The sequence below is a fragment of the Balaenoptera musculus genome, chromosome 5 (genome assembly GCF_009873245.2).
Source record: "Balaenoptera musculus isolate JJ_BM4_2016_0621 chromosome 5, mBalMus1.pri.v3, whole genome shotgun sequence".
In the NCBI taxonomy this organism is placed as follows: Eukaryota; Metazoa; Chordata; class Mammalia; order Artiodactyla; family Balaenopteridae; genus Balaenoptera; species Balaenoptera musculus.
The window spans coordinates 8,737,167-8,881,345 of record NC_045789.1 but is presented as its reverse complement, the minus strand read 5'-3'; the positions used below and the strand labels follow the sequence as shown (position 1 = coordinate 8,881,345).

Sequence of the window (144,179 nt, the reverse complement as noted above, 5' to 3'; positions counted from 1 at the left end):
TTTAGCTGGCTGGAGAAGGAAAGTGTAAAAATAAGTAGTCTGTTCCACAGTACTATGTTCTGCGTGTTAGACAAGACAGTTATCTAATTGTGTGTGCTTTAGAGGTACTGAAACATTTAGAATGTGCAAGAATCTTTTCAGTCCATTTTCATTCTTTTTAGTCCATTTTCATTCTTTTCACTGTCTTTCACATCAATGTACTAGGATATTTATTCTTGGTTATGTACCAGGATATTTATTATCGATTATGTGGCAATCTATCAAGACAAAGATGAGTGTTGAGACGCTAGTCTAATCAGGGCTACTTGCTATTAAATTTAGGAGCAGAGATGCAACACACATCACCTAAACTCCTGTTTTCTGCCAATGTTATAGTAGCACAATGTTGACTATTTACTTCATTGGAACCTTTCAGAAGGAATCTGAGCTCATTCTCAGTGGGTCTATGTAACTGTCTTGGGTTAATATGAGATTCTGTGTAAAGTAATACGCCAGATGGTAACTACCTATTAGACATTTTCCTTTTTTCATATCTACTTAAGATTCACTTTCTAGGCACTCCACAATCCCTCTGGGCCCTTGAGGGTGGAAACCTACCTTCTCACAGGGCATGCATTCAGTACTGTCTGGTTATGCCAGCAACTCCAGGAGCAGCTGTTGGGATGTCATCAAATCTCCGTTGTCTCCTCTTGCTCTGATATCTGGATCTGCTCAGTTTTTAGTTTTTACCTCTCTCTTGATTCTTGAAACTGCAATCCTTTTTCTAAATCACTTTTCTCCATTCTGAACTCTGCCCGCATTCCTTCATTGACCAAAATATCAATAACACAAGGCATATTTGTATTTAGCAGACCACACTGAAGCTTTGAAGTTGTGCAGTGGAATTACATTATTACCGACTACAAGCCAAAAGTTAAAATTTAACATTTTTCTACCATGACCTCCATTGGCCATCCATCCACCATTTCTTACTGGCTGTCTCTCCTTTGGCTTGCTGCCTTCACTTCTGGTCATAGCCACACCCTCCCTCTCCTGTCCTTTCCCTATATTCTATCATATTAGTTTGCTCAGGTTGCAGTAACAAAATACCACAGACTACAGAGCTTATCCAACAGGAATTTATTATCTCTCAGTTCTGGAGTCTGGAAGTCCAAGATCAAGGTGCTGGCAGGTTTGATTTCTCCTGAGGCCTCTCTCCTTGGCTTGCAAATGGCCGTCTTCTCCCTGTGTCCTAGCATGGCCTTTCCTCTGTACATGCATCCCTGGTGTCTCTTCTGTGTCTTAATCTCCTCTTCTTATACGGACAACAGTCAGAACAGATTAATGTCTACCCTAACAGCTTCATTTTAACTTAATTATCTCTTTAAATATCTGTCTTCAAATGCAGTCACATTCTGAGGGTTTAAGGCTTCAACATATAAATTTGGAGGGAGGGGGACACGATTAAGTCCACACTATTTCCCAAATCCTTTCTTTTCTGTTCCATTGGCAGTTTCCAATCCCCAAGTTTCAGTTCCTTTTCTAAAGCAGAGCAACTTTGTTTTCCATTAAAAACCTGTCTGTATGTTTGAAGCAAAATGATATCTACATTCAGACTTCATTTTTTCTAGCTCAGGTGAAAGTTTTAATAGTATAGTTTCTCATCCAATACAAATAGGTTCCATGGCAGGACTCCATCAGTTTTTGTACATATGAGGGACAAACATGATTTATTCTCCTTGTCCCAAAGTTCCCTCGGGACCACTGGATGGGACAGGGTTGGCTGAGACGCTTGGTTTTTCCTTCTTCCAGCTCATATATTTTCTCTTGAATTTATTCACTTACATTATAAAAAGAAGTTGTGAAAATTAACTCAGAGAGAAAAGGAAATACCTTGTCAGCTGCTAATACATAGGTCTCAGGAATTTTTTTAAACAGAAGGTTATCCGTTGCATAACTGTTACCCACCATCCATAAGCCAAAGTAATACCTGAGTCACCATAGCTCCCCATCCCCAGTCTCTCCTGGCAGCTCCTCCTTCAATTCCACTCTTTTAGAGACTTCCTTTTCTTTTCCTTTTAAAAAATATTTATTTACTTATTTGGCTGCATCGGGTCTTAGTTGTGGCACGTGGGATCTTCGTTACCGCATGCGGGATCTTCGTTGCAGCATGCAGGATCTTTAGTTTTGGCATGCGGGATCTAGTTCCCTGACCAGGGACCGAACCCGGGCCCCCTGCACTGGGAGCCTGGAGGCTTAGCCACTGGGCCACCAGCGAAGTGCTGAGACTTCCTTGTCAATTCAAGGGCAGTCTCAGCACTCATCTCTCAAGAAATCTTTGTTGGCCAATTGATCTATATTGTCTTTAATCTTTACAACATTCCTGTAAGGTAGATATTATTAAACATATTATGCAGATGAGAGCTAATAGGTCAAAGTCTCAGTCTTGTGCTATTTAGCGACAGAACCTGAATGTAATCTGTGTCTGCCAGGTCCTACTGTCTCTGCTCTTAACGCTGCACAAGAACAGCAGATTGACAAGAGTCTGGAATACGCAACACTCTTAGCCTTGTCTTCAATATTTGGATACTGTAAGGTCTATCCAAGTTTATGTTCCTCTTGCCCCTTTTTTAAAAATTACAAAGAATATTTGGGGGAATTATCTCTAAAGCATAATCCACTAAGATTATTCTTATTAATTTTGCATTTTACTTTCCCATGCTGGTTGCCATTAGTTTACACATTGGCAATCGTGGCTGTCGCCTCCTGGCTTTGGCAGGGAGAGAAGAGAGTCATGCCAGTCAGGGCCCTACACAGCAGCAGGAGGGGCACAGCAGTGGGAAGCCCTGAAGGGAAAGCGTCCTGGGTCAGTACCAAGGACAGTAAATAAGGAGACACTATTCCAGGAAGCCACAAGCTAGTGAAAGTTTTGGGAAAGAAACGCAACATTCATGAACCAAGAGGTAGTTCAAAAGGTGAATCAAGATGAAAAGCCCAGTAGGAGAGGCGAGAGAATAAAACATAATGGTTAGGGTCCAAAGGAAATAAACAGAGACAGGTTGAAGGGAGGGTTTAAGAACAAAACCTTTGATTGTGCTGATATTGTCCTTTATGCATTTCTAAGCGTGCATCATTAGGGCCCAGTTAAAATGTCACCAGAACTGGAATTTTTGGACCTACCTTTCTATAAGAAATGATTGTGTTATAGGTATCTAAGGTAAATGCTTGGTGAGTGTTATTTGGTTCTTCTGAATTCCTTTTTTCCCCCTAAGTCATCATGGTGGGAAAGAGAGACGCAAACATAATCAGTAGTTAATTTTTATTGAATGCTTAAGTTCTCCTAACAACCCTATGAGAGAAGTATGTTATTATTCCCATTTTACAGATGGGAAAAATGGAGGCACAGAAATGCTAAGTAACTTTCCCGTGGTTGCACAACGGTAAGTGGCATGGCAAGGATTTGAATTGATTACTCTGCAGCTTAAGAGATAAAATAATGACACAGTGTAAACAAATGAGGATTCAATGAATTCTGCTTGGATGAGGATTAGGGAGACCTCTGCCAATGAGATGACGTGTCTCCTGTGGATCATCCCACAACTTGGTACCCATGTAGATGTTACCTCTGATTGTGCTCTCACAGAAATATTACCCTAGGTACTGCTCTCATTACCCAGACACTGAAAGTAATACATGAACAAGGATATGTCCGGATTTTTCTTTTACCAAATAACCCCAAGTCTTAAAGACATTCCCACTCCACAGGGCTGGGATGTTCCATTCAAGTGAGGGTTTGTTTCAGAAATTCTAGGTATCAAGTGCTACCGTGATTCATCGCTTACACTGACATTTTTAAAGAACTAGTAGAGATGGATAACGTGTTAAAATCCACGTGATGATTTTTATACCTCAGGCAGTTTGAATAAGAGGAGAGGGTACTTTCTGAACAAAATGTTTTCCTGGAAGTAGTTCTTCTTGGACGTATTATCCTAAAGGTAAGAGTAGACTGGGGAATGAAGCTGTGTGGATGAGGACATGTAGGACGCGTCCCGTTCTAAATGTAAGTGATAAGCTGTGTGGAAAGCCTTGGCTGGATGTTGAGCAGGGTGGTGACATGCTCAGACTCGCATTTTAAATTCTCCTTTAGTGTAACAGTTATTAATTTTTGAAGATTTAAAAATATTCAGCAGTAATTAGCATATAGGCTTCAAACTCTCCATATAATAGAAATATACTAAATAATCACCCCCTTCTGAGGAGAAAAGCTAGCTTAAAAACAGTCCCAATACTTGAGTAATTATACTTTGCTCTGTGGGTGATATGGATGATAGAGTGTGACTGTATTTGAAGAGGTAACTAAGTTAAAATGAGGGCATTTGAGTAGACCCCTAATCCAGTATGACTGGAGTGTTTATAAGAAGGGGTGATTAGGACATGGACACGGATAGAGGGAAGACCCTGTGAGGACACAGAGAGAAGGCGGCCATCTCCAAGCTAAGAAGAGAGGCCTCAGAAGCAATCAACTCTGCTGAAACCTTGACCTTGGACTTCTGTTCTCCAGAACTGTGAAACAATAAGCTTCTCTTGTTTAAACCAGGGCTCCCCAAGCCTGGGCCGGAACCGGGCCGCGCAGCAGGAGGTGAGCTGCGGGCGAGCGAGTGAGGCTTCACCTGCCGCTTCCCATGGCTCGCATCACCACCTGAGCCATCCTCCCCCCGCCCCCCGCGCCCGTGGAAATATTGTCTTCCATGAAACCTGTCCCTGGTGCCAGAAAGGCTGGGGACCGCTGGTTTAAGCCACCCAGTCTGTGGGTGGCTAACGAATACATATCTCAGCAACAATAACCATGAGGAAGGAACCATTATTATCTCCATTTTACAGATGAAGAAACAGAGGCACAGGGACGTTGAATATTTGCACAAGGCCAACAGGCAGATGGGAAACTTGGATTTGAATCTACATAGTTGTCTCCGGAGTCTGAGCTCTTCTCCATTCTTTTACTCCCTCTCTGATGGGACATTCTCCGTCTTTGGGCAGGGCTTGTTTTCTAACAGCTGTTATTCCTGGAGCTTGACTGGGGGGTTGAACTGCCTTTTTGATTAGGACACTCCTTCGTGTCTATGACTCTAGCTCTTTTCTTTATGGCAGGTTAACTTCTCCAGAGAGGAGTCCTTTACTCGCCTACATGGTAGATATATTTCTGGCTCCCAGCATTTGAAATCAGGGCCAGGGAAGGGGAGAAGGCCATGAAGTCCTACAATTCTCTATGCAGACTTCACTTAATCTCATTTTCAGCCCCAAGTCTCTCCATACTCTTTCTAGCCAACGTTTCCAAACCTGAAGCCTTTCTGATTGAACGCCTCCAGGGGATGTACCTTTGGTCAACGCAGTGCAACGTGGATGGAGGGGATAAGGAGGGCTGCTTGCCCTGACCAACAAAGTGGAGGAAACTACCTGGTCCTCCCAATACAGACTTTCAGCTGGTCTTCTGGTGTCAGCCTCACACATTAGTCCCACCATCAATAACTAATGCTTCAGCTCCTGGGCCCCTCTCATCTTCGTCAGGAGTGTCACACTTCCTCCTGGGGAATGCCACTCCTGCATCAGCCGTCCCGGTTACCACCACTCCTTCTACTGCCCTTCTTCCAGTGTGTTGGCATCTTTGGTCCACCGTTGTTTCCTCTTCTATTTTCTCTCTCTGAATTTACAAGCTTTGGTTTTTTTACGGCCATGGTAGTGAGTTTGAGAAGAGAAAGGGGATGTCTTTGATCTATTTTACTAGATTTTCTGACACTACCTGTTCCATGACGTTGTTCGAGTACTGGGTTTGGTTTCACTTGCACTTGCTTCAGCTTTCGGCTTGATTAAAGCAGTTCTAGTAGATGGGAGGCACATACAGGTGGACATCTTTTTATTTAGTTCAGACTTGCTTAGCCAGTGTGGAACTAGGATGGATCATATGTGTCTGTTGTTAGAACCACACAGATGGGATTCTGAAGAAAGAAACAGCTCTTTCTCAAAAGAATGCTGTTCTGGCTCAAGTAGATGGCCTATACAGAGCAGCTTTACCCAACCCATAACATTATTTGACTTCCTTTTAGTAAAGTCTTTTCTAATAAAACAAACAATCCAACCGATCAACCAACAGACTTTTCAGGTGGGTGGCAGACAGGTAGGAAAAAGCACTCCCACCGTACTGTCTCTTCCCCCCACCACACAGACACACTGTTGAGTTTGATTACACTTCTCATTTATGACAGGAATCAGAAATTATGAGAGTGGTGTGCCTGGAGATGGGGAATGAGAGCGAGTAAGTTAGCTTTTCTTGGTGCAGGAACTGTGGGTCTATTCAGTCCCTTTTGGGGGGATGAGGGCTCATCAGTGACACCAAAGCAGGATACGGTCGCCCTGAAACTAGAAACCGAAATTTTGCTCTTTGCATTTTTTAAATAAAATATTTATTTATTTATTTAGTTGTGGCAGGCGGGCTCCTTAGTTGCGGCATGTGAACTCTTAGCTGCGGCATGCATGTGGGATCTAGTTCCCTGACCAGGGATCGAACCTGGGTTCCCTGCATTGGGAGCACGGGGTCTTATCCACTGCGCCACCAGGGAAATCCCTGCATTATTATTTTTTTAATTTCAGAGGATTACATCATCGATTCAGAAGTAAAGTCTGTGTGTTTTCATTTGAATCATAAAATACTAATGTGGGGTTATTGAGGGTCTTACATCAAACTTGAATCAACTTTGCCATTTGTGGGGAGAAAACAACACCCCCCTAAAAACTAATCGACTACCAGTATTACCACGGAAGTCTTATTCCTTTGCAAAGGAACCGTCCAAAAACCTGGAACATACTGCACTTGCCAACAAGAGAGCTACAGAGGATAAACACTGAAAAGAAGGATGTATCCTTTATCCCTCTACTGAAGGTACATTTTGTATTGTTAGCACCAATGTAAACTTTGAGGATCTCATTTCTTGATCAGCAAGCTAAGGGTGAGGCATCTGGTGCTGATTCTAATGTTTCCTAATTTAAGGTTCATTTAGGACAATATTTAATTAGAGCACTCATAGAAGAGCTCTCACTGGTCACATTTTATCTCCGTTTACTCAGTTGCCTTATTGGTAGTAGATTCGAAAGCTCCTCTACCAATGCTTCCCATTGTGCTGTTTTTAGTGGTACTTTTTCATTTGCAACATTTAAGGGCGTATACAGTTTCTCAAATTTTGGCTGAAGGAAAGAAAGAAAACTTTAAAACACTGACTATGGATCCTGGGAGAAATCACCTTCTTAGACTTGCTTATTGCAGCTCTAAGGCCGTGGTGTCCCAGGAAACGTGGACTATTGACTCCTTGCAAAAGCTGTAAATGTACGTCTTACCAAGCAAACTCCTCCTAGAGGTATCCAGGACTGGACCTTTAGCTTTTCTGGAAAACATCCTAGAGAACACCATTTCCAGGTGTTTCGAACACTCATGATCTATAGAAGACACCAGAGTATAATATTCTAATAGTTAAATTAAAAAATTTTGATGCTCATAGACTCAGAAAGTGGTGAGCTCCTGCTACACCATATGTGAGGTCATGTTGATGAAAAAACATTTATCTGTTATTTTGATGAATGATGTATCCAGATCCTGTTACATCATTATTAGGCCACAAGTAGAAAAGTGAGAACAAATGGGATTAAATTATAAAAGTGTGTTTACAGAAGCTTTTAGGGGGCATTTTGAGTCTTCTTTTTTCCCATTAAATCTCTGAGCATCCCAGCACGTATAATGTAATGACATTGATGCCGATTTTTATTTATTTTTTTCTTTGTGGAAGGCCATGGTTCTTGAATTGTTTACGGCCATGATTTAAATGTTCTTGGAGTCCCGTGAGTATCTTGCAGTAGAATTAAAAAAATACTTCATATAGAATTATTTTGGGGGTGATTCTGCAGTTTTTTGTATGCTTAAGTATTCATTTTTCCGGAACAAGAAAAATTCTTTAGTGATTTGCATAATTTCAAACCCTAAGAAGAGAGTGTGAACAGGCGTGTAGATTTCAAGTGTAACATCTATTGAGTTAAATAAGGTGCCATTTGTTTTGATAACTAGAGAGGAACCGTTGACTTTGTCAAAAAAATATAATGCTTGGGTGTTTTTAAAATTCAGTAAAACACAGTTTCCAACTTCGGGCTGAAAAAAATTCTCTTACTAGTTTTTTAGCCATTATGCAACTGGGAAGAGGCAAGCAGAGAATGCTTTCTTTGTGCTGGAGCTAGAAAAATGTAGAAAGCTGCATACCTTGGGCAAATTACTTCTCAAAGTGTGTGGAGAAGTCTGCCTTTAATTAAGACCTGATGGAGTGAGCTGCACTATTTTTATAGCAAGGGTGATTTAAAAAATATTCCTTGTGAAAATATTATACGAAATATTTTAGTTTTAGTTCTTGTTAAAATAAGATTTTATTGACTTTCTGTCCGAGGGATGTGAGGAGCAGGGCAACTTCTCCTCTGAATACAGTCTTCCAATAGTAGTGCCTCTTAAACAGTGTCTAAAAAGTGGTATGTTGACATGACTGTTAAGACTATTATGAAAAGACATAAGGCATCAACGTGCTTTATAAATACAGACTCCAGAGCAAAATACCTTTAAGACTCTTACCGATTAAGTACAATCTGTCTCAGCTGCAGGTTGACGGAATAATGGGACATCCAAATCCAATCATTTTTCATGGACCTTTTTTTTTCATGTCTCTTGGGATTACCCAAGACGTGGCCTCTGGTTTAGGTCCGTCACAGTCACCACAGAGGTGCTACTGGTCTGAACTCTTATCATCATTCTCAGATGGGAAACTCCACTGGCTCCCCTGTGCCGAACTTGGCCATCAGCACCTTCACCGCATGACATGACGGTGATGAGTGACTTAGTTCCAGATCCATGCTACCACTCCATTCAGAGGTCTGGCAATCTCCAAGGGTGCTGCCCTGGATAGAATACAGAATTCTGCTTCTTATGGAAACCACCACTTAACCATCCTTTTAAACTTGAGGAATCCAGCTGTCTCCTGGAGTGAGATCAGACCTCCCTTTGACTTCAAAGCCCAAGGTCCCCACCAACCACTAATTGGGCAATTTACTTTCTTCCTTCTCTACGCTTGAACTCCACAATGTATTAACACCTCCCGGGGCAAGAGATCCCAGCATTCATAAAAGAGAGGCCAGGTATTATTTCTCTTTGAGGAAATAACCTTTTCATTCTTTTGCTAGTGAGTCCATTTAGCAGTGGGGGAAATTCATTAAGATTTTGTTTTATATTTTACCATTTATCTATGGCTGTAGATTATCACAGATGTAATAAAACGGTAATACAATTGCAGTTGCAGTTCTGAACAAGGTATCTTCACTGGAGCAGGAAATAAACATAGCCCCCTGCCTGGTGTATAGCTATTGACCTAGTACATGCTTTTTTGGCATTTTTATCAGCTAAATTCACAAGGTGTAGTTTGCTTTCTAGTAGCAGGGATAGCAGAATACTGACTTGCCTAAGGGCCATCTAATCTATGTCAACCCACTTCCTTCCTCTTATAATGTGGTTCAGGGGGAACTTGATCACCTTGATACTTTATAGCACATTATGCTAGTGCACTAGGTTGATGAAATTATGCTTATTGGACCTAGTGAGCAGGAAATACCAAGCACCTACATGCCTTCATAAGACAGACATGTGTCAGGGGGAGAGTGAAAAGCCCTGCTGATTTCAAGGACCTGTCACATAGGCGGAGTTTCTAGATATCCAGTCATCTTGGATGCATTGGGACATACCTTCTAAATTGAGATATAAGTTTCTGTGCTTTGCTTGGCCCACTGCAAAGAACAAGCACAACATTTTGTGAACCTCTCTGGAACTGGGAGACTGCATATACCACATAAGGAGATGCTAGTCTTCACATTTGTTGGAAAACCTGTAATGCTGCCAGTTATGAGCAGAGCTTGGAGTAAGAAAAGCAAGGAAGGTTCTTCGGCAAGTCTGTGCTGTTCACACTTGTGACCTGTTAGACCTGACGGTGTTAAGCATTTGTTTTGGACAGAGATGTATAGAGCTTCTTTCAAGCTCACAGGTGCAGACCCTTAGGTGTTTGGAAAACTTGACCTCTTCTGACAACTATTCTCCACTTGAAAAACATCTTTTAACTTGCTACTGGGCATGGTAAAGACTGAACACCTGATCTTTGAATATAAGTGAATATGTGACCCCAAATGCCTATTATGAACTGGGTGTTATCTAAACTGTTGTACCGTAAATGTAGACATGTGTGGACCATTCCAATAAAAAATGAAAATGGTCTATGTGAGACAGGGCCAAAGAAAGTCAGAAGGCACAAATAAATGGCACGAATAAATGGCATGAATGAATGGCTTAGACCCCCGTGGTTGCTGCACTTAACTGCTTTCCTGCCATTCCCTCAGACTATACCTACCATCTAATGGGAGAATTCTTTATGACCAGCCGAAAGGAGAAGAAAAAGGATGAGCTTGGTTTGTGAATGGATAGTGTGTGGGCATCAAACAGAAATGGATAGTTGCCACATACAGCCTCACTTAGGGGTGGCACTGAAAGACAGCGAGGAAAGAAAATATTCTCAGTGGGCAGACCTTTGGGCAGTCCTCTGGTTGTCCACTTAATATGGAAGGTGAGATAGGCTGCAGTATGGATTTACATAAACTGGATAGACCAGCGGTTAAGGCTTTGGAAAGAAAAATATAGGAAAACTAGTGATAAGGTCTCAGGGAGAGGTATGTGGATGGGCCTTTCAGCATAGCAAAGGTGGGAGAATATTTGTGTTCCATGTAAATGTCCGTTCAACGGTATCCTGGTGGTGAATGTGTGCTTTTGATAATTAAGTGGATAAGACGATCTCTCCTAGGGATGTCAGTCAGCCTCTTTCCCTAACCTTTCATATGATTGGTCAATGGAAGTATATGAAGTAGGTATGGTGGCAGGAATGGAGGCTGTGGGTGGGCTCACCAACAGGGGTACCCTCACATCAAGACCGATTCATTTGACACCAAGAATGTGTCCAATCTGCCTGTAGCAAAGGCCATTGCTGGGCTCTCAACATGATACTATTCATGGTGTTCATGTCATTCTCCTGGAATTGTGGGATGGCATCTGAAGGCTCACTTTTGGCACCATCAGGAGTAAAATCCTGTAAGGACAGGATGCTGTGTACAAGATTCCGTGTACACCTTCAACCAAGGCCAAAATGAGGTACCATCTTCCATGTATCCATGTATCCAGGAGCTGGAAGTGAGAATGGACTTTCCAATTATTATACCTAATATATAATTTGGGGAATTTTTTCTTCCCATCCCTGCAAGCTTGGTCTCAATGGGTTTGTAGTGCTGGAGGGAGAAACGCGTCCATTAAGGAATTCAATAATAGTTCCATTGAATTAGAAATGAGCCTGCCCGCTGGTCATTTTAGGCTACTGAAGCAATAGACAGAGAAGAGGTTATTGTACTATTTGGGGTGATGATCCTATTTATCAAGGGGAAATTGAGTTACTGCTATACAGTGCAGGGTGAGGAGAACTATTTCTGGAACCCAAGTGGGACTCTTAGCTACTTAGGACTCTATTACCCCGTGGCCCTTGGCAATAGAAAACTGTGGCAACACAATAAAGACAGGACCACCAAAGGACCCAGCTCCCATAGGACTAAAGTTTTGACTCAAGTGATCAGGTTAAGAACCCGTTCAAGCAACGTGCTTTAAGAAAATAAGGAAAACATGGAATGGGGATTTTGGAAGAAAGTCACTATGTTAAAAATTTAGGCTTAGCGACCAGTTACAGAAGCAGAGATTGTAACACCTTTGCCTTGTAATAATTGTTTCTTTCCCCCATGTTCCCTCCCACTCCTTTTATGAAGGGCACTGTTTGTGGTTACCATTTTAGGTTGCAAGTGGTGATGTGAGTGAATTGACCTGGAAGGGATGGTAGCTGACCGGGGACACAAGCTTTTCACTTAGGCAAAGGACAGGAGTGGTTGCTGAGGGGCAAGAGGAGTGGAGAGTGCTGGGCACTTTCTGCTGCGTCTCCATCCTTACTCCTCATTCTCTGTGTGGATCTTCATCAATGGGCTTCTTTGCTTTGGACTCCTGAGTGGGTTGGGCCAGTGGGATGCGGGGTAGCGTGACGTGCTGGCTTCTCCCCTTTGTGATGCTGCAGATTGTCTGTATCCCTTTCCTGAAGGTTAAGGCTCTTTTCAGCTGACGTTCTCCATGTAACTACCTTCTCTGGGTTTGGATAGCCAGTCCTCTGAGGCTTTGGGCTCCCTTGTTAACAGCCCACAGGTACTGAACTGTTTCTGGTGTGTTCCTTAAAAACTACTCCTGGCAAATGGTCTCTTTTAAAAATTCTCCTCAGATTACCCAGTCTCAGTATGTCCTGTCGGAACCCTGACTGATTCATGCACAATACTTCATTTAATCTTTATAACCGCTCTATGACATAGATTGAATAGATCTTGTCACTTCCGTCTTTGGAACATTCCAGTGGCTTTTCACTGTACTTGAAAAAATAGCACGGCTTATAAAGCCAACCTTGATCTGGTTTCTGCCTCCTTTTCCAAGCTGATCTCGTATCACTCTCCCTCACCCCTACTGCACTGTCCACTTTAAGACCCTTCACCGCTCTTTCTCCTGAGAGCCTCATCCCAAATATCCGCCTGCCTGTAATTCAAATTTCAGTTTAAATGTCATCGCCTCAGAGGGTCTTTCCTTAACCATTCAATCAAAAGTAGTGGTCCAGATATTATCACATCATCCTATGTTAACTCTTCTTATAGAATTTATCACTCACTGATATTTTCTTATTTATTTTTATACTTATAAAATCTCTCGCTCTCCCTCTCACTCTTTTCTAGAATGTAGATTTCCTGAGAAGTGGCTTTTAACGTTTGTGGATGTTGAATAACAAAGCAGGGATTAACTCTGTTCTATTGATAATGTAACAGAAGTTCAGAGGTTTAAAATTCCTCAAGGATTCACAATTATTACTGGAAGAATCAGCACCTGTGACTTCTGATATCCATATGCCAGGGTCCATTACCCATCTGATTGACTGAACACGAAAATGCCGTGGATTACTCAGCCATATAAAAAGAACAAAATAATGCCATTTGCAACAACACAGATGCAACTAGAGATGATCATACTAAGTGAAGTAAGTTAGAAAGGGAAAGACAGATACCACATGATATCACTTCTATGTGGAATCTAAAATAAGACACAAATGAACCTATCTATGAAACAGAAACAAAATCTTGGACATAGAGAACAGACTGGTGGTTGCTGAGGAGGAGGGGACTGTTGCGGGAGGGATGGAGTGGGATGCTGGGGTCAGCAGATGTAAGCTTTGATATATAGAATGGAGAAACAACAGGGTCCTACTGTAGAGCACAGGGAACTATATTCAGTATCTTATGATAAACCATAAGGGAAAAGAACATAAAAATAAAGAATGTATATATATATATATATATATATATATATATATTTAACTGAATCACTTTACTGTACAGCAGAAATTAACACAACATTGTAAATCAACTATACTTCAATAGAAAAAAATATTGATTAAAACAAATGCCGTGGAAGAGAGAATGCCATGAGAGAGGGTGTAGTGGGTACACCATCAACTAATGTCTGATCCAAAACTCCTGGAAAAAATAATTCTGGGTCTCTTATCTTCTTAGCCCATTTTGGGTTTGGAAATGAATTGTTTTACTGGATATTAAATTACCATTTCTCCCCAGAAACAATTCAGTAAGATGTTAGAAGTGTTCCATGATTTAGTGGCCAAAATAACTTTGTTAAATACTGAATTAAGCACATCTCTTTACTGTAGGAATTCCCAGAGCCTTTAATATGTACATTGTGAATTTCCAGGAGGCAGATGTACAGCTACCTAAACTGATTAGCATAGAAAATACTTTTATGAGAATCCTGTTAGCATCTCATAGAACATGCATTTCCTGGAACACAGTGGGTAAACACGGAATTAAATCTTTAGTGATAGACATCGCGTTGGCAGAACAGTTTCATTGCAAAGATAAGTATTAAAAAAATATTTTGTGTTTAGAGAAGGGAAAGTGAGTACGTTTGTATTGGCATCTTCTAAATTTTGTTCATATGTGTGGTTTATTCAGTTTTGTGAAAGTCTTTTTTTTTTTTTTCCAAGTATGTGTCTGCCAAATTTTTATTTCTCTGGTCAAACCACAGATTATTTCTGACAGCCTGACTATTCTGGTAGAAGTGTTGAAACATTCGTAAGTCTATTACGGATGTCTTCTGCCTAGACCCAGACAACTTCTAAGGGAGCCTGACGGTCAGTTGTCTACCTCCAGTTCAGTCTGCACAGTTGTAGTTTGTAGTCTGTTCTGTAATATGAGTTACGTCTCTAAGAAGACTCCAGGGGTTAAAAAAATTGAATAATGCAGATGTTTCAATGAGAAAAAGGGACTTGGGACTAGAATGTGTAAGGATAGCAAGAATAAAGTTATTTTTTTCCCACAGGAATTTTAATAATAAAGTGTTTTCCAAACTATCAGACTTTATTATTGCATGCTAAATAAGTTGGCTTATCAAAACAGACAGAAACAGAAACCAGACTTAGAAGCATATTCTTTACCTTTTCATTGATCTAAGTTAAGAAGCAGCCTCTCAGTTTCCTCTGTTACCTCTAGCTTTGCCTTGCTCTTATAATTGTGTTTGCAGCACAGTTTAAAATTACTACAAACTTTAAATAAAAGAATTTAAAAATGCATGAATAAAGAACAGGTGTGGAACTGAATAGCACGTCACTTGTGTGGTTCTTTGTATCTGAACCCAGTTGCCATCCAGAGGTCCACGTCGTCTTCAGTATTTAAGAAAGACTACCCCGAGGGTGTCCAAAGCTCTCCCCAAGATTTCTGCGAATTCTCAGGGCCTCTTCCGTTTCCTGGGCTCCTGTGTTCTCAAGCTCTTGAGAAGTAAAATATTGCCTGCTGTATCAGTAAACAAAGGATGTCACAGTCATCAGCGATTGCAGCCACCTCCGACAGTGAGCTGGTGAGCCCTGAGGGAACTCAGGAAGGAAACAAAGAATACCTGCCATCTAGCAGCCATCAGACTGCAGCCACGCCCCAAGGTGAGCCCTGAGCAAACTCAGGATTTAAAAACCTGGGATACTGGCCCCAGAGAGCTGAGGCGCGTATCAAAGGAATGACTTCGCTGGGCCCGGATTCTCGCATCTTGCAGAAAAGCGCTAAATTCCTTAACTTGAGATACCTAGTTGTCTTTCGTTAACAGTAATCTTTTGTTTCTACTACCCGCCCTTTGTTGCAAAACTCCTATATATCCTAGCTCCCCCCTCGCCTCCTCGGAGCAATTTTCTCAGGGTTACTTGAGATGTTGCCTCCCAGGCTCGCTGTCCTCAGTACGTCCGCTGAAGAAAGCAGAACTCTCAACTTTTAGGTTGTCAATTTTCTTTGAGTCGACGCTCCGCACCATAACGACCCAGATGTGATATTTAATCCTTTTGCCAATTTAGACTTCTTTCCTTCTTACACAACCACAACATTCAGTGGGTATAGTAGACGCCACTACCAAAATGGAGGAGAAAGGGATCACATAAAGTTCCAGATAACAAACCACTTAAATTTGCATATGAGATACTTCTCTCTCTCTTTCTCCCTCCCTCTCTCTCTCTCTCCCTCTGGAGTGGCCAGAGGGACACTGTACATAGTGGGTTTGTGTCACAGACGAAGAACTCCAAGCTTAGGAAACACCAAAATATTATAATAAGCTTTAAGCAGACCTGCCAGCCGCAAACCTGGACGGAGACATTATCGTTACTATAGTGGCCAGAAAGCAAACCCGAGCTCCACTCTGGAGGGAGACACTATCTCAATCTTCCAAATCTGTTCACTCTAAAACCATCCTTGAAAAATAGTCTAGAACCAAAAGACAGTTCCTACCTCTGCTCACAAGACATTCAGAAACACCTACGGAGAATTCTTTCCCAACAGCTCTGTCTCAAGTACCTTTTGATACGTAAATTCTCCTTCTATCTATTTTGCCTCTGTCTCCTCCGCCCTCACAGCTTCTTTGTGGGAGAAACTGGTGCAGTAGAACAGTAACAACCTGGAATTTGCCAGCTGAATCTGTGGTGTCTTTTAACCGTTCTCCTCCTATGTTTCCTATAAATTGATATAATCTTGATCAGATTCCGGTTTCACCTTTCACAGGAACACTGTGTAGGTGGTGGTGTCTGAAGAGCCACCACGCTGGCATGTGTCCTTTCTGTGATGTTAGACGCCATCGAAGATCATTTATTCTTTAGGGGTTACAAAATGGTGATATTGTAATTCTTTAACACTTCCTTCGTTGATTAGCTGCAACACTTCCATAAAAACTTTCATAAACTCTTTGGTGACTTTGACATACAGTTCACATAGAAAAGGGAGGTTAAATGCTTGATTCTTTCCCTTTATTTAATAGCTTTCAAAATGATCAGTTGGTGCCCTCACGCCCTGCTTAGATAACCAGTGAGTATCATTATAAACTCATGAAATTAAACATACTTGCAATTGCTGTTATTAGCCACGTTATTATTGTTTCCAAGAGTTTTTTTGGTAAAAGGTGAATCTAAGATGCAAATGGAAATGGTAAGACACAGAATATACACTCATGAGCAAAAATGAGGTGAAAGGATTTGCTTTATTAGACAGCAAGACGTATTGCTAAGTGACAAAAATTAAGTATGTTATTGGTGCAAGAATTGACAAGTAGACCAAGAGGATGATTACCGAGTCCCCAAATAGATGGGAATATAAATTGGTACAATCACTTTGGGAAAAAGTTCGGCATTATCTGCCACAATTGAAGATAAGCATACTTATGACAAGGGTGACCAAATAATTTTTTCTCAAAACAGTGCACATGGGTTCTATTTTATTCCTCAACCTCATCAGCCTTTGTTGGTGAACATCTTTTCATATGCTTGCTGGTCACTTGTATGTCTTCTTTGGAGAAATATCTATTCAAGTCCTTTGCACATTTTAAAATCAGGTTATGTAGTTTTGTTGTTGTTGAGATATCCCTTATCAGATAAATGGTTTTCAAATATTTTCTCCCATTCTGTAGGTTGCCTTTTCACTCTGTTGACTGTTTCCTTTTCTGTGAAGAAGCTTTTTAGTTTGATGTAGTCCCATTTGTCTATGTTACTTTTGTTGCCTGTGCCTCTGTGTCATAACCAAGAAATCATTGCAAAGACCAATGCCATCAAGTTTTTCTCCTATGTTTTCTCCTAGGATTTCTATAGTTTCAAGTCTTTATTCCATTTTGAATTGATTTTTGTATACAGTATATGGTAAAGATCCAACACCATTTTTTGCATGTGGCTATCCAGTTTGCCAACACCATTTGGTGAAGAGATTATCCTTTTCTCGTGTTGTAGTCTTGGCACCCTTGTTGAATGTCATTTGAATGTATATGTGAAAGTTTGTTTCTGAGCTCTCTATTATTTTTTTCTTCTGGGTTTATTGAGATATAATTGACACTTAGCATTGTATAAGTTTAAGGTGTACAGCATAATTACTTTACTTACATATATTATGAAATGATTACCAGAATAAATTTAGTTAACATCCATCATCTTATATAGATAGTAAAAAAAAAAGAGGAAAAATTGTTTTTTTCCCTTGTGATGAGAACTCTTAGGATTTATTCTCTAACAGCTTTAAAATACATCATGCCTGGGCTCTCTGTTCTGTTCCATTGGTCTATGTGTCTGTTTTTCTGCCAGCACCATACAGTTTTCATCATTGAAACTTTGTAATATGTTTTGAAAAATGCAAGGCCTCTAGCTTTGTCCTTTCTTGGGATTATTATGGCTATTTAGGGTTCTTTGAGATTCCATATGAATTTTAGGTTTTTTCCTATTTCTGTAAAGAGTGCCATTGGCATTTTGGTAGGGATTGTATTGAATCTGTAAATTACTTTGAATAGTAGGAACATTTAACAATATTAAGTCTTCTGATCCATGAACATGGAGTGTCTTTCCATTGATTTGTAGCTTCTTTAATTTCTTTCAGCAATGTATCGTAGTTTTCAGTATACACGACTTTCACCTTCTTGGTTAAGTTTATTCCTAAATAGCTTTTTTTGATGCTATTATAAATGGGGTTGTTATATTAATTTACTTTTTAGACTGTAGTGAAACACAATTAATTTTTGTGTTAATGTTTTTATCCTACAGATCTGCTGAATTTGTTTATTAGTATAACAGCTTTTATTGTGTGTAGAATCTTTGGGGTTTCCTACAAACAAGATTATGTCATCTCTGAACAGAAGTATTTTTACTTTTTCCTTTCCAGTTTGTATGCCTTTAATCCTTTTTTCTTGCCTAACTACTTTGGCAAGGACTCCCAATACTATGTTGAATAAAAGTGGTGATAGTGGGCATCCTTGCATCCTAGGCATAGCACCCACTTAGTCATGGTGTATAATCCTTTTAAGGTACATTTGAATGTGGTATACTGAGTATTTTGTTGAGAATTTTTGCATCTATATTCATTAGAGATTTTGGTCTGTAGTTTTCTTATCTTGTAATATCTCTGTCTGGCTTTGGTATCAGGATAATGCTGGCCTCAAAGAATGAGTTTGGAAGTGTTCCCTCCTCTTAAATTTTTTGGAAGAGTTTAAGAAGGATTGGTATTAATTCTTCTTTAAATATTTGGTAGAATTCTACAATTGAAGCCTATTGGTCCTGGACCTTTCTTTTTTAGGAGTTTTGATTACTGGTTAAATCTTCTTACTGGGTATAGGTCAGTTTAAATTTTTTATTTCCTCATTATTCTAGTAATTTATCCATTTATTCTAGGTTATCCAATTTGTTGGCACATAATTTTTCATAGTAGACACTTATAATCTTTTTATTTTTGCAAATAAAAGGATTTATTTTATCTTTTATCCTTTTATCTTTTTTCTTTCTGATTTTTGTTGAGTATTTTTTTTTTAGTTAGTCTACCTAAGAGTGTCATTTTTTTGGATTTTTTCAAAAAAACCAATGTCTTAGTTTCATAATATTTTATTTCTTGATTCAGGTGGTGGCTATATGGGAATTTATTTTGTGAAAATTCATTAAAAATTTTTTTTAAATTATTTATTTATTTATTTATTTTTGGCTGCATTGGGTCTTCGTTGTTGCATGTGGGCATTCTCTAGTTGCTGTGAGCGGGAGCTACTCTTTGTTGTGGTGCACGGGCTTCTCATTGTGGTGGCTTCTCTTGTTGCAGAGCATGGGCTCTAGGCACACAGGCTTCAGTAGTTGTGGCACGAGGGCTCAGTAGTTGTGGCTTGCGGGCTCTAGAGCACAGGCTCAGTAGTTGTGTCACATGGGCTTAGTTGCTCCACAGCATGTGGGATCTTCCCAGACCAGGGCTCAAACCTGTGTCCCCTGAAATGGCAGGTGGATTCTTAACCACTGCACCACCAGGGAAGTCCCTGTGATAATTCATTGAATTTTACATTTATATTTCACATATGCTGTGAAAGACATAATAAAAAAAGGAGTTTAAAAAAACAAGTCCCCTCTGGCTATCCCATTACCAGAGATTTCTTCATCTCAGTTGCTCCTCTTCTACCTGTCTTCTTTGATTCTCATGTCCTCTCTTTCAGAGCCCTACAAATAAACATTGGTCTTTCTTTATTATACAGAACAATTCATCTCTCTCTAAACCTTGCTATCAAACTTGGATAGCCAATCTCATCCAATCAAGGTATTCAGGAGTCAAGAATCCTCCACTTAACCAGTTTAACTACCTTTTTAGAAGGCTGTTTTAACCCTATACATATAAAACAAAGTATTTCCTGTCATATGAAAAGCAACTTCCTTTGCTTTTGAGTGATACTTACTTCCGATCACAATTGTGTATAACCAAATGCACTCTTAAAAATGTGGACCTATCGTAACCAATTTGTCTACTGAAAACTCCTATCATTCAGGAAATGCCTATACTTTATTTTCTTGTTTAGCTTTAGACAATCAATCAGAATCAAAAGGAGTAAAGCAGAACTTATTAATGTGGGCTGCACATTAATCAGAATATGTGAGGGAGGGGAACCTATTAATTAGTTAATTAGTAGGCATCCAGAGTGATGTTTTCCTTTGCAGAATGTCAGTGAGCAATGGGTAGTTAGATAAACTGGAAAGACTGATTCTTTTAGTTATTTGTGAGCAATCTCAGCAACTCCTTAAGTGGCAAAATAACTCACAATAATTTCCTACCGCAAGAATAGCTTAATAAGTTTGGAGAATCAGACATAAATTATTGAATATATTGGATTCCATGTCCTAGCTAGGTTGGATTCTGCTTACTCAGTTCATAGCATTAATTCATGGTATTTTAAAGAGCTTTCTGAAATCTGTTCATATCATCCTTACTTCCTTGCTGGAATACATGCCCCAGGAGAGCCGGAATCTTTTTCTGTTTGTTCACTGATGCATACCAACCACCTAGAACAATGCATTCCCCACTCCACGTGCTTGATCATGATTTTGGGGTAGGAGACAGCAACGTACATCTCATTGCACATATGAATGTAATCAACTTTGCTGCCACAGTTTCAATATTTAACGTGATGAGAACAGTTTAGAAAAAAGTAAAAATTGCTACAGCCAAATGTGGAGACGGACAATAAAAGTTCGTTGGTCTAAGTCGTCTTTCAAGCACAATTGTATTATGACTAATAGATTTGTGTAAGAGGCTTGGGGAGGCTTTGTGGCTTCTCCTTGGCATCACATGGCATGAGAGAGGGGAGTGAGTCAACCAGGTTAGCAAAGCACTTTTGTCTATACACAGCAGATCTGTGAGTAGCCCTAGACCGTAGAAGCCGCTTGGAAATGTGGGCATGGCTCTCCACTGGCTATATATTACTATTACCTCCATTTTACAGATGAAGGGACCAAAGCACAGGATATTAAATAATTTGGTCAGGGTCAGATAATTGCTTGAGTAGAATAGCTGGGATTTGAACCAGGGCAGTCTGGCTCTAGAATCCATTCTTTTGCCTACATACTGTAGATTCTACAGAGAGTGATACCCGTCACTGGTGATATTTAATAAGATTCTAGGTAACTGCTAGTGAGGGAGATGTGAAAGGTCTTTTGCTACTTAAAAGATGGTTGGTCATCTTTCTCTCCTCCTTCCTGTCAGATGTACGTGGTCAACTGCTCTGTGAAGAACTTGCAGTTATTCCCTGTTGGGGTGTGTTTCTGGCTACAAGTTTCGAAATCCTGTTCTCAAGTCTTTCTGATGATGCTGTGAGCTATCGAAAATACTTTCATTAAAATTTCTGCTTAAACTAGCCATAGTTAGTTTCTGTTGTTCTCAAATGAGAGCTTCTGAGTAACAGAATTTAAAATGGAAGAGAGCAGGTTCAGGAGATGGAGAGAGACCAGGTCTTCATGACATCATATGGGTTCCTGAATCCAGCTACAACTGAAGCCAGCACTCCCCTTGATGTTTCAGTTACATGAACCGATGAATTCTCCTTTTCCTTAAGCCAATTTGGGTTGACTTTTGAAACTTGCAAAGCAAATAATTCCAGCTGTTACTATATTGTACTCTTCCTCTCTATTCTCATGCCCTTTTCTATCTTTTTATGATTTTTGTGATAAACTTTAAAATGAATAATACTAAAAAGGAAAAACAAACAACCCATTTAATCCTCATATAAGCTGTTCATTACTGTGATCCAAAGTTCTATTAACAGGGCCAGGCATCTGTTGCTCTTTAATATGAGATGAAGTCAGGACAGAATTTGACAACTATTGATTCCATTTTTCTTTCCTATAAATTCTTTAGTTGTTTGAGCTTTTCATTTTCTTTTTAAGACTAACTCAGGGGAAGTGAAATAAAATGCATGATTTTCTATCTGACTTCTAAGTTCCATTAACTGAAAAATGGGCTTGATACTTATTCATATTTAAATATTAAAAACTCACACAGTTGTGTACACTTTTATTATTTTATAATCTGCCTACATTGCATTGTAAAAACATAAAATACACATTCAATCAAATTGATGGTCTCCTCCCAGTGGAAGAGTTTCTAGAGTGCAGAGTGTAATTGGCTGAAATGTTTGACATCAGGTTCCTTTTTTTGTTATTAGAATTTCTGGCACATGCATTTTACACAAATGTTGGTCAAGGAATGTTGCTCCCTCCTTCCCAAAGTTATTGCTCCTCAATGTTTATGAAACACAGTTACACAGTTAAAAATATTTTTTTTCAGAACAGGGTGATGTGGGTCAGTGAGTTTACTCACTGGCATGTGATTTGGACTTTCATCAAACCAGTCAACCAGAGTCTTCCCTGGTGGCACAGTGGTTAAGAATCCACCTGCCAATGCAGGGGACACGGGTTTGATCCCTGGTCCGGGAAGATTCCACATGCCGTGGAGCAGCTAAGCCCATGTGCCACAACTACTGAGCCCACGTGCCGCAACTACTGAAGCCTGCACACTCTAGGGCCCATGTGCTGCAACTACTGAAGCCCGCATGCCTAGAGCCCATGCTCTGCAACAAGAGAAGCCACCACAATGAGAAACCCGCATGCTGCAATGAAGAGTACCCCCCCTCGCCGCAACTAGAGAAAGCCCGTGTGCAGCAGCGAAGACCCAAAGCAGCCAAAAATAAATAAAAAATTTTAAAAAAAGCAGTCAACCAAGATGAAATCAAAATGAAAATGTCAACTTATTTGAATGGATACATCTGTGTTATTTAGAAAAAATTTAAGAGCGTGTTGGCATAGCATACTCACACAAATATAATGTTGGACTTATTTTTATTCTTTGGGTTTAAAAGTGTAGTTGATTTTTATGATTATAAAAAGTGAATACATGAACATTGTTAAAAAGACTAAAAACTGTAGAATTCAAAAAGGAAAAAGTATGCATAATGTTACTATCAGATATAACCATTGTTATTTTTGGAAGTGTCTTTATATCTTTTAGCCAGACATAGATATTTTTATATATATTTTCTTTTTTGAGATAAGCATGTCCATATGATTTTGCATAATGTTTTAAAAATAACTTTAACATAAAAAATAAAGTAACTTTCTGATAAAATATTTTAAAATGTTGAGTTTTGAATCATCTATTATTTTGATAAATTAGTTCATTGCCTGAAATTGTTACTTTTTCTTTTGAATATGGGAATGTATAAAACTATGGCACTATAATTATAGCTTGTAATCATTACAGATCTAGAATAAAGTCTTAATTTTTATAGTCTTACAATATACTTGGTATTATCAGGTTTAAAAAATATAAACCATCCCATTTAATTCTCTAAATGACTTTAAATGGTATATAAAAGAAGTAGCATTAGCCTAAATGGAGTGGGGTTGGGTGGAGAAGTTGGATAAAATACATACTAAAGGAAGTCAGGAGACCTAGCCACCCAAAACTAATCAACTCTGTGACCATGATGAGTACATTTTTGTATCAACTTTGCTAGACTGTGGTGCCCAGTTGTTGGTCAAACACAAGTCTAGATGTTGCTGCAAAGGTATTTTTTTAAAGATGTGATTAACATTTATAATCAGTTGACTTTAAGTAAAGCAGATTGTCTGGGAGGATGAAGAAGTTCTGGAGACGGGTAGTGGTAATGGGTGTAAAAGAATGTGAATGTTCTTAACACCACTGAACAGTACACATAAAAATGGTTAAGATGGTAAATTTTATGTTATGTATAGTTTACCACAATGAAAAAAACGTAAAGCAGATTACTCTCTATAATGTGGGTGAACCTCATCTAATCAGTTGAAGACCTTAAGAACAAAGGCTGAGGTTTCCTGAAGAAGTAGGAATTCCTTTTTTTTTTTTTTAAATGTGATGATCCATTTATTTATTTATTTATTTATTTATTTATTTATTTATTTATGGCTGTGTTGGGTCTTCGTTTCTGTGCAAGGGCTTTCTCTAGTTACGGCAAGTGGGGGCCACTCTTCATCGCGGTGCGCCGGCCTCTCACTATTGCGGCCTCTCTTGTTGCGGAGCACAGGCTCCAGACGCGCAGGCTCAGTAGTTGTGGTTCACGGGCCTAGTTGCTCCGTGGCATGTGGGATCTTCCCAGACCAGGGCTCGAACCCGTGTCCCCTGCATTGGCAGGCAGACTCTCAACTACTGCGCCACCAGGGAAGCCCCAGAAGTAGGAATTCTGCTTCAAGACTGCACCATAGAAATTCTACCTGAGTTTTGGACATTTTAACTCAAATCTGATGGCCTGCCCTACAGATTTTGGACTTGCCATTCCCTGCAATCACACGAGCCAATTCCTTAAAATAAACCTCTCTCTCTCTCTCTATATATATATATGTACTACATATATATATATATATGTTATGTTTTTCTGGATAACTATGACTAATACAGAGAACTTGGCTAAGAGACCCCGAGTTTTAATTTCTTCAGCTGAAGGTTAGGAGATGGAATTAGATCAGTGGTTGTCAAATTACAGACTGTGGATCAGTGTTCATTTTGGACAAAGCTCTACCCAGTCTGTGATAAAAAGAAAAAACAAGTCGGTAAGTTTTTTAGATAACCAAATGTGTTCAGCTATATTTTTCTCTCTGCTGCCCCCTCCCCCCGGGAGTAGAGAGCCTTCCCCTCTCTTTTGGAGTGGAAATAGTCTTTCTTTTATGAAGTGATGTTGCTGATAGTTGGTAGTTGCTCATTCTGTCTTATGTTTTAATGTACCAAGGCAAAATACAAAGTTGGCAACTTTAAATCAGTTACCAAATTTGGGAAATTCTTACTCGTTAACGTAATTGAAAAATCTGGGAGCCACTGCCTTAGATGATCTCTTCCAACTCTAAAATTCTAAAGCTCTAAGATAAGATATTAAGGACTCAGAGCAGTAAATCTCCACCTAGTTAGAGAGTCAGAAATAAACAAAAACAAAAACAAAACAGAAAACCCCACAAAATATTATGAAGACAAAGAAAGAAATTATTTGTGGACTTTTAGCCATTTTAGATTACTAATGCTACCCCGTATTCTGTAAACACAATAGACGGCAGTGACTGTGGGTTCGTACAATATAACTTCCCTGTTCTGCTGGTGAAACTTTCAGCCTCAATTCCTGGTAGAAGTTAACATTTAACATGTCTTTAGTTGAGCCTTCCAATTTATTTCATGGTTGGATAAAAGAGATTATCTAAACCAGCTTCACTAATCTCAGTTTTCAATTTTAATCTGACGGAGCAGGGTAACCAGAAAGCCAGACTCTGTGGAGAAAGAGAGGGGACATTTCCTTTTCCTTTTGAATAGCTTAATATCCTCATATATTAACAACACAAACAGCTGAAAAAAAACACCTGGTGTTCCGTATATAGCTGGTTTTAAAATTCAGCCTTGCAGCTCACTAGGTAGTAAAAACCAGTGAGTAGTCCTTTGATAGATGACTCTTCAGTGGGTGTAGAGGTGAAATTATAACTTGTAGGCAAATAATAGGTGAGCTTAAAGAACTGTGCAACCAGGATTCAAATCAGGGCTTCAGTGTCTGCATTTGGGTAGCTCAGTCACTGGTCTGTCATAATTCCTTATGGATTATCACTGTTCAGGGAAGAATTCAAATTAATTCACTTAACTATAATATTCTTGAGGAGAATCATTAAAAGCTTTCTTCCCTTATTGTACACTAAAAAAAAGATTTATAAACCTTAAGTAGAGTTTAAGATAATTTTCCAAACTAAAATATATACTTCTAACTACAGTGTTATATTTGGGGTGGGAGTGTCTTCCAAATATTTCCCTCTGATTTATACTGAATTCTTCACTTTTGTTGATGTGATTCAATTCCATATAAAAGGCAGAGCTTATCACTATAGATCTAGGTATATATCGACAAAATATAGTTGATCTTCATTTAAAAGTTCCAAGTTTCATTTTCTTGTTCATCAAGAATGTCTCATCTTACACAGCTTCTGTGTTTGCATGTGTGTAACACAAAGAGGTTTTGAGTTTCTACTTTCTCTCCCTCTCTTTTTTAAAAATATGGGCAACAGAAAAAGTGTATTTAATTCTTTCTTGTCCCATTTCCTTATTCTGTCCAGGGTTTCCATTCATATGGTTGTCGTCATAGTTGGTATCAGGATATAAATATATTTACTACTCAGCAATAGAAATGACTTTTTTCTCAACAGGGACTGTCAAATTAATGGCTCTGGCTAAATGATGTCTTTATCTGAATCTTGCTTTTTAATATTGACCTCAATTACGTTTCCATTAAGTCTGGCAAAGATGCAGGGCACCTTTCCCAAGGACACTTAAGTAGAGGTAAACAAAGTCGGCGGGAGGTAATGAGAAGTGATATCACGGTGAGTCACAGGTCTGGTGCTCCAGCTGACAACTGAGGATGTAAATTCCTAGAATGGGTCAATTTTATAACCATATAAGAGAATAAAGAAATGTCATAAGACCTCCAGAAAATCTCTTTTCAATCTGTTTTGTTTATGGCAAGGGGCATTCAAGAAACAGGCAAGACCAGAAAGTAGCAAAGCAATCAGCTGTAAATAAAGCCTGTGTTTATTCGAAGACAGGGTGTTCTGTAAAGCACCCTGAATGTTTGGATTCTTGCAAAGAACTGTGTCTAGTTTAACTGAAATTTGCAAGTGCAGATGAGAGAAGAAAACATATCCAGGAGAACATAGCACACCATATGGATGTTTAGTGTCCTGTCCTGTTTTGTTTTTGTTCTAGTCACAGGATAAAAATTTCCATTTTGCCTAGAGTGGCAGCTATTGCAGGGCTGCGCCACAAATTCCATTAACATTCATTCACTTATCTGCTGTGTGCCAGAAACCGAGGCCTGAGGATCTGCAGGAAAGAAGCATATTCCTGCCCATAGTCTAGCAAAAGAGAATGAGAGAGAACTGAGAATTATGAATTATAATCCAGGGTGATGAGTGCTAAGTAGAGTGTGATGTGGGAAGAAAAGTGAGGGCTTAGGGTTACTGACTCATCCTTGTTTGACTGGTAGTTTTCTGGTTGTAGCACTGAAAACCCAGTCCTGGTTTTGACTGGGAAACCCCTTCATCCCAGCCAGACCCAGACAGCTGGTCACCTTAGTGAGGTACCCATTTGGGGGTAACTGGACGTATTAATGGGGATTAGAATGATGAAATTTCCCAGAGGAGAGAAAATATGTAAGCTATGTCTAGAAAGGCTGAGGTAGAAAAACGTAGGTGTTACAGGCTGACTCATGGTCCCCAAGTTATCAGGTCCTAATCATTGGAACCTGTGAATGTTACCTGATATGGCAAAAGGGATTTTGCAGATGGGATTAAATTAAAGATCTTGAGATGGAAAGAGTATCCTGGATGATCCAGGTGGTTCCTAAATGTAATACTAAATGTCCTTATGAAAGGGAGGCAGAGGGAGATTTGACAACAGACGAGGAGATGGACACAAGAGGCTGGAGTAATGTGCAAGGAACAGGCCACCAGTCAAGGACTGTTCATGGGCTTCGAAAGCCAGAAAACGAAAGGAAATGGATTCTTCCCTGGAGCTTCCAGAAGGAACCAGCCCTGCTGACACCTTGATTTTAGCCCAGTGAAACCGATTTCAGCTTTTGGTCTCCAGATCCTAAGAGAAAAAATTAGGGTTGCTTTAAACCACTAAATTTGTGATAATTTGTTACAGCAGCAACAGGAGACTTAATATAGTGGGGAACCCAGAGAAGGGCATTCTAAGCAAGGGAACAGTATAGCAAAGGCTGTTAGAGAACAAGGGCTGTTCAGGGTATTACAAGGCTCCAGCCTGGCAGTTTGGCCGCAAAACATGCGTGGGAACACAGTGGGAGAGGAAGCTTCAGGGGTGGGCAGGGCCTGGAACCCAAACGACCTTGTAACTCACATGAAGGAGTTTTTCTTCCATCTGGAAGACAAATGAAAATGTATTCAGTGATGTAAAGCAGGGCCGTAATGAGGTCATTTTTGCATTTAAGAAAAGTCTTTTTGGTAGCAGGATGGAAAGTGGATTATTGAGAGGAGGAAGAAGATCCAAAGAAGCAGGGAAATCCATTTAGAATGATCATATCGTCCAGGCAAGAAAAGGCAAGAGTCTTGATTGCCAGTGGGGATGGAAAGCAGGGGCAGTTTCTAGGGATTCTTAGAGGGTGGATTATACTGGACTTGATGACCAACGAGGAAAGGTTGAAATTTTCGTTTGAGGGCTACGGAAGACGGAGCTGTCATAAGTGAGATGGGGAATCCAGGAGGAATAGTGTGTGTATAGGCTGTGGGTGGGAATGATGGGTTAGCTTCTAGACATGTTGGATTCGAGGAGCTAGCGCTATACACAAGTAAAAATTGAAGAGGACAGTTCAATGAAGAATTTTTAAAAAGCTTTGAAAAAAAAAGTTGTCTTTGGGACATGGGGGCAGTGAAGGCAGTAGAAATGGACCAAAGACAAGATGGTCGGTAATGCAGACTTGCCTTCATGCATGGCCTTTTCTCTCTCAGTATGTCCAGCCATTTCTTAAGCATCACCATCCAGTGTTTTCCTGGCTGTGGTTCAGATAAAAGTCTCAGTTGACCTACTTCATTTGGTCTCTGCATCTCTTACCTTGCTGCTCTCTTGTTTGTCCTCATGCCACTCCTTAAGCTCTGATCATGCTGCACTGCTGCTCAGAATTCTTCCGTAGCTTCTCCAATCAAGTGGTCACCTACCTTTCAGCCTGGTTACCACTACTCTCACTCTATATCGGCAGATAAAAATTACTGAAATAAATTATTGTTTAAAAAGCTAATGAGATGAAGGTGAAACTAACCAAATGTAAATGAAGAAAATAAGTGTAAGATTTAAAAGTTGATTTTTTAAAAATATAACAATCTTTAACAATGAAATCCATTAATTGTACCAACATTGAGTTATGTGTAAAGCTCTTTCTGACCTTGCACTAGTAGGGAAATGGTGAGGCTCTAGTTATATGCTAACTCCAAACCGAAGTTGTCCATTATCCCCATTTTTTGTTTAATAATGTTAAAGACAACTTTGTGTACAACTTTTATGCATATGAGGGTGTATGCTAGTGTGTGTTGGAAGATGTTTCAATTGATAGCCAACTCTAGTTTTTGTTTTAAAGAGGTATTCTGATCTGTCTTTATCTCTTTAGTTCATTAGGTATAGATGGGATTTCTGATTAATAATTACTTATATAAATTTAAATACTACCATATTTACCTTCTGGTTCTTGAGCTAGAGTGAAAATCACCTTGTCATAGAAGCCTTGCTTTGTCCATTGTCATTTTCTTTACCCTCTTGAGAATTACAGGGAAATGAAAATGCTTTTAGGAGACGAGTGCTTGGTTCAATTCAAAATTTTAATCATTTGGGTACTTCTCAAGACATGAAAGATTAAGATTTCAGTTTAAAAAAATCTCAGTTACAGTATTATATCACATATTAAAAACACTATGAAATATTTAAAACAGCCATTTTAATCACCATTATTCTGTTTTTGACTGTTGGAAATGCACTTCTATTTAAAAGTTCTACTTTATTTTCTCTTTTTCTCCACTGAAATCAATCTTTGTCTCCTCTGTTTTCTAAAAGTATCTTGTGTAATAGATATCTTAATATTTATCTTATTTCTTCTTTTAGGGAGATAGACTCCTTAAAGGTAGGCCCATGTCATAGGCAAGTTTGCATCCTCCTACTGTATGGTATAGTAACTACACACAGCTGCACTTGATAAATATTTGTTGAACTCAACTATTTACCATTATTCTTGCTCATAGTACAGCTGACCTCACATTTCCCAATGCCTTACTGTACCTTTCTCATCATAACTAGGTGCTAACGTCACTTTGGTATAAAGGCATAGGCCTTGCTAAGAAAAAAAATCTAGTTCTGTGCTGTACTAATGTTCCTTTATTAATTTTCCACTGTTGTCAGATTCTTTTCAAAGTGATGAAAATTTCCACAAACATTTAAAAAAATTTGACCTAAGAGTTTGTATTTAATGTCTTTAGGACTCTCTCTCCTTTATGAACAATGGAGGAAAATTATAGTTGTAGAATTTTTATTATTTATTTAAAAATTTATTTCAATTAATTTATTATTTTTGGCTGTGTTGGGTCTTCTTTGCGGTGTGCAGGCTTCTCGTTCTGGTGGCTTCTCTTGTTGCGGAGCACGGGCTCTAGAGCGCGAGGGCTTCAGTGATGCGGTGCGTGGGCTCAGTAGTTGTGGCTCGTGGGCTCTCTTAGAGCACAGGCTCAGTAGCTGTGGTGCACGGGCTTAGTTGCTCCACAGCATGTGGGATCTTCCCGGACCAGGGCTTGAACCCATGTCCCCTGCATTGGCAGGCGGATTCTTAACCACTGCGCCACCAGGGAAGCCCAGTTGTAGAATTTTTAGATTGACTTTTAAAAGTCCTTAAAACTTCCTGCTAAAAAAAAAAAAGTGATTTACACAGTGCAAAGTGGAGTGGTTCAATAAGTCCAATTATTTAACAAAATTGTCAGAAGAAGAGATGGGATATTTTTAATGTAAGGTGCAGAGACTGACAATCTTAATAATCACTTAAACTAAGATTACTTTTGTCATTTGAGTGAAAAATCCATTTCTTTTCCTTTTCATTGTACGCTTCACACTTGATTAATATGTCTTCCCTGAAATGTTGAAGGTGCCAGGAGATCAAGGACCATCTCTGATTTGTTCCAGGTGACCTATTCCTGGCTGAATCCCAGTGCCAATGAATGTACTAGGTAGCCAATGATTGTGGGAGGAAGGAACGGAGGCAAGGAGCACGATAGGCGTAAGAGGAAGGAAGAATCAAATGACAGTTTCCTTGTCATTCCACCATAATATATGGGCAGCATTTTAACTCTAATTCCTTTTAAAAACTAACATTGAGTCATATTTGAAAGTTCTCTTTTACTCTTTGGAAATTAAGATATTTTTATTTTCTCAGAATGAGGTTTCGAGCCTGTGATGTGATCCCTCCACTAGAATTTTAGTTATTAATGATATTAGCCTTTTTATTTTATTTTCTGAACATTGTGTTCCCATCCTGATTCACTCTCCTGGCCCACTATCTTGTAAATGTCACCACAAGGGAGATATGATGGAAAATAATTGTAAACAAAAGTAATTTTAAACAAATCTTTTGCGGATCAATAGGTTCTTTGTCGTATTTAAGGAACGTGTACAGAATACCTTTCAATTTGAGAATCAGGAAATGTATATGCAGTTCTGTCACTGACGTGCTTTAACACTGAATAAAGCTCTTTGTAAGTTTTTTCTTTAAAGCCAAACCTCTCAATAACTATTTTACACTGATTACTTGATGACTATTCTTAAATGTCAGGGACATCCAGGAATAAAAATTTCTGTCTCATTGCAGAATGCTATATTACTTACACTTCTATATAAAACTTATTGTGGAGATTGTTTCTTCTTGTCATTGAAAGAATAAAGCTGGTGTCAACATTTTCCACCGGAGACTGTGATTTTAGGATAACAAAGGCCCACATATTTTATGGTTATATTTAACTAAAATGTCCAGATAGGGAAAATCCATAGAGACAGAAAGCATCTTAGTGGTTACGAGGGCAGGAGGGAGGGGAAATGGGGAATTATTGCTAGGGGGACGGGGCTTCTTTTTAGGGTGATGAAAATGTTCTAAAATTAGATAGTGCTGATGGTTGTACAACTCTGTGAATACACTAAGAATTGTACACTTTTAAGGAATTTTATGGTATGTGAATTATATCTCAACAAAAATGTATTAAAAAAGTCTCCTCCCTCCCCAAAATATAGACTTATAAAGTTAGTATTTTCCCCTTTAGAATCAGTTTTCAAGGAGGATGATTCAGTCATTTAAATTAGATTAACAGTACTTAAAATGGGATTGAGCTCTCCCTTTCACTTGACCTCTGAACTGTTTCTCATTCTTTTTAAATTTTATTTATTATTTTTTTAAACATCTTTATTGGAGTATAATTGCTTTACAATGGTGTGTTAGTTTCTGCTTTATAACAAAGTGAATCAGCTATACATATACATATATCCGCATATCTCCTCCCTCCCACCCTCCCTATCCCACCCCTCTAGGTGGTCACAAAGCACTTAGCTGGTCTCCCTGTGCTATGCAGCTGCTTCCCACTAGCTATCTATTTTACATTTGGTAGTGTATATATGTCCATGCTACTCTCTCACTTTGTTCCAGCTTAGTCTTCCCCCTCCCCGTGTCCTCAAGTCCATTCTCTATGTCTGCGTCTTTATTACTGTCCTGCCCCTAGGTTCTTCAGAACCATTTTTTTTTTTAAGATTCCATATATATGTCATTCTTTGAGTATACTCTTTGATGGCAAGCTTCCATACTCTGGGGATGAATATGATATTGAAAACAACTAAAGGTCATTGCAGCCAAATACAATTAATGAGGTGTAAGTATAAAATGACACTGCCTTGTGTGCTCATAAAAGAGCTCTGAATGTTACTTCCAAAAATTATTTCAGAAACAGTTGGAACAAGGTCAGCATGTTTGAATTCAACATAAAATCACCCATGGTGACCTTCTGGAAATAACACACTTACTTCCCCTTATATTTTGATTAGTGAAAAAGTACTCTTAGTACTTTATAGTTCTACCTCTTGGTCATGACAGATGATGTGACAGCCCAGGATTATAATTAAACAAATGTGCCTGGGTGAAAAGTGTAAAGGTGTCCACCACCTCCAGGCCTACTGGGTACAAGAAGCAAATTCCCTTCCTTTCTTTTATGAGCAGAAGAAGTGCTTTGGGATGAGTGTGATGAGAGCCTTAGTAAAGCAGGCGTGTGTGTGAATGGAACTTTCCCCCATTGAGGTTGACTGAACTCCCCAAAGAAGAGGAGGAGGTGACTTGATGCTGTAATTTCTTGTCCTAGGTCCTGCCCTGGGGACTTCCATGGATTTCAAAGCAGCCAGGGCATAGGGTGTTGTTTGTGCCTATTGGTGGTCAGCAGTCAGCTCTCTTAGCCTTCGTAATGGACAGAGTGCCCATGTCCATGCCAGGGCAGCTACACCACCGCTTGCCTTCCTGCCCTGTGAGAAAGCACACGTGGGTAGCTCATAACTTACAGGCCTCAGGCAATATAGCGGTTGTATCTGGATATGTCACCTTATTGATGCCGTCACACGTGGTGGATTCTCAGAGTCATGTTCTGTTCAAGAAGCCCAGTTCTCAAACATGTTTAAAAAAGTGTTCAATTTATTAATTGAGTATCTCGAAAAGCATTAAAGTGCACAGAACTTATGGTCTTTTTGGACTCTTTCTTGGACCCTTATTCCTCCACATTTCATTCTGTTTCACACTCCAGATTCTCATTTGGCAACCCCAGTTCCCCCTCTCTTGCTAAGCCTTTCCCTTCCTCTTGGCTCCTGGGTTCTGTAGTATTCTGTCTGTTCACCAATTCTGTGTTCCAAAAAGCTAGAAAAGAGTTTGGCAGAGATAGACTACTTCAGAGAAAGTGAATAGAAATTGGACTGATAAATCAGGAATCAGTTGGCAATTTTTGAGGGGTAGGGAGGAGAGAGAATCTGAATACTCCCTTATCAATATTTTTTTTGAAGTATAGTTAATTTACACTGTTGTGTTACTTTCAAGTGTACAGCAAAGTGATTCAGTTATACATACATATATGTATATACTTTTTCAGATTCTTTTCCATTATAGGTTATTACAAGATGTTGAATGTAGTTCGCTGTGCTATACAGTAGGTCCTTGTTGTTTATCTATTTTATATATAGTAGTGTGTATATGTTAATCCCAACCTCCTAATTTATCTCCCCCCACCCCTGCTATCCCCTTTGGTAACCATAAGTTTGTTTTCTATGTCTGTGAGTCTATTTCTGTTTTGTAAACAAGTTCTTTTGTATCATATTTTAGATTCCACATATCAGTGATATTATATGGTATTTGTCTTTCTTTTTCTGACTTACTTCACTTAGTATGATAATCTCTAGGTCCACCTATGTTGCTGCAAATGGCATTATTTCATTCTTTTTTATGGCTGAGTAATATTCCATTGTATATATGTACCACATCTTCTTTATCCATTCATCTATCAATGGACATTTAGGTTGCTTCCATGTCTTGGCTATTGTAAATAGTACTGCAGTGAACATTGGGGCACCTGTATCTTTTCAAGCTTATCAATATATTTTTTAACATGTTTAGTTTATAATTCTAATATCTCCCACCACAGGTTTTAGTGTCTGTGCTACTTTCCCTGTGTTGTGTCATATGTTCTATTCATTTCCCACAGTATTCTAGCTAACCATCCATTACAAAAGTATTTTTTGATTGTGGTTGTTGTTTTGATTACTCCTTTTAGTTCTGCTATGTCTCCGACCTCTCTCTATTGCGCTGCATTGTCTTCTTCTTGTGCCATGATTTAGCATATCTCCCCAGATTTAAGCCATGTACCCTTTGCCCCTATCCTGCATTGTCTGGTTGCTGGGACAGGATGGAACTAATAGATAAAACAGGAGCAGAGCAAAAGGAGATGCACCAGTTTAGGCAGGGAGGGGTCAGCACACAAGATGTAGCTGCAGATAGCAGGAGATAAGGATGGAGGGTTTGCCTCTGGGGAAGAAGCTCATCTAAAGACTGTGCCACAGGCTCCCAGAACAATTCAAAAAGAAAGAATCTAAAAATGACTTGGCAAATGGAAGCATCTTTGAATAGTCTCATAGCCTTTCAATGGGACTACCTTGAAGGGGACAAAATTATTGGGTTGGCCAAAAAGTTCGTTCGGGTTTTTTTTGTAACATCTTAACCAAAAACATATTTGATGTTGTACGTTATGCTGCATTTAGGAAAGAATCATTTATATGACTCTATAGTCATGTCTCCTAATTTCTGTGCTATTATCTTTCATATCTGAAATAAAGGTTGACAGGCATCACTAATTATGCAAATGTGGCCATCTTTCCTTCCTTCCTCCCTACCTCTCACCCTTCCTTCCTTCCTTCCTCCCTTCCTCTTCTGTTCTTCCCTCCTCCCTCCCTTCCTCCTTCTCTCTCTCTCTCTCTCTCTCTCTCTCTCTCTCTCGCCTGAAAGACTGGACAAGGGGCTAAGGCACTAAAACATTTCCAAAATGTACATTGGCTAGTAGCTATCTAGGAAACCTAAATGCACTGCTGTTTTACTTTCTCCTGCAGGCCACTGAGAGTTGTTTCTTGCCCTAGTGAAAAGCGTATGAGGTCCTCCAGCAAGAATCAAGAGGTTAAAATAGGGAACAAAAGAGCTTTCAGAGATTAGGTTCTCAGGAACCTGAACAATCAAGCACTCATCTCTTCAGCCCTGCCTCTCACTGTTTATCTGATACAAGTTCATTTCTTGCTCTTTGCTTTTACATCTAAAGCACATCTTTCGACTTCTTTTACCTTCCCAGATCACTCCATTCTTTATGGTTCAGATCAAGTCCCAACTGTCCCAAGATTCTCTCTGCCCTGGCTCACATTAATAATTATGTTCTCTGAAATCCTATAGAAGATTTTGGTTCTTGCATCATTTAGAACTTACACAGTGTAAATGTGGGAACGCATAAATGGGGAAGAATTGAAGAACGAAAGGACTGAGAGAGGCTTTGCCAATCTGCCTGGTTGACCTCCCATAATTTGACCCAGTTTTTCTTACATTAAGTGGCAACTGCTGCCTAGCTTTTAGATCCAACCCCAGTTATACCCTCTTAAGCTGTTAAGACATTACTCATAAAAGTGATCAAATGGAGCATTAAGCAGATGAATGGGTGCTGTGCGAAGTTAAATACAAAACAGGCAGATCTAGAATACGACAGTAACCATGATGGGCCAAGGAGGCAATGAAACTAAGGTTGCATTAACTCCAGAATTAAAGAGCTGTATGAAGATGGTACAGTCTGCATATATAAAGTGTTGACAATGTTTTCTGAATCATTGGTTAAAAACACGTCTGTGTGGCAGAGCAGGCAAAAAGGTTTGCTCCCTTTTCTCTTTCTTTAAATGTTAAAACCCAGGGCTGAAAGGGCAGCCTCTGAAGCGTTGTGTTCATTTTTGTTTTGGTAGGTGGAGTTCACTAACCGAAATGACAACAGACACTCGGAAATGGGAACTTACTCTATGGCATCAGTTCAAACTCTTAAAACCAGGGATGTTTTCCTGTCTGGTGGATAAGCCACCAAGCACAAACTAAAAACATATGCTTCATGGTTCTCTGAGGATATTTATAGCTCAGAATCTATACTTCCCGGTCATCTCTACAGCAGAACCATCTGAATAGGTAGTGAACATTTTGCAATAAGTCTAGCCCCATTCTAGCAAATTGCGACTTCCCTGTTTTGAAATGAGACTACACGTTTTCTTTCCTCAGCGGAAAAAAATATCTTTGCAGAAAGAAGTTGAAGTATTTTCCATACTACATATGACCTAGTTACATACTCACAAGGTTTGATATGTTAACCAAAAACAAGGATGGTTTTAGGTTTATGTACTTAACTACCTTCCTTGATAAATTCAAGCATTTCAGTATAATCTGTTCTTCAGAACAATAAGTTGAAATATGAAGCACAGCAACATTCATAAAAATAGAATGAAAAACATTAGGGTTTCCATTGGAGGACATAAATATGCCATTTGGTTTTATAAATCTATTCCACCAATATTTATTATGTGCAATGTGCATAGAGCCGGTGTTATGGGGATTCAATAAAGAAGCACCATTGGTGCACTTTAACTTCACTGAACTCACATCATTGGGAAGAGAGCACTTGAAAATGGAAGTTGATAATAGAAAATAATACGACAGGTGTTGCCTATATGTATACAGAAAATGGCAATTTGGGAGAGGGATTTTAATTTAGCCTGAAATTGTCATTCTTTTTTTATTAATTAATTAATTAATTTTTGGCTGCACTGAGTCTTCGTTGCTGCGCGCAGGCTTTCTCTAGTTGCGGCAAGTGGGGGCTACTCTTCCTTGTGGTGCGCGGGTTTCTCACTGCGGTGGCTTCTCTTGTTGCGGAGCACAGACTCTAGAGCGCAGGCTTCAGTAGTTGTGGCTCGCGGGCTCTAGAGCGCAGGCTTCAGTAGTTGTGGCTCACGGGCTCAGTAGTTGTGGCTCACAGGCTCTAGAGCGCAGGCTCAGTAGTTGTGGCGCACAGGCTTAGTTGCTCCGTGGCATGTGGGATCCTCCCAGACCAGGGCTCGAACCCGTGTGCCCTGCATTGGCAGGTGGATTCTTAACCACTGCGCCACCAGGGAAGTCCCTCTATCCAATATTTAACACAGAATCCACTAAGCAGATTAATGCTTCAGTTAATGATTGGAAGTTATAAATAGAGTGCCTTAGACATTTAAAAAGGAAGTTTCATTTTAACATTTGTAAGTCACAGCAGGGCTTATTGAGAAAGTTTCCAACCCTAAAGTAGAATACTGGTGTCATCTTTTTTTTTAAATGAGACGTTTCAAATCTTTTCTCTTTACCAACTTAAACAACTCAGAGTTTTTGTGTATGTTAACAAAAAATGATTCAGTAGAAGTGAAAATTTTTGTAAAGTAGGGGACACAGGGGGAGTAATGGAACCTAGAAAGATTCTAAGGGCACAGATGTGGCAATAGGACCCTAAAACTACCTAGGCATCACCTAGAGATTTCAGTTACTGCCAATACCTCCATTGCTCAACCCTGAGATGTCCATCTGTTTCTTTTTATCAGAAAATTAGGTTTCCATGGAAGGCAGGGTCAAGTTTGCTCCTGTACCCCTCCTCCACTCTCCATTTCTTTTTAGCCAGCAAGCTATACCCCAGAGAAGTTCACAGAAAGAATAGCCCCTGAGGTCGCTGCTCCTTTTATTTCATTGACTCTAAAATGGAGGAATTTCTTATCTGAACTTCTTTTTCCAACTTTCTATTGAAAGTTACTAGTAAGAAATCCTCACCAACAGAAAAAGTTTAAAGTTTGCTTTTCATGTTGGAATTGCATAGGCTTTGGATTCAAGTCTGTGAATTTCTGTCCTTTGTTCCTACCAAACTATTTGGTCCTAGGCAGCTTGCATGACTTGCTCTTCTCTCAGTTTATTTACCAATCAAATTGGAATAAAATAAGGAATCATTATTTCCACCATAGACACTGAACTCTAGTCTTCAGAAAGTATGGCTTACTCTGGAACAGTTTAGAAGCTAGTGTTGGCCGCTTTCCTGAGATAATCAAGCTGTAAAATTGAAGTTGATAATGGGTCTCAAGATGCACAGATGGCATTGGTGTGAATTACTCGGCACCACCTTCCGCCTGTTGCATGGTGGGCAGCTCTGCTAGTCGGTGAGAACCAAGGACTCTCAAAGATGCCCATTTCGAATCATGAATTCACCTTAGACACTGGTGGCTTTGTCGTGTGGATTCTCTGATGGTACCTTTGGCATGTTTCATTGGCCATACTCCATTTAAACCGTTGTTACTTTGGAGTCCACTATTCTGTCTCTACAGAATTTTCTCTCATTTGGAATAATGCTTCTCAAAAATATCTCTAGCTTAACCTCCTTTAGTCTTTTGCTTGTCTATCAAGAATGATAATGTTCTTGGGGGACTTCCCTGGTGGTCCAGTGGGTAAGACTCTGCGCTCCCAATGCAGGGGGACCGGGTTTGATCCCTGGTTGGGGAACTAGATCCCGCATGCATGCCACAACTAAGAGTGTGCACGCTGCAACTAAGAAGTCCGCATGCCTCAACTAAAGATCCCGCCTGCTGCGACAAAGATCCCACGTTCCGCAACTAAGACCTGGTGCAGCCAAAATAAATAAATATTTTTAAAAAAGAATGATAGTGTTCTGTTAATGATATTAGTCATGGTAGTGTTGATAGATAATAATAGCACTATAAGTGGCTGAGACTTATGTACCATTTACCGTGTGCCAGATACAGTGCTTGCCATATGTTAATTCTTTGAATCCTTCCAATAGCCCTCTGAAGAAGGTACCACTATAATTACCTTTTTACAGAGCAGGAGACTGCCACAGTTTGTTAGCCATGTGTGCAAGTCTTATAGCTAGTAAGTGGTGGGGTGGGGATTTGAACCCAGGCCATCTGGTTCCCAAGGTGTTACTCTTAGCCTCTATGACGCACAGCTTCTTTATTAATAATGACAAATACTATTTATTTTGTGCTTTCTTTGTGCCTGTCACTGTTTTTAAGTAGTTTATATGCAACATTTCACTTATTCTTCAAAAGAACCCTATGAGGAAAGTTTTTACTTCTAGCTTTCAGATGAGAAAACTAAGGCTTAGAAAAGTTGAATATCTTACCCAAGCTCACATAGCCAGGAAGTGGCAGAACCGATATTCCCCAAAACCCTTAGCCTTAACTTGACTACAAAATTGTCCAATGTGCATGCTCCTAGCTTCCTCCAAACTGAATGGAAAATTCCATTTAAGTTATTCGTCACTTTTTATACCCTCTCCATAACGTCGTATCAGGAAGATGACTTGAATCTGAGGCAAACAGTTTTTAAAAAATTCAAATATTTATTCTTAATTTATAAGTGGTGAGAAAATACTTTCTGAATAGGGAGGAATTGGTATGTTCATAAGTAAAAGTTTGGGGCATGTGTGGTGAAAAGTAAGTTATGTGTTTTGACTGGAGACTGTGGGAGGGTAATAAATCTTGAAATTATACAGGAAGTAAGCCTGAAGAGTTAGGACGTGGCCAAATCATGGAGAGCCTAGAAAGCCTGGTTTGCAGTTGTAGCAAACTGTATATACCGTGAGGAGCCACTGAGAGCTCTGTGGGGGGCCAGGGCCCGGGCGGACTTGGGGAGATTCCTGGGATGGTGGAGGAGCAGAAGTAGGAGATTAGGTAAAAGGCTATTGCATAGTTTTTGTATATCCACCAAAAGATGTACAAGAATGTTTATGGTACTTCATTCATAATAGCAGCTTTATTCAGTCATACTGAGTGAAGTGAGTCAGACACAGAAAGACAAATATCATGTGATATTGCTTATATGTGGAATCTAAAAAAAAAGGGTACAAATGAACTTATTTACAAAACAGAGGTAGAGTCACGGATGTAGAAAACACACTTATGGTTACCAGGGGATGGCAGGGGAGGGATAAATTGGGAGATTGGGACGGACATATACACACTACTATATGTAAAATAGATAACTAATAAGAACCTGCTGCATAGGCCAGGGAACTCTACTCAATACTCTGTAATGGCCTATATGGGAAAAGAATCTAAAAAAAGAAAAAAGAGTGGATATATATATATATATATATATATGTGATTCACTTTGCTGTACACCTGAAACTAACACAACATTGTAAATCAACTATACTCCAATAAAACTTTTTAAAAAACCATAATGGAAAAGAATATGAATAAGAATGTATATATATATATATATATATATATATATATATATGGCTGAATCACTTTGCTGTAAATTAACACAACACTGCAAGTCAACTATACTTCATAAACATACATAAATGAAAAACTAGCAGCTTTATTAGTGAAATCCATAGAGTGGAATAATAAATAGCAATAGAAAAGAACAAACTGCTGTTATACACACTGATATGAATGAATCTCACAGACAGACACATCCTGAGGGATGTGAAGCCAGACACAAAAGAGCATATCCTAAAAAAAAAAAAAAAAAAAAAAAGAGCATATCCTGGATTCCAGCGGCAGGAAGTTCAAGAATAGGGAAAACAAACCTGTAGTGAGAGAAGTCGGAATAGTTACCTCCGTGAGGGCAAATGGTATTTATTGACTGGGAAGGGGCATGAGTCTTCCGGCCTGTTGGAAATATTTTATCTTTTTATCTGGGTGGGATTACACGTTTTTTACACACATGCACACACACACACATACGTATGAACCTACGTATATACGTAAAAATTCATTGAGTTGCATACTTACCATTTGTGAACTTTATGGTACATATGTTATAACTCAATAAGAAGATTTTTAAAAAGATTATTGCATAGTTCAGTCAATTCTTCTAATAATTGTAGACACTTTCCAATGGAGGGTTTCCTTTTATTTTTCTCTAGTTAAAATAAGAAAGCAGGGATTTCCCTGGCGGTCCAGTGGTTAACGCTCTGCACTTCTACTGCAGGGGGTGCGGGTTCCATCCCTGGTCAGGGAACTAAGATCCCACATATCACAAGGCCTGGACAGGAAAAAAGAAAGAAAAAAAGAAAAAAAGAAAAAAAAAAGCATATTTCTTCTCTTACTTTAGATTTTCTTCCCGTGATTCATTGAACCGGTGGCAAGGGTGGTGGGATTCAGTAAGAGGTGGAGAAAGGAGAGAAGGCTTCCGAGGTGACGGTGGGGAGGAGAGGAAGTGAATCAGCCTCGCTGGGTGTGATGCAGGGCTGGCGTTCCCACTCAGAGTTGGCTTCTCTTCCTCGGATGGTGATTTCAACATAGCTTCCCTGTTTTTATTTCCCTCCATCAACCACTGTCTCCTGTGAATGAAAAACGAGTCAGGTCACTGTGATTAAAATAACCAGGGACTATTTTTTTTTTTAAAACCTGGAAGCTAATTGGTAATTTGTATCTACAGCAAAGTGATTCAGTTATGCATATATAGTCTTTTTCATATTCTTTTCCATTATGGTTTATTACAGGATATTGAACATAGGTAATTTGTATGTAAAACATACAAAGCGTTTGTAGTGATTAGCCCATACGAATGCCTACAATGTGTAAATGGAAAGCAAGCTGATTTTCTTGCAGGATTACCTATATGGAAACATGTTTCTGAGATGAACACACAGTTTGGTAAACGAGCTGGTACAAGCCAGGCTCAGATACATTTATATTTTTTGCAACCAGTGATTTTGAAAATTCTTTCAGATTCAAGTACTTGCTGAGCAAATTCTATGTGTAAGACAAGGCACTGTTGTTGTTGGGAACCCGAGATAAATGGGGTGTAGTTCCTGTCCCCAAGGAGGATGTAGTCTAGCAGAGAAGATCAGACTGGTGCCCAATAGTTGGCTGGCAAGAAAGTACGTGATAACTACTAAGAGAAAAACGCAGACTTCTTGGGAGTTCAGAGAGAGACGGTAGGATTTCAACAGAAAAAGTGAGCAAGAATCTTTGGAGAGAAAAGGGAATGATGGCATCTGTAGCAACTATTTCTTTTTTCTTTTTTTTTTCTTAAAGATTCTGATTTTATTTATTTATTTATTTTGACTGTGCCGTGCGGGGTCTTAGTTTCCTGACCAGGGATCGAACCCATGCCCCCTCAGTGGAAGGGTGCAGTTTTAACCCCTGGACCACGAGGGAAGTCCCTGTAGCCCTATTTCTATGGTACACTGTACAAGATGCTATCACATAGTTTCTCACTGAGTCTTTAGAAAAACTCTGTAAGTAGCTATTGTTCACTTCATGTTCTTGATGAGTAAACTGAATCATGGAGAGGTAGTGACTTTCCCAAATCAGAAGATGCAGGACCTAAACCCAGGTCTCTCTGACTCCACGGCCCTTCTTAATAAGAGCAGACAAATTACCCTAAAGTTAAGAAAATGGACACTTGAGCTAAACTAACTGGCCCTGAATTGCAATCCTTTTACTTCCTTGCTTGGGGACTTCTTGCAAATTCTTTCTTTCTTTCTTTAATACATCCCTTTCTTCATCTGTGAACCAGGGTTAAAAATAAAAATGCACTTCAGTAAGATTAAATGTTTACCTACATGAAGCATTTAGAACTGCTCCTGTATGTATGAGCAGTACACAAGTGCTTGCTACTATTATTTTTTTGAAAAAAAATGTTATTATAGGGACTTCCCTGGTGGTGCAGTGGTTAGTAATCCACCTGCCAATGCAGGGCACATGGGTTCGAGCCCTGGTCTGAGAAGATCCCACATGCCGCGGAGCAACTAAGCCCGTGTGCCACAACTACTGAGCCCACATGCCACAACTACTGAAGCCTGCCCACCTAGAGCCCGTGCTCCGCAACAAGAGAAGCCACTGCAATGAGAAGGCCTCGCACCGCAACGAAGAGTAGCCCCCGCTCTCTTCAACTAGAGAAAGCCGGCGCGCAGCAACGAAGACCCAATGCAGTCAAAAATAAATAAAATTTAAAAACAAAACAAAACACCTGATTTAAAAAGAAAAAAATAAGAGACTGTGCTCCCAATGCAGGGGGCATGGGTTCAATCCCTGGTCAGGGAACTAGATCCCGCATGTGGCAACTAAGATCCCGCGTGCTGCAACTAAGGTCCTGTGCAGCCAAATAAATAAATAAATATTTTTAAAAATTTATTATAAAAATAATGTATACTCTATAGAAAACTGGCAAGTGACGTACTGAAGAGTTTGACACACTTGCTAGAGGCAAGACCAACACATAAAAATCAATAATATTCCTTCACCCAGCAGTGATCTATTTGAAAATGTATTAGAAAAAAGATATAATTCAAAATAGCAACAAAAGCTATAAAGTATTAAGGAATAGAGTTAATGAAAATGTGCGAAATGTTTACGGAGAACTTTTGGAAAACACCAAGATAGGTTGTGTTGGGGAGGGAAGACATTGTAGATAAAGGGAATATCGTGAGCAAAGAGAGTGAGTGGGCATTTTTAGGGAACAGTTTGGTGCAGGGTGGGATACACACAACAGGGAGTGAGATTAAGGCAGAAAAATCCATTCTGAGTAAGATCAGACTAAAGATTTTGCAATTAATAGGTAACAGGAAACCACCGCAGACTTACGAACAGGGACTGACCTCAGAACAGGATACTTCAGGAGAAAAGAATTTAAACAAGAGGCTGAGAATTGCCTGGGGGCTGGGTAAAGTTTAAAATGTATTGATTTTAGAATGGTTAAAAAGGAAAAATGAGCCCTTTAAAAATAATTCTAAAGAATAAATCTCGATTATATATTCTTATCTGTGAATTACTATTTTTTTGTAGATGTGTGTTGAATCTGAGTAATCAAGTAAATTGCTACTTGGTTTACCATCTGAATATCTCTTATGGTCATCAGGTAATGATAAACTTGGAGGTTTATATTTACCTTGGTTTGTTTTGGGAATATGGCAATGTGGTAGTTATATATTAACATGCTCTATATGAGAATGTGAATAGTTCTACTCAAAAAAATTCCTTGGCAAAAGTTGGAGATTTTTGGAGGTAACAATACCAAAGAATAACATTAATAATTTTTTATTTAATGGCATGGAATGCAAAAGACGGGGGTTACATAAAGGCAGAAAGGAAAGGAAAAGGAAAATGTAGTGAATGACTACTATGTGCTCCATTAGCTAATTTAATCCTGACAACAATGCCGTAGGGTAGGAATTACAGTGTTATCCCCATTTCACAGATGGCAAGTTAAACAGGCTTGTTGTCAACTTTCCCTTTCATTATGTATTAACAATCCATCCTCAGTAAATTACTTAACCTTTTTAAACCTATTACCTCACTGATTAAAATGGGGGAATAGTAATGCCCAAGTCCCAGGGCTATTGTCTGGATTAAATACAATAACACACATTAAATCCTTAGTCCAATGCTTGACTCACAATAGCTAACACATCCTGACTTACTGTGGACCAGGCACAGGGCTAAGAAATTTAAATTCATCATCTCATTAAATCTTCACACAAACTTGATTGTAGGTACCCAATTGTTACTATTGTTCTAAGAAATAATAAAGTTTATTCTTATTTCATTGTAGTTCAGAGAGATTGTCACATATCCAAGGTCAAGAAATGAACAAGTGGCAAAACTGACATTCAAATTGAGCTTTGAGGGCAAAACCCAGAAACTTTTACGAATACTCCACATCAGAAAATAATAGAAATACTAATAAATTACCTAAATTTTTTTCTGATTTGGACTCTGTTGAGAGAATAAGACATTTACTAGGTGTGCTTTGAACATGAAACAGGTATCATATATTTTAATTTTTTTCTAATGTATGTTCTTTTATTAGTAAGGAAGATTTCCTTCCCTGTCCCCCATATGTCATATACTTTCCAAATAAAGAATAAGGCAGGAGTAGGACAGATGAGATGAGGAGACAAACGTGCAGTTACACGTGACAGGCAGAGGAAGGCTTGGGGATGCCCCCAGACAATGCTCAGAAAGAAGAATGAGGGTAAGTGATGCAACAGAAATATAAAATGTTTGGGGACAATTGGAGAGGGAGTGGGGGGTTTCTGGGAGGAGGAAGGAGAGGACACAGAGAGCAGATGGGATGAGGGCGGAGGGAGAGGCAGAAAGAAAGACATGGTGACAGCAAGGCAGGGCAGAACCGTGCAGCATAGTGGCCTGCGGCGTGCAGTAACGTGGGGTAGGAGACAAGCCTGGAGCCCCATCCGATCGCAGGCTCTCTGGGCTCTGTATTGCATCCTCAGTGGAAGAGGAAAAGTTGGCATATCTTTACTTACCCGACTATACTTTCTCTGCTGACCTTTTATCTCCTTCAAGTACACTCTGTTTACTTGTCTAATTAATTGCCACCCCAAACTCGCATAGTTGGATAGTTAGAACCTTTCTCTTCTGACTCATGAAAGGAGTGAACATCATAATGTAGTTGACTTTTCTGGAGCTATTTGTGGGACTGTTTGGTTTGCCTGGAATAATGGCTCTTTTCTTTCTTTGTTTCTCATCAGCCAGTGTGGTTTGTGATTTAATAACCAGGGAGAGCACTGAAATTAATACTGGTCAATTCTTAAGCTTGAAGGAGGAAAAGGGAGGCAGGAATTTTAAATTGTTAGTTCTCTGTTTGTGGGCAGCTTACTGTCTCCTTTGGAAAGAGTTTAGGCCAGGCAAGATCTTACCAACAGTTTTAAAAAATGAGCATGAGAGGGGACATGCCGCTGTTCCTACGTTATTTTCCCTTTGCACACAGTTCCTAGATGAGAAGACAATTTTTGCCACTCTGTACACTTTAAGATGTATCCAAGATGAAGTGATGGCTTGTGATGATTAATTCCCTAAAAAATACCCCTTTGTTTCTTAATTTTTTTGGATGAGTGATCTAAAGTTTTTTTTTTTTCAAAATTATATCAGTGGAAGATAGTTTTCTTTTGTGTGAGTAGGTGGTGTTGGAGAGCTCAGATAAGGAGATGAGTGTGAAGAATTAAGACTTAGATGTCTAAGCAGGTGTGCTTCACCAAAGTAAGATTCACAGCCAACGTATGGTTCCCTTTTTCCTTAACGCCTTGGAAGAGAAGCTGTCTTTTTTTTTCTAAAAGAGAACAATTCTTCCTCTTGCATCGGTAGACCAAGAACAAAGGAACAGTTGACTGTTCTTTATTTAGGGGAGGACCGTTCTTTATTTCCTAATATCTACTAGGAAATATTCATAGGATACAGAATACACATTTTGAAAAAATGAGCGACTGCACTGGACAGTCAGTGTTAAAGAAAATGGACATTTTCCGGTATTGCTTTTGCTGATATATGGTAAATATCATGTTAATGGACTTGCCATAGCACTGAATGAATGATTGTGCGAACTCCCTCAGCTAACCCTTCCTTTTATTTTTTTAATTAATTAATTAATTAATTTATTTTTGGCTGTGTTGGGTCTTCGTTTCTGTGCGAGGGCTTTCTCTAGTTGCCGCGAGCGGGGGCCACTCCTCATCGCGGTGCGCGGGCCTCTCACTATCGCGGCCTCTCTTGTTGCGGAGCACAAGCTCCAGACGCGCAGGCTCAGCAGTTGTGGCTCACGGGCCTAGTTGCGCCGCGGCATGTGGGATCTTCCCAGACTGGGCTCGAACCCGTGTCCCCTGCATTAGCAGGCAGACTCTCAACCACTGCACCACCAGGGAAGCTCTAACCCTTCCTTTTAAAAACATTTATTTTGGGCCTGTTGTTTAGATTTTTTCATTTTTCATTTAAAAAATATTCTTTGTCATAATATATATTACTTAATTTCATCTCAAAAACCATATAAAGCTTGGTATGATTGTCCATATTATGCTGATGTCGAAACTGAGGTTCTGAGAGACTAAATAAAGGACAGAACTGGGGTTTGAACCCTGGGCTTTCTAACCCTATACCATATGCTTTTACTAGTATATTCTACCCTGTTTTCCCCAAGGCAACTATGTGTATATAGTACAGCCATTAGTGACTATTTGTTCACCATAAAAATAATTCGGCATCTTTCAAGATTAAAAAAACAAGTAAACCTATCCAACATGGCTTCAGGAATCTCCTATTGAAAACTCAAATGGTTCCTGCTCCCATCAGACATGACCATAGGAATCCAGTCATTTTATCAGATTCTTTTTCTCTTACTCTGTCTGTTCTGACTGTTGTTGACCATTTCCCTTAGGTCACCTCTTACCATCTGGTAACTGACTTTGCAGTCCCCTTATAGATTTTCCCCAAACGTGGATGTGAGCCCCTTCCTTACTTCCCCAAAGCGTAACAATCACCAGATAGTTGCATTTAGAAAAGCTCTTGGAAATGCTCATGAATTACAGAGGGAAATTACAATGCAGAAAAGAAAGAAAACCGTGAAACTCTACGTTAGATCAACAGATCCAAGTTCACGGTATTTGTACCATCTGTCAGCCTCACACCTTCACAGAAAGTCGTTTATTTCTAGGTCCCACCTGCTTGCTGGTGGCAAGCCAGGTGCCATTCCAGATGGCTGTGCCTCTGTTCTCACGTTCCAGTTGCCCACTCCCAAGGGAAACAGACTGCGCATGCCTGCCCTCAAGTTAACATCTGCCTCCTCACGACGGTCATTGCTGAGCTCAGAGACCGCCCTGAAGACTGCTTTCCACATGGGGACTTAGAGCTGTTTGGCCCCTCATCCCCGCACCCCTCCCTCCAGCTGAAGGCTGGGCATTCACTTTTGCACAACCGGAAGACCCATTACATTTTGTGCCAAATCCAGTCTTTCCCCAAAGAGAAAGTCGCTCGCTGCCCAGAGCAATCAGAAACTACGGGTACAATTAAACATTTCTCCGGCTTTCTTTACAAGTATAGGAATATTGAGGTCCTAGCTCTGAGAATCTCAATACCCAAACATAATGGCAAGTCTGTTTTTCTTTGTTGTTGTTTTTTTTTTAGGCAAAGTTAATGCTTTAGTTATAATACATTACGAAATATCCAGGTTATTTTATTTTGGTTGTGAATGGAGGTGATAACTTTCTAGTATTTTTAAGTAAAGAGCAAATTACGGTGTGGAATATGAGGCACGGAGGGGGAGATGTGCAACACTTGCTGTCAGTGGATACCTTGTAGAGGTCTTGGATCTCAGTTGCATGTGGAACGCTGACATTTTCCTGTTGAAATGTTTCACAAATGATTGCTGTTAGATATGTCTTCAGGATTCCTCAAGAGCTAGTTCACTTAGCTGGTTAGAACACAATAGTCTTAAAACAAATGGGTGAATGATTCTTGAATGGATAAGCTTGGTTCTGTTAACTGACCACAGATTCTCCTTAAAAAACAATTTAAAAAATGGATAGTACTGTAGTTTTACTTCTTGGATTCAAGCCAGTTGTTTACTGTGTAACCTTGCGCACATTACTTAATTTCTCTTTATCTCAATTTTCTTGTTTGCTCATTGACTGTAATAATAATACCTGCCTCAAAGAATTGCTGCAAGGATTAAATAATAGGTATAAGGCCTTAACCCAGTACTTAGCACACAACAAGTACTCAATGTTGACTATGATTACTGGTATTAGTAATACTGCTAGTAGTTTCAGCTGATAGGGGTCACTAATTATTCACTCTCTCAATAAGAATATAACAGGTGGGTGATTAAATGATGTCATATCCAGAAGAGTTAAGATTTTTGAGTCTTCTGGCTTCAAATCTTCATTTTATCACTTGCAAGCTGTGTGACTTTAAGCAAATTGCACAGCCTCTCTGTGTAATGAAAATGGCACCTACCTCACAGTGTGTTGTGAGTATTAAATGAGTTTATCCATGTAAAGAACTTGGTGTAATGCGTGGCATAGACTAAGCCCTGAAACATTAGCTCCTTCTCTGTTCACGTCCTTCATTTTTTCTTTCTTATGTTATTATTCTTGTTACCTGACTTCTACTACTGTGAATAGAGGCAATATCCTGAAAGGATTGCCTCTTCCAGGGTACAGAGAGTCATGTAAAAGTGTGCAGGGCTGAGAAACACTTGCAGGTCAAGAAGTCAAGAAAAGGTATCTAGTTAAAATTCTCGGAAAAGTATTTTTCTTCAACCAAAAGTGACAAGTTTAGGTCAAAGAGAAATTCCTGAGAAGGTACTAGGGGACCTCCTCTACATATTCACAGAAATAGTCAAGGATGTGGCTTATTACCTCACCTGAACGGTGGGTTTCCCTGCCCTCCCGGGCTGCAGTCAGCTCTGAGTCACAGCTGTGTCACCCCCTCCTCCCAGCCCAATGCCACTTCCTGAGGCTGGTGAGGATTTTCCTCCAACAACTCCTAGGCCTGCAATGACCTTGCTATTTTAAAGGGACACCGGAGGTAGGATGATGTTGTGAAACACAGCTCCAGCTCAGGATACTGGGAATTTGGCTCCTGGCCCCAACTTCAGCCCTGATTTGTCAGTTGACCTTGGGCAAGTCCTTATCTTTTTGCCACTTCATTTCCATTAAGTGTAAAGTAGAGAATGATGTCTACCCTTCTGAACTCGTAGGATCATTTTGAAGATTCCATAACGACATGTGCAGATACCTTTACACATTTAAAACATTCTTATTTACCTGTGTAATACAATTTAGTGTGATGGAGAAAGCAGAGGCTTGGAGATGAAAAGACCTGAGATCTAATTTCAGCGCTGATACCTGCTAACTTTGTGACCTTAAGTCAATCCCTTACTTTCTTTGAGTCTCATTTTGCTCACTGGTAAAATAAATATAATGATTATCTCATGGGTGGTTGTGAGTGTTAAATGGAATGAAACTTCTGCAAAATGTTAGTTTTTCTTTTTCTCTAATGACTATATCCAGGTTTTTTTCAAAAATAAGCCTTTCCCCTTCTTATTTGGTTCACTAAAATTTGTATAAGTGTGATATGGAGTATTTCTTATTCCTTTTCCAGAATTGTACGTGTATACGTATATACACGTATATATACATATATATTTATTTATATACACATATATAAAGTACATTTATAAAACTACTTCAGCTTTCCTGGGATTTCTTAAGTATATATGTTTATTTATCAATATAAAAATATATTTTACTTAAGTGTTTATGTGTATGTGATGTGTTTGATATATATATCTGTATCTATTTATCAATAGATATAACACATCACACACACATTATATAAAACATATGTATATAATGACACAACTCATAGACAGTTTTATAAATATAGTCTTAGAAAACAATCCATTTAATGATTCATGGGTTGCCTCTAGATCCTAGCACAATGAGTGACACACAGGAACCTTTTAGTAAATTTAGTAAATGTATTCTTTTTTTAAGTAATAACCTAGTATTCTATAAGGACCTAATGTGTTTCTATTTAAAATGCAAATTTGATTATTATTCATAATTCTCCATCTTAAATTCCTACCCAAATTGCCTACTCTCACCTAGTCAGCCTTCTATATTTAGTTTAAGAAATATTCTACTAATATAAATATTAACTTTTAGGTTCTTGAACATGCTCCTAGTAATAGAAGTTAATATCAGTGTAATGTATTATTTAATAGATTAAGAATTCATGGTTATATTTTAACTCTTTCCCAAGGAACATGGAAAAACCAGGTCTTATGAAATTGCTATATTTTGTGTTCTATTTGATAGGGACACAAATTCCTTGAATTAAAATTCATTTATTTTTTTTTCTTAGTATTAACATAGAATAAATTTTGGTTTCTGATTACTAAGTCTCAAAAATTATCTTTAATTCAGCTTTTTATGACTTTTTTAAAAATTAAAAAAAATTTCCCCTTTTACAAGTTTTATTTTTTCATTTAAAGTTATCTCCATTTATCATGTTATACATTTTATTTTTTGAAATTTTTGTTTTCTTTTTAATTTTACAAACAATACACATTCATTGCAGACAACTAGAAATACATAAAAGCATAAAGTAAAAATTAATAATCACCCATAATCCCCAGCCCCCAGATATAACCATCATTGGTATTTTGATTCATTTTCTGCCAGTGACTATATATATTTTTAATTGAAGTATAATTGACCTACAACACTATGTTAGTTCCATGTGTCCAAGATAGTGATTTAATATTTCTATACATGATAAAATGATCATCACCATGATATATCTGGTTACCACTTGTCAGTATACAAAGATATTACAAGATAATTGACTATATTCCCCGTGCTGTACATTTCATCCCCATGACTCATTTATTTTGTAACTAAAAGTTTGTGCCTCTTAATCTCCCTCACTTATTTCATCTATCCCCCAATCCCCCTTCCCTCTGGCAACCACCATTTTTTTCTCTGTATATATGAGTCCGCTCTGTTTTGCTATGTTTGTTCATTTGTTTTGTTTTTAAGATTCCACATAAAAATATAATCATACAGCATTTGTCTTTTATGTCTGACTTATTTCACTCAGCATTATACCCTGTAGGTCCATCCATGTCACAAATGGCAAGATTTCATTCTTTTTATGGCTGAGTAATATTTATATATATATGATATATATGTGATATACATACATATCACTTCTTTATCCATTCATCTATCGATAGACACTTTGCTTCCATATCTTGGCTATTGTAAATAATGCTGCAGTGAACATAGGGGTGAATATATCTTTCTAAATTAGTATTTTTGTTTTCTTCAGAAAAATATGCAGGGGAGGAATTGATGTATCCTTTGGTAGTTCTATTTTTAATTTTTTGAGGAGCCTCCATACTGTTTTCCGTAGTGGCTGTACCAATGTATGTTCCCACCAACAGTGCACAAGCATTGCCTTTTCTCTGCATCATCACCAACACTTGTTACTTGTTGTCTTTTTCATAATAGCCATTTTGACATGTGTGAGGTGATATTTCACCGTGGTTTTGAGTTTCATTTCCCTGATAATTAGTGATGTTGAGCATCTTTTCATGTGTATGTTGGTCACCTGTATGTCTTCTTTGGAAAAATGTCTATTCAGGTCCTCTGCCCATTTTGTAATTTTTTTTTAATGTTGAATTGTATGAGTTCTTTATATATTTTTGGATATTAACATCTTATCAGACATGTCATTTGCAAATATCTTCTCCCATTCAGTAGGCTGCCCTTTTGTTTTTCTGATGGTTTCCTTCACTGTGCAAAAACTTTTTAGTTTGATGTAGTCCCAGTTGTTTATTTTTGCTTTTGTTTTCCTTGCCTAAGACACATCCAAAAAAATATTTCTAGGACAAATGTCAAAGAATCTACTGCCTATGTTGTCTTCTAGGACCTTTATTGTTTCAGGTCTTATATTTAAGTCTTTAATCTATTTCAAGTATATTTTTGTATATGCTGTAAGAAAGTGAGTGTTTTGCATGTAACTGTCCAGTTTTCCCAATACCATTTATTGGAGAGGTTGTCTTTTCCCCATTGTATACTCTTGCCTCCTTTGTTGTAGATTAGTTGACTGTATAAGTGTGGGCTATTTCTGGGCTTTGTATTCTGTTCCATTGATCTATATGTCTGTTTTTGTGCCAGTACCATACTGTTTTTTTTATTACTGTAGCTTTATAGTATAGTTTGAAATCTTTGTCTACAATTTTGTTCTTTTCTTTTCAAGATTGCTTTGGCTATGCTGGGTCTTTTGTGTTTCCATACAAATTTTAGAAGTATTTGTTGTAGTTCTGTGAAAAATGCCACTGGAATTTTGATAGGGATTGCATTGAATCTGTAGATTGCCTTGGTTAGTATGGTCATTTTAACAATATTAATTCTTCCAATCCATAAGGCCAGTACGTCTCTTTATTTGTTTGTGTTGTCTTCAGTTTCTTTCATCAATATTGTGGGTTTCCAAGTACAAGTATTTTACCTCCTTGGTTAGATTTATTCTTAGGTATTTTATTCTTTTTAATGCAACTGTAAATGAGATTGTTTTCTTAATTTCTCTTTCTGACAGTTTTGTTATTAGGATATAGAAATGCAACAGATTCTGTATATTAATTTTTTATTCTGTAACATTGATGAATTCTAGTAGTTTTTTGGTGGCATCTTTAGGATTTTCTATATATAGTATCATGCCATCTGTAAACAGTGGCAGTCTTACTTCTTCCTTTCCAATTTGGATTCTTTTATTTCTTTTTTATGTCTGATTGTTGTGGCTAAGACTTCCAATACTACGTTGAATAAAAGCAGTGAGGGTGGGCAACCTTGTCTTATTCTTGATTTTATAGGAAATGCTTTCAGCCTTTCTCCTTTGAGTATGATGTTAGCTCTGGGCTTCCCATATATGGCCTTTATCATGTTGAGGTATGTTCCCTCTTTACCCACTTTATTGAGAGTTTTTATCTTAAATGGATGTTGAATTTTGTCAAAAGCTTTTTCTACATCTATTGAGAGGACCATATGGTTTTTATTATTTAATTTGTTAAGTGGTGTTAATTGATTTGTGAAAAATAAACTTTTTACTTTGAGATAATTGTAAGCTCACATTCCACTTTCTTTTGGCCCTATGAATTCTGATGAGAAATTGTCTGTCATTAGAGTTGTTTTTCTCATATATAAAGAAAAAGTGTCTTTTCTCTCTGGCTGCTTTCAAGGTTTTTCTCTTTGTCTATAGTTTCCAAAAGTTTAATTATGATATACCTTGGCATGGATTCAGCTTCTTGAATCTGTAGGTTTATGTATTTTGCCAAATTTGGGAATTTTTCAACCATTATATTTGCAAGTACTTCTTTTTTTTTTGGCCATGCCACGCGGCATGTGGGATCCTAGTTCCCCAACCAGGGATCGAACCCACACCCCCTGCATTGGAAGCACAGAGTCTTAACCACTGGACGCCAGGGAAGTCCCTACAAGTACTTTTAAAGTTTGATTTTTTTCTCCTCTCCTTCTGGGACACTGATGACACAAATGTTAGTTCTTTTGGTATAGTTCCACTGTTCCCTGAGGCTCTGTTTATTTATTTTTCCATTTTCTCTCTGTTGTTCAAAATGAGTAATTTATATTGTTCCATCTTCCAGTTCACTGATTCTTTTCTCTTGTCTTCTCTGTTCTATTTTTGAACCAATTCACTGAGGTTTTCATCTGGGTTATTGTACTTTGCAGTTCTAAAATTTATTTGGTTCTTTTTTTATTTCTTTACTGAGGTTTTCTATTTTTTTTCCATTTGTTTCAATTGTGTTGGTAATTTGTCCTTGAAACATTTTTATTATGGCTGCTTTAAAATCTCTGTCAGATAATTCTAATGTCTCTGTCATCTTGGTGTTAGTATCTATTGATTGTCTTTTTCCATTCAGTTTGAGATCTTCCTGTTTCTTGGTATAATGAATGATTTTTTAATTGAAAATTGGACATTTTCAGATTATTCTATGTGACTCTAGGTCTTTTTCAAACCTTCTGTTTTAATTGGCTTTTTTGGACTGTTAACTTGCTTTTTTTTCCAGTACAGGAAACTTCTGCCCATTACTGCCAGGTAGAGGTAGACATCCAGGTTCCCCATGTGGCTTCCATTGGAATATACATATATATATATATACACTGAAAGGTTTTGGGGGCTCCTCTTTACCACTGGGCAGTTCTGGTTTCCCATGTGGTCTCCAGTGACACCATGGGTGCTGGCCTCATTACTGCTGGGCAGTTGTCAAAGTCTTGACTCTCCACTAGGCTTCCTCTGGTGAAGGAGGAGTGCTTCGTTACTGCTGGGTGGAGGCAGAAGTCCAGATGCCCCACAGAGTCCCCACTGATGCCATGCGAAGGGGTGTGTAGGGGATCTTTATAGCCAATGCAGATGAAAGCCCTGGCTCTCTACTTGACCTTCTCTGATGCCACCCTGGGATTAATGTGCCTTGTAACAGCCTCTTAAGGGTGGAAGCCTAGGGTTCCTACTCAGTCTTTGCTGGTGTGGGAAGGAGTGGGGCATCAGTTTTTCCGTGGTGTTCAGTTGGAGTAGAGTGTTGTTGTCTAAATGTTTTCTGTTTTGCTAGACTGCCCCTTTCTTCATTCTTTGGTTAGAGAGAGAGGGCTTTTGTTGGGGCTTGTAGTCTGTTCCCACTGGCCTTTCTAAGTTGCTGGATTCTTCAGCTCCAAGTCTGGTATGTATGAGACAAAAAACAAAACAAAACAAAACAAGGGCACTTAGCACTGTGTTGTTTCTCAGGTCCCAAGGTCCCCAGCCTGTCTGCCTTTCAGTCTTCTTATGTTTGTCTTATATATAATGCCCAAAGTTTTTAGCTGTCCTAATTGTCCTTAGTGGGAAGAGTATGGAAAAGTATGGCTGTGCCGTCTTCCCAGAAGAGAACATGCCACATATTGTTTTCTAAAATAAAAGTCCCATGAAAATGTTCAAAGTTATAACTTACTCATCTGTGCTGTCCCTTTCAATCAGTTTTTCCTTAATCCAAAGTATTCCTAAAGTGACTGAGATGGAGATTCACAGTCTGAAATGTGTTTTTATGATTTTAATAAATCTCACAAGTAAAAGGGTGGATAAGTTTAGGAAAACTGTGCTAAGCAGTTTCCTTTACTGGTGAATTTCTGAGGACTTTTAATGTTAGTGCATATTCCAACTTTCCCAGGTAATACATTCCTGAACAGGGGAATAGACTGATAGATTTGTTATTTAGAGGAGCAGGCAGGTGGTGATGTACATAATAATATAGATAACTAAGTAAAGTATTATTTAAAAATTTTTGCATTAAGATTAAAATAATATTCTCACCCCACCCACCAATAGACAAAAGTATGTATTAATATGCATGAAAGAAAGTAGAGACTTTAAGTCACTTTGTGGGAAGATTCTTTCATTAGACCAGCATGTACCACTCCTGGTTTCATTCCCTTACCCCATCCCTATCTTTGGAATATCTTGTTAGTTTTCAGAGATTTAGAACACACTTTCTGGGCTCTATCTCCAAGATTCCTTAATGACCCCTCCATATAATTAACGAAATGGAGAAGTTGAAGGAGTAATATGATGACTGAATGGAAATTAAAGGCACATTTGAAGGTCACTCTATGTTGGGTTTCAATTAAAAAACAAACAAGAAACAATGGAATGCTCTGGTAACCTTGCAGAGAGGTGCTGTTTTCAGCCTTCTGATAAAGGTCAGTCTGGCCTTTGACTGCAGTAAAGATTTGATTAATAAACAAGACTCGTCAGAAGTAATCCAATGTATTATGAATTGAAAGGTGATTTCTTACAGTGACATGTGGTATAGCTGGGCAAAGAAAATAGTATGTTTTCCTTCCTTTGGTACAAGTTTGAAGGGGGAGAAGAATGCATGAAGTGGAAGAGGAAAAAGAGGACCCCTAAGGAAGGATGTGGTGAGACGGCGTAACCGAAGAAATTCCACGTGAAGGAAATGACCAATTCTACGTGGTCATTGTCCTCAAAAGCATCCATTTGTCTGGGCCAAAGATTACATGTTTGTGCTGGAGCGCTATGCATGCTCCTTTCTGAGTTCAAAACCATTTGGAAAGCTGAAGAGGACAGTTGGTTCCTTTCCTTAAATTATAGTTTTCATTTGGCTTATGAACCAACGTGGTATGTTTTCCATACCATCTGGCTCCTGTTCTTGCTCTTGCCTAAAATCACAGGCAGAGGGCTTGGAAGGGAGCCTCCGGGCATTTAGTGAGCTTGTGGCCATCATGTAGGAACATTCAAATTTCCTAAAACCATCCTCTTTAAATGTATCCTAGTAGTTAGGAAGGAATATTCCAGAACATCTTAATGCAAACCTTTTCTGTGTTCAAATGCTTGTGAAAAATTTCAAACCTGTAGAAATACAGAGGGCAGTAAAGCAAACTTCCATGTACCTCTCAATCAGCTTCAGCAATTAACAACTTGTAGCCAGTCTTGTTTCTTCTATACTTCTGTTCCCACCCAGCATATTTTGAGGCATATCCCAGGCATCATGTCATTTCATTTATAAATATTTCACTATATACCTCTACAAGTACTTTCATCAAGAGGCACACGTTACCTGGCTGTCTCCCTTTTTGTAAGGTTAACAAGTATTGATGACCATTGTCTAGATCTATTAATTCATTAGGGGTGCAGAATGATGATATTATTTCATTGACTTTTAATCTCCCTTTAGCAATAGAATGACTTATGTCCTGCTCTTCCCTCTCCCAACAAGAATCAAGGACCTATTCATATTTTTTTAGTAACTAAAGAAATCTCAGTTTTTCACAAATCTTTGAGTACAACTTAGAATTAATGTTCATAGACTTTAAAAAATTTTTTTAATTGATTAATTAATTTTAACTGAAGTTTAGCTGATTTACAATGCTGTGTTAGTTTCAGGTGTACAGCAAAGTGATTCAGTTATACATACAGATATATCTATTTTTTTTCAGAACCTTTTCCATTATAGGTTATTATAAAATATTGAATATAGTTCCCTGTGCTACACAGTAGGTCCTTGTTGGTTATCTATTTTATATATAGTCGTGTATATATGTTAATCCCAAACTCCTAATTTATCCCTCCCCTCCCCTTTCCCCTTTGGTAACCATAAGTTTGTAGACTTTTATCAACAAGTTCCTTGACACAACTACATGGGTTTAGAATTAAGGTCATATGTTCCTGAAATACAGGAATCAAAGTAATGTATTTCTTCTTAATAATGTGGTACATTTATAAATTTAAGTCATAAGAAAAATTCATGAATTAATCAATTCAGCTAGTAAGCACCAAAACAATTTATAGGTTATTGGTTAGGGAGTTAGTTGGTATTTTTTAAGTATGATTTGGCAAGATCTCTCAAAATTAAATATGCAGAAAAACCTATGAACTAGAAAGTCCACTTTAGGAAATTTATCCCATAGATAATTTCCATAAATTTCCAAGGATATATGAACAAACTGTTCGTTAAAGTACTATTTGTAATAAAAAAATGAGGGGAAAACCCCTCAGTTTCCTTAGCAGAAGACTGATTAAATAGTTTTACATCATAGTAGATGAACTACTATGACATTTTTACAAAGTATTAAGTAAATCTCTACGTACTGATATGGAGAGTTTACAGTCTGTGAACTCAGTGTTTGTGGCCTGGCAGGAAACGGAATTCTATTACTACGAACTGTATACAATCCTACATTTTTTAAAATATGAAAATGTATTATTTTTTAATAAAAACAAAATCTAATAAGTAATTTACAGCTTTAGATAAGATGGGGAAAAGGAATTTGATGGAAGCTCAGTATTTCTGTTAAGGACATTTAATGCACATGCAGAATCTTACGGTTGGCAATTGTTAAATCATGAGGGACAGTCTCACTTTTAATGCTGAGCATAATTAACCAATGACAATCGACAATGATTAGGAGCTTTAGCTCTTTGGATTGATGATTCACATCGGTTGGACCGAGGTCAGAGCACTGGGTTAGGGCATGATATTATGTTAGTGATAGAGGGACCAGTGAGTTCTAGCTGGAGAATGATCGGAGATGAGATGGGGAGATTTAAGCTTGACTTTTGTGCATTGGGATAGACAGGACAAATGTGACTGGCATTTCAGACAGAGATGACAAAGATATAATTATATGCTTGGAGAAGGTGAGCAGACTGCTTTGGTTGGCTGACGGGTTCGTGCAGGTACGCTTAGAAGGATATATCTGGAGCTTGAAACCTGGTTTGGGGGTGTGACCTTTATTCTGCAGGCAACGAGAAGGCACTGAAAACTTACAGGGTTCTTCATAACCTTTTTTTTAGATTCCATATATATGTGTTAGCATACGGTATTTGTTTTTCTCTTTCTGACTTACTTCACTCTATGACAGACTTTGTGACCACCTAGAGGGGTGGGATAGGGAGGGTGGGAGGGAGATGCAAGAGGGAGGAGATATGGGGATATATGTATATGTATAGCTGATTCACTATGTTATACAGCAGAAACTAACACACCATTGTAAAGCAATTATACTCCAATAAAGATGTTTAAAAAAAAAAACAACTTACAGGGTTGATCAGTGGAGGAGAGATTCACCAAACTGCCTCGAATCAGGGAAGAGTGATTGCTAATCATATTTTATAAGGCTACAGGCATGAAATCACCCTTGAGGCCAGGTTTGAGCAAGAAGAGAAGACTATCCCCCTTTGTACTCTCAACGAACAGGAGCTTTTAACACCTGCCTGCCAAAGGAAAACAGTGACAAGAAGGCTGTCACCTTTTGCCTTTTGCTTATTACACTAAATGGCTATTTTAGTGAAAAACTCCATTCTGTCTCTCAGCACCTCTAGTTGTTGTAAAGTTTTCCACTGGAGCAAGGAGAGATATCAGCTGACCACTTTAATCATCGGAGTGACAGTGTTAGCTTTCCACCTTCCTAATGAAATTCTCCAGTTGGCTGTGAAAATAGCAGGAAGCCAGCTATATTTAGCAAAGGAAAGCAACAAGTCTAAGCAGTGTGCAGAGAAGGGGAAAAATAGAAGCACTAAGTCTTATGATTAGTGCAACAAACAGTACTGCTTAGAATTTTCCATATTTTGTAACTGGCAAAAGCAGAATATTTTATTTTGCTTTTTAAACCAAAGTCAAGCCTACAGCTTCCCTCACTATTATGTCTAAATAAAATATTTTATTCATTCAAGGGGCAGGGTAATTTTAGATTTCAAAAGAATGACAGAATAATGCGCTTTTTTGAAATAAACCAGCCAGTAAGTATGATCATGCTCATATTCAGTAATTTCTATTTGATTAAAGACATTTCAAATCAAGGAACTGGCATAATAAATATTTCCAGTCAATTTCCTGTAAGACTTCTACTCTCCCATAGTCCTGTATTAAATTTTCTCCATTTCTGTGAGTTCTAGCAACTTCACTTGAATTGAAAGTTTTAGGTTGTAGTCACAAGACTTAATGAGACTTGGAATATAATATTTTTTCATGCTTAGAATTTCAGATTCTTAGCACCTCTATTGTAACCTTTCATCACCACTCTGGTATTTCCTGAGAAGTGTGCATTTTGTTTAAACCTATAGAGGGAGGCATGGAGGAATTTACCAATTTATGAGATCAATTCTATTTTAATTGAAAAGTTCTTCCTTTTATTGGGCTGAAATCTTTCTTCTAATTTCCCCTTAGAAGCGCTGACCTCTTCATAAAAATAGACAGTATCTATTCATAATACATAGTAGCTTTTCAAATTTTTGAAATAGGTATAATCTGATCAGAGTATATGTTTAATAGGCTCAGATAACTTCCAGCCTTTTAACACATGTCCCACCTTTGATTCATAATGAGTGTATGGTCAACTCATCTTCCTAGATTTTAAATTAAAGGGCACAGGTGTTGTACACCTGTGTGTTCAATTAGAGGAACATCTTTCTGACAGTTTTCTAGGGCATCTTCTTTATGAATACAAGACCCATTGCCCAGAGCATCTGGTCGATTCTTGCAGTGTGGACTCAAATTAGGCAGACACAGAAAGTGTTTGCTTAAACCTTCAAAGGGATAATGTTTCTTCTTCATCTGTGGTTTTACTCTGCATCTCCAAAGTAAACAACTAAATTAACAAAGAAAATTGAAAGGCTCTATGTTTACTCCAAGGCTAACAAATTGTTAGTTCATTAGTTTGTCAAGCTATTAATATTTTTTAAAGTATGGTTCAGAGTAGTTTTAGACACATACTTATTGTATTTAACTGCAAATTATCCTCCCTAGCATTGGGTTTATTTTTCCAAATCATTTCCTCTTTGGTGGGCTGCTGTAGTTGTTAACTTCGGGAAGTCCCTGAAAGCTTGATCAAAGGAGGATAAAGGGAAAAATCAACAAAGTAATGCTTAATCACTAGTCCCAGTGTCCTCATTATTCTTGTCAAGCCTCCAGATGTCACCAGGGGACAATTATTAATAGAAAATCATCTTCCTGGATAATATAAAACACAAATCTTTCTTTAAGACATTTGTACTCTTTAAAAAGTCTAGTACAAAGTGAGAGCAAAATCTGGCAGAAACGATTGGAGTAAATCTTGAACTTTTTCTTAGAATAGGTTTAAATTATATTTGCTTACCATTGGTAATGCTAGTGTTCATTTGAATATGTAAACCTCTCACTTCCTTTGTGACATTTTTCAGTGTTTACATAATTATAACTGGGTGTTCTGAGCTATCCCTCAGGAAAGGCTTGTGTCATATTTTAACATGTGTCTAACCCCAAATCCTAAATACACAACTACTATATTTAAAAAGGGAGGGAATTGTGTGGGTCCTCCATGGGTGCCAGAGTGGCATCCGCAGACTATAAAGTATATAATTCTTTTCCAATTTGTAAACAACAGAAGTCATCAGAATCTTGGAAACCTTTAATTGCCCTATTATGTCCTGGGTCCAGCTAAGGGTTGAGTTCATAATGAACTCAACATACTGAGTAACCCTTTAGCTCCTCCTGGCAGGGGCTTCTCCTGGCTTAGACAGACCGTGCCAGTCCTGTTCCACAAGGGTGGCTGTGGATGGCAGTTGGGATCAAGTCTTCAATTTCGCTCTAGAAAGTTCTCCCTCATCATCTACACCCTCAGCAATCTTTTCCCCTCTTGAACAAGTGGCCATGCCTTGTTCACTTAGCCCTACATGCCTCTCCGCCAGCTCTTGGGTTGTTTCAACATATCCTTTAACTCATTTTGCTCAAGAAGTTTACATATATTTGTTTGTCTTGGTTGCCCAAGCAGACGCTAACTTCTTGAGCACCTTAAATCGTTCGATTCCCCACAGTTTTTAGTTTAGGTGTTCAGTGAATAATTATTGATTTTACTCTTTCTGGCACAATTTGGACCAGCTTTATTTTACCATCAGTTTTCATACTATTATTGTATGTATAAAGTGCTTTCATAAAAGCATGCATTTTTGATATAATACAGTGTCATAGTCCTCACTTAGGGAGGAACCTTCTTAGACTTCTGAGTATAGCAGTATAGAGTTCTGTGATCTTAAGAAACTGTTTTTTACTGTTTTCCTACATCGGCTTGGAATACCGCTTCCTGATTTATGAGGGCAAAGCAAGTAAAGAGTACTTGTTTTCATAAGACATTTTCGCTCTAAGTGGCACTTCTCAAAAACACCATGATTCTATGATTTTGGGTTCTCATATTTATTTTAAGTCACTGTTAGGAAAAGTTCCATATTACAATAATGAAAACTAAGTGCTTTAAGATAAATGTTGGCCCTTGTTGGAGGAATTAATAAAAAAGCTGCAATCAATTTCCCCCTTTCCCTACTCCCTTACTGTATTTTATGCTGTCCTTTTCCTTTACATTTTATAAAAAACCATTTGCAAAAAAGTAGCTGGATGAGAACTTTATAGAACTTGAACCTCAGGTCTGGGGTCAGTGCTACATGTGGGAGAGGAAAAACTTCATGAGCAGACCCAGCCTCAAGAGTTAGAACACAGCCAGGAAGACAAGATTTACAGGCACATAAAAAGTATAGAATGAAATAAGGGCATAAAATTATAGAACATAATTAAGTGCACAGTGAGTAAAATACAACTGTTACATTTTACATTCACATAACTTCTTTTTTTTTAACATCTTTATTGGGGTATAATTGCTTTACAATGGTGTGTTAGTTTCTGTTTTATAACAAACTGAATCAGCTATACGTATACATATATCCCCATATCTCCTCCCTCTTGCGTCTCCCTCCCACCCTCCCTATCCCACACCTCTAGGTGGTCACAAAGCACCGAGCTGATCTCCCTGTGCTATGCGGCTGCTTCCCACTAGCTATCTGTTTTACATTTGGTAGTGTATATATGTCCATGCCACTCTCTCACTTCATCCCACCTTACCCTTCCCCCTCCCCGTGTCCTCAAGTCCATTCTCTACATCTGTGTCTTTATTCCTGTCCTGCCCCGATGTTCTTCAGAAACATTTTTTTTTTTTACATTCCATATATATGTGTTAGCGTACAGTTATGTTTTTCTCTTTCTGACTTACTTCACTCTGTATGACAGACTCTAGGTCCATCCACCCTGCTACAAATAACTCAGTTTCCTTTCTCTTTATGGCTGAGTAATATTCCATTGTATATATGTGCCACATCTTCTTTATCCATTCATCTGTCAATGGACACTTAGGTTGCTTCCATGTCCTGGCTGTTGTAAATAGAGCTGCAATGAACATTGTGGTACATGAATCTTTTTGAATTATGGTTTTCTCAGGGTATATGCCCAGTAGTGGGATTGCTGGGTCGTAGGGTAGTTCTATTTTTAGTTTTTTAAGGAACATCCGTACTGTTCACCATAGTGGCTGTATCAATTACATTCCTACCAACAGTGCAAGAGGGTTCCCTTTTCTCCACACCCTCTCCAGCATTTATTGTTTGTAGATTTTTTGATGATGGCCATTCTGACTAGTATGAGGTGAAACCTCATTGTAGTTTTGATTGGCGTTTCTCTAATGAATAGTGATGTTGAGCACCCTTTCATGTGTTTGATGGCAATCTGTATATCTTCTTTGGAGAAATGTCTATTTAGGTCTTCTGCCCATGTTTGGATTGGGTTGTTTTTTTTTTTTGATATTGAGCTGCAAGAGCGGCTTGTAAATTTTGGAGATTAACCCTTTGTCAGTTGCTTCATTTGCAAATATTTTCTCACATTCTGAGGGTTGTCTTTTCGTCTTGTTTATGTTTTCCTTTGCTATGCAAAACTTTTAAGTTTCATTAGGTCCCATCTGTTTATTTTTGTTTTTATTTCCATTTCCATTTCACTAGGAGGTGGGTTGAAAAGGATCTTGCTGTGATTTATGTCATAGAGTGTTCTGCCTATGTTTTCCTCTAAGAGTTTGATAGTGTCTGGCCTTACATTTAGGCCTTTAATCCATTTTGAGTTTATTTTTGTGTATGGTGTTAGGGAGTGTTCTCATTTCATTCTTTTACTTGTAGCTGTCCAGTTTTCCCAGCACCACTTGCTGAAGAGGCTGTGTTTTCTCCATTGTATATTCTCGCCTCCTTTATCAAAGATAAGGTGACCATATGTGCCTGGGTTTATCTGTGGGCTTTCTATCCTGTTCCATTGATCTATATTTCTGTTTTTGTGCCAGTACCATACTCTCTTGATTACTGTAGCTTTGTAGTATAGTCTGAAGTCAGAGAACCTGATTCTTCCAGCTCCGTTTTTTTTTTTCTCAAGATTGCTTCGGCTATTCGGAGTCATTTGTGTTTCCATACAAATTGTGAAATTTTTTGTTCTAGTTCTGTGAAAAATGCCATTGCTAGTTTGATAGGGATTGCATTGAATCTGTAGATTGCTTTGGGTAGTATAGTCATTTGCACAATGTTGATACTTCCAATCCAGGAACGTGGTATATCTCTCCATCTGTTTGTATCATCTTTAATTTCTTTCATCAGTGTCTTATAGTTTTCTGCATACAGGTCTTTTGTCTCCTTAGGTAGGTTTATTCCTAGGTATTCTATTCTTTTTGTTGCAATGGTAAATGGGAGTGTTTCCTTAATTTCTCTTTCTGATCTTTCATTGTTAGTGTAGACGAATGCAAGAGGTTTCTGTGCAGTAATTTTGTATCCTGCTACTTTACCAAATTCATTGATTAGCTCTAGTAGTTTTCTGGTAGCATCTTTAGGATTCTTTATGTGTAGTATCATGTCATCTGCAAACAATGACAGCTTTACTTCTTCTTTTCCGATTTGTATTCCTTTTGTTTCTTTTTCTTCTCTGATTGCTGTGGCTAAAACTTCCAAAACTATGTTGAATAATAGCGGTGAGGGTAGACAACCTTCTCTTGTCCCTGATCTTAGAGGAAATGATTTCAGTTTTTCAGCATTGAGAATGATGTTGGTTGTGGGTTTGTCATATATGGCCTTTATTTTGTTGAGGTAAGCTCCCTCCCTGCCTACTTTCTGGAGGGTTTTTATCATAAATGGGTGTTGAATTTTGTCGAAAGCTTTTTCTGCATCTATTGAGATGATCATATGGGTTTTCTCCTTAAGTTTGTTAATATGGTTTATCACATTGATTGATTCGCATATATTGAAGAATCCTTGCATTCCTGGGATAAACCCCATTTGATCATGGTGTATGATCCTTTTAATGTGTTGTTGAATTCTGTTTGCTAGTATTTTGTTAAGGATTTATGTTCATCATAAATGATGAATATCTATGTTCATCAGTGATATTGGCCTGTAGTTTTCTTTCATTGTGGCATCTTTGCCTGGTTTTGGTGTCAGTGTGATGGTGGCCTCGTAGAATGAATTTGGAAGTGTTCCTCCCTCTGCTATATTTTGGAAGAGTTTGAGAAGGATAGGTGTTAGCTCTTCTCTAAATATTTGATAGAATTCGCCTATGCAGCCATCTGGTCCTGGACTTTTGTTTGTTGGAAGATTTTTAATCACAGTCTCAATTTCAGTGCTTGTGATTGGTCTGTTTATATTTTCTATTTCTTCCTGGTTCAGTCTCAGAAGGTTGTGCTTTTCTAAGAATTTGTCCATTTCTTCCAGGTTGTCCATTTTATTGGCATATAGTTGCTTGTCATAATCTCTCATGATCCTTTGTATTTCTGTAGTGTCAGTTGTTACTTCTCCATTTTCATTTCTAATTCTATTGATTTGGGTCTTTTCCCTTTTTTCCTTGATGAGTCTGGCTAATGATTTATCAATTTTGTTTATCTTCTCAAAGAACCAGCTTTTAGTTTTATTGATCTTTGCTATCATTTTCTTCATTTCTTTTTCATTTATTTCTGCTCTGATCTTCATGATTTCTTTCCTTCTGCTAAATTAGGGTTTTTAAAAAATTCTTCTTTCTCTAATTGCTTTTGGTGTAAGGTTAGGTTGTTTATTTGAGATTTCTTTTGTTTCTTGAGGTAGGATTGTATTGCTATAAAATTCCCTCTTAGGACTGCTTTTGCTGCATCCCATAGGTTTTGGGTCATCGTGTTTTCATTGTCATTTCTTTCTAGGTATTTTTTGATTTCCTCTTTGATTTCTTCAGTGATCTCTTGGGTATTTAGTAGTGCATTGTTTAGCCTCCATGTGTTTGTATTTTTTACAGAATTTTCCCTGTAATTGATATCTAGTTTCATAGCACTGTGATCAGAAAAGATACTTGATACGATTTCAATTTTCTTAAAATTACCAAGGCTTGATTTGTGACCCAAGATATGATCTATCCTGGAGAATGTTCCATGAGCACTTGAGAAGATATCTGCTGTTTTGGGATGGAATGTTCTATAAATATCAATTAAGTCCATCTTGTTTAATGTGTCATTTAAAGCTTGTGTTTCCTTATTTCTTTTCATTTTGGATGATCTGTCCATTGGTGAAAGTGGGGCGTTAAAGTCCCCTACTATGATTGTGTTACTGTCGATTTCCCCTTTTATGGCTGTTAGTATTTGCCTTATGTATTGAGGTGCTACTGTGTTGTATGCATAAATATTTACAATTGTTATATCATTTTCTTGGATTGATCCCTTGATCATTATGTAGTGTCCTTCTTTGTTTCTTGTAATAGTCTTTGTTTTAAAGTCTATTTTGTCCAATATGAGAATTGCTACTCCAGCTTTCTTTTGATTTCCATTTGCATGGAATATCTTTTTCCATCCCTCACTTTCAGTCTGTATCTGTCCCTAGGTCTGAAGTGAGTCTCTTGTAGACAGCATATATATGGGTCTTGTTTTTGTATCCATTCAGCCAGTCTATGTCTTTTGGTTGGAGCATTTAATCCATTTACATTTAAGGTAGTTATCGATATGTATCTTCCTATTACAATTTCCTTGATTGTTTTGGGTTTGCTATTGTAGGTCTTTTCCTTCTTGTGTTTCCTGCCTAGAGAATTTCCTTTAGCACTTGCTGTAAAGCTTGTTTGGTGGTGCTGAATTCTCTTAGCTTTTGCTTGTCTGTAAAGGTTTTCATTTCTCTGTCAAATCTGAATGAGATCCTTGCTGGGCAGAGTAATCTTGGTTGTAGGTTTTTCCCTTTCATCACTTTAAATATGTCCTGCCACTCCTTTCTGGCTTGCAGAGTTTCTGCTGAAAGATCAGCTGTTAACCTTATGGGAGTTTCCTTGTATGTTATTTGTTGTTTTTCCCTTGCTGCTTTTAATATTTTTTCTTTGTTTTTAATTTTTCGTAGTTTGATTAATATGTGTCTTGGCATGTTTCTCCTTGGATTTATCCTGTATGGGACTCTCTGTGCTTCCTGGACTTGATTGACTTTTTCCTTTCCCATATTAGGGAAGTTTTCAACTATAATCTCTTCAAATATTTTCTCAGTCCCTTTCTTTTTCTATTCTTCTTCTGGGACCCCTATATTTGAATGTTGGTGGATTTAATGTTATCCCAGAGGTCTCTGAGACTGTCCTCAATTCTTTTCATTATTTTTTCTTTATTCTGCTCTGCAGTAGTTATTTCCACTATTTTATCTTCCAGGTCACTTATCCGTTCTTCTGCCTCTGTTATTCTGCTATTGATTCCTTCTAGAGAATTTTAAATTTCATTTATTGTGTTCTTCTTCATTGTTTGTTTGCTCTTTCGTTCTTCTAGGTCCTTGTTAAACGTTTCTTGTATTTTCTCATTCTATTTCCAAGATTTTGGATCATCTTTACTATCATTACTCTGAATTCTTTTTCAGGTAGACTGCCTATTTCCTCTTCATTTTTTTGGTCTGGTGGGATTTTGCCTTGCTCCTTCATCTGCTGTGTGTTTCTCTGTCTTCTCATTTTGCTTAACTTACTATGTTTGGGGTCTCCTTTTTTCAGGCTGCAGGTTCATAGTTCCCGTTGTTTTTGGTGTCTGCCCCCAGTGGCTAAGGCTGGTTCAGTGGGTGCTGTAGGCTTCCTGGTGGAGCGGATTGATGCCTGTGTTCTGGTGGTTGAGCTGGATCTTGTCTTCCTGGTGGGCAGGACTGCATCCGGTCGTGTGTTTTGGGTTGTCTGTGACCTTATTATGATTTTGGGCAGCCTCTCTGCTAATGGGTGTGGTTGTGTTCCTGTCTTGCTAGTTGTTTGGCATAGGGTGTCCAACGCTGTAGCTTGCTGGTCTTTGAGTGGAGCTTGGTCTTAGCGTTGAGATGGAGATCTCTGGGAGAGATTTCGCTGTTTGATATTGCGTGGAGCTGGGAGGTCTCTGGTGGTCCAATGTCCTGGACTTGGCTCTCCCACCTCAGAGGCTCAGGACTGACACCCGGTGGAACACCAGGACCCTGTCAGCCACCCGGCTCAGAAGAAAGGGGAGGAAAAAAGAGAGAAAAAATAAATAAATAAAATAAACAAAAAGTTATTAAAATAAAAAGTTAAAAATTTATTAAAAATTAAAAAATTAAAAAGTAAAAAAAAAAAAGAAAGAAGGAAGAGAGCAACCAAAACATAAAACAAATCCACCAATGATAACAACTGCTAAAAATTATACTAACAACAAAACAACAACAACAAAAAAGGACAGACAGAACCCTAGGTCAAATGGTAAAAGCAAACCTATACAGACAAAATCACACAAAGAAGCATACACATACACACTCACAAAAAGAGAAAAAAATATATATATATATAAAAATAAAGGAAAAGGAAGAGAACAACCAAACCAATTAACAGATCTACCAATGATAATAAACTGTAAATACTGAACTAAGATAAACATAAAACCAGAAACAAATTAGATGCAGAAAGCAAACCCCAAGTCTACAGTTGCTCCCAAAGTCCACCCCCTCGATTTTGGGATGATTCGCTGTATGTTCAGGTATTCCACAGATGCAGGGTACATCAAGTTGACTGTGGAGCTTTAATCCGCTGCTCCTGAGGCTGCTGGGAGAGGTTTCCCTTTCTCTTCTTTGTTCACACAGCTCCCGGGGTTCAGCTTTGGATTTGGAGCCGCCTCTGCGTGTAGGTCGCCTGAGGGCGTCTGTTCTTCGCTCAGACAGGACGGGGTTAAAGGAGCCGCTGCTTCGGGGGCTCTGGCTCACTCAGGCCAGGGGGAGGAAGGGGTACGGAGGAGGCGGGGCGAGCCTGCGGCGGCAGAGGCCGGCGTGACGTTGCACCAGCCTGAGGCGCGCCGTGCGTTCTCCTGGGGAAGTTGTCCCTGGATCACGCGACCCTGGCAGTGGCGGGCTGCACAGGCTCCCGGGAGGGGCGGTGTGGAGAGTGACCTGTGGTTGCACACAGGCTTCTTGGTGGCGGCAGCAGCAGCCTTAGCGTCTCATGCCCGTCTCTGGGGTCCGCGCTGACGGCCGCGGCTCACGCCCGTCTCTGGAGCTCGTTTAGGTGGCGCTCTGAATCCCCTCTCCTCGCGCACCAGGAAACAAAGAGGCAAGAAAAAGTCTCTTGTCTCTTCGGCAGCTGCAGACCTTTTCCCGGACTCCCTCCCGGTTAGCCGTGGCGCACTAGCCCCTTCAGGCTGTGTTCACGCCGCCAACCCCAGTCCTCTCCTGCGATCCGACCGCAGCCCGAGCCTCAGCTCCCAGTCCCGCCCGCCCTGGCGGGGGAGCAGACAAGCCTCTCGGGCTGGTGAGTGCTGCTCAGCGCCGCTCCTCCGTGCGGGAATCTCTCCGCTTTGCCCTCCACACCCCTGTGGCTGCGCTCGCCTCCGTGGCTCCGAAGCTCCCCCCTCCGCCACCCGCAGTCTCCGCCCGCGAAGGGGCGCCTAGTGTGTGGAAACCTTTCCTCCTTCATGGCTCCCTCCCACTGGTGCAGGTCCCGTCCCTATTGTTTTGTCTCTGTTATTTCTTTTTTCTTTTGCCCTCCCCAGGTACGTGGGGAGTTTCTTGCCTTTTGGGAGGTCTGAGGTCTTCTGCCAGCGTTCAGTAGGTGTTCTGTAGGAGTTGTTCCACATGTAGATGTATTTCTGATGTATTTGTGGGGAGGAAGGTGATCTCCACGTCTTACTCCTCCACCATCTTGAAGGACCACCCACATAACTTCTTTCTCCAAGTTTCTCCAAGGAATTCAAGGTGTGAATTGTAGGTGCTAACAATGACTAACACTTACTCTACGCCATATGCTGAACAAAGGGCTTTGGATGCATTATTTATTTACTACCCCACAACAATCTTTCTAGGTAAGTATTATTATTATTTCTGCCTTAAAGGCGAGCACATCAAAGCCTACTGGGGCTAAATCACTTGTTCAGTATCACAGGGCTCTTAGGGTAAAGTGTGCCCAAGTTTGACCCCATCTCTGTCTCTGGTTCAGACCCCATAGCTGCTCTCAACCTTATTCTTTGTTCTTCAAACTGCAGGTCCCAGCTCACTATTGTGTCATGAGAACAATTTAGTGGGTGACAACTATAATTTTCAGAAATAAAGTAAAATAAAAATGAGCAGAGTACATTCCACATATTGTTTTTTGAGACTCCTGTGTGTAAGTGGACTGAGTCATGATGTGAAATGTAATGCTTAGTATGTGTTCGAGGCAAAGAAGTTTGAAAAGTATAGCCTCTCTGGGAAATCTTAATCAGGATGAAGAGATTTATTATTAGAAACAGAGATTTATTATTTTTGTTTTAGTTGATGGATGAAGAGGCTGAGGACCAGAAGAAAGGCAGGACGACTTTTTTTTTTTTTTTGCCACAGCTTGCTGCGTGTGGGATCTTAGTTCCCCAACCAGGGATGGAAGCCATGCCCCCCGCAGTGGAAGTGCGGAGTCCTAACCACTGGACCACCAGGGAAGTCCCCCAGGACTACTTCTTAAAATGAGAAATATATGGAACTGGGACTTCAGTTTGGCTTCAGTTTTTTGCTTTTTAAAAATTTTTATTTATTTATTTATTTATGGCTGTGTTGGGTCTTTGTTTCTGTGCGAGGGCTTTCTCCAGTTGCGGCAAGCGGGGGCCACTCTTCATCACAGTGCGCGGGCCTCTCACTATCGCGGCCTCTCTTGTTGCAGAGCACAGGCTCCAGACGCGCAGGCTCAGTAGTTGTGGCTCACGGGCCCAGTTGCTCCGCGGCATGTGGGATCTTCCCAGACTGGGGCTCGAACCCGTGTCCCCTGCATTGGCAGGCAGATTCTCAACCACTGCACCACCAGGGAAGCCCTGGCTTCAGTTTTGACAGCAAACTCACTGTACTATCCTAAAGGCTATGGTGAATGTAAAGATATTAAAAGTGCTCCTTCCCACCCCTCCCCTGCCCCTGGCTTCTGGTCTAGAGGAACAGGTAATGTTAATGGGGAAAGAGATGATGCATAAGAGGGGACTCGGAAGTATTATGAAGAGGCAGAGTACGTGTCACCTGAGTGACTTATTCTTTCGTGATTTGGGGTCTATTTGGAGAATGCTTTTTAAAATTTCATGGGAGGGACTTAGGAAAAAAATATGTCTAAAAAGTCTTCTTGGGGGAGGCAATAATAAAGAGAAGGTTGTAAAACACTAATGTAGACCAGGTAATTGGGAATGCAAAAACCTGAGAAGAAGTTATGGGTGGCAAGAGGTTATGAATTAAAGGTCAAATTTAGTATGTACAGAAAAAGTTAGAAGAAACAGAAAGAAAGGAGCTAATAAGTCAATGGGCTTCAGGGAAAACATTCAGGGGAGTATAGCAAGTAAGACCTGGGAGATCTATGGGGAGAGAAGAAATGAATGCAAGAGAAATGGGGAAAGGGGGTTAAAAAATATTAATGTGGATTGTGAATAAAACCCCTTTGACGCTGGTCTAAAGAAGAGGTAAGGATTAGAATTACACTTACTTAGTTTTGACTTTTGAACTTCAGTGGTGGCATTAAGAAGTCAATTCTTTGGGATGAATAATCTGTGCTTTTAAAATATTATGTAAAATGCTACAAAATGCTGTTATCATAGGTTCTCTGGCACCCTCCTGTAACACAACTAGCTAAGCCCATATTACTTAGAAGCCACAGTAATTGATTATGTTTCTTTGAAAGCAGGACCTGTGGAGACTGGGCCTCATGAACCCTGGACTTTATTTGGGTTATGGAGTTTATGTAATTATCTCAGAGTCATTTAGGCTGAATGGTCTGCAGGGTGTGTGGTTCATTTCTTTAGAGCTGCCTCAAAGACATTCAAGTGTATTTTGTGCAACTTTGAACACCTATCTGTATGAATGCCACCAGTCCAGAGAAGTGCAAAGATCTAGTGTCAGAGTATCTACAAGGGAACCAGGCATCCTCAGTTTTTTCTTGTCCTTAGGGGGGAGCTATGTCTTCCAATGGTGTAGAGAAATGATCCTTCAGAGATCTTGCTGCAAAATCAGTGTCATTCTTGGGAAATGAGCTGAAGTCTACCTTGTTCCACTTACTAGCTTAAAATGATAGGATCCTCCTTCAGATGAATAGTAATATGGTCCATCTCCCACTGTCAGGGATGCACTCAAAATCATTCATTGTATTGTGAATAAAGTCTTTTTGTTGTCAGAGAAGGTTTACTTCAGTGTACTAAAGGATGAGGATATTTGTTAAATGGACTACAATACAAATGCCAAATTAGACTTCTCAAAAATAATGCCAGACCCCAAAGTCAGGAAGGCATAGGGCTTTTGCCTTAAATTAGGAGCATAGCTGTTCTAGTTGATTTAATAAGGAATGCCTTACCAATGATAAATCCCTGAACTACCTGAATCAATTATATAAATTAAAGGAGCAGAGTATTGCTAGAATTAAATGCAATCGAGTTCTTTCTTACTACCTTTAAAAAGTGTAAGAATATTTAACATGAGATCTAGCCTTTTAACAAATTGTTAAGTATAGAATACAGTGTTGATAACTTAGACATGATGTTGTATACCCATCTCTCATCTTGCATGACCGAAACTTTATACCTATCAAAAACCAGCTCCCCGTTTCTCCCTCCCCCAGCCCCCAGCAGACACCAGTCTACTCTGCTTCCGTGAGTTTTCTGAGGCTATTCTAGATACCTCATGTACGTGGACTCCTTACTACCTTTAGGTTGGCATATGAGTGTTGGTATAGGAATGAGAGAGAGAAGGGAGAAAAAGGAGCAAAATAATGGTCAAGGGCAGGCAGGGACTTCCCAGACATAGTTTGGAAATATTCCAAAGTGTGTAGTTAAAAATAAATAATGGTTTTTGCAAATTTCTTTTTCCCAGTTGTGCATTGTCTGATGTGATCATGACCTTGTCAGCAAGTTCTATTTTCACTGTGACTGGAAAATCTTTTACCTCGTGCTCACTTTGGGGAAATTTTAGTCCTTACGGTTATAACTTCTTCCTTCACTAATCTGCCTTCTCCTCCTCTGTCTCCTCCTCTGAGAAGCTTCATGGAAAGTTCAACTCATTTCTCTAAGAGGTTCCTCCTCAGGGTCATTCTAAAATTTCATTGTATTATATAAATTTTATTTTAGTCATTTCTATTTCCCTTACAATAAATATTTTTCTTTATTGCTTGAACCTATGTTGTGAAGCAATATAGCTGGCCCAACCTCAGTTCAGGTGGTAACAATATGATTGGAGTAGTGACAGAAAAATTCTGTCACTGGAAATGGAAAAAATACCTGATATTTTAAAAATGGATTTTATGATATCCCCAGTTTCTCCTGATACTATTAGGGAGTTAGTATCAATTAAACTTTGCTTTGTTTTGAAACTTTTTCAAGAATTTCAGAAAGTATCTCCAAATGATTTAAGAAAATCTGTGAGGTACCACAAATGGGCCCAGAAATTAATGGATTAGAAATACAGTAACCTCACTCTGATACTCTCACTATTTGCACATACCAGATTTGTGTAACACTGTAAATTATCCTATACTGGAGTAGTTAGGCAAGTGCATCAAGGTTAAGATTTACATTTAAAACCGGCTTCATTTTTGGGGGAAATGGGGACATTTATATGTAACTTTTGTACATTCTTCTGCATTATGATACATAGTTAAGCTCTATTCAATATGTAATTAGTCCCATGTTTAGTGCTATAATAAAGAACGTAGGAGTTACAAAGAACTAAGTGGTTTTCTGCCAAGGAGAAAATTATCACTGAAAAGATAAGACAGCACTCACATGAAACTGCTTCAGGGAATTAGAGAAACTTAGTTTCATAGCTAGTATACTCCTTTAAATCACCCATGTGTATTTTGGCAAAAACCTAAAACATGATGAGAAAATAAATTAACCTTCAGTTGTTCAATAGGCAGTATTTTTGTGACTGTCTACTGAATTAGACATGGTAGCCACAGGAAGCGTAGGAAACAAGGTGGGATAGAGAGTGGGTTGGGATGATGATAGTTCTGTCCTACTGTGTTTCAGTGAAGTTTTGTATAAAGTGGGCTTTAGGATGTTTGCTGAAACCCACATACGGGAAATGTTTGGTTTGAACTTGAGGTAAAATAAGCTGCCATGTCCTGGACTTACTGGCTGGCCTCAGTAAGCCAGTCAGGAAGGAGCTATCTCCAGGAACCTCCCTGCCTCTCACCCACTGAAGAGGTCTTACTTTTATTGCCCAACTAATACAACCCTTCTTGGCATTCTTAATCTTCTTCTTACTCTTTGTCTGTGGCCATACCACCCTGAATGCGCCCGATCTTGTCTAAATCTTCTTATTCTTTTATCTAGGAGGAAACAAATATTAAGAATATAAGAAGTTTTCAGAGCAAAAAGAAGAGACAAAGACAAAGTCTGTGACTTTTATATGCATCAGTGGAACCTGGTCGTATCTGAATGGCAGTGATCTCTTGCAGGGCTGGCTCTATGGGCAGGTGCCTGGCCTGTGCTGTCACACAGACGCCACACTCAGAAGGGACACACACTGGGCTTAATGCGCTGCTGTTGCCATCTTGAAATTCTTAATAATCGTCTTCGAACTTGTGTTTTGTAAGTCAAGTCTGATGGGACAATGCAGGCTGCTCTTGAGCAGATGACCTGTACAGGAGAAAAGAAGGAGCTTTATAATTTAGTACCTTTCCCCTGCTTTCCCTGCTTTCTGAGTAAGAGGTCTTGCATTTTCATTTACATTGGGCTTCGCAAATTATGTAGCTGGTCTTGTCTCTGTAGATCTTTACAGTTTTTATTCTACTAATTATAGCACACCTTTTGAGACTTTTCTCCTGTAAGTGGTCATGTTCATCTATTAAACTTGTATCATAATGTTTTGTTGCAAACATTCTTGAGACTAATAGCTAGGAGTAAGTTGATTAGAATCATTGTCTTAGTCTGTTTGAGCTGCTATAACAAAGCTACCGTAGACTTACTGGGTGGCTGAAACAACAAACATTTATTTCTCACAGTTCTGGAGGCTGGGAAGTCCAAGATCAAGGCAAGATTCAGTGCCTGGTGAGAGCCCACTTCTGGTCCATAGACAGCCATCTTTCTGTAACTTCACATGGCATAAGGGGCAAAGGGGGTCTCTCTGGGGTCTCATTTATAAGGGCACTAAATTCCATTCTTGAGGACTGGGCCCTCATGCTTAACCACCTCCTAGAGGCCCCCAACCCCGTTCCTGTTCCTTTGACCAGAGAGGGTAGGCTTTTGTTGGGGCTTTTTTTTGTCTACTCCGGTTAGCATTTCTGGGTTGCCAATATCTTCAGCTCCAAGTCTGAGATATAGGAGGCAAAAAGAAAACCCAGGGAATTTAACACCTTGTCATTCCTTGCGTCCCAGGGTCCCTGGCCAGTCTGCCTAATTCTCTCCACCTTTCAGCGTTTTCACTGGTTTGTGTTACATATATGTCCATTATATATATAACGTATGTCCATATATATTAGTTGTACTCAGCAGGAGGAATAGGGAAAAGTACCTCTAATCCATCTTCACTGAAGTAAAACTCATCTATTATTGTTATTTTAAAAACCTTTTTAAAAGAGCAGTTTTAGGTTCACAACAAAATTGAGAGGAAAGTACCAAGATTTCCCATATACTCCCTCTCCCGCCCAAGCATAATATCCCCCATTATCAACATCACTCACCAGACTGTACATTTGTTACCAGGGATCAACTTACATTGACCCATTACTCAAAGTCCATAGTTTACCTTAGGTTTCACCCTTGGTGTTGTACATTCTATGGGTTTGGACAAATGTGTAATGACTTGTATCCATAATTATAACATCATACAAAATATTTAAACCACCCTAAAAATCCTCTTTGCTCTGCCTATTCATGCCCCCCTCCCCAACTGACCTTATTGTTTCCATAGTTTTGCCTTTTCTAGAATGTCATATAGTTGGGGTCATACAGTACATAGCCTTTGCAGGTTGACTTCTTTCACTTAATAATATGAACTTAAGTTTCCTTCATATCTTTTTTATGGCTGGATAGCTCATTTCTTTTTAGCGCTGAATAATATTCCACTGTCTGGTTGTATCACCTTGTATTTATCCAGTCACTTACTGAAGGACATCTTGGTTGCTTCCCAGTTTTGGCAATTATAAATAAAACTGCTATAAACATCCATGTGCAGGTTTTTGTGTGGACGTGTTTTCAACTTCTTTGGGTAAATTTCAAGGGGAGTGAGTGCTGGATCATATGATAAGAGTATGTTTAGTTTTGTAAGATCTTGCCGAACTGTCTTCCGAAGTGGCTGTACCACATTGCATCCCCATCAGCAGTATATAAGAGTTCCTGTTGCTCCACATCCTGGCTGGGTTGGTGTTGTCAGTGTTCTGGATTTTGGCCATTCTAATAGATGTGTACTGGTATCTCGTTGTTTTAATTTGCATTTCCTGATGACATATGGTGTGGAGCATCTTTTCATATGCTTATTTGCCATTTGTATGTCTTCTTTGGTTGCACCTCTGTTAAGGTCTTTGATCCATTTTTTTATTAGGTCATTTGTTTTCTTATGTTGAATTTTAAGAGTTTTTTGCATATTTTGGATAACAGTCCTTTATCAGATGTGTCTTTTGCAAATATTTTCTCTCAGTTTGTGGCTTGTCTTCTAATTCTCTTGACATTGTCTTTCACATACCAGAAGTTTTTAATTTCAATGGTCTAGCTTATCAATTATTTCTTTCATGGTTGTGTCTTTGATGTTTTATATAAAAAGTCATTGCCATACCCAAAGTCATCTAGGTTTTCTCCTATGTGATCTTCTAGGAGTTTTATAGTTTTGCATTTTATATTTAGGTCTATGATCCATTTCGAGTTAATTTTTGTGAAGGGTGTAAAGTCTGGGTCTAGATTCAATTTTTTGGCATGTGGATGTTCTGTTTTCCAGCACCATTTGTTGAAGAGACCATCTTTGCTACACTGTTTTGGTTTTGTTCCTTTGTCAAAGATCAGTTGACTATATTTATGTGGATCTATTTCTGGGTGCTCTATTCTGTTCCATTGATCTATTTGTCTAGTCTTTTGCCAATACCACACTGTCTTGACTACTGTAGCTTTTAGTGAGTCTTGAAGTCAGGTGGTGGTCAGTCCTCCAACTTTGTCCTTCTTCAGTACTGTGTTCACTATTCTGGGTCTTTTGCCTCTCCATGTAAACTTTTGGATCAGTTTGTCAATATTCATAAAATAACGGTATGATTTTGATTGAGATTGCTTTGAATCTATAGATCAAGTTGGGAAGAACTGGCATCTTGACAATATTGAGTCTTCCTTTCCATGAACATGGGATATTTCTCCTTTTATTTACTTCTTTTTTGATTTCTTTCATCAGAGTTTTAGAGTTTTTCTCATGCAGATCTTGTACATATATTGTTAGATTTATACTAAATGTTTAATTTTAGGGTGTACTAAAATTTAGGTGTATACAGGAAAGTGATTAATTTTTGTATATTAATTTGAATTCTGCAACCTTGCTATCATCACTTATTAGTTCCAGGGTTTTTTTTTTGTTGATTCTTTTGGGTTTTCTATACAGATAATCATGTCACCTGTGAACAAAAACAATTTTATGTCTTCCTTCCCAATATGTATACCTTTCCCCCACTTTGTTGCCTTATGGCATTAGTAAGGACTTCCAGTATGATGTATGAAAGGAGTGGTGAGAGGGAATATTATTTTTTTAAAAATCTACATTATCATATTTTTGTGTAGTTTTGTGTGTATGATTCTGATTTTAATAGTATTACTGATCTTATAGACTAGGAAATGCTGAAGAGCACAGGGGAGCCAACATCATCGTGCAACAGGGCACTGTCCTAGCCTCCACCCTGTTCAAAATTCTTACAGATAGCTGAGATGAATGCCTGAAGGTAATGATATATTTGCATCTCAGAAAACTGAGAGTGATAGTTAATACCTAGGATCATAAAATCAAGGTCCAGAAAACCTTGATAAAATTGTATTATAAAATATTACATTAGGAATTTTGTTTCTGAAAATAAATTATATAATATGGTATAAAGGGCAGAGCTGGTCTAATATTGGTTCTTATGGAGTAAGCAACAAGCAAACAAAAACAGAAGGAGGATAGCACTTATATAATTAGAAATTAAATAAGAAGCAAAGGAAACTGATATTAATTCAGCCTGTAAATGGGGCCAAGCACTGGCAGAGGCATTTTGTAGGTGCTAAGGAATCTAACACAATCCTAGACCATATTAACAGGAGTTAGTAGCCAGAATACGGGAGGTAACTGCCACACTGTGTGCTGAGAGGTGTAGGTGATTTGTGGACATGGTGCCCAACTAATTGAAGGTGACCAGCATGGTGACAGGTCACACGAAAGGTCATTGAAAAAGGTTTAATTTGAAAGATGTCAGGTAGAAAAAAATGAGTTATTCTGTCTAGAACCAGAAGTGCAAGGTAGTATGTTCCCTGTCAATGTAAGTATTTAAGCAGTGGCTAAATGACCAGCTGTTAGGGATGAAAGAAAGTGATCTGTTTTAGGTGAGCATTGGACTAGATGACCTCTAAGTTTCCTTCCAAGAATCTAGGTACGTCTTTAGGCCAAGTTAGAAAAAGAATGGCAGAACATTCATGTCATGGGGGTTTATCCTCACGAAACTGAGCACAGCTGGTCTTCAGCTTTAATGAGATTCAGACAGTGAGAAAGAAAAGAGGTATTTCCAGTTAAGATAAATTCCAGCTATTATCTTAGGAAACAGGAAATTCAGGGTTTTACAGGAGAAATGTGTGCCAAAAAAAGCTGGAGTTAGTTTCTAGGGGGACTATTATTCAAACAAAAGAGCCCTTGTTTTTGATTATGGAGTTCAAAAGTCATGGGATATGGGCATTATAAAAGAGAGGCACCTGCTGGTGTATTAAAAAAAATTAATTTCCTATATGGAAATATTGTCTCCGAATTTAATCATGAATGAGAAGGAAAAAGACTCAAGTGCTCTGCTTAATTTTGTGTTAAAAATAAAAAAGTGATTGAGGTTGCCACCTAGTGACTGTTTTCTGCTTTTCAATTTTAGCTCTTGAACATGGGTCCCGTGGCAGTGATTTCGAACCTGGCTGTGCATTAGTATCACCTGGAAGTTTTCCTAAACTTTTGATTTCCAGGACCTACCTGAAGCCGAAATCAGAATCTTTGAGGTGGGGCTCTAGAGGTTCTGCTCTATTTTAAAGATCTTCAGATGACTCTACTGGACCTAGTCTACCACCAGTGTTAGGAATTAACTGCCCTGGGGACATATTGTGTGTGGGATGAAGTGTCACAGAGCCAAATTTATTTAAAGTGCAGTATTTACCTACTTGCTGTAACAACTTGGTTTCAGCAACATGCAGCTTGGTGTTGCACCTTTGTACCTGAAACTTAAGATAGGCTTAGCCTGGCTAGAGTTTACCCTACTACTAAATACAAAGATACACAATCAAAGATGTTTATTATAACACTGGTTTAATTAATGATTAACAAAAAACTGCTTCAGTGTTCATCAATAAAGTTTGGCTAAAAAATAACAGTAAATCCAAACATTGAAATTCTATACAGCCACTTAAAAAGAATGAGGAATTTCTCTGTATGCTGACACCCCAGATGTATTATGTGCAGAAAGCAAGCTGTTATTTCTAGGAAAGAAGTGATTCTGATGTAGGTGGTCTGGAACTGATCTCAGAAACACTGCATTAGTGAGTAGAGGGAGTAAGAGTTGTGATACAAGGCCATGAACGGGGTCCAGGGGTTTTCATTTTTAACGGGTTCCTCAAGTGATTTTAATGCAAATCAAAGTTTGAAATCACTAGCTGGTATCTTCCCAGTGACCCTCAAATCAGTCTCCTAGTTCTCCTCTAGGTTTGTGGACAGTCCAGATCTTCCTCTGTGTTAACGTGGCCCTGTGGGGATGCTTTCAGTTTATGATGAAGAGATACTGTGCCTTGTGGCTTGTCTCTATCAGAAAATGATGAAAATATGATTTAAAGTGAGTTTATAAGATGTCTTTCAAACACAGACCTTTAGACAGGCTCTTGCAAAACGGAACATTTTCCCGGTTTGTGGGTGGGGCTTCCCCAATTCACCCCAACGTGGAAAGTAATCTGGTGGCTCTCAAGCTGTGCTGAGCCATCAGGTCACGTACAAATCAGTCGTTCTAGCAGGATATGACCACAGCATATGTCTCTGTAAAAGACAGAACAGAAAGCGTGACAAGGAAACAAAGAAGGAACCGAAGGAGCAAAAGTCAAAAGTGCAAAGGGTCATAAAGGGCTGATTTGAGATGTGTTTGCTCTTTTATGTTTCTCAAAGGCTTGGGTTCTGGGAGATTGTCCCTTGTTATTTGAATTTTCAGCTGGTAGAATTTGCGAGCAATAATCCATGCGTCTGCAGTGTTCTCCTACAAAGTCGCCTTTGTGCCCTGTCCAGTGTTAGGTTGGTGAAAGGAACCAGCCCCTTACAGGGGAGGTCCCTCAGTTGGGCTCACGTGTTTTATAGCAAGGGGTGGGAGATTGGAGGGATCCATGGAGATGGAGAATATGAATGTGAAAGCCTCCTCAGACCCCCAAGCCTCCCTGCAGCCAGTGGAAACGAGCCTTTACTCTGACTCTCCAACACATGGTGTTACAGGGATTACATAGTTGATTTTGGTTTTTTTGGATGTGGACCATTTTTTAAAGTCTTTATTGAATTTGTAACAATACTGCTTCTGTTTTATGTTTTGGTTTTCTGACTGCGAGGCATGTGGGATCTTAGCTCCCTTACCAGGGATGGAATCCGCACCCCCTGCATTGGGAGGCGAAGTCTTAAACGCTGGACTGCCAGAGAAGTCCCAGGGATTATATAGTTTCTTTTGTTTTGTTTTGTTTTTGTTTTTGTTTTTTTTAACATCTTTATTGGAGTATAATTGCTTCACAGTGTTGTGTTAGTTTCTGCTTTATAACAAAGTGAATCAGCTATATGTATACATATATCCCCATATCCCCTCCCTCTTGCATCTCCCTCCCACCCTCCTTATCCCACCCCTCTAGGTGGTTGCAAGGCACCAAGCTGATCTCCCTGTGCCATGCAGCTGCTTCCCACTAGCTATCTATTTTACATTTGGTAGTGTATATATGTCCATGCCACTCTCTCACTTCGTCCCAGCTTACCCTTCCCCCTCCCCGTGTCCTCAAGTCCATTCCCTACATCTGCGTCTTTATTCCAGTCCTGTCACAAGGTTCATCAGAACCACTTTTTTTTTTTAGATTCCATGTATAAGTGTTAGCATATGGTATTTGTTTTTCTCTTTCTGACTTACTTCACTCTGTATGACAGATTCTAGGTCCTCCACCTCACTACAAATAACTCAATTTTGCTTCTTTTTATGGCTGAGTAATATTCCATTCTATATATGTGCCACATCTTCTTTATCCATTCGTCTGTCGATGGACACTTAGGTTGCTTCCATGTCCTGGCTATTGTAAATAGTGCTGCAATGAACATTGTGGTACAGACTCTTTTTGAATTATGGTTTTCTCAGGGTATATGCCCAGTAGTGGGATTGCAGGGTCATATGGTAGTTCTATTTTTAGTTTTTTAAGTAACCTCCGTACTATTCTCCATAGTGGCTGTATCAATTTACATTCCCACCAACAGTGCAAGAGGATTCCCTTTTCTCCACACCCTCTCCAGCATTTACTGTTTGTAGATTTTTTGATGATGGCCATTCTGACAGGTGTGAGGTGATACCTCATTGTAGTTTTGATTTGCATTTCTCTAATGATTAGTGATGTTCAACCTCTTTTCATGTGTTTCTTGGCAATCTGTATATCTTCTTTGGAGAAATGTCTTCCAACCATTTTTGGATTGGCTTGTTTGTTTTTTTGATACTGAGCTGCATGGGCTGCTTGTATATTTTGGAGATTAATCCTTTGTCAGTTGCTTCATTTGTGAATATTTTCTCCCATTCTGAGGGTTGTCTTTTCCTCTTATTTATGTTTTCCTTTGCTATGCAAAACTTTTAAGTTTCATTAGGTCCCATTTGTTTATTTTTGTTTTTATTTCCATTTCCATTTCTCTAGGGGGTGGGTCAAAAAGGATCTTTCTCTGATTTATGTTATAGAGTGTTCTGCCTATGTTCTCCTCTAAGAGTTTGATAGTGTCTGGCCTTACATTTAGGTCTTTAATCCATTTTGAGTTTATTTTTGTGTATGGTGTTAGGAAGTGTTCTAATTTCATTCTTTTACATGTAGCTGTCCAGTTTTCCCAGCACCACTTACTGAAGAGGCTGTCTTTTCTCCATTGTATACTCTTGCCTCCTTTATCAAAGAAAGGGTGACCATATGTGCGTGGGTTTATCTGTGGGCTTTCTATCCTGTTCCATTGATCTATATTTCTGTTTTTATGCCAGTACAACACTGTCTTGATTACTGTAGCTTTGTAGTATAGTCTGAAGTCAGGGAGCCTGATTCCCCCAGCTCCATTTTTCTTTCTCAAGATTGCTTTGGCTATTCGGGGTCTTTTGTGTTTCCATACAAATTGTGAATTTTTTTGTTCTAGTTCTGTGAAAAATGCCAGTGGTAGTTTGATAGGGATTGCATTAAATTGCTTTGGGTAGTACATTGCTTTGGGTAGTACAGTCATTTTCACAATGTTGATTCTTCCAATCCAAGAACATGGTATATCTCTCCATCTGTTTGTATCATGTTTAATTTCTTTCATCAATGTCTTATAATTTTCTGCATACAGGTCTTTTGTCTCCTTAGGTAGGTTTATTCCTAGGTATTTTATTCTTTTTGTTGCAGTGGTAAATGGGAGTGTTTTCTTAATTTCACTTTGAGATTTTTCATCATTAGTGTATAGGAATGCAAGATTTTCTGTGCATTAATTTTGTATCCTGCTACTTTACCAAATTCATTGATTAGCTCTACGAGTTTTCTGGTAACATCTTTAGGATTCTCTATATATAGTATCATGTCATCTGCAAACAGTGACAGCTTTACTTCTTCTTTTCCGATTTGGATTCCTTTTCTTTCTTTTTCTTCTATGATCGCTGTGGCTAAAACTTCCCAAACTATGTTGAATAATAGTGGTGAGAGTGGGCAACCTTGTCTTGTTCGTGATCATAGTGGAAATGGTTTAAGCTTTTCACCACTGAGGACGATGTTGGCTGTGAGTTTGTCATATATGGCCTTTATTATGTTGAGGTAATTTCCCTCTATGCCTACTTTCTGGAGGGTTTTTTATCATAAATGGGTGTTGAATTTTGTTGAGAGCTTTTTCTGCATCTATTGAGATGATCATATGGTTTTTATTCTTCAATTTGTTAATATGGTGTATCACATTGATTGATTTGCATATATTGAAGAATCCTTGCATTCCTGGGATAAACCCCACTTGATCATGGTGTATGATCCTTTTAATGTGCTGTTGGATTCTGTTTGCTAGCATTTTGTTGAGGATTTTTGCATCTATGTTCATCAGTGATATTGGCCTGTAGTTTTCTTTCTTTGTGACATCTTTGTCTGGTTTTGGTATCAGGGTGATGGTGGCCTCATAGAATGAGTTTGGGAGTGTTCCTCCCTCTGCTATATTTTGGAAGAGTTTGAGAAGGATAGGTGTTAGCTCTTCTCTAAATGTTTGATAGAATTCGCCTGTGAAGCCATCTGGTCCTGGACTTTTGTTTGTTGGAAGATTTTTAATCACAGTTTCCATTTCAGTGCTTGTGATTGGTCTGTTCATATTTTCTATTTCTTCCTGGTTTGGTCTCAGAAGGTTGTGCATTTCTAAGAATTTGTCCATTTCTTCCAGGTTGTCCATTTTATTGGCATATAGTTGCTGGTAGTAATCTCTCATGATCCTTTGTATTTCTGCAGTGTCAGTTGTTACTTCTTTTTCATTTCTGATTCTATTGATTTGAGTCTTCTCCCTTTTTTTCTTGATCAGTCTGGCTAATGATTTATCAATTTTGTTTATCTTCTCAAAGAACCAGCTTTTAGTTTTATTGATCTTTGCTATCATTTTCTGTATTTCTTTTTCATTTATTTGTCATCTGATCTTTATGCTTTCTTTCCCTCTGCTAACTTTGGGGTTTTTTTGTCCTTCTTTCTCTAATTGCTTTAGGTGTAAGGTTAGGTTGTTTATTTGAGATGTTTCTTGTTAAGGTAGGATTGTATTGCTATAAACTTCCCTCTTAGAACTGCTTTTGCTCCATCCCATAGGTTTTGGGTCATCATGTTTTCATTGTCATTTGTTTCTAGGTATTTTTTGATTTCCTCTTTGATTTCTTCAGTGATCTCTTGGTTATTAAGTAGTATATTGTTTAGCTTCCATGTGTTTGTATTTTTACAGAATTTTCCCTGTAGTTGATATCTAGTCTCATAGCATTGTGGTTGGAAAAGATACTTGATACGATTTCAATTTTCTTAAAATTACCAAGGCTTGATTTGTGACCCAAGATATGATCTATCCTGGAGAATGTTCCATGAGCACTTGAGAAGAAAGTGTATTCTGCTGTTTTTGGATGGAATGTCCTAAAAATATCAATTAAGTCCATCTTGTCCAATGTGTCATTTAAAGCTTGTGTTTCTTTATTTATTTTCATTTTGGATGATCTGTCCATTGGTGAAAGTGAGGTGTTAAAGTCCCCTACTATGATTGTGTTGCTGTCAATTTCCCCTTTTATGGCTGTTAGTATTTGCCTTATGTGTTGAGGTGCTCCTATGTTGGGTGCATAAATATTTACAATTGTTATATCATCTTCTTGGATTGATCCCTTGATCATTATGTAGTGTCCTTCTTTGTCTCTTGTAATAGTCTTTGTTTTAAAGTCTATTTTGTCCGTTATGAGAATTGCTACTTCAGCTTTCTTTTGATTTCCATTTGCATGGAATATCTTTTTCCACCCCCTCACTTTCAGTCTGTATCTGTCCCTAGGTCTGAAGTGGGTCTCTGGTAGACAGCCTATATACGGGTCTTGTTTTTGTATCCATTCAGCCAGTCTATGTCTTTTGGTTGGAACATTTAATCCATTTACATTTAAGGTAATTATCGATATGTATGTCCCTATTACCATTTTCTTAATTGTTTTGGGTTTGTTCTTGTAGGTCTTTTCCTCCTCTTGTGTTTTCTGCATAGAGAAGTTCCTTTAGCATTTGCTGTAAAGCTGGCTTGGTGGTGCTGAATTCTCTTAGCTTTTGCTTGTCTGTAAGGTTTTTAATTTCTCCGTCAAATCTGAATGAGATCCTTGCTGGGTAGAGTAATCTTGGCTGTAGCTTTTTCCTCTTCATCACTTTAAATATGTCCTGCCACTACCTTCTGGCTTGCAGAGTTTCTGCTGAAAGATCAGCTGTTAACCTTATGGGAGTTCCCTTGTGGGTTATTTGTTGTTTTTCCCTTGCTGCTTTTAATATTTTTTCTTTGTATTTAATTTTTGATAGTTTGATTACTATGTGTCTTGGTGTGTTTCTCCTTGGATTTATCCTGTATGGGACTCCCTGTGCTTCTTGGACTTGATTAACTATTTCCTTTCCCATATTAGGGAAGTTTTCAACTATAATCTCTTCAGTTATTTTCTCAGTGCCTTTCTTTTTCTCTTTTTCTTCTGGGACCCCTATAATTCGAATGTTGGTGTTTTTAATGTTGTCCCAGAGGTCTCTGAGACTGTCCTCATTTCTTTTCATTCTTTTTTCTTTATTCTGCTCTGCAGTAGTTATTTCCACTATTTTATCTTCCAGGTCACTTATCCGTTCTTCTGCCTCAGTTATTCTGCTATTGATCCCTTCTAGAGAATTTTTTATTTCATTTATTGTGTTGTTCATCACTGTTTGTTTGCTCTTTAGTTCTTCTAGGTCCTTGTTAAATGTTTCTGTATTTTCTCCGTTCTATTTCCAAGATTTTAGATCATCTTTACTATCATTATTCTGAATTCTTTTTCAGGTACACTGCCTATTTCCTCTTCATTTGTTATGTCTGTTGGGTTTTTACCTTGCTCCTTCATCTGATGTGTGTTTCTCTGTCTTCTCATTTTGCTTAGCTTACTGTGTTTGGGGTCTCCTTTTCGCAGGCTGCAGGTTCGTAGTTCCCATTGTTTTTGGTGTCTGTCCCCAGTGGCTAAGGTTGGTTTAGTGTTTTGTGTAGGCTTCCTGGTGGAGGGGACTAGTGCCTGTGTTCTGGTGGATGAGGCTGTATCTTGTCTTTCTGGTGGGCAGGTCCACGTCTGGTGGTGTGTTTTGGGGTGTCTGTGGCCTTTTTATGATTTTAGGCAGCCTCTCTGCTAATGGGTGTGGTTGTGTTCCTGTCTTGCTAGTTGTTTGGCATAGGGTGTCCAGCACTGTACCTTGCTGGTTGTTGAGTGGAGCTGGGTCTTGGGGTTGAGATGGAGATCTCTGGGAGATTTTCGCCATTTGGTATTACGTGGAGCTGGGAGGTCTCTGGTGGACCAGTGTCCTGAAGTTGGCTTTCCCACCTCAGAGGCACAGCCCTGACACCTGGCTGGAGCACCAAGAGCCTGTCATCCACACGGCTCAGAATAAAAGGGAGAAATAAAAGACAGAAAGAAGAAGATAAAATAAAATAAAATAAAATAAAATAAAAAAGTTATTAAAATAAGAAATAATTATTAAAAATTCTTTTTCAAGTAATTAAAAAAAAAAGAAAGAAAGAAAGAAGAGAGCAACCAAACCAAAAAACAAATCCACCAATAACAAGCACTAAAAACTATAGTAAAAAAAAAAAAAAAAAAAAGGAAAGACAGAACCCTAGGACAAATGCTAAAGTAAAGCTATACAGACAAAATCACACACAGAAGCATACACATACACACTCAGAAAAAGAGAAAAAGGGAAAAAAATATATATGTCGTTGTTCCCAATGTCCACTTCCTGAATTTGGGATGATTTGTTGTCTATTCAGGTATTCCACAGATGCAGGGTACATCAAGTTGACTGTGGAGATTTAATCTGCTGCTCCTGAGGCTGCTGGGAGAGATTTCCCTTTCTCTTCTTTGTTCGCACAGCTCCCGGGGTTCAGCTTTGGATTTGGACCCGCCTCTGCGTGTAGGTCCCCTGAGGGCGTCTGTTCTTCGCTCACACAGGTCGGGGTTAAAGGAGCAGCTGCTTCGGGGGCTCTGGCTCACTCAGGCGGGGGGAGGGCGCGGTACGGAGGAGGCGGGGCGAGCCTGCGGCATCAGAGGCGTCGTGACGTTGCAGCAGCCCGAGGCGCACCGTGCGTTCTCCCGGGGAAGTTGTCCCCGGATCACGGGAGCCTGGCCGTGGCGGGCTGCACCGGCTCCCGGGAGGGGCGGTGTGGAGAGTGACCTGTGCTCGCACACAGGCTTCTTGGTGGCGGCAGCAGCAGCCTTAGCGTCTCCTGCCCGTCTCTGGGGTCCGCGCTGATAGCCGCGGCTCGCGTCCGTCTCTGGAGCTTGTTTAGGCGGCGCTCTGAATCCCCTCTCCTCGCGCACCAGGAAACAAAGAGGTAAGAAAAAGTCTCTTGCCTCTTCGGCAGCTGCAGACCTTTTCCTGGACTCCCTCCCAGCTCGCTGTGGCGCACTAGCCCCTTCAGGCTGTGTTCACGCCGCCAACCCCAGTCCTCTCCCTGCGATCCGACCGCAGCCCGAGCCTCAGCTCCCAGCCCCGCCCGCCCCGGCGGGGGAGCAGACAAGCCTCTCGGGCTGGTGAGTGCTGCTCAGCGCCGAGCCTCCGTGCGAGAATCTCTCCGCTTTGCCCTCTGCACCCCTGTGGCTGCGCTCTCCTCCATGGCTCCGAAGCTCCCCCCTCCGCCACCTGCAGTCTCCGCCCGCAAATGGGCTCCTAGTGTGTGGAAACCTTTCCTCCTTCACGGCTCCCTCCCACTGGTGCAGGTCCCGTCCCTATTCTTTTGTGTCTGCTTTTTCTTTTTTCTTTTGCCCTACCCGGGTATGTGGGGAGTTTCTTGCCTTTTGGGAGGTCTGAGGTCTTCTGCCAGCTTTCAGTAGGTGTTCTGTAGGAGTTGTTCCACATGTAGATGTATTTCTGATGTATTTTTGGGGAGGAAGGTAATCTCCACATCTTACTCCTCTGCCATCTTGAAGCTCCCCCTGAAGTTGTTTTTGAAATGCAGGCTTCATAGTGTCTTAAAAACTAATGCATCTTGAGTGTCTACTTGGTTGAAAATAGGTCCTAATAAGACTGAGTGAGAGGGACTTCCCTGGTGGCACAGTGATTAAGAATCTGTCTGCCAATTCAGGGGACATGGGTTCGAGCCCTGGTCTGGGAAGATCCTACATGCTGTGGAGCAACTAAGCCCGTGCCCCACAACTACTGAGCCTGCACTCTAGAGCCAGCCATCCGCAACTACTGAGCTCGCGTGCCACAAGTACTGAAGCTTGTGAGCCTAGAGCCTGTGCTCTGCAACAAGAGAAGCCCTTGCGATGAGAAGCCCACGCACTGCAATGAAGAGTAGCCCCCACTTGCTGCAACTAGAGAAAGCCCATGTGCAGCAACGAAGACCCAACACAGCCAAAAATAAATAAATAAAAATAAGTAAATAAATTTATTTAAAAAAAAAGACTGAGTGAGGAGACAAGGTTGTTTCTTATGGATTATAGCAGTTGCCCTTTGGTTGTCCCTACATCCAGTCTTCTGCCTTCCAACTCCCCCTACCCAGTCTTTCTTAAGCTCTAAAATATATATAGTATAATTTAAAGTCATCGACTATCAAGCCCTCATTTGCCCGTTAGAGCTTACTGTCAGCAGCCCTTCTGCATGTGTAATACCTCAAGGAAAATGGATTTTACTAATCTTTGCTCTTTCCTTCAGCTAGAGTTCATCTCTTTCCTCAGAACTCCTATAATCACTTTATGTTTCTATTATTGAACTTACCACAGTCTGCCTTGTATCTTTTCTATCCCTTTCTTCTTGACTAAATTACAGTCTTAATAAGAGCCAGGAACATCTCTTTTCTTCTGATCCCCATGTAGTTTTGTAAAATGTGGTCATTCAGTAAATGTTCTTCAACTGACCTGAATGTTATATCGAACAGGATCAGGTATCTTGACTGGCTGGAGTTGCCAAGAACAGTTTAATTAGGGCTACAATATCAAGGTAGATATTTACAAGCTGAGAAATCTAAAACAGTGAGGCTGGAGAGAGTAGCAGATGCGGAAATAAATTCCATAGCCTGGTGTGATCTTTTCTTTTTGGGCACAAGGTGGCAGACTGTGCCCATTTCAGTAATTGCATGCAAGGCAGCTTAGTGAGGCTGAAATTTTCTGCCCTATTTTGGAAATCTATGTTTACTTAAAAAATAAATAAATAAATAAAAGTGAAGCTGGTGAAGCTTGGTGGCTGAAACCTGGGTTTGGATGAAGCACAGACCCACTATCTGACTGCAGGCTGTGCTTCCGGATCTCTGGTCCTTCTGTTTGGGACTCACCCCTCCATGTCGGCATCATCCCTTAGCAATGTATCATGGATATTGAAACATTTAGAGTTTCCCTTAAATGGATGAAGCAAATCAAACGTTGTCAGTGTTTTGAATAAATATGCATGAACACTGAGGCTTGGAAGGAGGAAACAAAATCTGACCAGAGAATTGAAATGTACAGTTTCCACACTAGGTAGCAGACTAGGACAGATAATCTTTGGAAGGTCCCACCTATAATCACCCAAAGAAAACATTAGTTTTTCTCTATCAGCTCATTTTTTTGTCTTTACAACAGCAAGTGTGTTTCATGTGATCAGACCATTCACATGTAAAGGTCTGATACAATCTAGATATAACTAGCAGGTTGATTTCAATTCATTTATCTGCAATTTAAATGCTAATATAGTTTTCTTCACTTCATTAATTGCCTTCAGTTGTATGTGTGTGCGTGTGTGTGTGCACCAAAACTGTCTTTTATTAGAAAAAAGCAAAGTACCTGTACTAAGGATAGTTTATTTGGGAATTCTGATTGTGACTAATTTATTAGGTGATATGTTAAGTCTTTCTATTGATACTGGTTTCTGTTATACCCAGAAGATGGAGAAGAACTGAGGGGGAAAATGTATTCCTTGTGTGCAGGTTCTAAGAAGCATTTCTTTCAGGTTCTCTCTCTCTTTAGAGATATATATGTATGTGTATGTATATGTATATATATATATATATATATATATATATATACACATACATATATATGCTTACATATTCATATATGTGCATAAATATATACATACACTCTCCATGTGTATGTCTATATATACATACATTCATATATATAATGTATATTATGTATTATGTCTATCTGTCTGTGTGACATACATATGGTAGTACAGTGAGTGTTTAAGAGCAGAGACACTGGAGCTTGACTGCCTCGATACAAATCCTAGCTTACTAGTTGGATCATTTTCTAACAGTTCTATGCCTCAGTTTTCTCATCTGTAAATGGGGATAATAATACTACTTGTGTAACAGGGTGGCTGTGCAGATTAGAGGATTTAACAGAGCATGGCACATGTTAGCCATTATGATTTGAGTGTAACTGATTTATTCCATAGCTTACACTACAGCTTTTATTTAGTAAAAAAAAAAAAAAAAAAAATGTACCTTCTATCTACCCAATGTGGGAGTTTAGATTTTTTGAAAGCACCGTAATGTTGTATTGACATTGACTTGTATTCGTTTGTGTTATATAGATTATTCAACTCGGTAATTAAGGTGCTGTACAGAAAGTGCCAGTCATGATTTCTATTCGGGAACTTTCGTCTCAAAGAGACAAGAGAAATAATACGCACCTTGATTACTGTATTCCCTATCTCTCTCTCTTTCTTCTTCTCTTAGCCCTTCTCCTTGAGAAGAATGTCAAAAATGGAGAGGTGTATTCATTAGGAATTCAACTCAGCTATCAATAACCACCAAAAGAACAGTTGCTTAACAAATCGAGAATTGTTGAAGGAAAGAAGCTGATGGGGCTGGTTGAGAGACATCTCTGTGATTCTTCTGTCCTTTTGTGTTAGAAAACCTACACTCCTCCTCTTTTACTCTCACACTGCTATCACATTCACACTTCTGACACCAGATGTGTGGGGTCTTTTTCCCCACACCAAGTATGTCTGTGACCCTAGCTGGGTGTCCCCAAATTTAACTCAGTTCTGACACTATCTACCCAGAGATAGTGTCCGATCCCACAGATTAGGGGCTCAGTCCTACAAGACTGCCTCCCTCCCCCACTTCAGATGCCAATGGCAAGTCCACGTTGTCACTTGTGCTTCCAACCTATTGCCTGTTGATTGGAGATTCCCAATACCCCCTCCTTGGGTTCCATGAATTTGCTAGAGTGGCTCACAGAACTGAGGAAAACAGTTTATTACTGTTTACCAGTTTATTGTAAAGTGATATGATAAAAGATACAGATGAGCATCCAGATGGAAGAGACGTGTAAGGCAAGTTCTGTGGGAAGGGATGCAGAGCTTTCATGCCCCTCTGGGTGAGCTATTCTCCTATGATGTGTTCACACAACCTGGACGCTTTCTGAACTCCACATTTTGGGGATTTTTATGGAGGTTTCATCACATAGGCATAATCAACTATAAACTCCATTTCCAGCCCCTCTGCCCTCTCTGCAGAATAGGGGGTAGGGTTGAAAATTTCAAGCTTCTAATCATGGCTGGGTCTTTCTGGTGCCCACTCAGAGTCACCTCATTAGAACAAAAGACACTGCTATCACCCAGGAAATCCAAAGGGATTTAGGAACTGTGTGTCAGGATCTGGGGTCAAAGACCAAATATTAGAACAAAAGGTACTCCTAGTGTATTTATCACTTAGGAACTTACAAGGGTTTTAGGAGTTCTGTGCCAGGAACTGGGAACAGATACATATATATGTGTGTGTGTGTGTGTGTGTGTGTGTGTGTATATACACACATATATATACACACACACACACACATATATATATATATTTTTTCATATTATCTCATGCCCTTCCTTCATGGTCACAAAATGGCTGCTGCACCTCCAGGCATCATGTTGATGTTAAGCAAAGAAGAATAGGGTAAGAAAAAAAGGACGGGTGGTATTAACTGTATACAATCTCTTAGCAAGAAGACAAAAAGCCTTCCAGAACTCCGCTCCTCTCTCTGACCAGGAGACTTAGGGTTAATTTCCAGAATGGTGTCACAAGGCTATTAGCTGGAAAAGCATCTACGCTAAAAGTCAGAAAAAAGAAATAGGGCTGAGATGATTTGGAATCAGCCAATGAGTAATATCTGCCGAAGTAAGTTTTTGTCTTGGTTTTGCATTTGTGCTTCTCCTTCTCAAATTCTCCCTGTTGCCCTCCCTCCACCCCATTCACCTCTTTGTCTAGAAGGAGGTAGAACTGAGAAAAGTGATAACCTGGAGAGTTGCTTCAGGAAATAAAATTTGCTTTACTAGAAGTTATAAACGTGCAACAGAGGAAAGAGCATAGAAGGACATGAAGCAGGATATCTTTATTAGAGCAGAAGCAAAAGGAACTACTGACTTGAGCAGAGTGGGATGTAGGGAGGCTCTCAAGCTTTACCCAGTGGATTAATTTCATAGCACTGCCTTTGCCAGAGGCAGAACTATTCTTGTTGCGTCTGAAATGAAGCACCACAGACAACAGACTTCCTTATAGATCATTTAATTACAGATTATCGTATGAGAGAGATTGTTTTTCACGTCTACAGAGCAAACAACAAAGGAAGGGTTTTGTGACACTCACAACCTATTTTTAAATGATATCTATTCAAATGTTACCTATTCCATGAATCCTTAATGAATTCTTTTTCCTTAAAAAAGCATCATAACTTTGAATAGGATTTCATACTGTGACCGTTAAAATAGCAACAGTTCTCCCCAGGAGGATGGGTTTCTTGGCTTATTCAATTCCTGGCTCTGTCCATCTGATCTGCTATCAGGTGGCTCCCCTTTATACTGTTAAGTCACAGTTGACTAAGTATTCAAATCTTTATCCTGCTGGGAATTTCTAGTCACCATCGCTCTCACTGGAACTGCCACTGTCAGATGATTCACTACTGTCATGCTTTTTAGGGGGGCGAAACCTCCTATTGGAATGGGGCTTTCTGTAACCCCAGGAACCTTTGCTTTGTGACACACCCTTGTTCTGCATAGAATTATGGGGCACATAATAATTTTTCCTGCTGTGTGTTATTATGGTCCCTTCATTATTGGGACCATTATGGGAACCTATTTCATTTTTAATTTCATTATCAAGACCACGAGAAGGAATGAACTGGCCCTGACCTTTGCCCTTACTAGGAAATCTTTGTTTTTCATTTGAGGTTGCTTGATTCCTATTAGAATGTTCTGTGTCTTTTCTACTACTACCTTTGCCATTTTTCGGAATTTCATTAGTACTTTCAGCTCCAGCACTACTGCCATCTTTTCTTTTGTCTTCTGTGGGTGCGTGAGGGTAATGAAACTCTATTTTCCCTTGATGAGCATTTTGGCTGCCGCCATCCACTCTGCTTCCTTCTTTTCCAGGGAGTTTCTTAAAATTGGTGCTACCTATAATGTTGTTGCTGCCCTCCACTAGGCTTACATCAGCAGCATTTGCCTTTTGGGCTGTTTCATCCCTGGTTCCAATGGTATTTCCACCATTCCCTTCTTTCTCTGGGATCTCATTATAACCTGGTCCTCTTGCGTCAGGATTAATGGTCCCAGCTTCACTCGGGCTGGAAAACTCTGTTTGAATATCTGCACCTTCTCGGTCAGGACGAATAGCATCTCCTTTACCAGAAATGTCCTTAAAAGGTGGACCATCTCCACTGAAAGGAGAGAGATCATTGTCCTCCTGCCCTTGAAGGTCTGGATAACCACTGCCTTCAAAATCACTGGAGACCTTTTTGACTTTGGGGAGCTGTTTTAGATAGTCCATGTTGTGTTGGGTACGGTGGGTACTTTTGCTTTTTACTTGCATATTCTGGGCTTGCGAATCTCTTTGATGATTCTTCTTAATTTTTGAGGGGGCTTTAGCATAATTGGCACCTGCTGGAACTTTGCTTAAAACATTCCGGGGTTTGTTATCTTTGATCTCTTCCCTCAAGAGTTCAATCACAGCCCCTGGCTCCATTATGTGGGGCATGTTATTTCTGATGAGAGCTTTGCCAGATTCTTCTTGGTCATGTAGTTTGCTAATAGCTTTGTCTCCATCCTCAGTCCCGTGATTCCCGGTCGATTCAGGAGAAATGGACATCTTCAGGTCATTGTGGGCATTTTCTTTGTTACTAATCCTGTAGTCTTTATTCATTGTCTGTCTATTTTCCAAAAGACTTTGGGATTTAGGGCTTTTGTTATTTTCATTGGTTCCAGGGAGGGACAAGTCTTTCTCTTTTTCTTGGACAATGTTTTCTTTAGGTGCTGGCTCTTGATTTCTTCTCTTGCCAGAATGGGGAAGAGCAATATTGTCTTTGTTTTTTTCTTCCTGCTGAAGTGTAATTTTCAACATAAAGTGGTTATTTTATGTTAAACTTTTAAAATTTAATAATTCTTAGGCAATAATAATAAATTTTAAAACCCCACCAGATACTTAATAAAAAGAGTCTTTTAACTCAGTAGAGATTTGTTGGTAGAGATAATTCTGGAATGGCCAAAGCAGGTTTCATGGAAAAAGAAGAATGAGCAAGGCTTGAAGAGTGGATAAGATTCAAATACATGGAAGGAAAATGGTGAGAATATCTTAAGAGTAAGTGGCATATTCAAATGTTTGGAAACAGGAAACATTTGAAAGATAATATGAATAAAATTATAAGGCTGGAGTAGAGAAATCCTAAAGAGAATAATAAAGAAGAGAATCCAAATAAGAGAAATAAGTTTGGAAATATAGATTAGGGCCTGATTTTAAAGGAGGAGCTGACTTTAAAAAAGACAGAGTGTAGTCTTCATCTTGTGACTAGTGACACATTGCAAGTGAAATGAAGTTCATCTTTCAAACATGATTTTTCTTGCTCTCATTCTCTCTCTCTCTCTCTCTCCCTCCCCCCCACCCCCATTCTCTCTCTTTGCTTTTGCCCTGGTCTTCAAGGTATAAATCTTTTCCTCTTCTCTTTTTTCTCAACAGAAAATATACAAATAGAAGAATCTAGGTTCTGACATCCAAACAAAATATTTTGCAGCAGGTGTTGGCCACCTTAGCTTTTGTCTGAAAAAGGATTCATTAATTTTATTTTTTTCCCTCTTTTGTCATGTAATAAACCAGATTTGATAGTCTGAGTCAATAGTTCTCAAATTTAGCATTTCTCGTAACTATTTGGAAGGCTTACTAAAACAAAGACTGTTGGACCCAACGGCCAGAGTTTCTGATTCCGTAGGCTTGGGGTGGGGCTCTGGAATCTGCATTTGTGACAAGTTCCCAGCTGATGCCGGTGCTGCTGGTCTGTGACCACCTTTTGAGAACCACTCTTCTGGATCCTAAGTTTAAGTAATGAGGTCAGGATGAGAAAAGTCCCTGAGAGAATAATGGGATGAAAAAGAGAAAGTGGAGAAGAAGAGTAGCGTGTTTATGCTTGTATCTCAATTTGTCCTTTTTTGCGGGGGAAAGGTCTGTAAAATGCTGCTTCATAGGCTGCACCTTACCAACTCGAGGTACAGCCAAGGTGCAAGAAGCTTGAACAAAGTGGTCAAGAAGAAAGAGGGGCTGAGATTGATTTTGCCCACACCACTCACTGTTTCTCTGTGGCACAGGCTAGATATGCAAGCATCTGAGAATGGTTAGGAGCTTTCCAGAGGGAGTGAGGTGGCTCTAGAAGGAGCAAAGTAGATGGAGCATATATACTAGGAACAAATGTGAGTCATACGTGAACAAAGAGGGGTCTACATTGTCCGTGAGAGCCCGGAGAGCCTGAATCACCACTGCCCCGAGGCTGTACTGTTTGGTCCTAAGCTATTGTAGCCAGTGACTTCACCTTAGGGTACCAGCAGGGCAAGCAGTACACAAGGGGTCGAGCGACATTGTCCCGTCCATGTCCGAGGATCCCACGTCCTCCTCTCCACTGTGGCTTGAGCCGTGTGTGTGCATATGGTATATGGTATATGGTATATGGTATATGGTATATGGTATATGCTGGGTGGCGTAAGCCACCCCCAACTCCCTCACATGCGTGCACGCCATCTTAGGGGGAGAAGGAGAATCTGAGCATTTTTATCCAGAAGGGACTGAAGGGCTTCCTTAAAGAACTATTTCCATGATTAGATACCCTTAAGTTTAAACAGGTTGAATTTAAATTAATTTCTGCACGCTCCCTACCCTTTTGTTAGCCCACGGGTAGGAGCTCTTGAGCAACAGAACAATTATAGACAGAATAAATTCCATACTCTCCCTCCACCTCAGACATGTAGGGTGAGCTGAAATTTACACCACCACTACATAGACCTTTGAACTGGTGGGTAACATGAGATCAAAATAAGAGCTATTTATTGAGGAACTGGGACATGTAAGAAGTTGGGCTGGGCGCTACATGTTCTAAGCAATAGCTGATGATTTATTGAATGGCAGAGACAGCAGTCCTGCAGGGGTATGGAGGGTGGGTGTGAGGTGGTGTGACAGAGACCTTGTATTTAATCAGGGTCTGCACAGACAGAGGGGCAGAGCTTTGTAGAACCTGGGACTCCAGGCATAAGAATCTGGTTTTATTTGGCAAGGGATGAAGAGCTAGTGAAAGTGCATGACCAAAAGATTAACAAAATAAAAATCAGAGGTTTAGGAGGAACTGCGGTAAGAAAGGACAGTCAGGAGGGTGCTGGATTGTCCAGGAATGAGGTGTAATCGCTTGGATTAGGATTCTGCCAAAGAAAAACGCCACAAAGAAAAATCGTCTGCTGGTGCCCAAATAGAAGAAGGCTTAATAACTAGAACATTGACATGCAAAAATGAAGACAAGAGAAAAAGCTAACTTTAATATTAGATGTGTTGATGTCTGTGGGATATAGAACCTAAGCTCAAAAAGCAACATCCAGTTAGAGACAGAGTTGGGTGTCACAGCCTCCCAGCCCACGTCCTTCCCAGTTTCTATGACCTATTGTCAGCTTGAACATCCTTGAACATTTTATGAGCTAATTACTTGTTACTTTTCATGTCAGATCTTTTCATTTATGGATATTCTAATTTTTTCAAATTTTTTTAAACCTGCAGCTAGTAACTAGTATCCCTTTTTTTTCCTGATGCAGCAATCCTTAAGGTTATTTCCTTGTTCATATAAAACCCTTCCAGGAAAGTCGAGGTTTTCTCCATATTCACTGGGTGCTTTCTCTTCTCCAGGTTGACACGTGCATGTGGCTCTTATTAGGTCACTATGTTCAGATCCATCCTCAAATAGGAGTACTGTTCTACTTGGAAGACTGCCTGCTTTTATACATAAATCTTATTAATGTTGGAAGCTGTGGGGAATTGTTGACTCAGCTCACACTTGAACCTCAAGATAAAAATGGTTTACAGAAGTGCCCTCTGTTCTTACAAAGCTGGCTCATATGCAGTATACAAAAGTTCCAAAGTGTAGTATTTTTAAGATATAATTTGAAATGACTTATTTGGGGGAGTTATCATTATTCACTAATCTTTTATATTGGCAGGTATATTCTGAAAATAGATAAGGTTTTCTCATGAGGAAAAGTATAATAGAAAAAAACTTTATAGTGAATTATTTCTGAATAAAAAGTATTTAAACATTTGACCTATTTTAAGACATTACATCTGGGAAATTTTTACACAGACATTTGTATTTTCCTTTGCAACTAAGTTCATTTGCTCACTGCTAATATACACTTTTGAGTTAAACAGGTGCATTATAATAATCCCTTCTTAATTTTTTTCCCCTCCCTGTTCTGAAGTGGGAAGTTTTGTTTTATATTTGGTGCTTTTACTGCTTTTAAAACAGTAACGTGTATACTAATGAATTGTGTACATGTCTTTAAAGACTGAAGAGTTCTTTTATAAATGAAACGTGAAACAACTTTTAAATTGTGATGCGTGATGGTCAATCATTTTTGCACTGCTTATGTTAAATGACTTCCTATGGCACTCTTGATTGTATGATGGTTGTACAGTCAACACATCAGTTGGCTGAACTGCTTTCCTGTCTCCATGCCTTAGCTCATATTATTCTTTTCATGGAGAACAGTCTCTCCCACACAAATGTTTGCTCAAATCCTACTCATCCTCCAAGGTCCAGTTCAATTATTTCCATTATGTAGCTTTCCCTGAACCCCACACTAGGAACTAATCTTTTCTACTCCAAGCCCTAAAGCATGATTTTTTGGGTACCACTTACATAGCACTTTGCACATTCTGTCTCGGGTTATAATAATCTTTGTAAGCACCTTTTGTTTCTTTTCTAACTCTAAAATCCTGTAGAGAAAGAGTTAAGTTTTCTCAATCATTTAATCTCTCATAATATCTTGCACAATAGGAAGCTCTCAGCATGTATTTGTTACAACCAATAAGTTTAAAAGGCAGCTAGCCTTAGAGGTGCTAAGTCTTCGAGATGCGTATAAAGAATATTGAGCAGAACAGAATAACATTCTGAAGGGAAACTACTACTTTCATGGGGAATGAAGCCAGATTTGAAGAAAGTAAATAGTCCTGTTGCTGATGGCATTTTAAACTGTTTCTAGCTCTGTGGCCAGTGAATCTGCAAGAAAGGACTGAGTGAAAAGAATTATTGTTTTATTCCAGTGACAATGCCCTTATTCTTTCTCTTCCAAGCATCCTGACACAGATGGCATCATCTGTGGAATGAATTTAAGGGACACTAAAATGTGCCACTTTTTAGGCCAAAATGATTTCTTTCTAATCCATTCCCCCCTGCCCCATTAGAGCATATGGTAGAATATGTCCAGAAAACCCCCTTACAAAGGATCAAACTTTATTCAGAAGCAATAACATGAAAAACTCAATGGGTGTCCAGTATCCACCAGCACCGCATCTGCTGTGGCAGGTCCTGAAGCAGGGCAGGGTTTGGGCCAGGCCATGCGGTAGCCCATCTGTGTCAGGAAGACACTGGGACACAGAGTTCCATAGCAGAGACTCTCCAGGAGCCTGGGACCGTGGGAAAAAGATAAAGGCACCAGCCATAGACAGAAACCCCAGAGAAGGCAAAAGTCAACTTTGTCTTCCCTACAGTTTCTCATAATGTTTGTCCAGAGTTTGGCTCATGATAAAATCACTAGGATTCTGCTTACCTTCACATCAGTTTGATTTTTCCTCCCAGACGAGGTATAAACATACTTAAAAACATAATACCCATGTTTCTCATGGTGGCCCTTGTACATTATCTACAAAAACACAACATTGGGCTTCCCTGGTGGCGCAGTGGTTGAGAATCTGCCTGCCAATGCAGGGGACACGGGTTCGAGCCCTGGTCTGGGAAGATCCCACGTGCCACGGAGCAACTAGGCCCGTGAACCATAACTACTGAGCCTGCGCGTCTGGAGCCTGTTGTGCTCCGCAACAAGTGAGGCCGCGATAGTGAGAGGTGGCCCCCGCTCGCCGCAACTAGAGAAAGCCCTCGCACAGAAACAAAGACCCAACACAGCCATAAATAAGTAAATAAATAAATAAAATTAAAAGAAAAAAACCAAAAACCCCCACAACATTATATTAAGGTGGGTTTATCTCTTACTAAGAAGTTTTCTGGCTCTCTTTCTGATAGTACAAGGTATTTTTAACTTGGGTCAAGTCTATTTCTGCATCTAACAAGTGGTAGTACATCTGATAACCACAGGACGCCGTGTGTCAGCCAGCTCCTCAAGAGAGCAGCTTGTTCCTTTCTTTTCTATCTCTAAGTCTGTCTTCCCTGAGGATGACTGTCAAACAGTTCTCTCCCCCAGGGTGTATCAATTTTATTACCAAATTTCAATGGAAATGGAGCACTTGGAAATATTTTCAGGTAGGAGGAGGCGGGGGATGAGGAGAAAGGCAGACTTTACAGTATTCATGCTGATGTCAAATTGGCAAAACTCACAGCATGAACATTCAGGCTCTTAAGCGTGTGGTTTTTGCCTTTGCAATTTTCAGCTGAGATAGAGAACGGAAGATTGTTAGTTTTTAGAACAGAATTTTCTGAGACTGCAAGGAGAAACCGTGGTAGGCAGAAGTAAGTTGCAATTTGGTGACACGAAAAGCTGAAGGTACTTATTTAACTTTCTGCTTGCATATGGAAAACTAACTCCATGTACACAGAATTCCCCCATGAAGACTTGTTAACTCGCTTCCCTTTGTTTTCTCCCTCATTTATCTCTCTGTTCTCATGTACACGTGTGGGAAAATATTGTTTGCTAATAACAATATCCCAGAATTTTTACTCATCCCTCTGAAGGAAGAAATCATTGAAGAGAAAGAATTCCCATTCAGAAGTCTTTTCTCTTTTCTATCACACATTGTGTGAATTAAAGTGCCAAAATTGTGTTGTATGGTTTTCCATTTCCGTTCTAGGTACACAAGAATATTTTGACAGTTAAAAATTTCCTCTTATTGACTTTTCTCTTTACAGAGTTGGAAGGGGTGTATTTGAGAAGAATAATTCTGTTTACCCTCTGTTCTTCCACAGAGTCCTGCTTCATTTTCTCAGCCTGTGGTTGCAATGTCTGAAAGGAAATAAGAAATAAAACTTCACTAAACACTTCTTTCTTTCATTTCTTCAAACAGTGAATGTTTCCTTTCTTTTTTCTCTCACTGGGGTGTATTATTCAATGTGGAAAATCATTCTGACTCATAGAAGATGGGCACACGCATCACATTTGTTTCTGTATTGAAGGAGAATGCCGATCTTCCTCCCCCAGAGGGAGACAGTGCCGGCTCCACTACGGAACCACGGAACCACGTTCAAGTGCGGGAGAACAGCTGAGTTGGGAGGGGTGGCACTCCAGGTGAAAAAGCTTGGATGTCACTGGTATCCACTGAACAAGTTTTCCCTGGCACACTGGGAGTGTTTAGTATCAGTGAACCCAAATCAGAGTTGAGTGATGTGGATTGTATGTGCATTGATTGTATAAGTTCAGTCATTGCTCTTCGAGTTAAGACGACCTGATGGTCCAGCAAGAGTGAAACCATAGCCCTGCACCTAAGGGGAAGGAAAACACCTGAGAATGGGACTTCATTGTTGCCAGTTACCTGGGCAGCTTTTTCTTTCAGGGAAAGGGAAAATGACATTTGGAAAGGTTGTATTTTATAGAATGTGAGATACAGAATGACACTATAAACCATTAAGCTTTCTTCCACTATTAAAAATCCAGTATTTTACCTAACATCAAAACCAAGAAAATTACTTCTTTTCAATTCCATAATAATTTTTCTCCCCTAACTGCATATTTTGTAATTCTACCCTTTATTGCCCTCTGCTGATGTCGGTTCTTGTGTGATCTTGTGCATATAAATTTAGAGCATTGCATCACTCCTCAGAAATATCAAAACAGTTAAAATAGTTCTGGAAATGGGGGTATAGGAAAGAGAAAATATAAAAAAACGAGATGGGTAGATATTAAGCAAAAGAAAGAAATGACAGTTTGGGGTATTTGGTATTTTCTTACAGAACACACACACAACATGTATTAAAAACCTACTTGATGGTATGTTTAATATAGTTCACGATAATAAATCATGAACTTACAACAAGGTAACATAACAAAGGCTTTATAGTCTAATTGCATATCAATGAATATTAATTGAATTGCATGGCCCAACAGTCATCTTTTACATTCTTGCGCTTAAAATTTTGTTTTTTAAGGAAACAAGAATGTCACCCTTAAATATGTCTTTTTGACATAAAAATTATTTTGAGCTGAAGGCAGTTAAGAAGTAGAACATGTGGAAAAAGCTTCCCCTTTTCTGCCTAAAGGCAGGAAATAAATTCTCCTTTTACTAGAGACAAACTCTTATCAGTCCAGAGATGGCACAGAAGAATCTGCAAACAAATCTTGTTAAACTAATCCTAATCTTCTTAGTTAAGGAAGAGAAGGACTCCCTAGTCCTAGTTGGACTTCCCCTAGCCCCTTTATCTTGTCAACTCTTCACAAATGTATTGTTTCTTTGTCTAAAAGGTATAAAAACTTCCTGCTCAGGTTACTTCTTTGGGTCCTCATTCTTTTGTGAAGGCTTTCATGTACACGTAAAACTTTAATACAGTTTGTGTGCTCTTCTCCTGTTAATCTGTCTTTGTAAGTTGAATTTTCAAACCCAGCCAGGGACCCAAAGAGGGTTGAGGAAAACCTTTTCCTCCCCTGGAGTTTGAATTTTGATTATGATTCCAGAACATATGTAAGTGGCTTAGTACGTACTAATTTCTGATACCACCAATCTGTAATTAAGTACTTTAGATAATTACTCAAATAGAATCCATATCTGAAAGAAAACATTGCATTTAGCCATTCATAATTCCAAATTTGTCTCTTGTGTCCTTGCCGAACCTCTTTCGTTTGAAATCTGCCCCCCCTCCTTCCCCGCCCGCCACCCCCCACACCCACTTGGCAGCTCTCCTGCCCTTGAACGTGACCCTGAAATGGAGACGGCATTGTTTCCCTCGGGTGAAGAAGACTGGCATCCTCTCTTGACCGGTGGTCACTGGGCTGGTGTTGACACAGCACATTTACTGGAAGATGGTCGGAGATGCCACTGCAGCTGTTCTTTGGAATGTGGAGCTCAAAACAGGCTTGTCCTCGGCTGGTGGGATGAGCTGGGTCAGCGGGGCCCACGCCATCCTCCTCGTGCCTAAGCCCGTGCCTCTGTGGCCCCGATCGAGCAAAGTCAGTTGTGTGCATTGGGCCTGGCAGATGTCTGTTTCAAGCAGCACGTCCCCCAGAGGACTGTTAGAGCACGTGTGCTGAGAGGGGACACCTCCTCACCGGTTGGCATAGCTCGTGCTCGTCAGTGCGTTTCCCGGTTGGTTGCCCACTCGCTCAGGACCTATGTGTAAGTTCTTCTGACAACAGAATGACCGCTTGCTTCCACGCTTTTCCAACTGAAAAGGTTACTCCGAGAAGTTAGGATGTTTTTCAGACACTATCTAATTAGCAGTGTGACTCCTTTGCAGAAAATATCTGTAGCACTCAGCATTTTCACAAGATGACTTAGTCACACCCTGAGCACTCATCTGGGTGAATCAGAGGCAAGAAAAGACACAAAAGGAAATTGGAGCTTGATTTGGGTTAAGCTGAGGGGGACTTCTTCCCATCTTTAGCCTCGCTGGTGAAGACAAGATCGCTAGCAGGATCTCACAGTGTTGGAGTGTTGCAAGAATTACAGAAAAGGTCTGGTCCCTTCATGTTATCGTGTAGTTAGAAAGTCTAGTTGCTTAGTCATGGAACATTCAAGTCAAATTCTCTCAGTTTTTGGTAAAATATTGAGAAATTCTTTTGACAGGTTATAATTTGGGTATATTTACTCACTAGCATTAGCTGATTGAAACACTGTGGCTGGTTATTGGTTTTCTCAAAAATATTTTTACTGGTGTCTCTCCAAAGGCAACACGTAGACATCTTGTAATTCTTCTCACATGTTCGTTGAGGGCTTCCTTGGTGACAGACATTTGTGTCAAGTGTTGGATGCGTCCTCTTTGTGTGGTACTTTATTGTAACTGAACTAGGTAAGTGCTACTAATTTAAAAAGACATCGCTTAAAAGAAAAATAGATGAAGAGAGCAAGAGATTATAGGATGCATAACTGAATCTGTAAATGCTTACTGGTGCTGCCAGGGTCAGGCTGAAAAGGAGCAGTCCCAAACAGATGATTCGCATCTTTGAGAATCTCTGTAAAAAGACAATAATATTTTACCCTAAAGCATTGCCAGTTATGAACTGCAGCCATAACAATAAATAAAACAGAAGAGTCTATACAAACCTCCTTCCCCTTAGCAGTCCATTTCCTCTTGTTTAAAAACAAACTACATATAATTTATATCCAAGTGTAGAAACTTTAATCGGAGCTTTCATATGTCTAATTATTCCAATGTGAACATGCAAATTGTCCAATATTATGAAAACAATGAAGTTGGTTAGAAATGGAGTTCATAGACATATTTATTTGCTCTATTGTCAGCCCAAACTTTTCCCTTTTATCTTTAGAGAGAGACCATTTAATTGAATTATTTATATAATTCAGAATAACATTAAGCAAAGAGTCAGTAAACTTTAAGGTAGATCAATAGAAATGATGTAATTTGAACAAGAGAGAGAAAAAAGGGTTTTTAAATGACCATTCTTTTCTTTCAGTCCTTTATAAATACATTCTACTTCCTCAGGGACCTGTGTGATGGTAGCAATGGTCAACTCAGAATTCTATCTCTCAGAGAGAAAGTAAAGCAAAATTGTTAAGAAATAGGGTTTGAAAGTTAGATCTGGGTTTGAGTTCTTGGCTCTGTTATTTCATAGCCAAGGGACCCTGGGCAAGTCATTTAAACTCTCTAAACTTTGGTTACCTCATTTGTAAGATCTGAATAAAACTTGTATCTGATGAAAAAATTCTTAGTTCTTTGCACAGAGCCGGGCACATAGTAAGTGCTCAATAAAGGTTAGCTTTTGTCATTAAAAAAATAAACAGTTAAAATAAAAAAGAATAACAGTAGGTTAGTGTAGGAACTCATAACAGACTCTAGATGAATCTGCCAGGGTAGCAGGCTCTACTGTGAGGAATGAAATCTTGTTCACCACCGGCCCTGTGCCTGAATATATATCCTCACACTCATTAGCAAGGTATATGAGGTGGAAGCCACCTGTGGGCTGGAGACCAAAGCAATTTATGTAATAGTTATATTAATAGCTAACATTATCAAAAACTAAAATGGGCCAAGCACTGTTCTAAAAATTTGACATATATTCAATTAATTGAGCCTCACAGTGACCCTGTGAAGTTAGGTGGCATTACTAGTCCTGTTTTACAGATTAGGAAATAGACACAAAGTCAAGTAACTTGCCCCAGAATTCCCAGGTGTTCAGGGGCAGAACTGGGATTAGCATCCAGCCAATGTAGCTCTAAAGCCAGACTCTACACCACCTTGAATAAGTTTCTACTCTTTTATCTTATTACAGAAAAATCTACATGTAGTTGATGTAAAGCAAATCATAGTATTTTCCTGGGATCCACAAAATGATGTTTAAAACACTAACATTTTCTTATGGATAAAGGTACATGTTTATATGCTAAGAGGATCTAGTGAGTTCATTTAAGTCAAGTAGCCATTAGATTGAAAAAGAAAGTCAACATAATTTTGGATGACTGATCTGTTGGTTTTGATATTAAGTATTTTACTAACTACCACACAGACATATAGCAACCAACATGAGAAGTAAAATTTTATACCACTCTTTGATATTACTTGAGAGAAAAGTACTTTTAATAGGAAAAATAATCTAAATACTGTTGCAATCTTTAACCAGTTCAAGGTAAAAGCTTTTATTTGGAGAAATAAATATAACTTTTAAATGTATTCTAAAATCTTGGGCTATTCTCTTGTAAATTAATACAATTTTAATCCTAGCTATAATTTAGCTTCCAAGCGTTTTAGAGGTTAGGACAGTACAAGTCAAGTATCAAATGACAATGCTGATCAGTAGAAATATCAGTACAGATGAGGTTTGAAAGTATAAGTCTGATCATATTATCCTTATTCTGTCTTATAAGCAAAGGTGTAGAGTAAAATTGAAGTCTTTGAGTTATTGTGGAGCTTGATAATGTTGGTAGTCAAATCAGAGGGAAAGTTGCTACCAAACCACCAATTTTAGTTGATCATTTCTAGAGCTTGGTAACACACTTTCTTTTTCTAAAACAAAGCACTAAATAGTACACAGGTGTGCTCAGTAGAGAACACTTTCAATATGCATTCATTTTCAAAAGCAATCTCCCTACCTGGATGGCATGCATCTTAAAAATGTGAACTATGTTATAAAGTTGTTATCAAGAACATCAAGAGAGCCAAATTACCTGGGGATCTTTGACCTTCAGAATACCTGGTTTCTTCTGCAGAATTAACAGTGTCTGGGCATTCTGCTGAAATTTAAAGTTTGTTAGAGTTCCCAATGGCCAATCAGCACTGGCTCACTTAGCGCTAGCAAACAATTTGTTACCAGTGCCCACAGATAACCATAGGGGGCAAAGTAATTTTAATCTAAAAATGTTTTTGTGGTAGAAAGCTGCTATCAAATGTTCCAGAAAGTGGGATAAACAGAAAATATAAATACCTCAGCTTGGTTTATCATGTTGTCAAATAATTAAAATTGATTTCAGAACTATTAATTAGGACTGGCTGAATAACTCACAAGTTTATAAATAGAAAACATTTTAGCTATCATTTTATGTCAAAAGCTTATAATTTCAACTGTGCCTGAATGAACTTCAGCAACATTTAACAAAAGTGCGTTGAGTGCCTATTATGTGACCAGCATTAGGGAAACAGCAGTGAATGAAAGACAGGAAAAAAAAATCCCTGTCTTCGTGGAATTTATAAGCTGTCAGGGAGAGAGACAATAAATAAGATGAGTAAGTAAAAAATGTTACGTTAGGTAGCGACAGAGACTAAGTCTAAGAAGAAAAAGTGTTGCAGGGAGGAGACAATAACAAGCATTGAGAGTGGAGACATTGGGTTGAAATTTTATTTTTTTAATTTTTAATTGTTTAATTTTTATTTTTGGGCTGTGCCACATGGCTTGCAGGATCTTAGTTCCCTGACTAGGGTTTGAACCCGGGCCCTTGGCAATGAGAGCATAGAGTCCTAACCAGTGGACTGCCAGGGAATTCCCTGGGTTGAAATTTTAGATAGTGAGGCCCAGGAGGGCCTCGTTGAGAGAGTGACTTTTGAGTAAAGACCTGTAGGCATCTGACTTTCTAGGGGAAGAATATTCTAGGCAGAAGGAAGAGAAAGAGGAGAACCCCTGGAACAAGAGCCTGCTGGCTTGTTCCAAGACAGAGAAGGGTCAGGTTGGCTGGATGGACTGCAGGAAGGGAGTAGCAGAAAACAAGGTCAGAAAAGGTTAGATGGCAGATGATGTAGTGCCCCTGGGTCATCGCAAGGCCCTGACTTCACCCTGAGTGAGAAGGAAGCCCTTGGAGGTCTTGGGCAAAGGAGGAACTGAAGGAGGGACTGAGTAGGAAAAGGCAGAGACTGGTGAGGGAGCTCTTGAAGTAATCTGGTCATGAGACAATTAGGACTTGAAACACAAGGGGTGGTGAGAAGTGGTCACGTTCTGAATATACTTTGACAGTAAAGCCAGTAGGATTGGCTGATGGTCTGGGTGTGGCTGGGAGAGATAATCAAGAATCAAGGATGGCACCAAGGTTTTTGCCTTGAACAACTGGAAGAACGAAGTTGCTCTTTAGTATTGTTATGGGGGAAACTGCAGAAGTGGTTTAGGGGGAAATTCTGAGAGTTTGGGTTTGTATGTGAATGTTATAAAATGGTCCATTTAGGACGTTGACTTTTTCAGTGAAACGAGTAGCACACGCATATTGGAATAAGCCTTTCTAGGGCAGTAGTTGGCCCAGTCTGGCTGCCAAAATCATGATTGCAGTAGTTCAGGAGGTTCCATTCAGTCTAAAATATTATACGACCTGGAGGGGTAATTAGAACTTTATGTGAAACATCAATAAAAGATAATGTAAGAATTGTTTAACCCATACTAAGGGATAAGAACTACCTATAGCTAAACACAACTTTAACAGACTATAAATGATATTTAATGAGATTTAAATGTAAACTCCCAATTTCTCCTAACTTTCAAAACAGACAAAACCCAAGATAAAACAAAGAAAGCAGCCCTTAGGCAGCTTTAGCTGAGAGAATGGTTTCTTTTCCAGTTCAGGCTGAATCCCTATTTTTGATCCTCTTCTGAGTGTACGTAGCTGGTTCTTAAAACTCTTGCCAGGATTAGAATTTTAGCTGTTAGGTTGGGGGCACTGCTGACTCAACAATCATTCAACCATGGGGTTTAGAGTATTTGACATTGTCATTGACAGTGGAGACGTTTAACTGGTAGCTTTGGAGTCAAACAGACCTGAGTTCAAATACTGACTCTACCTCTTGTTTGCTGTGGTCAATTGCTTAAGCAACTAAATTGAACTTCTGTGAGCCTCAATTTCTCCATGTGAGAATGGGAAGCATAATAATAAGCTGAACTTTCATTGAATGATTACTATGATCCAAGTATTACTCTAAGTGTGGTATATTAACTCATTTAATATTTACAAAAACTCTATATTGTAGCTCTTATTATCACCCTGATTTTAGTGATAAGACATAAAGCAGTTAAGTGACTTGCTTAAGGTCATATATCCAGCAAATATAAAAAGCCAGAATTTATAATTAGGCAATGAGGCTCCAAAATGAGGTTTGAAAACCACTGCACTCTACTGTCTCTTAAAGTCTGCATAAACATTAAATCAACAAATGTTCCGAAGTGTAAACTAAATGATAAATACATGATAGCTACCCACCCCACCCATTCTTCCCATCATTATATAATAATCTGGCATTCAGAGGACATCCTTCTGTATCTCTTTTCTGTCCTCTCTTTATTTTCCAACCATGTCTTCTTTTACGACTCAATTGATGAAGGGAAAAAAAATCAATGAAATGGTGAAAGAAATAATAGAGTTGAAGTTTAAGAGCAAACGGTGGGCTATTTCTCTAGACATCACAAATATCAATGACCAGAATTTCAGCAAAATGTAAAGGACTTGGCAGACATAGAAAAAGGCTAACAAGAAAATGGAAGTAAAGGAAAGGAATGGACAAACAACAGTGTTCAGTCAACCGTAAGACTGAACAGAAACATACAGCTATATAAACAGTAGACAGATGTGAATACCACAAAAATCCTCACTTTAATATTCTCTTCAAGCAATGAATTATTCACAGATTTCTATAACACTTAGAAAATCCGCAGCGTTTTAAGGTTTTACACTCTTCCGTAACTTTATAGTTTATAAGTAACTTTATACTTTTGAATGATCAGGTAGAAGTAAGCACCTGGTATGTGCCTCATACATGGTGCAGCTTTAGAAAATGTTAGAGTTTTTCTCATTAATATTATAGTTTCAGATTATTTCTCAAGTGTGCTTTTTCTTTGTCTTTCCTTCTTTCCAAAGAAATTTAGTAAGAGATTTCCCCTTTATTTAAGTGATGGGAAAGTGTTTAATTCTATCTAGATGAATCTGTGTTCTATAAGAGAAAATTCATAGAATGTTAAGAGAAAAGTTGACTTAGCTACCAATCCTACCAAGGAGTAAACTGGCAGTAGCTAAATATATATATATACTTCCAAAGCTAAAATGAATGCAAAGCTCAAAAAATAAAAATGCAACTTGAGCTTTAAATTTAGAACCTACAATTGACTAAAGCAGGAAGAAAAAAAAAGAAAAAAAAATTGAGCCTATTCTGTCTAAAAGTTTGCCGAGAAGAAACCACGGGGAGAAAAACAGAGAATAATCATTTGCTAAAGTTCTGTGAAGTAGAGGTGTTATTTCTACCCTCTTAAAACTTGCCCCCTGGGTTGAGCTTGAACTTCAAAAACTCAACAGAAGTTTCCTAAATGTTTTTGTGTAATAAACAGTTTTGCCATAACATTTCTTAGGAACCAAAGATAAAGACCAGGGTTCTGTAAAAAAGGTAATCTAGCCTCACACTATTTCTATTTAATTGTAAAAGACAACAAAATAAAACAAAATTAAGAAGGACTAGAGAAGAACAGGAAATGGACACGAACTTTCTTCTGGTTCTCGGTTCATGGTTCAAGAATAGACATCTCCACTGAAGATGCACCTAGCCTGAATCTCCTGGGCTAGGCTGACACAAAGAGTTGCTCCTCAAAGAGATTTTCAGATGAAAGTAGCCCACGAAACTTGTTTCATCTTGTGCTGGCTTTTTCATTTCTTACCCTTCACTTTATTGAGAACAATCATATAAAATATGAGCTAACTAGGAACCTACACTATCTGTTCCAGCTACTGGACCCTCATCCACGAGTAAGGCTTTGTGTTTTTGTTTTGTCTTGTTTTGTTTTTCCATCTATTTCTGGAACCTCCCATCCATCTTCTCTATACTTGTGCTCTAGGTCCAATTGTTTTGATATACATTTTTAAAAACTTAGGATAGTAGGGACTCTTTTTATTTTCTGGGATCTTGGTCCCCAACTTATTCTTAACATTATTAGGTGACACATTTCTCCGTATCATCATAGGCAGTTAGAGATAAGTATATACTATGTATATTTCCATAGGTTCTGACTAACTGAAATAATGCTCTATTTTCTAATTTATATATGCAACAAATACTGAGTTTTCCCTTCTGAATCAGTGGGGGGATCTTCACAGTGTTGTGAATGGAAAAGAAGGGCCCTTGTTGATGTTGTTGAGCATCTCCTCTTTACCATATGGACCCTTAAAGATTTGTCAAGGCTTTAGGCATTTCATAGAAGCATTTATTCCCCATTCATCTCCAGAAGAGAGTATGAAATGCGTGTGCTGGGACTTGCCCTGTTTTTAGCAGAAGAAAATGTTTCTGTTTTAAATATGTTAATTCATGAGGATCAATATTCATCCTGAGTTTAAAAAATGTCACTTTTTAAAACGTCACTTACAGCCAACTTTCTCATCTACCTCCAAATTATGGGGTTTTTTTTTAGTTTTTATTATTTTTTTCTCTTAGTGTTTGGGAATTTCAACAGAAGTACATAAAAATTTCGGCCAGATACGGAACCACAAAGGGTCACGGAGTAACATGAAGCTAGCTGTGTTCATTTCTCTAGGCTATTTGTTTACCCATTCAGCTATTACTGGCAAAGGGAAGACATGTCAATATAATTTGCTTTTATTTTTATTTTAGAAAGATGTCTTACTACACCTTAAAGTGTAATTCAGAGGGTGTAGTTAAAATGTAATTATAATGATACCAGGCTTTTCCTTCAGGACATGGTGACATTGCTGGAAGTAGCTGTAAAGCTTCATTGTGTGACCTCAGGAGGGAAATATCTCTCATTCCCAAATAGTTCTTGCCATTTTGTTTTGCAGGACCAAGTATCCTCTTAAGAGACAGAACATGATGACATATACCAGCTAGCTAGTTATTCATTGTATTGGACACATACTATTTTCTTACCTAATTTTGGCATATCTTGTCTTCTCAGTTTTTAAACTTCGTGTTTATATGTATTGTGTTATCATTTTATTTTAGCTCTTCTCTCATGACTGTCTTAATTCTCACAAATTCTCAGAATTTTTTCTATGCTTGTCTGTTCTTGTTTCAGTTATCTATTGCCATATAACAAACTACCTCTAAACTTAGTGGTTTAAAACACCCGTTGATTATTTTCTCTCAAGTATCTGTGGGGTGACTTGGCTCAACTGTGCCATCCTCAGATCTCTCATTTGGGACACTCAGATGGGATGGGTGCAGGACTTCTCTGAAGACTTGATTGGGCTGCACATCCAAGACGGTGCTTTGGTGCTTCTTCATATGACCTCTCTCTCCAGCAGAACCAACTGGACTTCCTATATGGTAGCTCAGGACTTAAAATACTCAGTGGGTTAAAAGCTCATTAACTGGATTTGTTGGTCTAATAGTAGAGGTTCCCATGCAAATTACATTCTGTTCTTTCTCAGGAGGGTTCCCTACTCCTGAGACCCTCTAGGGTCTCAAGAGCAGAAAGCAGAAGTAAGCTAAGCCTGGAACTGTTAGAGTCATTGTCATGATATTGGTCAAAGCAGTCAGATTCAAAGGAGTAGGTACATGTTCCACACCTTGGGGAGAAGTGGCAACGTCACATTGCGGAAGACTTGTGGAAGGGGAGATAGTGTCGAAGCTGTCTTTGGAGAATACAGTGTGCCTGGGTCGGTCCCGATAGCAATGCAGGTATTGAGAATTCACTGAAAATTCCTCTTAAAATGTTCGGTGTACTTATATTAGTCTGTTTCTCTCCAGAGAGACAGAACCCATAGGTTATACATATAGGAAGAGATTTATTATGAGGAATTGGCTCACATGATTACAGAAGCTGATAGGTCCCATGACATACCATCTGAAAGCTGGAGACCCAGGAAAGCCAGTGGTGTAAATCCAATCTGAATCGCAAGGCCTGAGGGCCAGATGAGTAGCTGGTGTCATTCCCAGTCCAAGGCAGAAGACAGATGTCCCAGTTTAAGCAGCCAAGCAGGAAGCTACCTTTTTGTTCTCTTCAGGCCCTCAATTGATTGGGTGATGCCCACCCACATTGGGGAGGAAAATCTACTTTACTGAGTCCACCTATTCAAATGCTAATCTCATCCAGAAGAATCTCACAGACACACCCAGAAATAAAAATGTTTAATTTGGGCACCCCTTGGCCCAGTCAAGTTGACACACAGAATTAACCTTAGCAGTACTGGATTTGGTGATCACTCATTCTACACGGCCTCAGTGATGGTTTATGTTGTGCTGTTGATTCCGCTTCACTATCCTATAGCTAGAATCGAAATCAAACTTTCCCTCAGCTGGCTAAGGGGTTAGACATACCTGACAATCTCTGTCACAAAATTTCAAAAGATAATTAGGATAATGAAAATATTATCTTCAAATATTATTTATTAGAGATAAATAACATTCTTGATGTGTTCAGGTCCAGGAAGTGTCAGAAGCATTTTATTAAGCAGCTGCAGAAAGGAGATAACTCACAGATTGCTGTATCAAATATGAGAAAATTTACTGCATTTTTAGTGAGTTCACTGATAGTTTGTTTATATCCTAAGTGATTAACAACAGCTAAAATTTTAAATTAATCAGTTCTCTATGGTTATGACTTTATAGTCATCTGAAATGGGAATCAGCAAACTATGGCCTGTAGGCCAAATCTGGCTCAACAGCTGTTTTTGCAAATAAAGTTTTATCGGACCACAGCCATGCCCATTTGTTTACATTTTGTCTATGGTGGCTTTTGCTACAATGACAGATTTGAGGAGTTGTGACAGAAACCATATGGCCTGCAAAGCCAAAAATCTTTACTTATCTGGTCCTTTACAGAGAAAGTTTGCTGACCCATGACTAAAATAGTGAAAGTTGAATTTGTGCTTTAAAAAGCGATAAGACAAAATTCTGTACACACTGATGGAGGTCTTACCTTCTTGGACCCTGGGAGTTATGAAATACAGGGGGGAAAGCCTCCTGAAAAAGAGCAGAATACAACTTGCATGGAACTTTTATTCTTAGAACAACAAACCAAGTTAATGAGTATCTAACCCACTGAGGGCAGAAAATATTTACAAGTATTTGCACTTGGATAAACAAGAGGTCCAAATGATTGCCTCATGATTTCCTTTTAATTAATATTGATCCTTTTTTTAAAGTAAGACTCATATTTCTTGACATTAGACTATCCTTTTCAAAAGAATGTATTTATATTTTTCTGCTTTTCTCACACTTTCATTACTTTTTCTCTTTGTCACTCAGAGGGATTCACTTTGCCTAGAGATGGATTGGGATTTTTTTTTTTTTTGGCTGTGCTGGGTCTTAGTTGCAGCACGTGGGATCTTCATTGCAGCATGTGGGATCTTTTAGTTACGGCATGTAGGCCCTTAGTTGTGGCATGCGGGATCTAGTTCCCTGACCAGGGATCGAACCAGGGTTCCCTGCATTGGGAGCACAGAGTCTTAACCCCTGGACCACCAGGGAAGTCCCGGATTGGGATTTTTTTTAATAAGAGGAATCCAAATGGAAAGAAAGTCAATGTTTTGTTTTTCAGTTCTAAGTAGGCTCTTGAAACTCTCAGCAGAAGCAATCATTTTGAAAACCAAAGCTTTAGTTTTGCAAGATGAAAATCTTGTTAGGAGAGGAAAGGGTGATAGGAAATCATCAGGGTCAGCCATGAAAGAGGCAGGGTATAGAATTTATGTAACAATAATACATTGAAAAGGGGAAGGGGGATATTCAGTGCTCCCTGCGGATTAAACATGGCTTACCCTGGTTGCCAGCTGGGGAGGATATTGATTGAGGCATCATGTTGGAGGAGGTGAGAGGGACTTGAAGTGAGGGGATGGGGCCTAGGGGGACCACGGGGAGAGGGGCAGAGTCATCTGTCAGAAGCAGCTACCCTGTGGCCACGCTAATACCCAAAGACCATCCACCCCTGGGGTGTGGCCTGAACTGGGAGGCGAATCAGCATCCCATTGCTTGGTGAGGGCCTACATGTCACCATGAAGCATCTCACATAAGTAGCCCTCTCTCATGCTAAGCCCATCTGAACTCCCTGTGTGGTCAATGCTCTTTAAATGGTCTAGGACACTCATAAGTCTCCCAAACCTTGGTATTTGGAAGAGACACATGGGGGAGCAGCTCTCTGACAACCTTGCATGGTCTCCTTATAGACCATGTGGGCAAGAACTGACTGCAGCCCAACCCGAGTCTTAGCAAAGTGCCCTGTGGCTGGCCAAATCTAAGATTTGATGATTCTATGATATATTGAGATAGTTTGTGACAATGTCACAAATAAAGAGTAAAGATTACCTATATTGCCGAATAAATAGTATTTATCACACTGTTCCCAATGCTTCCATCTCATCAAAAGCTGTTGCTTACAAAGAGGCATTAGGACAAGAAAAAAATGATCTATGAGTTCACAAAAGACAATTTTTATGGCCAGGTAATTCTATTACAATCAGATGCACCTAAGTGTTAAGATGGAGAAAGGAAGGGACTGGAGAGGACAGAGGTGATGATCTGAGTAGCTCGTAATGGGTCGGACTCTAAACAGCAACCCACTGAGTATACTGCACATGTAGGAGGTGAGGGAACAAAGACTAGGGAAGGAAATTCATTTACTCTCGATAACACCATCATTCAAGCCCACCTAACTCCAGGGCTCATGCATTTTTGCACAATACCAAGCTACCTATATAGATAGGTATACCAAAATACCTGAAAAATATCAGAGGATCCTTGCTTTGAAAATATTCTTTAGGGCCCACGTCATAAAAAAACATAGTTGGTTCTAAGAAAATTGCGACAGAGGACGTCTCGTTTTTTCAGCAGTGCCCTCATCATTAGAGATTTCCTGCCCACTCATGGCTCAACATCCATTCCTGATGAATATACACTAATGAATATAGCATTCCTAATGAATATACGCTAATGGTCAAGAGAACAGATCCTAAAGCTAGGCTCCTGCTTTGACGTTGTGACCTGGTGCAAGCTGCTCAACTTCTTTGTGCCTCAGCCCCTTCGTCAATAACATGGGCGATAACAATAAAACCTACCTGACAGAGTTTTGTGAGGGTTAAATGAGTTAGCAATAAATTACATTATTGGAATAATTGGGGAAATTTGAATATGGACTGTGTATTAGAAAATATGATCATATCTAGGTTGAATTTCTTGAGAATGAGAATAAGAATGGTATGGCAGCCATGTAGGAGATTTCCTTGTTCTAATACTAAATGCTGAAGTATTTAGGGGTGAACATTGTGATGCCATGATGTCTGCAATCACTCTTTAATGGTTTGGCAAAGCAGTGTATATATATATATGAAGAGAGGCACACAGAAATAGAAAGAGGTAAATATGGCAAAATGTTAACCATTGGTGAATTTAGGTGCTCATGTACTAGTCTTCCAACTTTTCTGAAGGCTTGGCATTTTTCAAAATAAGAGTTAGGAGATGGTGGGTTGATGTTTGTGCGTATGTGTAAGAGTTTTCTGCCCCATTCCACCGCCACGCCACCTAGAACCAAATCAATAGGAGTAGGGTTGCCAGATGTAACACAGGACAGTCAATTAAACTTGAATTTCAGATAATGAATCATTTATTTAGTATAAATATGTCCCAAATATTTCACAAATGCCAAATATTGCATAGAGCATACTTATACTAAAAAGTTACTCATTGTTTATCTGAAATTCAAATTTAACTAGGCATCCTACACTTTTACTTGTCAAATCTGGCAACTCTAGTAAAAGCTGTTTATTTCCCTGATATATATGGCTGAGCCCGCCCACAAGCATGTCAAAATCTTAGTTATGTTGACTTATCCATGAAAAAATGTCTATCGTCCTTCTGAGTTTTTAAACCATAGAGGAAATAAGCTTTCATACTTTAGCTGAAATCGTCATCCCACCGGTCTCACTTTTTTTCATTCTGAATCTCTCATTTTTCTTCTTAATTATAACACATTTGAAGGATTGCATTTTTATTTGTGATAAAACCCATCGATAGAATATACATACAAGTCACATAAAAATACATGAGGATGGTAATTAAACCTAATATACAGTGATGGATAGGTAGTGCGATTAGAGAACTACACATTTATTGTATACAGTGTTACTCATGTCAGTGAATCTCTTCTAAGAAGCACCTCTCGATCAAAGGGTATGTTTTAGCAGTTAGCGCAAACACGTTAAAAACACTATTTATAGAACTACAACCTCAAAATATTCAGTCACACACGATCTCATGCATTGGTTAACCACTTTGGAACGGCAGCGCCATTCCACATTATAATATGCACATTTGTTATATTGCACCTTCCTGAGTTGAACTTTGAAAACGGTAACCGCACAAAGTGCCAGAACAGATGAATTCGTCCCAGGCTGGGCCTTCACTGGTGGTAGTAATCTTGACCGTCGTAGCCGTCGTAGCTCCGCCCTTTATAGTAGCTGTACTCATCCTCATAGGCTCGGTAATTGTCCCCACGAGGTTCCCCATTTTCGTTTTCGTAGATTTCATATCCATTGTCGTACTCATTGGTGCCTGTTTGTTCATACTCCCCCTCATATCCAGGGGTGGTAGTTTCCCCAAATGGTGGCGGGGTAGTCCCGTCGATCTCCTGGGGTGGAGTTGTAGGTCCAACTCCACCATTTGGAGAGGTAGTTGCCTTAGAGCCACCATTGTCCTGCCCTCCAGCCACTGTGGTTCCTTCTGCGTTGGCTTCAGTGACACCTTCTTCGCCTTCTTCCTCTCCATTGTCCCCGCCACTGCTGCCATGGCCATTGTCTATCTCTGTGCCGTTGGTGCTAGTGCCATTTATGCCTTGCTCATTATCATCCACTTCTGCTTCATTTTCATTTTCTTCCTCTTCTTCTTCATCACTTTCCTCCTCTTTTGTAGCCTTCTTTCCTATATCCCCAACCTATAAGGAAAAGTTTGAAGGAATCTAAATTTAGGTGTGAAAAACGTAAAACTCAAGGCCATTATTTCATCCAACATAGGCTGTACTGACAGCCTTGTTCTACATGTAATTCTTAATTGAAGCCAGTTTAAGTTACAAAAGAATTGGTGGGTTTTTAAACATTCAGAATTAGTACCTTTGTCATTGGGTTTTGAGGGAGAAAAAGGTACCTGATAAATAAGTCTCTGTGGGAGATGCTTTCTATAGCTTTGCTACTCACTTTCTCAGTCTTGGAATCCTCTTCCCAGAAATGCTATGGCATCTCTCTGGACCTTTTATCCATTGCTAAGATGCTTGTCCTTAGTCTTCTGTGATAATATTGAAAGTCAGTATAAGAACATGGGAAGAGAACTTCCATGGGAAAAACCTTTCCTTATTTGTAAACAGGGACATTCTACCTGCTCTTACTTTTTCATTGAGTTAATGAAGATAATATAAAATACTGTGTGTAGAGTGTCAAGATAACCTCAGACTTCAGTAAAGCAATGAGAGCAGATTGAACATCTTGGAGGGATTGTTACCTTCGTGGGAAGCTGGATGGCAGCTAGACCTATATTCCCTGTTCCAGGTGTGGTCTCCTCTCCATACCCAAGTGTGGTGATGGAAAGTGTGGTGTTCTCAGCCTCCGACTCTTCGTCTTCATTTCCATCAGAATCTTCGTTCTCTTCATTGTTTTCTTCTTCATTTGAAGTCTCCTGGGGTAAGTGTCCAGAGCAAGAAAATGTATTTAAGCTAGAAGATAACTCAAGATTTGTTGAAGTCGTGAACCATTATCGGAAAAAACCTTCTCCGTACCCCTCAGACAGCTTGTCACCCAGTGTTGACAATTCTGCTTCCTCTTATGCCGTTTGCACTTCTCACTTCTCAGAACTCAATTCAAAGTTTTCTCATACTATTTACCTCACTATAGTGTGTTTTAGATATTTATGTATTCCGTTTAATCAATTAAAAAATATTTGTGTAATAATTTCAGCATATCTGACTATATGATATCATACAATACATGGCTTAGGCTCTTGAAGTCTTGTTAATAGCAACTACGACATGATAGTTCATTAATTATTGTATTTGCTGACAAATAAGCTGAGAACTTTATACCTATTTTTTAGTTCCTTAGAGCAGTCTTTTAAGGTAGGGTTGTAACTCACACCCTTTAGAAAAGAAAAGTGAGCTCAGAAAAGTTAAATATCTTGTTTAAGGTCTCATAGTAAGTGATGAAACTGTATCTTTCTAATTAAAAAAAAAAAAACCTGGGCCCTTTCTGTGCACCATGACATTCTTGATGACAAGGAGGATTTATGTGAATTGTCCACATTATACCTAGGATAGTTTTTCAGAAAAGAATTTTTTATAGAAGCCCCTCTCTTCAAACAAGTTGATTGCATGTCATATTTACTATCAAAAAGAAGTGAATGTATTTCATTTACTTTCAGGAGTATTTAAAGAAAAAGAGACATATTAAATTCAAAATCCATCTGCCAATATATAAGCCAGTTTTGAGCTGTGTGCAGTATTCAAAAGATGTCAGGCATTTGACACACAATTCTTCTGTGCAAAGAAGAAATCAAACACTCCAAGAAATCCTTAGCGATATATTATGTTATTGCAGGAAGATGTTTTTTAAAAATTACTACTCCTCAATGAATGTTATTATCATCTTTAACATTTTACTATTTTGCCTTTACTCCATGTTGTTAGGCAATTGTTTGTTGATGGAGTTAATCTCTCAAAGTAATTCATAGCTAATATTGAAAGTCAGGAATTCATACACAGAATTTATTTACTTTAAATGAGTACTGGAAAACTGAAATTATTTCAATGTGTTTTTAAAGAGATTGTGACATTAGGATAACTTTAACTAGGCATCCTATATTTTAAGACTTCAAAACAAACAAACAAAAGCCAGATTTAGCCTGCCTTATTACTAAAACAAATGATGTTTGTTTCATCAGATTTGTAAATTCCACTGTTTTAATGAACTCTTGGGACTACTAGAGTCCAGTCCAAAACAGTCTCCAAGCTAACTGTGTCAAATATCACACTAACACCATACTATTTATTTTTTCATGTTTATATGCTTTAGTCCAACAGACTAAATCTTTCAGGGAAGAAGGAGGAAAGATCCTTAGAGTAGGAGAAGATACAATTTGGGTCCTGCACCGTTGTTTCACAGGTAAAGAACCTGAGGGTCCAGTGGGATAAATGACTCACATGAGGTCAAAGATGTGGCAGTTCATTAGCAGCAGGGTCATGACTACAGACCCAAACTCCCAACTCGTAGGATTCTCCATTTTCTCCTAACAACACCCTTTCTTTTCCTAGTACTTGTTCTGCTACAATAAGTTAAAAAGGAAAGTAGGTCAGTCTTTTTATGGGTATCAGACCTCAAATATCTTCTTGACTAGAAAACGTAGCAATCATTTGTGCTTAAAAAAAGTATTATTAACCCACCAGAATAGCTAAAATGACTGAAAGAAATACGTGTTGGTGAGAATGTAAAGCTACTGGAATGCTCATATATGGATAGTGGAAGTTTACATTAGTACGTCGTCTTTGGTAAGCTGTTGGTGGCATCTCCTCAGGAAGAACATATGCAGACCTTTCAACGTAGATATTTCATGTCTAGGTAAAGTGGCCTCCAGAAATGAATGCATATATTCACCAGAAGGAGTACTAGAAGTTCACAGCAGCACTCTTTAGTCATAGCCCAAACCTGAAAACTCCCCAATTGCCCTTCAACAGAAGGATAACACATTGTGGTACATTCACATAATGAAATACTGACAATGAGAATGAACGATTTTCAACTATAGAAACATATGAACCAATCTCTGAAGCTGAGAGTGGAAGAGGTCACATGCAAAAGAGTATATGCTGCATGATTCCATACATGTATGTATGTGTGTATATATGTGTGTGTGTGTGTGTGTGTGTGTGTGTGTGTGTGTATGGAACACAAAAAGAGCCAAGAACAATCTATCTGTTAGGAGTCAACATAGCGGTTGCCCTTGGTGGTGGTTGGTTAATGGATGGAATGGAGCACAAAACATGTGCTGCTTTTTTCTGTGGGTGCTGGTTACCCTTAAGTGTTCAATTTCTGAAATTTCAGTCATCTATAAACTTATGATAATTGTGTTATGTACATTATATTTCAATAAAAGTTTTATAAATGTGAGACTGAGTAATTTAGGAGAGGGGAAAAAAATGTATGATCACCAAATAGAAAATATGCCTAAGCACCTTCTCATGGGAATACAATTCCTGAAGACTCTGTATTTAATCTGAATTGCCAGTGAAATTTTAGGGAAGAGACGGGGAAAATAGAGGCTCTAAACTCTCTTCAGGATGGAAGACTCCCAGGTTCATTCATCCAGTTTTCCACTATCACTTTGAATGAATGGTCTTTGGAGTATTTATTCCTCTGAAGTTTCAAAACCAAACCACCAAATATTGACTGGGCACTATATATGTATAAGAAACTGGGCTGGGCAGTGTGAAGAGATGCAAAAGAGGGTACAGCACTGTTCATCTTCAAAGCAAGGATTGTTACCTATGGTCTGTAGTCTCCTGGGTCATGGGGAGTTTGCAGATAAGTTCTGGGAGGACCAGAAATGTTCAGAGATTGTTGGTAAAATATTGAGTATGTGAGATTTCATTAGAGTTCTAAAGGAACCTTAATGTTTCTCCATCCCAACCACCATCGCAACAAATGAAGAACCATTGTCAAAAGATATGCAGTCTAATTGGGAAATCTAGCTGGTAAGGCAATTTTACAATCTCTGTACAGCAAGCAGCTGTGGTTGAATGGATTACCCTAGCTTAGTTCTTGTGTAAGGTTACTATGTGGAACTCCAGGCAAAATTTTGTGGGATTTAGTAGGTGGCATTTTTCCTGGTACTGGCTTGACATTCCTGTTAAGGTACCCCTTTAAAAGCTATTAGGATAAATTGTGGTACTAAAAAAGTTACTTTTATGGTTAAAAAAAAAAATCAGACTAATTATGCGTCACTTTTTTTTTTTTTTTTTTTGGCGTCACTTTTAAAGTTCCCACACCATTTTGTTTTCAAGAGAGCAGACGTTTATCCATTTTTTTTGGACTGTCATTGTCCCTTCATAAATAGCATCTAAGAATACCTGAATTTAGAAGGTTCCCAAACCAGTGGATAGCTATAATTGACTACCCAGGAAAATGTACCGAATTAGTATGTTTCTATGGGCAAGAATGTCAGTTATAAACATGTTAGCACAATTTCCAAGTTATATAGATGAATTTTAGCCCTGAACTACACTAATTTGTAGTACTATATAGGAAGGTATTTATACATCTTGAGCATTTGCATTTCTATGAAAACATGAATTTTATTAGTAGGCAAAAAGACATGTAAAACTCCAATCAGAAAGAACAGCCCTACTTTGTGAGTCAAGAAAGGCAGATGAATCACAATAACACTGTAGAGGATATGAGATTAGCTTTCTTATACTACCCGCTGATTAAACTGAATTTTTAAAGTTTAGTCATTAAAACAAGTATTGCACTAAGTTTAGGATTATTATATATTTGTCTTTTACCATCATGCTCTATCCACCTAAATGTAAATAATACTTTCTTTCCGTCTATCAGAATTTACATTTCTTCCACTTAAAATGGAGATACTTTTGTATTCATGTACAACTTACAGGTAACTTTATCCCCAAACTGTAATAGTGTTTTAAGCAGGTCATTTTATTTAATCCTAATTTAAATAGTATTCTCCTTGTCCAAAATAGAAGACTGTGGGCAGTTGGTAACCTGGCAATGTCTATTTGCTGAGTGTAGACTACAGGAGACTAGTTTTCTATTTGTTTTTTGTGCTGCCCGGTTTCCTTTGAAAAAACCTGCAGAAATTCCTTACCTCTTCTTCCTCCTCTTCTGAGCTATCATCATTTCCATTTTCTTCAGACAAGTCACTACTGCTCTAAAAAAAAATGTATACATGAATTCATAGACATATGAATATATATGTACATACACATTTATTTACTTAGAACAGTTCTCATGCTACTGTGAGAAAGCTATGAGGAGATTGGACATATGCAAAACAAGGTTAGAGACAAAGGGGCATTTTACAGTGATCAAGATATGCATTGAAATACTCCATTTTTAACCTCGAAAGTATTGACAATGTGTTGAAATATTTTGTATGTAAAAACGAGAGCAATGAATGGCAGAATGGCTTAGCTCTGAGAGAATGAGAATTATCTGGTCCAATTTTTTTATTTTACAGAGAAGGAATATGAAGCCCACACGGTTGTGAATTCTCCAACCAGTTCAACACAAGTCTTGAGCTAAAACATCGATCTCATTGTTTTATTTTCTTTATAACATATGAATGAAATGATAACGAGGCTTATTACAAAATATAAGTTGTTACTGGATGATTTCATACATAATGAGCTCTCTTTGTGAATTTAACTTAGAATTTGACTTGAAATTAAATTTGCATATAATTTTTAGTACCTTTTAATCTAATTAAAGCTAATGCCTAAAATGAAGTGTGTGTGTGTGTGTGTGTGTGTGTGTGTGTGTGTCTAAAGTTATATAAGAGAAAAATTCATTTACTCATTTAGGAAATTTATGAGTACCATTCCTCTAAAGAGCTCAATATTGAATGAGAATAAATTATACCAAGGAGTCTGTATATAAAAATAAAATTATAAGTTAATGAGCTTTGCTACTTTTTAAAAGGAAAGGTATATCTAAACATCTGTTATCTGAGCCTTTAAGACAGTGGAGGAGATTTTTCCTCTTTCCCCCAATGTTAATCCAAATTGAACTTTCCTTCTTTTTTCTTCAACCACTCCTTAATGACACTAAGTATACAAGTAGATACCTAACTTAAGATTCTGTCATTTTCTGCTCTGCAAATTTATTTTTGATTCTGGTGACTCAGTTAAGTACTGTCGGTCTTAGAAAACATAGCTTCAGAAGAACCTTAGGGTTAAGAGATCAACATGAGGGAATATTCATGTCCCAACCCTGCTCAGGGCTCTCCCTGTTGGGCTCATTCTTCAGATGGCCAAGCCATCCACCCAAGGAAAGGAATGCTTGTCTCCTTGAGCCAAGAGTAATCTTGGGTGGAAAAGAGAATAATTAGACCTGCTCTTCCACTGCCATGACCTTAATGGCTGTGCCTTCCCTAGCCCAGAGGTGAATAAAGCATTAGATTCTATTGGAACTATTTCTATTTGTTAGTTAAATTATATATAGAGGACAGCATATTTGTGCAGCATATTTTGTCTCAATGGGAATGTTTTAGTCATTTTACAAGCTTTCCTTACCTCTAGCTTTCATCTTACTCCAACCATTTCACTCTTCAATTAGTATCTGCAGTGAGGACAGTTTTAAAACTGCATGAAATGCCTTGAAGACTTAGCATTTCTTATTTTCCTTTTTTTTCATTTATGCCTTATTACCAACTTGTCAATAAGTCCTATTGATTCTTCTGGAAGTCTTTCATATACTCCTTCCAACTTCTATCCCTACTGCATTTATTCAGTTCCAAAATACATATTGCAGGCATTGTACTGAGAATGAAGGTCGTAGCAAGAGAGGAAGTTGGAAATATGGGCAGTTCCCCATGTCAAGTACTGTGATAACTGAGATGAGTCTGATAAAAGAAATTTAAGATAAAGTCCCTGCTGTCTAAGAGTTCACACATTAACCAAATATCATTTTAATCATAAAAAACACAATTTCCTCAGTTAAAAATGCTTAGGGTGTTAAGCTTATTTATACTTATATTTCTGTAGCCAAGCAGATAAGCTACAATAGACTGACAGCCTTGCAATCAACATAAGCTATTTCATGCAAGTTGGTATTTTAGAAAAGATTATATATAAACACAGATCAGTTTGAATGAAACATGAACTTCAAAGCCAGTGCAGCTTAATGCATTTGGGGGTGATAATCTGAGCACTAAATACTTAACAGACTTAAGAAAATAAATAATAAGGAGCTATGGAAACATATAAGTAGACATGTAAGGAGAAAAATATTGGAAATCAAACTTTGTAAAGTGGGATGATAGATTATAAATACCAGATCAGACTGTTGGATCAGGAGATATATTTTATTGGATTATATTTTGAAACAACTGTCTTATTTACGAATTCTACATTGGTTGAGATAAATCTATCTGCATATAATCTATAGAAAATTTGTATATTAAAGATCTGCTTAAAAATCTGTGAACTTTGGCTCTATCAGTAAGGAAAAATATTACCTCTCCTGATATCTTTTCACTACAGACATTTGAATTGGGCCACACGTAGATATCTGTAAAAATTTGTAGGTGGGAATACCTCCAAGTATATGATATTTTAGAAAAGTTGAAGAGGTAGTCCAAAACGTAAATGTATTATCATTTCCATTTAGTTTAAGAAAGACAACAAAGTTTCAAATGAGCAATGTTTATTTATGGGGAAACCAAAGAATGGAAGGCAATTCTGAAAACCCACAACCCTTGTATCATTTGTGCTCATATTTCTGTGGCCATACACATTCCCCATAATTATTATGGTGCTAGAGATGCTTTAAGATGATCATTTCCTACCATTGTATGAGTTGGAAGTGGGTTAGTCCAACATATGGCAGGATACTAAGCCAAGCCACTGTGCTAAGGCATCGTTTTCAGCGTCCTTACTGCTTTTAGTGTCTCAGGAGACTGGGGTCAGATGCTGCATAATTGGTGCCCTGAGCCCAGACTGTATAGTAATAAAAATAGCACAATTCTGGTTTGTTGTCTATTTAAAATCAGCACCACACCCTCTAGCTTTCAGAACCCTCTTCACAGGTAACTCAGTAAAAACAGAAATTCTTATTTTTAGTGTTTAGTTATTTTTTGTTTGTTTGTTTACAAATTTTAAGGATGTTTTGTTTTTCTCACAAGCTTTTTAGTTTGCTTCATGAATTTCTCTCTCTCCTCTGCATTCTTGATCTACACTTTCCATCAGAGGTATGCTCCAATATGATGTATTGTTCTAGTGAACTATACAGGTCAAAGGTTAAGAAACTCTTCAGCAAACCAGTGATTCTCAGGAATTTTTTTAATGCTCTTTGTTGTTTATGAAGTCAATTTTTTCCCCCTAAATTAAAAGAGTCTAAATTATTGGCTATAAAACAGCTACATGACTGTATAATATGGCAATTAGTGGCCTTAGCACTGACTTAAATGTCAACAACTGATAAAATTGTCCACTTTTGTCAGTGAATTAGACAAAACACCTGAACTCAATGTTCTGCAGGGTGTGCTTTCATTACGTCATTCTAGACTGGGCCCAAATGAGTTTACTCTCTATGTGTGTGGCTCTGCTTTACAAGAAAACCTTAGGAATAAATTTTATTTTATTATATTAAAAACAAACTGTTTGTAGTAAGTGGTCTTTCTTTCTGGCTGAATTTCAGGGAGAGTTGAATTTAGGTGTTTTACAGTTAAACTGGATTCCCTTTCAATTGTAATGGGTGAGAAGGAAAATTAATTTTTATACTTACCTGAACCGGAAATCGTTTTAGAGGAGGATAAAAGTAGGCATGCTTGTAAAGATAATATCGGGGCCTGTACTTAAAGACCTGCATGAACACAATAAATGATACATTCATGTTTCATGTGCAATAAATCTAGAGGAAGTGCAGTCAAGCAAGGAAGTATGCTAAGGTGAATTACCCCATTTTCTTCAGAATCCTCTAATTTGGCTCTTCGATGCAAATTTTTCATCTGTTTAAAAGAGCATTTAATTATTATATATTCTCTCAATATAAAAAGACAAAAATGGAAATAACTATAGGTTTTTAATAAAGAACTTACCGAGAGAGCACAGGCCATTCCCAAAATGCTGAGCAAAATTAAAGCCGTCTTCATTTTGCTTCTGGAATTAATGAAGTGGTAAAGTTAATGAGTAAAACTAAGAATGTACCCTTTTTTGCTCATACTAGGTGATGTATTTAATTGTTTTCATTTTTGTCCAATTAGAGCTTTGACTAAGTAGGACCAAATTTCTGCTTTTGTTCTAAAATTGTTCCTTCTGTTTAAGTGGTAGAAGACTGACTTTATCCAACTATTTGAATAATCATGAGTTCCATATTTGGTTTTAACCTATCTGCTCTGATTTGTCAGTGGAAGACCATTTCATCACTGCCAGGGGCTTGCATGCTCGGTGTACTTCATGTTGGGGCATGGAAGCCTCCTGATGCCCTTGACAAAGGAACATTAGCTAGTGTAGTTATGGGACCGGTTTGTTTTGTTTACAATTAAAAACTAAGCAAAAACTGAATACATTCCGATGGTTGCTTTTATGCCAATTATCCTACAGGCTCTTTCCAGCTTCTCTATAGCTTTTGAAGTAAAAGTTTGTTTGTAAAATGAAGACTAGGAGGCATTTTCCCATGGATATCTTCGAATACTTGGTATCTTTTATGTGTGTGAAAAGATCCATGACATGTGAAATATTATTCTCATAACATGTAGCACCCAACGTCCATGTTTAAGGATGATTCTATGAGAAGAGTTATCAGAGTGCATCGTGGGATATCAGGGGGAAATTTCCTCAAGTTACATTGTTCTCCAGCTCCATTTAAGCTTTCCATCACTGATGTGGGAGGTTGTCATGGAATGGATGTGGGGCTCTCCAAGGTCAGGGTGATAGTCGTGATGGAGACGTCAATTTTATGGAAGAATTGAAGATGCAACTCTCAGAATAGGAATACATTGTGAACAGTCCCGGGGTTTGCAGCCAGGCCAAGATCTCAGTTCCACATAGATTCCTCAGAGGTCAAAGGAAAGCGATTGTGAAATCGTATCTTAATTTTATTCTATTTGATAAAATCCTATTTTAATAGAAGTTGAACAAACTTAGCTGAAAGCCACTAACACCCAGCGCTTGCCCTGACAAACACATTTAACTGAGAGTGCTTTCTCCTCCAGAGTGACAGTTTTGGCAACATTTTAGAAGCAATATGTAATGGTAATGGGAATTTCCCCATAAACACACTGGGAAAAGTAATATTTAAAATGTATTAAACGCATGTCATATACTATACTCTGAAGGTAGATTCTGCATTTTATCGTCACTAGCCACGATTTATTGCATCCTTATTGAGTATCTGACGCTAAAGTAAACATTACGCAGAGTAAGGCTAGAGTCCTGGAGAAGTTGTCTGGGGTCCTCTGTCACCTCTCTTTGTGGCAGAGTGGGTCTTTGATTTTGATGCCTGCAAACTTGCTCACAGCCCCGTCTACTTTAGCAAAAGTTCTTGATGGCCACGCGGGGATAGAGAGGATTCCCCTAAAGGAGACCCATCTGTTTAAGAAGCTCTCATTGCTACTGAGGTGCCCTGAACAATACTTTGACCTTGGCCACCCATGATGGAGCCCATCACCAAACAGGAAGATTATTGCTCTGCAGCTTTATGAAAAGAGTTGGAGTAATTACAGTATCTTAAAGAGCTAAAAACTAAAATACGTAGAACCGTAGAAAGAGTTCAGAGTGTAAAATTTTCTCATTACAAACCATAAAAACAACTAGATGAAAACACAACAGGAATAATATAAAAAGAACCAAGTGACTCATGTAGGTAGCAATTGGCTGCCTACATAAATCTCGTTTTATTTACTTTGTGATTCATCAAAAGCAAAGACCTCTATAGTGCCCACTACTAACCCAGACAACAATTTAAAAAATTTTAAAGGATTGTTTTGAGAATCTAATTGCAAGTTTTTATTGGGAAGAGTATAAACTAACAACATCTCTTATTTCCCTAGTACTATGCATTTTTCCATTCTGCTTTTAGAGCTATAAGATATTAACACTTTGAAACCAAATATATAACATATTGAAAAATACTGTTTATAATTGAAGTACAAGTTAGGCATAATTGATGGAGAAATCAACATACATTGAGGCAGATTTGTAAATGCAAAATAGTATTTCAGTCAGATTATCTTGAATGCATCAGAATGAGTAAACAAACAGTTATCTGTGAGGTACAGAGGTAGAAAGTAGGAAGCATAATTTTCTAGTTTATGTACATAATAATAAGAACTTATTTACATGCTTAGGTTAATAAAGTCAGCCTTTTGGAAAGAATCTAAAACATGAGATACTAGTTTAATGATAAACAAGTGTTAAGTTACTTAGCAATTCTATACAATGTGTTAATATCTATATTTAAATAAAAAGTTCAAAACCAAGCCCGGAGATGTGAAATGTGGCGTGTTTGATTTTAAGATAATCAAGTCGTCATATTAAACCCTACCCTTTTGCAGTCCTGGAGTGAGAAGGCAGGCTCCCAGGAGTGAGTGACACAGATTGAGTACTTCCTCTGCTCTCTCACTCACTCATTCACTTGCTCTTGCAGGCTATAAACTCTTCTTTGCCTTCCCACAGCCAATCACTGTCATGGTCAAGGTGATGTCAGAATGTGGATTCTCACCAGAAAACCCCCGAACTTCCACACTTTTTCAAGACACAAGCTCAGCTGAATAAACATGAACTGTGGTTCTAGTGCCAAGAGGTTTGCATTGTGGAATTTAATTGAAGGTTTAGATGAAGATGAATAGTTTGGGTTCTGAATATATATAATAATATACTGGATTTGAATGAAAATAAATAGCAAAAGATTTAACCATTTTAAAATTTCATAATTATACAAATTTTCATTATGTTGAAAGGAAGGAAAACTTACTGTAATCAGATACAATCCTACATTATTAATTTAGTAAAAAAAGAAAGAAAGATACTAAATAATAAAGGAGAGGAGCTGGTAAACAATGAATACTTTAATATCAATTATTTTATATTTTTTTCCTGAAATATGCTTCAGAGACTCATAAATTAAAATTGGTATAATTAAATGTCAAAATGTGTAAGATATATTTCCTGAAACATATTGCTGAGTATAAAGGTTTTACACTAAGTTTTTGAGGATTGTGCTACTGATAGTAGCACGGTGTACGATACAGTGATGGTAAGTATGCCCTGGGTTGCATGGCTAGTAAATGGGGAATCTAGGGCTCAAAGTCAAGTCTGTCTAATTCTAGAGTCTACTTTTAATCACTATATATCCTTGCTGGCACATTCAGAAAACTTCAGTGATTCAGTAGACTGGAATATAGTGAGTGGAGGTAGGGACAGATGAGGATGGTCAGGTAGGCAAAGACCAGGTGAGGGAGTAGACTTAGGCTGCACGAAGGAGTATGGACTCCATCATGGAAATGAGAGACTCCCAAAGGGTTAAAGCAGAAAAGCAATACATTTAGATTGGCAATTTGGAAAAATCTTTTGTTGATAAGGCAGAGCTGCGTTGAGGAAGGCAAGATTGTTATGGAGGAGAGGAGTTTCAAGAAGCTATTTTAGTGGTCCAGGAAAGCAATGATAAAGGTCTAAAATTAAAGCAGTAGCAGTGGGGGATGGAAAGGATGGAACAAAGGAAAGCAATGTTAAATAGATACAATTAACAGGACTTCGTAGAAGTAAGAGAAGTGGAGAAGCCTAGGATGATTTCTGGATTTAGGGCTTGGGTAATTTTGAGAATGGTGTGGCCATATCTCATGCAATACCTAGCAGAGCAATTGGTATACTATAATCACTCAGTAAGTGATTAATAGTTAATAGTATAAGATATACTATTAAAGTTAATAGTATTAACTTTAATATTAAAGTTAATAGTATAAGATATAATAAAAGGAGTAGAGAACTGAGAATCAAAGGATTGAAAGTTTGTCCTATGAATATGTGAATCACTCAACCCCAAGGAGTCTTCAGTTTAAGCCATCTTTTAAAAATAAGGGAATTTTCACACCAAAAAAGAACCAGCCATTGCATTCCTCGATCACCTGTGAAGTATTCTTCCCAAGCAATAGAACTTGAATCTGATGAAGCCTCTATATCTACCAGGTTAGAGAAAATACAGGGAACAGAAGACTGTGTAAAATGAAACCATTGGGCTGCATTCAGCAAAATCCAGAAAGTGGGAAACTTCATCAGACATATTACCTGGCTTCTATCTTATTAGCAGAAAAAATACAAAAGGAGGAAAGGGAAACTGTTGATTTAAGAGACTTCAGAGACATATTAGAGAAATTATGAAACAACTGGAGAAATGTTGAGTCCTGACCAGATATTTTCTGGTATTAAGAAATTGTTGTTAATTTTTTAGGTATGATGATATTATTATTATTTTAAAAAGAATGCTCATCTTTTAGAGATTCAACCTAAAATATTTATGGATGAAACAGATATCTTGGGGTGGGGATAAAGATGAAACAAGGTTGGATATAAATTGATAATCATCGGGACTTCCCTGGTGGTGCAGTGGTTAAGACTCCGCGCTGCCAATGCAGGGGGCCTGGGTTCGATCCCTGGTCAGGGAACTAGATCCCATGTGCATGCCGCAACTAAGAGTTCACATGTCACAACTAAGGAGCCCACCCGGCACAACCAAATAAATAAATATTTTTTAGAAAAAGGACTTCCCTGGTGGCACAGTGGTTAAGAATTCACCTGCCAATGCAGGGGACACAGGTTCGATCCCTGGTCTGGGAAGATCCCACATGCCACGGAGCAACCAAGCCCGTGCACCACAACTACTGAAGACCGCGCGCCTAGAGCCCATGCTCCGCAACAAGAGAAGCCACCGCAGTGAGAAGCCCATGCTCTGCAACGAAGAGCAGCCCCCACTCGTCGCAACTAGAGAAAGCCCGGCGCAGCAATGAAGACCCAACGCAACCAAAAAATAAATAAATAAAATTTGATAATTATCAAATTGATGATAAGTCAATGCAGATTCATGACACTATGCTCTTCACCTTTGTATATGTTTGAAGTGACCTATACAGTTTTTTTTTTTAATGGAAATGATTGAACTAAGTGATCTCTAAGACTTTTTCTGTTTCTAATATTCTGTAATCTCTTATCTTCAGTGAGTCATTTAAGCCTGATATATCCTTTCCAACAGCCCTATAGCTACTCTAAATTGACTAGATTTATTCATGCAAGTTTATTGGAACATTCTTTCTAAGAAGTAGTGCTAGAGAAAAAAAAAAAAAAACCCAAAGATTCTTACTGCTTTTTTTTTTGTTTTTTTTTATAACTAGGGCTGTCCTAACAACACATTTTGCTAAGGTCTCATCACCACAATGGTCTTCTTTATTTAAACAGGCTGTTATGAACTGATTCTCTTAGATGGCATATGAACACACATTCGCGTCATTGATGCCACAACCAAGTTTCACTGTGTGATGACTCATTTCTGGAAAAACCCTACACTCGTTGTGATGTACTCTTCTTTCTTACCTGCCACATTTACTCAGTTATCAAATCTTATTAACGCCACCTCCACAGTTTCTTTGAAATCCATCCTCCTCCCTCTTTTCTTGTTGCCTATGCCTTTGTTCAAGTCCTCATTACCTCTTGCCAGGTTAGAATATCAGTAGTAATATTCTAATTGTGAGCATGTTGCCTATTTCCCCTTACCAAAACCTCTGTGACCACAGGATTTAGAATCAAAGATTGAACTGAAGTCCTGGTGCTGTCTCTTGCTAGCTTTTGACCTTGGGTAAGACTCGCTCAGCCCAAAAAGTCTGCCCCAACTTTCCTTTCCAATATCGTTTATTACTTCTTGCCTGCTAGAATATATTTCAAGATGCTCTATATAGACTTATTAATAACTAAGTCTAAGAAGTAAATAAATACTTTTAAGACATTTTCATGTGAAGTCTCTTTGCAGCTCTTAATTGAAATCTTAATAACCTAGAATTTTCTGGAATAAATGACAAAATTCCCTCTTTTCTATCAGAAAAATGCTAAAATTCCTGGCTATGCCAATATTCTAGTTCTTACTAAACCCTAAAGCATTCCATATCTTTCTCATCCACTCTTTCTCTATGAAACCAAAAGGTAGTATGTAGTTTGGACAACAACCTTCACACCTATAGTGTTCTTCTCCTGAGCTATCTCACCGTCAGCCTTGTTGCTCTTTGATACTTCATCATTGGACCCTTTTCTGCCCAATCTAAGGTGTCATACCCCTTTAACCTTTTGATATTCGGTATGCATTTTGCCCTCCATCCAAGCCTACCTATTCAACCTTTGCCTAGTTTTTCCATCAGTAAGTCTCTGGATCTAGGACTTTATATAATCAGTCAATTGCTGTCACTCATTTAGTAAGCTTGGGTGGTGGGGTCCAAAAGAGACAGATTTTTTCCCCTTAGAGCTTGTAATCTAGTCAAGCTCTCCCTCCCCTCTTCCCTCCCAGACCTCCCCTGTTTATGTGAAAGTCAAGTAATGCTTTTCCTAACCCCACTCAATTTCCCAGCAAAACTTTCATGTATTCCGTAGCCAGAAAAAACAAATACCAAACATGTACCTAATATAAATTCCTATTTAAGAGCCATCATGTTCTCTTACTATAATATTGTGCCCTTGTGTGGTAATGGTGGTGGTGATGTGTGTGTCTGTGTCATCTGTTTTTTATTGTGAGATTCTAGAGGGCAAGGACTGTATCTACTTAAACTGCTAGGTACAGAGTCAGGAAAACCACATCTATGGTTATTTACGTGAGACTGATGTTCTCATAGATTTTGACATCAGGTGAACATTAATGAGATGTATCAATTAATTCCTTTCACTTTGATAAAGAGAAGGTGAAGATTAGCACACAATGGTATTAGCAGGTAGTAGACTGAGGGCAGAGTACTTATAGACTGTTCTCTGTGACGTAGTTCCTGTCTCCAAGTGGAAGATTCTGAATTTGTGTGTCTCCTTCCAAATCTTCTTTATTCAAGATTTGGGAGAAGTGAATGAAGGTTAAATCTGGTTGGATCTCTCTACAACCTTCCCAGGCACTTCTCTTTCTACTTTACCATCTACTTCTCCCTATTGGCTCTCTTTCATTGGAATTTTAATTTTCAAGTCTCTTTTATAAAACAAAGACCAAAAAAACCCTCCTTCATCCATACACATTCCCACCCAGCTACTCATATATTTCTCTCTTCCTCTTCACAGCCAAATTTCTTGAGAGTTGTCAACATTTAATAACCCACCTTATTCACCTTCTACTTGTTTCTCAGCCCCCTACAATATGGCCTCTGCCCCCATAACTCTGTAGAAACTTATCTCATAAAGGTTACCAATGACTTCATTCTGGTTAGCCAATGAGTTCTTGCTGGTGAATTGCAATGAACACTTTTCAGTCACTTTCCTAGGTGGTGTCAGTAACAGTTGATGCCACTGACTGTTTCCTCCTCTTCCAAAACTTCTGCTTCCCTCCCGCATGCATGGTACTGCATTCTCCTGTTTCCTCTTCCCTCCCTGCCTGCTATTTCTCAACTGCTCTTATGTGCTCCTCTTTCTTTAGCTGTCTTTTGAATGTTGGTATTTTCAGGGTTCTGTCCTTGTCCAGCTCCTCTTCACATTCTCCAGAGTCTCTCTGGATGAGCTCTTTCATTCCCATGGCTTCACTTACCCATCTGCTGTTTTTTTTTTTAATTCGAATTTTCCTCCTGGCTTCAGGGTCATAACGTATTATCAAACTTATAATGGAAATCTCCCCCTGGAAGTTACAAATTACCTCCAATTCCCAACTACCCTTCCTTCTATGTTTCTGTTCTGATTGCTCAAGCTAGGAATGCAAGTCATCCTTATCACTTGTCTGTCCCCTACCCCTCCCGCCCCAACGTGGTCCTGTCAATTCCACAGCCCTCAAATCTTACTTCTATCCACCCTCACTACAACTGTTATCTTACTTGAGGCCACTGTTGTCTCACCTGGGTTACTACAAGAACCTCTTTATTTTCTTTTTCTCCATTTTTCACACCTTGGCCAAAATAAACTTTCTAAAACATATTTTCAATCATATATTTTCAACCTCTGCTAAAAATTCCCCATGGCTCTAGGATCTTCAGGATAAAATTTAAACTTCTCAGAGTTGCATAGAAGGCCATTCATGATCTGACTCTTACATATGACTCCAGCCCCACCCCTTTACTTTCCTGTCTCACACTAAGCTGAAGTCATACTAAAGTATTTCACTTCTTTCCCTTTACACCATGTCTTTTTCCCTGGGCCTTTGCACATGCTATCTTTGTCTGTCTAACTCTGACCAGTCATCCAGGACTCAGTTCTGATGTCACATCCTTCAGGAAGCCTGTCCTTATTCCTATCCTCACTTTGGCTAGGTTGGTACCTCTTCTATGTTTCCAAAGCACTCCTGTGATAGTAATGACCCTTCTCTATTGGGGCTGATTGCTTATCTCTTATGACCTCTGAATAGATTAGAAGTTTCTGAGGACAGGGACAGGGTCTTATTTACCGTTATATCTCCAACCACTCATCACAGTGCCTGACGTAGGATATTTCTTCAATAAATATTCTTGAAATAATTGCTGACTGATTAAGAATGAATACTGAAAGACCATTATCGCAGTGTTTCTCAACTCTTTTTTCCCCATTATTGTCCAATAAGGAGAAAAAATTAATTTCATTTAATGTCTCCCTAAGGAGAGAAATTAAATACTAAGGAATAATAGAGTTGAGCTTTGAAGGGCCACGAACTATTGTAATATCTAAGAGAATGGGAAAGGGAATCTATATGATTTCCAGAGGGCTGTCATGTCTATATCTCTATCAGCCATAGTTAAGGAAAAAACAAACACTCTTTTCTACATATGGACAGACTGAGGGATCATTTTGATCTTGCTTTTTATTTAAAAAGAATTTTTAACCCTCTTTGTGTTTTGAGCTGGAAACAAATTTTTACCTACCAAAGAGAAGCTTTCATGCTATTACTTGATTATTCAATTATTTTGTGAAAAACCTGAATGTTTACTTTGTGATGTTAAAATGCCTAATATTTTTTGTCAGCTCAGCACATTCTTTAGTGAAGAACTGAGAAATGAGTTCTCAGAAATCATCATTTCAGGGATTGCACAACTGACAAGTATAGTCTTTTAGTTACTAGCTGGGGTTGGTTATATTTTTGGTGTTCCTTAGGTTTTCCATTGCCTTGGACCTTCTGCAATGACCTGCAATAATAACAGTTTGTGATTCCACAAAAAACAAATCACTGCCAGTCTTTGTTGTGGTCTTGTTGTAATTTTGTATGGTATGGCTCATTCCACTGCATCATCCGTAAAGGTTACAACACTCATTGGACGTCTGAGGCCACCTGGTCACTTAGTGGACATTTATTGGGATTTGCTTTGGTATTTTCTGCTTGACTGTGTCGAATGTGGATTCCTCAGGATACCTCTGGCCCAGTGCATTCCAAGCAAGCTTCTGCCTTTTCTCCCTTTTGGAAGAATAATCTCTCTATGTATGTCTCATTTTCGTCCAGCTGATTTTTTCCCCCTACCTGGGCTTTCATCTAGAACCTCGGTCCTAAATTTTTTAGTTTTAAGGTTTCTTTTTCTTTTTCTTTTGATATTTTCTAGTTAACTCCCTGGTTTTCTCTATTCCTAAATAACTTTCTGTATTGCTGTCATGGTTACCCGCACCTATAGAAAGAATTTATTAGATACTGGGTGACTGACTGAACGACTGATTTTCTTGTACTTGTTACTAAGGATGAAGTCTGCCTACCATATCAGAATTTGAGCTCGGGACATAAGCTCCTTCCTCCTCTTAATCCTATGCACTACCCTAAAGAATAAAATATCAGTTATTTAGATTCCAAGTTTTAATGCATAAGAAATGCATATCTTAGAGAGATTTTAAACGCAAGATGGTTATCTATATCTTTGTATTCTCCAGGAGCAACCACACTCAGAGGCAAAGGATAAGATCACATGTCTTGCCTCAATTTTTAAAATCTAAAGAAATTTAAACAATTTATAATAAAATCAGATGGAATAAAGTGATGACAAGTTAAATAATAATAGGCCAAGTCAGAAATAAAATAGATCAGATTAAGCAAGAAATTTAACAACTCTGGGAAACATGAGCTCTTGTCACTGTCATTGCTCTCACCATCAAAAATGTTGAAATGCCTATTTTCACCTGAAACCTGGCAAAGTCTCTCTTTTGAAAGAATGACATTTATATGCAAAAAAGTATGGGGGTTTTGGCATTTTTTAGATAGAAATATCTAGAAACCTAGACATAGTTATTCCTTGATAGAAATATAAAATTAAATAACAGCCAAAATAGGCCATGTTCAGTATTCCCAATAGTGAAAGGAAAGTAGTGATTACAATTATGGGACAGTGGACTGGAGACGCCATTAAAATTCAGGTTTTGTGATCTAATTCTACAAAGTTAGAAAATCTTTTAAAACAGATGGAACTTCTTATTTTTCTTTAAACCTGATGAGCTGGCATCAAGAGAGGATGTCCTCCCTTGGTCTTGTGGCTTTACATCTAGGGTGGGGGTCAAGGGATTTGCCTACAATTTCAGGCTGGTTCCAAACCAGAGTCAAGTCCTCCTTGTAATTATGTTTTCCTGTAATAGCTCAAGAGCTCCTGCTCCACATTCAAGTTCATACTTTATTAAGGTAGATGGGCTGAGTCTTTGCTTTTGTTGGTGTTACTGTGTCAAACAGCGAGAAGCCGCCACCCGTAAGAGACCAGAATTGGTCTCTGTGGTAGAAGAAGTGTTGGTCACCATGAGACACAGAAGTTCTCTATGCATTTGGATGTTTTAAATTTGGTGGTAGATTCTATTCAGGACTCGAGGGAGACCTCACAAAAGAACAGGTTATTTGAGAAAAACCAAATCTAAAGGACTGCAAAGAAGGAAGCAGTGTGTATCAAATGAGGCATTGGATTGCAAAGGGACCACTGTCCAGCTCAGGGGCCCATGGAGAAGTCACAAGCATAATACCAGAGGTGGCTGGGGTAGGGGGGGTGAGGGTGGGAAGTGGGAGCAAGGAGAGTTGCAGAAGAAGATGGATCTAATAGAAAAACTAAACACTTCACTGTGTCTAATCATAAGAAAGGCCCAGAAATTCAGACCTTCACCAAGCTCCTCCATGACACTGATGGGAGAAATTTTTTTTGCTTCATTTGTTTCCTAAAATAAAATTCATATTTCAAGAGAGAGTTTGGCTAATACAATCTAGCCATTTGTCCCCAAATTTGAAGAATGATTATAATTTTCTAAAACACACTCTTGCTAAGCAATAACATTCCACATACATCAAAGGCTGTAGATTACTCATCTACCTAATGGTCGCAGAGGCACCTGTTGAAGTAGAGATTGGTAGCCTCTTAATTTCAGTTTTTTAATAAGGCCCAAAGTGATATTTCTATGAGTCAGTAGTAAGAAAAGCCAGTTTTTCTTTTTGTAAGTCTGTGACGTTGCACGCAGTAGACTCACCGAAGTTTCTTATCCATCCATCCATCCATCCACCCATTCATCGTTTTCAACACTTACTATGTACTAGGCAAAGTGCCAAATGCATGCTGGGCATACAAAGATATCCCAATAAAAAGATACAAAGATATCCCAATAAAGTTAAAACAAGAAATCTGTCCATAATTTCTTTGTGAAGAGGTTAAGGTAAGCTCACTAGAGGCACTTTGATATACCAAGATGGCATCTACCAAGATGCCTAAAGAAACCATGAAACAATGCCTTTTATAATACTTCTTCACTTGACATTTCTTTTTTCTTTCTCAAAGAACAGATAGCAAACTTATCAAAACTAAATAAAATAAAGACATTCTCAGGAAACTTTTTAAAAATTCCCAAGTGGGTGTTAACTGTGAATTTAGTTGAAGTGAGAGATATTTTTTTCATTGTTTTAGACCTGTGAAAAATACTTTCACCAACTCCAAAATACATGAATTAATTTCATTACCAGAGGATTGGAAATCAATTTGCCTGCCTCTTACTACAGGTTTTCTTCTATTATCCCACCATCATTTTCACATTCACATTATGCTTTAGAACCATAGCAAAGTTATAGGCTATACAAAAGGAATTACGTGTTTAACATGGACAGTAAGGAAAAAACCTGTGACCCCACTTGAAGCTTTCAGACACCCTTATGTATATGGAGAACAATAGTCACTGCAACATCCAACCTGCTAGACAACACTGTATGCACAACTATGGTGCTATTTTCATTTTAACTCTGTAGATCATCTAACTCAGAAGAGTACGTTTTCTTTTTGTTTTCCCTCTGAATTGCACCATACTTTGGCCAATGGTTCTGTGGTTGTTTCCAAGTAAGGCGGCGAATTGATGCAGTAAATTAAACGTGCTTGCTGGGATGCACTTAACATTGTTTCAAAGCTGTTAGGGCTTAAGGTAGCATTAGAATTCAGATCAGGGGCTTCCCTGGTGCCGCAGTGGTTAAGAATCCACCTGCCAATGCAGGGGACACGGGTTCGAGCCCTGGTCTGGGAAGATCCCACATGCCACGGAGCAACAAAGCCCATGTGCCACAACTACTGAGACTGCGTGCTACAATTACTGAAGCCCGCGTGCCTAGAGCCTGTGCTCCGCAACAAGAGAAGCCACCGCAATGAGAAACCCGTGTACTGCAACGAAGAGTAGCCCCTGCTCGCCGCAACTAGAGAAAGCCTGCGCACAGCAACAAAGACCCAATGCAGCTAAAAATAAAATAAATAAATAAATAAAAAGAATTCAGGTCAAACCTGGGGCCTTTAACAAACTTGGTTTCTTAAAAAATTAAAGTGTTGGGCTTCCCTGGTGGCGCAGTGGTTGAGAATCTGCCTGCCAATGCAGGGGACACGGGTTCGAGCCCTGGTCTGGGAAGATCCCACATGCCGCGGAGCAACTAGGCCCGTGCGCCACAACTACTGAGCCTGCGCGTCTGGAGCCTGTGCTCCGCAACAAGAGAGGCCGCGATAGTGAGAGGCCCGCGCACCGCGATGAAGAGTGGCCCCCGCTTGCCACAACTAGAGAAAGCCCTTGCACAGAAACGAAGACCCAACACAGCCATAAATAAATAAATAAATAAATAAATAAATGAATAATTAAAAAAAAATAAAGTGTAAATACATATAGTAAACTATGTGTATCTTAAGTGTACAGTTCATTAAGCTTTGATAACTGTTTACACCCAAATCAACACATAGACAATTGCATTACTCTAAAAGTTCTCTCATTTTCTTCTGTGGTCTGTTCCCTCTGTTTGCCAGAGGCAAACACTATTCTGCTTTTAATTCCATAGATTAGTTTTGCCATTTCTTGAAGTTTATAGAAACGGAATTGTACAGCAAGTCTTCTTTTGTGTCTGACTTCTTTCACTGAGCATAATACTTTTTAGATCCATTCATTTTGATCATGTATCAGTAGTTCATTGTTTTTATCGATGAGTAGTATTCCATTATATAAATATACCACAATTTGATTATTCATACTCCTGTTGATGGGCATTTAGTTAGTTTTTTCTGTCATGAAAAAAGCTACGGTGAACATTGGTGTACCCATCTTTTTATGGACATATGACATGTTTAATTTTAAATTTAAGCTATAATGAAGTCAGAGCACTGATACCTAAACTTTAATTAAGTGGCCACTTTTAGTAAAATCAGAGTATAAAGAAGATGGATTAGGAGATGGATACATTTAGTAGGATCTATAACCAGGGGGGGAACCAGAACACACCAAGGGCTCCACACTGCACTGTTCTCATTTTAGCTCTGAGCACTTCAGCCCAGCTGTGTGTGAGCTGTCATGGGAGTAAGTAGACATCAGTTAGAGTTATACGTGAAAAGACATACTTAGAGACAGACATACGTGGGTTAAGTTCTGGCTCAGTAACTTAAGACAAACTAATTGACCACTCTGAGCCTTAGTCTTTCTCATCTCTAAGACAAGGTAATTCCCAATGTGATAGGTATAAATATTAAATGGGATGTAAGAGTTAAGGTCATAGCACATTTAATTTGTATAAAATATTATTAGAGATAGCATAATCTGTGTATCATAATGTGACAAAATATCTTGAGGTTATAATTTGAGTCCTAGCTCATACCCTATAGATAGTGGGATGATTTAAATTTAAAAAAAATTTGTTGGCTGTTAACTAGACTTATTGTAGTGATCATTTCACAATATATAAAAATATCAAATCATTATGTTGTACATCTGAAACTAATATAATGTTGTATGTCAATTATACCTCAGTAAAAAAAAAATTTTTGTTTTAAGTAGGTGATTCTGTGGTTAAGCTTACATAAGGCAAACTGTTGCAATAAATGACACATACTCTGATGGATAAAACCCCTAACATTAGTGACTTAATAAATAAAATCGCATTTCAGGATCTTTTCCTTAAATTTTGCCAAATGTTCAACATTGTTGTTCTCTATCATCGAAATTGACTGCAAAGGGACATCGTTAATGAAATGAGATTCTACATATTTCGTCTTTGAAAATGTCTTTTCACACAGATAGAGCCAGCTAAATACTGATATCACTCCATAAGCATGTGATTTTAGTTGAGCGTATTCATTACTTGGAAGACATCGATAGAATTCTATTAGATTTGTCTCTTGATATTTGCCTTTTATCCTGTCATTACATTGCAAATTAATTACCCTCAATTGAAGTTAAATGGAAGCTCCTCAATTTCATTAGTTAAATAAATTTTATATTGTTATTAAATACATTTTGAAATTTGAAAAATTTCCTTCATACTTCCATGGAGGTCTGAAAAATGCTGCTGGAACTACAGTTTGAGCTTGGAAAATATATCTGTTGCAAATTTTTGTGAGAATGGAGATCTCACTACTTGTTTGAACATTTGACGGCCTGGGAAATGTATAAAGCATTGCAGGTGTAACCAAGAATTATTGGTCCCCATTGTAGTGATCATTTCATAATGTATGCAAATGTCAAATCATAGTGTAATACACCTGAAACTAACATAACATCATACATCAACTGTATTTCAATTAAAAAAATAATTATTGGTCCCTAATAACTTACATTTTCATTTACTTAGGTGGCCAAATCATACTGATAACTGGAATTTTCTATTAAATGTAGTAAAATACAATATAATTCTCAACTTAAATTAATGTCTAATTAAATTATTTCATATACAACACAATTTACTGAATGACTCTCTGAAACATTTTTTCTCATATATTATTTGTCATAATAATTATTTATTATGTTCTATAGCCCTGTGGGATACATTACCTTTTCTATTGTTTTCCTGATCCCAGCACCTTTCTTTTCAGCCTCCATTAAACTCCTGGTTTGGGCTTTTCTATTAAGGATTTTGGAAAAAAAAAATCGACAAAGAGCATTAGTGTTGTCATTCAAAATATTGTGTTGCCAATTTCTCCTATATTGTCACTTTTAAATCATGTTGTAAGAGCAAATAGCAAATGTAGAAATTGTTAACATAACCATTCATCTTTTATTAAAATTAAAACTCATTTTAGCTTCTCTTAGTCTCAGTTTCCGTATTTTTAATATGAGGATCATGATAGCTACTTTAAAGCCCTTATGAGCAATAAGATAGTGCACACGGAGTGTCTGCTACTGTGAGTCTTCAATATATTTCACTTCTTGGATCTTAAATTACTTAACCGTAACATTAAACATTCCTTTTATAGATTTTGCATACATATATTCCTTTTATTTTTAAACACCTCAAAAAATTTGCTGTTCATATGACAGTTCACTTTCATCGTACTCTAGGGAAACGTAACAGTATAGTTTTCTGAATCACATGTGTATGAATTTAAAGTATCCTTAAAATATACGTGTGTGTGTGTGGGGGGGGTGTGTGTGTATCTAAACACAACATGTTGTGCATATATTTAAAACAGTCTTTCCTCTACTGTTTTATTATATCTATAAATATGTTGCCTTTTCACTAATTAAACATTTTAGTGAGAAAATTAGGGAGGAAAATGAAAAAAATATCAGCCATCATTCCTTGAGGCATATCATTCACAGACCATAGAGAAAGAGCAAAACAGTTTGTGGACCACTGCAGCCTGAAACCAACTATTAGCAAACCAATGCTTTTCAAACGCAGAGGGTCACGGGGAACCCAGTACGATCTGCTGTTTCCAAGGATCTCTCAACAGCAACACCCCATGCAGCAATGTTTTCTCTGGTGGCATCTTGTTAACTCACGAGCCACAAACTTTCGTGCCTAAAATGTGGTTGAAAATTTAAGCAGAAACTTGTAAATTAGTAGTTTAGTGTCTTAAAACCATATACTTAGCCAAATGAAGGCGTGGCCCCATGATGTTTCTCTTTAGATGCCCAAACTTTGAAGAGCAAAGGGTTAGATCACTTTTAGGCATTTCTTGCATGTAGGTAGAGGCTCCTCTCCTCTTATTTTCTCCCCCAAATATTATTTTCATAGCTTGGTGAAATGGGAGTCACCTTCTATATTTGCCACGTTTGAATATGAAGACTGTGGTGGTGGTTTTAATAACTCAGGAGTATTCACAGGCTTCCACCCTGGAGCTATTCTAAAGAGAAACCACAGTTCCAGAAATAAGCAAAGCAAACAAAACAAAAACTAATGTGATGTCTTTTAGATTGCAGGTAGTAAGGTTACTGGTAAAACAATGTTTGGCTCTGCAAATATATTTCCCCCTGCCATTAAGATGTAAATATAAATAGATATTTCTGCTCGGCTTTATTTTGGGACCCTCTGAATGTCAGTGGCAGGTCAGAGGGGAGATGGAATGAGGAGCCCTGGAGAGCTGGAAGACCATGCCTGCTTGCCGGCTGTCCTGGCCTCAGGAGCGGCTCATTCTGTTGGCCTTTTCTCCTGGTCCTCCTTTGAATCTTGGTGAAAAGAAGGCCAATATTTCCTTTATTGGCCCCCCTCCTTTCTCATTTCTTATCCTTTCTGATGCCCAAAGACTCTAGAGCTTCTTGCTACTATCACCTTTCTGAACACCAATAAAGAATGAGTTATTTATTCATTTGTTTATTCATTCAACAAGTATCTAGAGATCATCTACTATGAATATGGTCACAGAATTCTAGGCTAGGCATTCAAGGGTATAAAAAGAAATGAAGGGAGGGCCTTCAAGATGGCAGAGGAGTAAGACTTGGAGATCACCTTCCTCCCCACAAATACATCAGAAATACATCTACACGTGGAACTGCTCCTACAGAACACCCACTGAACGCTGGCAGAAGACGTCAGACCTCCCAAAAGGCAAGAAACTCCCCACGTACCTGGGTGGGGCAAAAGAAAAAAGAAACAACAGAGACAAAAGAATAGGGACGGGACCCGCACCAGTGGGAGGGAGCCGTGAAGGAGGAAAGGTTTCCACACACTAGGAGCCCCTTCGCGGGCGGATACTGCGGGTGGCAGAGGGGGAGCTTCGGAGCCATGATGAGAGTGCAGCCACAGGGGTGCGGAGGGCACAGCGGAGAGATTCCCGCACGGAGGCTCGGCGCCGAGCAGCACTCACCAGCCCGAGAGGCTCGTCTGCTCCCCCGCCGGGGCGGGCGGGGCTGGGAGCTGAGGCTCGGGCTGTGGTCGGATCGCAGGGAGAGGACTGGGGTTGGCGGCGTGAACACAGCCTGAAGGGGCTAGTGCGCCACAGCTAGCCGGGAGCGAGTCCGGGAAAAAGTCTGCAGCTGCCGAAGAGGCAAGAGACTTTTTCTTACCTCTTTGTTTCCTGGTGCGCGAGGAGAGGGGATTCAGAGCGCCGCCTAAACGAGCTCCAGAGATGAGCGCGAGCCGCGGCCAACAGCGCGGACCCCAGAGACGGGCATGAGACGCTAAGGCTGCTGCTGCCGCCACCAAGAAGCCTGTGTGCGAGCCCAGGTCACTCTCCACACCGCCCTCCCGGGAGCCGGTGCAGCCCG

General features: G+C 38.8%; 2 protein-coding genes across 4 annotated transcripts; both read right to left on the bottom strand.

Moving 5' to 3' along the window:
• Positions 1–92,873: 92,873 nt before the first annotated feature.
• MEPE (matrix extracellular phosphoglycoprotein) lies at positions 92,874–106,195 on the bottom strand. Of its 3 annotated transcripts, XM_036853832.1 has the most exons (5): positions 106,174–106,195; positions 103,938–104,003; positions 100,794–100,847; positions 99,444–99,536; positions 92,874–94,692 (listed from the first exon to the last, which is right to left on the bottom strand). In XM_036853832.1, exons 2-5 carry the CDS (start codon positions 103,989–103,991, stop codon positions 93,235–93,237), a joined length of 1,659 nt encoding a protein of 552 aa, XP_036709727.1. In that variant the 5' UTR covers positions 103,992–104,003; positions 106,174–106,195; the 3' UTR covers positions 92,874–93,234. The 3 variants fall into 3 exon arrangements, with proteins under 3 accessions (XP_036709727.1, XP_036709728.1, XP_036709729.1); XM_036853833.1 differs by lacking the exon at positions 106,174–106,195 and having other exon boundaries at positions 93,235–94,695; positions 103,938–103,991; XM_036853834.1 differs by lacking the exons at positions 99,444–99,536; positions 106,174–106,195 and having other exon boundaries at positions 93,235–94,695; positions 103,938–103,991.
• A 10,553-nt stretch (positions 106,196–116,748) lies between these two features.
• LOC118895958 (integrin binding sialoprotein) lies at positions 116,749–128,689 on the bottom strand. Its single transcript, XM_036853560.1, has 7 exons — positions 128,660–128,689; positions 126,218–126,278; positions 126,077–126,127; positions 125,905–125,982; positions 122,267–122,329; positions 117,896–118,069; positions 116,749–117,335 (listed from the first exon to the last, which is right to left on the bottom strand). The coding sequence occupies exons 2-7, from the start codon at positions 126,269–126,271 to the stop codon at positions 116,805–116,807; spliced, it is 951 nt and encodes a 316-aa protein (XP_036709455.1). The 5' UTR covers positions 126,272–126,278; positions 128,660–128,689; the 3' UTR covers positions 116,749–116,804.
• Positions 128,690–144,179: the final 15,490 nt, after the last annotated feature.

Bases quoted from the DNA above. Each gene is read 5' to 3' on its own strand.
- MEPE (XM_036853833.1), bottom strand. From the start codon at position 103,991: ATGCGAATCATCTGTTTGGGACTGCTCCTTTTCAGCCTGACCCTGGCA. The intron at 100,848-103,937 runs GTAAGCATTTAC...ATTTCCTTTCAG, and splicing joins GCCTGACCCTGGCAGCACCA to ACATTGCAACCACAGGCTGA. The intron at 94,696-99,443 runs GTAAGCAGAATC...ATTACACTTCAG, and splicing joins AAAATCAAACTGATGTGAAG to CAGGAAGAAAAAAACAAAGA.
- LOC118895958 (XM_036853560.1), bottom strand. From the start codon at position 126,271: ATGAAGACGGCTTTAATTTTGCTCAGCATTTTGGGAATGGCCTGTGCT. The intron at 126,128-126,217 runs GTAAGTTCTTTA...TCTTTTAAACAG, and splicing joins GAATGGCCTGTGCTCTCTCG to ATGAAAAATTTGCATCGAAG. The intron at 117,336-117,895 runs GTAACAATCCCT...TTTTCCTTATAG, and splicing joins CCATCCAGCTTCCCACGAAG to GTTGGGGATATAGGAAAGAA.